The 126,147-nt window shown below is 35.9% G+C and overlaps 2 protein-coding genes across 2 annotated transcripts; one reads left to right on the top strand and one right to left on the bottom strand.

Annotated features, from left to right (window-relative positions):
- Window positions 1-23,565: 23,565 nt before the first annotated feature.
- Window positions 23,566-106,364, bottom strand: NAA16 (N(alpha)-acetyltransferase 16, NatA auxiliary subunit). Its single transcript, XM_027873458.1, is given in 23 exon segments — window positions 23,566-24,345; window positions 30,427-30,524; window positions 31,081-31,224; window positions 31,894-31,992; window positions 36,258-36,366; window positions 41,049-41,239; window positions 41,865-42,078; window positions 46,412-46,540; window positions 49,585-49,730; window positions 50,090-50,263; window positions 50,405-50,477; window positions 76,918-77,024; window positions 81,563-81,658; window positions 84,585-84,706; window positions 87,201-87,334; window positions 87,336-87,353; window positions 89,753-89,847; window positions 89,850-89,883; window positions 93,330-93,448; window positions 93,451-93,486; window positions 97,372-97,476; window positions 99,516-99,600; window positions 106,289-106,364. Coding segments are annotated over 23 exon segments (2,583 nt in total). The 5' UTR covers window positions 106,343-106,364; the 3' UTR covers window positions 23,566-24,144.
- A 5,625-nt stretch (window positions 106,365-111,989) lies between these two features.
- LOC114051462 (breast cancer metastasis-suppressor 1-like protein) lies at window positions 111,990-113,076 on the top strand. Its single transcript, XM_027873852.1, has one exon. It carries the CDS (start codon window positions 112,105-112,107, stop codon window positions 113,074-113,076), a length of 972 nt encoding a protein of 323 aa, XP_027729653.1. The 5' UTR covers window positions 111,990-112,104.
- Window positions 113,077-126,147: the final 13,071 nt, after the last annotated feature.

The following is a 126,147-nucleotide window of genomic DNA, read 5'->3' on the forward strand; positions in this document are numbered from 1 at the left end:
AGACTCCAAAGTTCTTTCTCTGGATGTGGATAGCATTTTCCATGATGAGTCTTTTGGAGTTGTCTTAGATCCTTGTATTGCTGATAAGAGCTAAGTCTATCAAAGTTAGTCATCACACACTGTGGCTTGTTACTGTGTACAATGTTCTCCTAGTTCTGCTCATTTCATTCAGCATCAGTTCATGTAAGTCTTTCCAGGTTTTTCTGAAGTCTGCCTGCTCATCATTTATTACAGCATAGTAGTATTCCATTACATTCATATACCACAATTTGTTCACCCATTCCCCAATTGATGGGCATTCCCTCAGTTTCCAATTCTTGGCCACCACAAAAAGAACTACTATGAATATTTTTGTACATTGGGTCCTTTTCCCATTTTTATGATCTCTTTGGAATACAGCCCTAGGACTGCAATTGCTGGGTCAAAGGGTATGCACATTTTATAGCTTTTGGGGCATAGTTCCAAATGCTCTCCAGAACAGTTGGATCAGTTCACAACTCCACCAACAAGGCATTCATGTTCCAATTTTCCCACATCTTCTCCATCATTTATCATTTTCCTGTTTTGTCATGTTAGCCAATCTGATAGGTATGATGTGGTACAAAGTTGTTTTGATTTGCATTTCTCTAATCAATAGTGATTTAGAGCCTTTTTTCATAAGATTATAGATAGCTTTAATTTCTTCATCTGAAAACTACCTATTCATATCCTTTGGCCATTTATCAATTGGAAAATGACTTATAAATTTGATTCAGTTCTCTATACATTTTAGGTATGAGGCCTTTATCAGAGACACTGGTTATAAAAATTCTTTCCCAATCCCTCCCAGTCTTGGTTACATTGGCTTTGTTTGTGTAATTTGATGTAATCAAAATAATCCATTTTGCATTTCATAACAACATTGATTATTTTCATCTTTTGACATCTTTGCCAATTTGATGAGTGTGAGTTATTTTGATTCTTCACTTCTATTATTAATGACTTAGAGCAATCTATCATATGGTTGTTGATTTTTTAAAAAGGAAGATTCTATTTGACTTTCTCTAAGCACTTCATCTCTTTAGGAAGGAACTAGGTGCATGAATAGTTAATAGATTCGAGTTCCTTAAAAATGAAAATGAATAGGATCATCTCCTCCTACAAAATGCATTTGGGTAACATAAATGTTTGTATAATATAAATGATAAGTGTCTAAATTACCTGATGCTAGGTCATACACAAAAGGACACATGTTAAATTTCTTTAATAATGATGATGATCCCATATCAATCTCACTAATAAATTTCGCTAGTAATTATTACACTTCTTAAATGTTACCAACACCTGAGAGTATCACATTATAAAATTTAAGTCTTGACTATAGCTATTAGGACAATATTCTTTTTATAGGCTTTGTGTTAACTTATTCAGAAAAGCCCAGAACACTGATTTTATGCTATAACCTTTCTTTAAAAAAAAAAAAGTGGCTTGAGTTATGTCACATTCACATATATATTGGCTCCAGCTGTGTCAATACTCTTGCAGCACACCAGTTTTCAGAGAAGTCTGTCTGTACTGAAATTGTTGCCAGCTCCTGGCACCTGTACTTATTACCGTGCAGACTGACAAGTAGATGAGTTTTTGTTTATAGGTGGAAATGCCTAGGATATGAACAGTAATGTAAACTGCTGCATATGATATGATTTCCCTCCCTTCTTTCTGCCATCAATCCAATATGTATTTTAGACAAGTCTCTCCTTGGCTTCTTCCATCAGAGTATCTTGCCTTATTTGTCCCACTAATAATCCAACCAATGTTTTGCTCTCATTTGTAGTAGTGATTTATTACAAACAATACTGTATATCAGTTCAACCAATTAAACTTGCTCTGCCATCACTTACATTGAAATAAGTGAAATTCAACCCACAACATTTCACAATTTTCAGTCACTTCCTCTAAATTTTCATTGCTATTATTTTATTGTGCAGTGAGTCACCAATTACTTTTCTTCTTGTAAAAGTGAATAAGGAATATAAGGGGATCGTGCATCCTCACAAGTCATGGCACAAACCATTGTACTCCACTGCACTGTGGGTTCCCTCTGCATTAAAGGGGCCCCAGTTCTGCACCTCTTGGGTATTTAGAGCTATCACATGTGGCAAGTGACAGCACAGATCTCTCTTAGATCTAATGGTGTGGTTATATGGGTATATACATATATGTATCTATACATATATGTAAGTACATGTACAAATATATGAATGTGTATATACATATACACTTACATTATACAAACATTTAGTTACCCAAATAAATTCTGTAGGAGGAGAATCTGATCCTATTTCATTTCCAATTTTAAGGAATCAAATCTTATTAACTGCTCATACACCCAGTTCTCTCCTAAAGAGATGAAATGCTTAGAAAAAGTCAAATAGAATCTTCCTTTTTAAAAAATCAACAACCACCTGAAAGATTGCTCCAAGTTATTAACAAGAGAAGTGGAAATCAAATATATGTGTGTATATATGTATAATATATGTATATACAAAAAATTTACATATAGACACATCTAAACCTACCATGTGATGTTCCAAAAATTTTAGTGCATTTTTAAGAGCTGTATATAAGACAGAGGTGTGTTAGAACCATCTCCTACCAACTTCCTAAAGCTAACTGTTAAATTTCCGGTGCAAATAACTTCCATTGTGAACATTTACACCTCAAAATTCAGGCTAGACTTTAGAAAGTGATGGGGGAAATATTAATAATGCATATTCAACGTAAAGATGAACCTTAAGCACAATCTTTTTCAGAGTGCCAATTGTTAAACATTTGCCAGCACATGTATGTGTATGTAATGCATGTGTGCTGTGTGTGTATGCACACACACACGTATATGTGTTGTGTGTATATGCACGTGCATGCATGTGTGTCTATAAGGCACTGTCCTCTTGTTATGTGGACATTTTGGTTGCTGAAAAGAACTCTAGAAGAGCATTCGTGAAAGGAACATTGATCAGATCAGCTGGAGAAGTAAAAGCCCCTCGGATAAGAATGAGGAGGGGGGCACAGACTATTCCCAGGACCTGAGAGAAAACCGCCCCCATAGAAAGGCACCAAGAGGACCTGTTTGCGAACAGAACGTCCTTCGCCAGTTTATTTAATGCATATGACTCTTTTCAGGGGTGTGAAGGTGACAACTGAAAATCACAAATCAAATCACCGCTTGGGGACTGCGGAGAGATTAGAGAGGGATGGGCAGTCCTCCCCAACAGCAAAGTGTTTAACCCAAGTTTGAGATGGGTGGCTGCTGGTGAAAAAGTCCAGATTTGAGCTCTCAGAAGCCAAAGAAAGCTGACCAGATGAAGGCAGAGGGCAGAAGAAAAGAAGGAAAAAAGACAATGAAGAAGACGGGGGGAAAGCTGACAGGCAGGCTTTGCAGCTAGACGAGGTGGGGTTTGACGGGAGGAGAGCGCCGCGGCTGCGGCAGCGGGGCTCATTGCCCTCTAGCACCATCTACAGCCTGAGAGAGGGGACGCCTCTCAGAAGCACTGAGATTGCATTTTACTGCCCTCCCTGACCTGTACATTAGTGTACAGGATTCCCCCCCGCTATTTTACTGGTAGCTATACTTAATTTACTCTTTGCTAAAAGAACATAATATCTTTAATTCTTTGGAGGCAGTGGTGCTTCCAGGTCTCGGTGTCATGAAGAACACCGATTGAATGTTTGTATTGAAAATATGGACCTTGGCTAATAATGGAAGCTCAGGACCAGTTTAAAAAAGTGTTTTGCACTTTTCTGAAAGCAATCCAGCTCTCTCCCCTTTTCAACTCCGGGCTCAACTTATTGTCCAGCACTTTATGTACTATTCTATAGGCGGTCCATTCAGATACGTGTTTGAAGCTGGGCAATAGACATTTTTCATCCATTTGGTATTTTCTCTGAATGGACCCCCCTACAAGTAAGTGACTACAGATCTCTCCCAGGAGGCTCTGCAATGTCTTGGGACTTGATGCAATTAACATAATGTCATCTACAAAAGGGGGTATCTAGAAGATCTCACTATTCACAGGGAAGCCTTCCTCAGGCCACACTCTGCTCTGGACGTCCTCCATTATAGTAGTAAATAAGTGAGCATTTTCTGTGGCTGTCCCCCACGCCTGAAATGCTCTCCCTCCTATGCTCTGCTTACTGATCTCCCTAGCTTCTAAGTCCCAACGAAAGCTCCATATTTTACTGAAAGCCTTCCCCAATCCTTCTTAATTCAAAAAGCCTTTCCTCTGCTAATTATTTCCTATTTATCATGTATGTGGCCTGCTTTGTATATAATTGTTTGCATGTTGTCCCCCCATTAGATTGTATGCTCTTTGAGGTCAGGGACTATCTTTTGCCTCTTTTTGTATCCGCAGTATTTAGCACAATGCCTGGCACGTGGTAGGTGTTTAATAAATGTTTATTGATTGATTGATTGTGCATTATCTGATGTTTATTATCAGAAGGTTATTAAACAGGTTGTATCTTTTGCCTGGGAGCAGCTAGGTGGCTCAGTGAATGGAGTGCTGAGCCTGGAGTCAGGAAGACTCATCTTCCCAAGTTCAAATGTGGCCTCAGACACTTACTAGCTGTGACTCCCTATTTGCCTCAGTTTTCTCATCTGTAAAATGAGCTGGAGAGGAAAATGGGACACTGTTGTGCTGTAAGAAATGGTGAGCAGGCAGAGTTCAGAAAAACCTTACATGAACTGTAGAAAGACTTACATGAACTGATGCTGAGAGAAGTGATCAGAACCAGGAGAACACTGTACACAGTAACAGTAATACTGTGCAATGATAAGCTATGATTGACTTAGTTCATCTCAGCAATACAATGATCCAAGGCAATTCCAAAAGACTTATGATGGAAAATGCTATCCACATCCAGAGAAAGAATTGATGGAATCTGAATGCAGATGGAAGCATATTATTGTCACTTTTTTTTCCTTGTGGTTTTTTTCCTTCTTTTCTGTTTCTTCTTTCATAACATGACTAATGTGGAAATATGTTTTACTTTATTGTACACGAATAACCTATATCAGATTGCTTGGGGAGCAGGGAAGGGAGGGAAGCAGGGAGAAAAATTTGAAACTCAAAATCTTTTTAAAAAATGAATGTTGCCTCAATTGGATATGGAAATCTATCTTACCCTACAGGAAAATAGTGGGGGAAAGGGACAAGAGAGTAGGGGAATGATAGAGAGGAGGGCAGATTGGGAAAGGGGGTAATCAGAAGCAAATACTTCTGAGGAGGGACAGGTTCAAAAGAAAGAATAGAATAAATGGGGGGTAGGATAGGATTAAGGGAAATAGAGTTAGTTTTTCACAGCATGTCTACTATGGAAGTGTTTTGCATAACTGCACATATATAACCTATATTGAGTTGCTTGCCTTTTCAATAAGGGTAGGTGGGGAGGGAGGAAGGGAGAAAATTTGGAACCCAAAGTTTTAAAAACACATGTTTAAAAAAAAAGTTTTCACATGCAACTGGGAAATAAGAAATATAGAAAATGGGGTACAAAAATCTATCCTGCCCTACAGGAAAATAGAAGAGGAAGGGGTTAAGAGAAGGAGGGGAGAGATAGAAGGGAAGGCAGACTAGGGAAGTGGTATTTAGAATGCATGCCATCTTGGGGTGGGGGGAGGGGCAAGATGGGGTGAAAATTTGGAACTCAAAATCTTATAGAAGTAAATGTTGAAAACTAAAAACAAATGAATTTATTAATTAGAAAAAAATAAAAAAATAAAAAATAAGAATAAGTAAACAAAAAAATAAATGTTGAAAATTATCCTTACATGCAATTGGAAAAATAAAATGTTACTAAAAATTGTAAAAAGAAAGTGAATCTAGAATAAAAAAAAACAATATTGCTGTTACTATATAAAAAAAGAAAAGAAAAAGGAAAAAGTCAGAAAACCATGCTGATTATTTCCATTACAATTTTTTTTTCTCAACTTGGCCTCACTATAGCAAGGCCATCTTTCTCCTCCTCCTTAATCAATCCTGTATCCCACTCTCTATAGCAATTGTTCCATACCTTATTTCTCTTCCAGCATTCCACAGCACCTCTTCTCCAGCTCTCTCAGCTAAGTATTTCATCTCACACTTCACCAAAAAATCAAGGTCATTGACCAAGTATGCCTTCTTCTTTCTTCCACTTTATCTCACATCACTAGGGCCTGTAGGGTAACCTCACAAGTTCAAGAAGTCTGCAAGTCCTGGGTCCATCAGTTGGAAGTGAATGGCAACCAGAGAGGTTCCTAAATCAGAGAAGATGGCCACCAACGAGAGACAGAAATTAAGCCTGGCTAGCCAGCAGACATGGACTTTGAGATGACAGTGTGGAGATGAGGTGAAATGTAACAGTGACTATAGTCGTGACAATAGTCCCAAAACTGCTTTATGTTCTTATGAGTCTTAAGTATCAACCTCCTGAGGGAATATAACAATACTAAGAAGTTAACAATGCTTTGTCTTTTTGTCAGTACATGCTTGTGTTCTATATTTAGCATTATTTTTGTGTGTAGGAAATAAATACCTCTCCAAAATTGTACACTGAGTTTTCTTCTCCTCTCCCTTGGGGAGACATACATAGGATTTAAAACCTAAATTTTAAGAAAATCATCCCCAGAATAATGGAGTGGGTATGTAATGAGTCAAAGAGTGTGATAAAAGATCTCATCACCTTTCTCATTAGGGGTTAGGCTCCTCCAGGACCAAACCTAGTTCAGGCAGCATGTGTATGGGTGCAGAGTTGAGAAGAGTCTGTCTTACGGAGGAGCTGGTAACACAGCCAATATATGTTAGAGTTTTATTGACTGCAAGAAGTCTCCAATTGCTAGTCATGGCACTAACCTTTGGGTTGGCATCTTTTTATTTCATGGTAACGTTTGTTGTTCAGTTTAGTCTAATTTCCCTAATAGAACAATGGTAGGGATCACACACAGCAACTCTGTTTCACCTATCCCTCACTAGTAAGGTGACCTCAGGCCTTCCCTTCCCCATCCTGTACCCCCATCCCCCAACATCCCCAGAGATTACTCCTAGAAAGTGAGAACTATAACTTACACATTTTGTATTCTGCATGATTCCTAACACGGCACCTTGTTCAGGAAAGGCCCTCAATAAATTGCCTAATGAAGGAATGAATGAAAGCACCTTATCTTCAATCTGAAGTTTCTCTCATGAGACCAGCTGCTTTGCTAATACTCAGTGCAGTCACACTAACTTTATTATTCATTTCTACCCTCAACCCTCACCCTTTTCTCCATTCATTTCATTCCCCAGCCAGAGCACCTTTCTACTGGCAAACATCTCATTTTTACCAACCCTTGAGGATATGAACCAATGACCTCAAGATGAAAGGTGCCATATCCTGTTACCAAATTCCCTAAGCCACCTAGTTTCCAACAGCAGGTTTCAATTATTTTCAAATATCAGTAGGTACTATTAGTATTGGGCACGTTTTTCTTTTTTCCTTTTGATATTGGTAGGAGTTACCTCCTATTCTAAATTGTAACTATCTGGCATGTCATTGTTCTCTTTTATTAATAATATCTTACATATGTATGTTGCATCTTAGTTTTTTTAATGCTCTTAATATCTCATTTCATCCTTGAGTCAAGCCTGTAAAGTAGGTTGTACAGCTATTATTATCTCCATTTTACAGATAAGAAAAATTATGTACAGAGAGGACAAGTGGCTCGAACAAAGCAGAGTAAGAATTAAATTTTAAAAAATTTTCTTGGGCTCATGTAATGTGCATGCTATGTGCTTCAGGGTATAACAATAAAATATAGTCACTGACCTCAAGAATCTTTTATTTATTCATTCATTCAAAACCATAGCAGGCAATGGCTAAACAGATCTAGAGAAAACTAGAACCAAGGATACTATCATTATTTTTTTCTATTTCTGTCCAAACAAGACCATTCCCTCATCTCACTGAAGTTTCAACTTCTTAGTTAACCTATAGTACCCAGCATTGTAAATAGGGCTTTCCATCTATTGTCTATCACCCTTCACACGTGACTTTCCCAATGGCTCTTTACTCAATAAATAGCCTCCACTGAATTTGCCACCCAGGATTTCCTGATGAGCTCTTTATTTTTTACAAAAATGGTACTACAGGAGGTCGATTCCATATATACTAATGTTACCTAGCACATCAGGTGACCATAACTTCCTGCTCTTTGTCCTTTCTCTTTTTTTGACATTTCTATTTAAAGTTTTGAGTTCCAAATTCTATCTTTCCCTTCCTCCCTTCCTTCTTTACTCCCTGAGACAATAAGCAATCATATATAGGTTATACATGTGTAATTATGTAAAATATTTCCATATTAGTAATTTTATACAAGAAGACTAGAAAAAAAAAGAAAGTGAAAAATAGCATTCTTTAATCGGTATTCAAACAATATCAGTTCTTTCTCTGGAAGCAGATAGTATGTTTCATCATGAGTCCTTTGGAATTGTCTTAGAGCACTGGACTGCTGAGAATACTTAAGTCATTCAGGTTCTTCCTTGAACAAATATTGCTGTTACTATGTATAGTGTTCTCCTGGTTCTGTTCGCTTCACTATGCATCAGTTCATATAAGTCTTTCCAGGTTTTTCTGAAATCATCATGCTTGCCATTTCTTACAGCATCACAATTATATACCACAACTTGTTTGGCCTTTTCCCAATTGATGGACATTCCTTAGATTTCCAACTCTTAGCCAGCACAAAAAGAGCTGCTATAAATATTTTTATACAAAGAGATCCTTTCGCCTTTTTAAAAATATCTTTGTAATATAGACTTAGCAATGTTATTGCTGAATCAAAGGGTATGGACAGTGTTATAGCCCTTTGGACATAGTTCCAAATTGTTCACCAGAATGGTTGGATCAGTTCACTACTCCACCAACAATGCATTAGTGTCCCAGTTTTCCCACATCCCCTCTAACATCCAACATCTTCCTTTTTTTGTTATGTTAACCAATTTGACAAGTGAGAGATGGTACCTCAGAGTTATTTTAATTTGTATTTCTCTAATCAATAGTGATTTAGAGCATTTTTTCATATGACTATAGTTTTGATTTCTTTGTCTGAAAACTGCCTGTTCATATTCTTTGACAATTTATTGTGAGGCTGCTATTGCTGCTGCTGCTCTTGGACCTCATTGCCCTCCCACCACAGTGAGACAGACCTTTCCTGCCATACTGGTAAGTTTTGACATTTCTATTTAAAGTTTTGAGTTCCAAATTCTATCTTTCCCATACTGCCATACTGCCATACTTGCTCCTTGATCAATTCTGAGGTGGTTCTCTAGTTTTTTGGAGGGGAATTTGGGAGAACTTCAGAGGGTTCCTTCCTTACTCCACCATCTTGTCACCAGGATAATTTGCCACTGAACCCAGATGGCTCTAGAGGAGAAAGTGAGGCTGGTGACTTTGCACAGCCCTCCCTCACTTAAATCCAATTCACTTGCATGTCATGGCATCACCTTCCTAATGTCATGGTCTTCTTCAAGAATGAAGGACAAACAATCTTGTCACTAGAAGTCCTGTCCTTTCTTTTAAAAAAAAATATTTTTAATCCACCCCTTCCTTCATCTCCTATTCACTGAGCCATTCTTTGTAACAAAGAATACAAAAGAAAGAGGGGGGAAAAGTTCAGCAAAACTAACTCAATATATCAATGAATTCCTACAGTTTATATGCAATATTCCACACCCATAGTCCTCCACCTCTACAAAGAAGGGAAGGAGGTGCATTTTCACATTTCAATAAATACTTTAATAGTTGGTGATTTAAATACAAAAGAGGGGAAAGATAAGGATGAGTAGAAATATTTAGAAACTCATGTTTCAGGAAAAGGGAATAAAGGAGACCAAAGACTTGTAGACTACAGTGTACAGAAATCTCACAACTTTCTATCAGAAATGCTTCCTTTGAGAAAAGAACTGGTATTAGATATTCAAAAAATTAAATTGATTATATTTTAACAGGAAGGAAAATACTTAGTATTTAAGTCAGAGTTGCCCTCGAATCAGTTATCTATGTATAATCAGACCATTTGTTTGTCAGAGCAAAGCTCAAAATTAATAAAAGGCAAGAAAAAATAAGAATGAGGAAAAAATGTACATCACTAAAAAATCAATCCTAAATATTTCAATAAGTAATCAGAAATGAAAAGTGGGAAATGGATATCAGAAATGAAATTGCTGCTTATTATAACAAGTTTATACAGAAGTTTAATTGATGTAAATATATTGCCACAAGATGACCAAAAGAGCTAATGAAGCACCTTGATCAGCAAATATTTGACTTACTTACCAAGTGAAAAGAAATGGATACCAAAAGGCAACACCAGTTTAGAACATAAACTCATTTGTAAAACGTACTAAGAAGAATTATGAACAGTATAAAAAATGGAAGGAATACAGCAAAGAGAAGAAAAATGGAAGAGATGACTATTTTAGTGGGCTATTTCTACTGTCTATGACAATGGAGCTACAGTATGTGAACCCTAGCATTTCTATCCCAGATGTTCTCATAAAGGAAGTCGAAATGGCATAAAAGAAAACAGAGATTAGGGGGAAATTACCTGATTGAACCAACCCTCCATGCTAGAGGAAACAAAACTGTGGGATCTGTTCTGCTTCTGAGGGAAACTGAGGAATCAAAAAAGGTATCTGAAGGAGAGAAGATACTAAAGGTGTGGGGAACAAATATTGTACCTTATTAACACAAAAAAGTGACAAATCAACTACCAACTTAGTCTCCACCTATATAAAATTCAATGCAAATCATCTATACTAGAATCAAGGACAGCCTTGATGACTATATTAGTATGAAACAAGCAGGCTTTCACAAAAGATATTTGACAATAAGTCACATCTTTGCCATTATACTTATTTTTTGTTGTTCATTATGAAGGTGGATTTAATTCAATAGAATAAAATGCTTTCTTAAAGGTTCTTTTCTAATGAGGTGTCTCTCATCCACAGACAAAAACCACTCAAGGTTTCTTGAAAGATAAAACAAGAAAACTGATCCTCTTCAATTATCCTCTGATCATAAATATCAGAAGAGGCAGAAAACAAGGATATGAATCTTTGCCAAAAGTGTTAGCGGTTGTGATGGAGGAGCTCCAACACAGAGTCTAAAGGGGATTCTTTCCTTTACATAAAAATTTTATTTTTAGAAATGTGGTCTAGGGACCCCTGGGGGATCCTAAGATCTTTTCAGGGAGTCCATGAGGTCAAAACTATTTTTTAATAATACTACAATATTTTACTTTCTAATATGGTAATATTAATAGATGTTACCATATAAACAAAAACTCTTTAAGGTCATCAATAATTTTAAGAGTGTATTTTAAGGTCTTGAATCCAAAAAGTTTAAGAATCACTACTATAGAGGTATCAGACAAGTAACAGGCTGGAGAGAGCGATGTCATGAAAACCTGGAGAGATGAGAGTATTCCAGAGGAAAGTATGATCAATGGTATCAATGACTGCAGAAAGATCAAAAAAGATATGGACTGAGAAAAAGTCATTTGATTTGGCAATTAAGAGATCATTAGTAATTTTGGAGAGAACCGTTTCAGTTGAATGATGAGGTTGGAAGCCAGATTGCAAACAGATTGGAATCTAGGAGCAGGAGGCAACCGATGGAGATAGTCTTCACCAGGACAGCCACAAAAGAGAGAAGATACAGAATCACAACCAGCAGGGATGTTTGAATCAAATGAGGGGTTTTTAAGGATGGGGTAGACATTGGTGTGTTTGTAGGCAGCAGAATAGCAAGCAGTAGATAGGGAGACACTGAAGATTCAGAGAGAGAGAGAGAGAGGGAGAGGATAATGTGTTGAAGAAGACAAGATGAGATGGGATCAAGGATGAATAGAGAGGTTTTTACCTTGGCAAAGATAAGGGCTGCATCTTCTGACAGAGACATGTGAAGGAAGAGAGGGTGAGGGAAGGTGGCAGAATCATATGAGATGACAAAGAGGGAAGAGGAAGATCTAACCAAATAACTTCAATTTTATCAGTGAAGTATGAAGCATGTGTATTTATCAGTGAAATATGAGTCACAATTGAAATTAAGGTAAACTGAGGCACAAAGTTCAAGCATTATCAGTTTATTAGTAGGGCATGAATCTACTAACAAAGTGGGTCAATTGTTCTCAGATGAGAGGGTAGGAGAGGGGGTGCCTTGTGAGGTTCAAGGAGGGATGAAAATATTTGGAATAGCCACTGTGATGGGTGGGAGACAGAATTCATTAGGGAGATATAAATGGATTGCCTTGCTTCTGTGAGGGCCCAGTTAAGATTATATAAAAACACATTTTTATTTTAGTGGACCTAATCGGCATGGTTTGTAACTTCCTCCAGTCCTGTGAATCAGATAGAAAACAGCAAAGGGTGGGATGTTGAAAAATTCCTTTAAATATCCCAAGCTTCTCATGGAAACAAAGGCTCAGCTTTTTTAATACCAATATTTGACTGGTATTGATGTTTGACAGGTAGCAAGACATGGAATACAAAAACCTCTGAATAATTAAAAATAGATATCACACCAAAAAAATTAAAATTATGCCACTACCAAAATTAATCTGTAGATGTAGTACTATACCATTCAGACTACCAAGGGGCTAAATAAAATAATACCAAAATTGATTTGGAGGATAAAAGATTTAGAATTTCAAGGGAAATAAAGAAAAATGTGGGAATTAAGGGAATGAAGGAGAATAGTACTTCCAGACCTATAATTATACTATAAAGCAGTAATTATCTAAAACAATTTTGGTGCTGTTTGGGTGTGAACTTTGTTAAGACTGATGCTATGTCAGATCTGAACTAAGTTTGAACTACTGTTCCCTAGAGACTAAGGTGGGATAGAGAAGAGTGTGGCCCTGAGGTGTTGGGGGGAAATGATAGTGCTTTTTTAATGCTCTGTCTTCAAAGTAAATATCCCTTTTTGTGAGGAGGAGAGAGGGGAAGGGAGACAGAAAGAGGGAAAGGAGAATTAAAGGATGGGTTGACATGGATGGGCATATGATCCACATCTTTGGACAGAACTCCTAAATCATTGAGATTTCAGATTCTTTTGATTATTAAATTATTTTCCAAATGCCAAGTACTTAGTAGTCACTTTTTAAAATAGTTGATTGATTGATATGGCATGATTTCCCTCCATCCAGGTCACTTTTTTTAGACACACTCCAGTTTTTCAATGTCCTTTTAAAAATATGATGCCAAAAAAGTAGTAAACTATGCTTCCAAGAACTGAACCCAGCATTCCAGATCTGGCCTGACCAGGGCACAGTATAGCAAGGACTATTGCTTCATTTCTATTAATACTTCACTTCTATTAATGCAACCTCAGCTTCAATCCTAGTGTTTCAAGTGGAGATTGGGGATCACCTTAAAATTCTAAATGTGGTTACCATAAAAATATTGTTGAAAAGTCTGCAGATTGAAATGGGAGAGTGAAACATATGGCAGAACAAATGTGTGTAAATAGGCAGCCCTCTCTGCAGATACATACAGGATAAACACTGTCCGCATTCAACAGAACAGACACAGAACTCCCACAGCCAGACTCACACATGCACAGTTGCCAAGACAAATAGCAGCTCAGCTGGACTAAATGGTGCTGCTATTTTAAAAGGTTCAAGTCACCCTTTTCTTGAACCCAGAACTCTTACCACTGAGATGCTTTGAGCCTTGGAAGAGAGGTGACTTGGATAAATGGTATAAACAAATACAGTGGCTTTTACCATGTATAGTATTCTGCTGGTGAAAAGGCAATCAGTAATACTTGCAGATGATGAGGTTTCCCAATAATGAGCTTCCTGGGACCTGGTGAAAAAGTCAGAGGATTCTTCTAGTAACGCAGTTCGGTTGAAAATGAGCTGAGCTCCCTCCTTAAATGGAGATTTTGGAGTTCACGGCTCCAGTGTTCAATTAGAGGGACAGAGAGGATGGTGAATGGTGATGAGGTAGAGTGCCAAGGCTGCAGAAAAAAATAAAAGGAAAAATAGAAGCAAAAAAGGAAAGGCATTAATAGAAGGATTGGGAGCCATGCCGTAAGATGCCCTAATTTCTAAAACTGGAAAGGGCCTTGGGCGTCATCTAATCCGACTCTCATTTAATAGATGAAGAACATGAGTCTCAAGGTGACGTGATGTGACGTGCCCCAGGTCACACTCGTGGTAAGAAGCAGAAACAAGATTCAAATCTGGATCATCTGACTCAAAATCAGTGCTTTTCCCACTATTCTGGCTCCTTTGTCTCTTCTCTCTTATCTTCATTTGCTTGTTCTCTCTTGGTACCACTTTGGGACCGCCCACTTCAATCACCTCTCACTCTCACTGCCCTGAAGAATAACTAACCTGGAGTTCCGAACAGGAAGGTATCAAAGTGAGTGTTTGCTGCTCAGCAAAATTCCTGATACCACCTCAAAACAATGAGAAATACGCCGAGGTAATTAAAAGAAAAAACACTCCTCTCCAAGGGGTGGAGAAAACTTGAAATAACAGCAAAGGGATGCATAAAGGACCTATGCCCCCTAATGAGGTCCAGGTTGGGCATGACTAACCTCAACAGTCTCGAGCTTCATATTTTGTGGTGACCTCTATCGTGTCACCTCTTGCCAATGACCCAGTATGAATCATACACAGCCCTTGCTTAACAGAGGGAGAGCTTTGAAATTAACCAGCTTGGGGCAGCTAGGTGGCGCAGTGGATAGAGAACCAGCCCTGAAGTCAGGAGGACCTGAGTTCAAACCCAGCCTTAGACCAAACACTTGACACTTACTAACTGGGGCAAGTCACTTAACCCCAATTGCCTCACCAAATAAGGGGAAGAAAAGAAGAAATGAACGATAAAAACAATGAGACGGGCAAATAAGAGCCTCTTTTTTCTTTTATTTTAAGGTTGGACATGACTTCATCGGTATAGGATACTCTTGGTAAGAAAATTCCCTCTCACAATACAAATTTGCAACTATTCTGCCAATTAGTCTTAGAGAGTTGCAGGAGACACTGAGAGGTTACGACTTGCCCAGGGTCACACAGGCAATGTGTCTTGAAGCCAATGTAAGCCTTGAACCTATGACTTCTTATGTCCCAGGCTTATGAAAGAAAATTTCCATAGAACAGGATAATCTGAAAAAAGAGAATGACAGATTTGGAACTTTAAAAACACCTCAGAAATGGAAGAAGAACTAAAGCTTTCCTGATTTCTATAGTTTCTGAGAGGTACATAAAGTTTTTTATTGAATTTTTTTTTTCCTCAGAAGGCCCCAAATCAATAAAAGCCAAGACTACTTCTTCCTTTCTTTCCAATGGGAGCATGATTGGGGAAAGAGGTCCCTCTTACCCATAGGTCTAAGAAAGCTGAACTTGAATCAACAGGTTTTTTCTGCTGCCTCTGAGCTTAGCTTGATTCTACTCTAAGGAGCTCACTAGATTTCTTTAGCTCTGGCACTTGGGTGATCTCTGTTGTTGTTATTGTATTGTTTTTCAGTCATGTCTGACTCTTCATGACCCCATTTGGGGTTTTCTTGGCGAGGATACTGGAGTGGTTTTCCATTTCCTTCTCCAGATCATTTTACAGATGAGAAACTGAGGCAAACAGGGTTATGTGACTTGGCCAGGGTCACATTGCTAGTAAGTATCTGAGGCTGGATTTGAACTCATAAAGAGGAGTCTTTCTGACTCCAGGCCTGGTGCTTTATCCACTGTGCCACCTAGCTGCCCCGGATCTCTTTTAGCCCCAGATATTCAAGGGTCTAGAAAAAAAATTGGAGCCAAATGGGAATGGAAATGTAGCTTGACGACCACAGTTGACAGGGGTTTCTCAATTTCGGGAAATGTGTAATGACCATACATCTATACAAGGATTGAAATTAAGATTTGGGGGTAGGGAGAGATGGTAAGTAAATACAGAAATTGATGTACAAAAGCAAATGGCATCAATTTAAAAAAAAAATTTCCTGTGATAAACAATGGTAGCTTTTGGCTTCACCATAACGCTAGATAGGAGGATATTCATTTCAATCTACTACGCCTCAATCCTCTCCTCTCTCTTCCACCTCCCTCTCACTCCTCATCTCCTTGCAATCTGGCTTCCAACCATATCACTCCAGCGAAAGAGATGTTTCCAAAGCAATCAGTGTTCTGAATGCAATGGCCTTTTTCTATGTCTACCTCTTTGATTTTTGTGGCATCGGAAACACTGTGAAGCCTCCCCTCTTTCTAGCTACTTTTTACTTCCTTGGCTTCTGACATCGCACTCTCATGCTTCTCCTATCACCTGTCTAGGACTCTTTCTGTGGGCTCCTGATCCCCCTTCCACCCTTTCAACAAGATAGCCCAAGGTTCCATCCATGGTCCTCTTCTCTTTTCTCTATCCCAGGGGTGGGGAACCTTCGGCCTTGAGGCCCTAAGGGGATTTGTTCTGTGAAGTTTGGATTCAGTCAAAGGGCCACACTTGAGGACCTAGAGGGCCACATGTGGCCTTGAGGCCACAGGGTCCCTACCCCTACTCTATACCCTCTCCCTTGATGATCACATCCATTTCCATTACTTCAATTACCACCTCTATGTATAACTCACAAACCTACATCTTTACTTTTATACTCTTTCCAAAAAATCCAGTTTCAAATGTTGAATTGTCTTTTGGTTAACTGTATATAGATGTCTCACACACCACACTCAACCAATCCAAAACTGAACTCTTTTTTCCCCACTAAATCTGCCTTTCCTTCTAATGTTGCTATTTCTGTTATTGGCACTACCAGCCTACTAGTCATCCATCTTATAACCTCAGACACACTCTTAATTCTCCAGATGCCACGTCCCCAGTGCTATAGTCACTGTGCCATAAGCTGCCTCTAGGCTACCTCCTCTCTATCTCTCTCTCCTTTGTTTGGACTTAGGGAATTACAGGTAATCAACTCCTTGTTACAAGGCAGTATGCAATGTTTGTGATGGCTATTTTAAAAAAAAAACCACCAATATGCAATCAAGAGTCTCAAAAACTAACTGTAAAATTCCGGGGATTTTTGTCTCTATAATACTTAGTAGCATGCTTATCACTTTCACCATTTCAGATTTCAAATCCTGAGTTGTGCCAGAAAACAAAAACAAAAAACATGACAGTATCGTTCCTTTCTTGGGTAATTATCATATCATCCCCTTCAACAAAATGCAAAACAGTTCATTTATAAGCATTTTCAGTGGACAATGATAGGGCTAGATTAATCAAACTCTAGTTTGCTGATGTACCGGAAGTGGGACAGGGAGGCCAGGATGGAGCTTCTAATACAGAGTACTTGAACCCAGGTGGGGCAATGAGATGAATTTCCATTGATCCTGAAGAATGCTCCTTCTACAACTTGTCAGCCATGTCGGAGTACATTGTGGTACCACAAAACATGGTATTGTCATATAGATCTTTACCAGTTGGTCACATTTCCTAACTGAGTTGGAGATAATTTTTTTGTTTACCCAAGGATTCTACACCTAAGAAAGATAATTGGAAGAGAGATGCAGGGCATCTGAGAAGAGCTATATCCAGTGGCCATCTCCTCCTCAAAAATCTATGGCAACATAACACAGATGCTCCTTGATGTCATGCACAATTTCCTTCTCAGCTTAGGTAGTGAAGCAGTCTCTCCTTGATCAAGATCCTCATGAGATCAGGTGGCGGCAACATGGGAAAGGGAACACTTTCATAAATGTTCATAGCACAGGTTATGGGATCCATCCCAATACCAGTAGTACAACCAGAGACAAACAGGGACAGCACAGCCTGAATGGCAATATATGTAGCTTAAACGCGATCCAGCATCTTTTCTTGATTTCCTTTGCACACTGAACCAGAAAATTACAAATGGATCAGGATACAGAAATTAAAAGGGATGAGGAATATGTTGCAAAACAACAAAAACAATTTTCCCCTAACAATTACAATTTATTTATAATTCACTAAATATCAGAGGACAATAATCAAAGGTTTGTCTTTTTTTTTTAAGAAAATTTATTCCTTGTGTGACCCTGGGCAAGTCACTTAACCCCAATTGCCTCACCAGAAAGCAAAAAAAGAAAACAAAACAAAACAAAACAAAAAACAAAAAACAAAAAAAAAACTTATTCCTTGTCAAATAGTCACTGAAATACTTCTGAGTTGTAAAGTTTGCCCTCTAGTGGGGAAACAATGGATTGACAGTACTTAAAAGTAGCAGGACAGTAATTATCACTCCAAATAATTTGTAGGCACATTGCCTAAAATTCTTGGGAAATGTCTCAGTTCAGCAAATATTAGTTGTGTCTTGTCCTCAAAGAAGTTCCTTATTTGTGTACACTGAAAATTAGTTTATAGCACAATAATAATTGTGAGTTTTTTGTTTTTTACCTACCTGTGGTTGAGTTTTCTACTGAGGAAATTCTTTGTGATTTATGTTAGAAACTTGCCTGGAGCCCTTAAGACTAAGAGACTTGTCCAGGATTACAAAGTCTGTGTATGTCAGAGGCAACACTTGAACCAGGTTTTCCTCACCCTGGGCCCAACTCCTTATCCACTGTGCCAAATGATAAAAATTCAATGCTTTAAGGTTTTCAAAGCACATTATATACATTTTGTTTGATCCATAACTTTGTGAGGTGGTGGGGCAGGGTGGGGAGGTCTGTTATCATGCCCATTTTACAGATGAGCTCAGAAAAGTGAAGTGAGTTGCCCAGGGCCACATGGCTAGTAAGTATCTGAAGCAGTATCTGAATGAGTGTTCCTGATTCAGGGTGCCAGTGTCCTTTCCACCAAAAAACTATGACTTGTATATATTTACATAGGCACATGGTATTCTTTATAATTAAAATGTAAGCAACTGAAGGGTAGGGACTATATAACCTTTATCTTTATATTTCTAGCACTTATTAAGTCCTTTAGTCTTCCCTGACTCTTCATAACCCCATTTATCAGGTTTTCTTGGCAAAGATACTGGAGTGGCTTTGCCATTTCCTTCTCAAGGGTCCCTATTTTACAGTTGAGGAAACTGAGGTAGAGGTTAAGTGACTTGCCCAGGGTCACAGAGCTAGTGTCTGAGGCTGGATTTGAACTCAGATCCTCCTGACTCCAGGCCCCCCACTTTGCTGCTCCTGAAATTTAAGGGAAAAAAAAAACTTGTTCAGCCATGTCCAACTTCTCGTGACCCCATTTGGGGTTTCCTTGGCAATTTTTTGGTCATTTCCTTCTCCAGCTCATTTTACAAATAAGAAAACTGAGGCAAACAGGGTTAAGTGATTTGCCCAGGGTCATGTAGCTTGTCAGTGTCTGAGGCCAGATTCAAACTCAGGAAGATGAGTCCTCCTGACTCCAAACAAAAATATGCTCACTAGCTATCTGACTAGGCTAGACAAGAGTATCTATCTCTTCATTCCTGCACTCATTAAAGTGGTACAAGAAGTCATAAAATATTTCAGTTTGGCAAATAAAACCAAACTCTTCACTGCAAATAATTCTATGATTAGGAAAAGGGACTAGAGCGATAATTTCACTGGCATAATATGTTTCTGGATGAGAGAAATCCCTCCAGGAATAAAGACTGACACTTCCTCGGCAATTTATAGTCTTAGGTGCCCAGGTCATAGACCCTGTATTTATCAGAAACATGACTTCAAGCTGGGTCTTTCTAGATAGCTACACCACAAAAATATACATTCCAGTGGAAGAGTATATATTCAGAAATGACTGATATTAAAAACAAAAGGCAAAAATGTATTTTTTAAATGCATCGCAAGCCACCTCCCTTTTTCTCTTTCTTTTTGAAGTCCCTACCAATAAAGAGAATGGAATCGGGATCCTATCTGCAGCAGCATGAGCAAAATACCAATAGAATTCCTGGTCACGTCCGCGTTGGATTACATGGCTTCTGAGATGCCTCCCAAATCAGAGGTTTTATGATTGTGACCGAGCTTGTGGAGTGTGTTTTGGGAGGTTGTGGAGATCTTAAGGCCTCTATTTGACCTGAAATGTTCCCTAGATGCTCTCCTCCTTCAGAGTTATGAGAGAAATGCAAAACTCCAAGCGATCAATTGTTAGACCAATCAATTCAACAAACATCTAAGTTCCATGTGCAAAGCACTGATGAAAAGGGCAGTGTCTAGTTTCTAGATCCCTCTTTAAGTTCTCCAGAACCAAAAACTGCCTTCTTACGCAAAAAGCATTGCCTTTTCTGGTACCAAACATAAATGTTCCAAGTCCCTGCAGCCTTCCTCCTCCTAAATGTCCCATTCCCCAGGATTTGTGAGACCCAGTACAGCACTGTGCACAGAAGTAGTAAACTGATTTACCAAGCTCCATTTTATCTAAGCAATGAACAATGACTTGGTGGTAAATCAGACTTTACCTCTTTAACTGTTGTTTGCTTCATTTTGTTGCAATACCTTCCTCTACTGTGTTCAAGACTCCTTATATGTGATGGGTTGGAGTACACTAACATAGAAATACCATCCCAGATAACTTGAAGTGTTATCCTCACAAAAGACTTGTGAAATAGGCAACTGTTCTCACTTTACAAGTGGCTCCGAGGTCTAAGCTGACATATAGTGATTTAGCAGGGACTTGAACACAGTTCTGTCTTCCCTCTCACTGTACCATGTGAGCCACTCAATTTCAATTAAAATACATTTAATAAGGCTTTGAAAATTTCAACTTTCTTTATTAGAACACATCTGCCATTTTTTTATTTAGGAAATAAGGTTGCCATCCAAAGTAATTCCTTGTTCTATCTTCAGTGCATTACGTCTTCAAGTATATGAGAGGCAACGTGGTATCTCACAGTGCCAGGCTTGAAATCAAGAAGATCCGTGTTTGAATCCTGTCTCAGACACTTACTAGATGGATGACCCTCAGGGCCTCAGTTACCTACCTCATCTGTAAAAGATGAGGATTTGAATAAGATGGGGGACAGGTTCAGGGGTAAAGAGAAATGCAGGACCAGGGGCTGGTCTCACCACCCCTGGGCTGCATCTAGGTAATCATGAAGATCTCTCCCTAGGCATATGGCATCAATCAGGAAGCACTGGTGCTCAAGGCCAAGGCCATGAGCTCTTTGCTCAGTATCCAGTCACTTAGTCCTATAAACGTGGAAGCAGAATATTTATCAAACACTGCCAAGGATTCAGAAATTGTTCAATTTCACACAGATGCATTACCAAAGATTTTAGCCAGTAAACCCCTGATAGGGAGATGATAAGAATGAAAATGATTGGAAGAAGCTGCACCTTAAAACATAAAAAGCAGCACTTTATAATTAGCCTTAGTGCTGCTTACCACTTCCAAAACCAGTACCCATTCTACTAAACAAAGCTGATAAATTTTAGTCCCTTAACTTTTCTGGAAGTCCAAACAGATTCTATCATGTTTACATTAGAATTTTAGATCCAATACATCTATCCTCTCCAGCCTGGGGAGTAAAACAAAAGCCTCCAATGTACTTGGTCTACTTTATATTTAAAGCCATTACTGATCTATGTATTTATCTTAATATCATCTTTGTAGTATCAGGCATTGATCTTCTGTACTTTTATGAAGAGCTTACCTTTTTTATTAATCGATACAGAATTAAGCTACAGTGATAATAAATGCAAATTAATATCATGCACATATAAAATTGTTTTGTGTACCAAGCACATTTTCAGTTAAATATGTAGTTCATTGTTGTTGTTCAGTCATTTCAGCTGTGTCTGACTCTTCGTGACCCCACTTGGGGTATTCTTAGCAAAGATACTAGAGCAGTTTTGCCATTGCCCTCTCCAGCTCATTTTACAGAAAAGGAAACTGAGGCAAACAGGGTTAATGACTTGACCAGGGTCACACAGCTAGTGTCTGAGGCAGGATTTGAACTAAGGTTTTCCTGACTCAAGGCCTGGTGCTTTATCCACTGAGCCACCTACCTGCCCATTTATGGGTAACATAATACTAATTTCTATATAGCAAGAAATGTTGACTACTTAATGAGTCAGTCTTTTTAACTCTAAGGTTTTCTCATGCCATATTTTTCTTAAATGTACTTAATTTCTCCTAATAAAATGTTTCATTCATTTCATTCATAAAGAGAGATGAAATGATGAGTAGATTCAGTGATATCCAAAGTCACTTTTTGTTCTAAATCTATGAACAGACGAATAACCACTCAAATACAACCAACCAAGTTGTATCATCATTTATGAAGAACTCAAAATTCAATTAAATACTACTCCACAGAACCTTTCAAAAGGTTGAGATCAATCAACCATATCATGGTTAGGTATATAGCAAGAGGGGATGGGTTGGGTAATAAGTTGACACATTTTTGCAAATGGCCCTTTACCATACACTAGAATTGTTTTTCTTAAAGGTTAGATAGAAACTAATGGTGAACATAAATAAAATGATTCAACAGCTACATAAGAAGCAAAATACAAAGCATACTACTAAAAAGTCTAGAAACTTAAGTATGTTTGATCCCCAGGACAGAATGACTCTCCACCACTTAAAAAGATTTAAGACTAGATTTTTACCACCTCTGCATAAGATGAACATTATATAAAACAAATAATGCTCTATGATTATGCAACTTATGTTACAAAAAAGCCAGATCCAAAAGGACAACTGTGCACAAAATAATTTATTACAGCATTACACTGGTTGACATAATTTTACAGTGAGTTTTTTAACCAAAAATTTGGAACTTAAATACATGAGGCAAAAAATAAAAAATAAACCATTTCAATTAGAACAGTTTACTTGTCTTAATAAAATCTCCCCTTGTTTTTGCCTTAAAGGGACTAGTTAATATTACTGAAATATTTACATAGCAGTGAAATAAGAAACAGAGTGATTTCACTTTTTTTGTACAAGCGCAGTACACTTTAAGATCTGAGAACCATTCCTATTGAATGAAAAGCTACTGCCTTCCCCCCAAAAGCTATATTATTGAGTAGGATCATATCTTATTAGCTAAGCTAACCAAAGTTTAAACATTCATTGTGCTATAAGGTACGTCTGAATGCACTCATCAGTCAATGCACCCCACACACAAAGTAAGAAAGGGTTTCATTATAATTTAAAGTCAGCCTATTGACTTTCCTTGAAGAATAAGGACAAAAAAACACTCTTTTAATATAAATTCCTTAGTAGTACTGAAAGTCATTTAGTGAAGAAAGCATTATATTTCTTGGCTATGACTTGTATGAAATATGTAAACTGACCAGTGAATTTCTATGACTGAGGGGGGAACTAATCTCCACATCTTTAATCACTAAATCACAAAAATGGAGTGTCTTGGTTAAATTGTTAAATGAGCATTTCTGAAAACAAAAGGAGGGCCTTGGTATCTGAGCAATACCTCTCAGTGATAATGTGTGTTTAAAATGGTAAAACATGAAAAACGTAAGGAAATCATTCCAACTTATAATTTTTTTTTTAAGTGAGGCAATTGGGGTTAAGTGACTTGCCCAAGGTCACACAGCTAGTATGTGTCAAGTGTTTGGTCTGAGGCCGGATTTGAACTCAGGTTCTCCTGACTTCAGGGCCGGTGCTCTATCTACTGCCTAGCTGCCCCCTCCAACTTATAATTTTTAAAAGACACCTCTATACCTCCCATAATGTGGTCCATATTTTAAAAAATCATGCAAACAGCCAATACATTCACAATAATAAGCTTTTTAAAAAACCACCAGGACAGATTAAAATTAAAAACTTGAAATAAAATGTAGTGGGAACACTGGTATCATATCCAACATAATTAGCTAAAATTGTTCAATGTCTAAGTTTAATCAGTAAGAAATGATCATATTTTTGTAACACTAAGGTGAAAGCAAAGTCCTCATCTACTGTAATGCTCATAATTTGGGAGTTTGGTAGATAAGACAAACTGTACAAATATAAGCATGATAAATGGTGATTACAGATAAGGTTTTCATAAACAGTAGCAGCTGGGGGTCAGGAGAAGACAAAAGCTAATGGTATACTCCACTGTTAAGTTTTACTGCCCAAATATCTCACTTTATGCTTATCAGATATTAAAATGCACCCTGGAAAAGTAATCCTGATCTGAATTCAGCCATGAGATTGTAAATCAATTCTTTCATGATATTCAAATTTCATTCGCCATCACATCATGGTTAATAGTTGTACGGTTTACTGATGCAGGACTATTGTCATCCTCATTTGTAGGAGGCAGAAAGGCAGGTGAAAAGGGAAACAGTTTATGACATGCTGTCCGGTATTCTTCATACTGGGTATTACAGATCCCAAAGCTGCCATCAATCAGTGCCTCAAAAACTTTTGTTAAAGTCTAAAGAAAGAAGATAAAAAATATACAAATTAATTAAACATCCTCTGCCAATAAGCTGTTTAATCAAACCTATAATTAGTACACTGAGAAAACCTAGGTGAGTTCTATAGATTATATAATTAAGCACTATGTCCCTCTATTTAGGAAAATTTTTCCCTTAGAAAGACTATTAGGAATCAAATTGTAAGGCATGAGAAAAGCAACACAATTCCAAAAGTATCCTTAAGCAATGCAAAAATAAAATACAAATAACTAAAAATATAAGTGCTAAAAAAAAGCATACTTAAAACAGCTCTCTTAGAAGATTGTTTTGTATCTATAAATATGAACACAAGTTTGAAAGTTCATCTCAACAAACATTAATTCTGTACCTTTTAAGTGCAAGGTCCCCCATAAAAGTGATATTCTGCTGTCCCCTGAATATACAAAGACTGTGAGAGAGAAATACAACTTCTATCATGTTTTACCACACTAGGAAGGCTTTAAGTACTGACTAAGAGACAAATTATCCTTACTGCCTAAGGGTTAATCTAACTAGAGAAGGGCTCAGTAGCAGCAGGCTGGCCACTAAGTAAAGAATTCTCTGACCATGGTAATCCATGGAATTAAGAAAATATAAAATGGCCTCAGTCTTAGACGGTCATCTTCTTACTTCTTCAACAATAATGACAGAGTGGCAAAGAGCGAGGGGATGGAGAGGTAGGGTAGGGGGAAGAACATGAGGGGGAACACACAATTCACTAAGAGTCACAGTTTAGAAATAATCTTTAAACATTAATAAAACTATCCTCTGTGAAAACTTTATCTAATGAGAGGACACACTAAAACTGAAACACAGCAGTACTGTCATTCTCATAAATGAAACCAAAAGACACAATGGAATTCCAGCTAAATTTTTTATTACATAAAGAATGGCTCTCTGGGAGATGGCAGTAGGAAAGCAGAAGGGCTACAGAGGGATATTCTGATAACGTCAAAAGATACAAATAGGGGGCAGCTAGGTGGCACAGTGGATAAAGCACAGACCCTGAAGTCAGGAGGACCTGAGCTCAAATCCAGCCTCAGACCAAACACTTGACACTTACTAGCTGTGCGACCCTGGGCAAGTCACTTAACCCCAATTGCCTAAAAAGGGAAAAAAAGGTACAAATACAAAATTGTTTTAAAAATAAATATAACAGACAATGGGGGAGGGGGCAGAGAATTCATAGTTATATGCTCTTCTCAGCAGAGAATAAAGAAGTTAAATGAGCCAATGCACCGAAAGACAAGAAGAAACATCATTTCATGTGATACTTGGTCATCTGGCCATACAGGGCTCATGATAAGTACAAATAAAACACTGCCATGAAAGTGTGGATTATGTGTCAATATGCATGGTGGAGGGTAAAGTAAATGAATTTCACAAAGAAACTGAGAAAATTCTCCAACCTAACATATACTTTAATAGTTGGTGGCTTCAACACGAAAGTGGGCACCTGGGGAAGACAGCAAAAACTATACATGCAAAATCAAAATATGTTCCAAATAGGTATATGATGTAAACATAAAAGACAACATCATTAAAAAAAGTAGATAAGTAAGGAAGCTACATGGAGAGGGGATGTAGGGATATCTGGATAACAGGGAAACAGGTCATAGACAAACATGGGTAGAGAAGATCACAGAAGATAAAATGGGTCATTGTGATTACACAAAATTTAAAAAGTTTTGCACCAACAAAACAAATGCAGCTAAAATTATAAGGGGAACAGGAAATTGCAACAGGTTTCTCTCAAAAAGGTCATCTCCTTCTCAAGATACATATGGAACAATATCAAATTTATAAGAAAAAAGTCAATCCTCCAATTGATAAATGGTAAAGGGATACAAATAGACAGTTCTCAAAGGAAGAAATCCAAACTATCAATAGCCAAATGAAAAAATGCTTCAAATGACTAATTAGAGAAATGCAAAATAAAACAGCACTGAGGTGCCACCTCACACCCATCAAACTGGCAAAGATGACAAAAGAAGAAAATAACAAATGTTGAAGGGGCTGTGAGAAAACAAGCACATTAATTAATGCATTGTTAGTGATGCTGTAAATTGGTCCAGTTATTCTGAAAAGCAATTTGGAACTATTCACAAAAAAATCACTAAATGGTACCTTGCACCAGCAATACCACTACTAAAACTAAACCCTGAAGAGACCAAAGAAAGAGGAAAAGGACTCACGTGTCCAACAACACTATAAAAGCTCTTTTTGTGGCAGCAAAAACCTGCAACTTAAGGAGGCACTCATCAACTGGAAAACTGCTGAAGAAATTATGACATATGAATGCAACGGAATATATTGTACTTGTAAGAAATGATTAAAGAGGTGATTTCAGAGAAATCTGGGAAGACGTATGAAGTAATGCAGAGTGAAGTGAGCAGGAACAGGAAAACAATTCATGCAATAACACTGTAAAGACAAACAACTTTGAAAGACTTTGAAAGAACTCTGATAAATTCAGTGACCTACCATAATTCCAGTGAATCAATGGTGAAGCAATCAATGCAAATCCTGACAAAAAGGAGCAAAATGGTATCTTTTTGGACATGGCCAATGACAGAATTTATTTTGCTCAACTATGCAAAGGGGTTTATTGGGTTGGTTTTTCCTCTCTCAACTACATTTTCCTGTCCTGTTAAGTGACACTATTTATAACTTTCTGAATTCCCCATAATGTTGTGAAATGAGCTTGTACCTTAACCAGTCCTCATTAATCTTAGGGCTTCCCTCCAGGACTACTTCCAATTTATTCTGTATAAATAACATATTGTCATATGCAATATTTCATTTTTTATTAATTTATTTTGATTTATCAACAATCATTTCCATAAGCTTTTGAGTTTTAAATTTTTCTCTTGAGTTTTAAATTTTTCTCCCCCTCCTCCCCACTTCCCTCCTCAAGATGGCGCACAATCTGATATAGGCTATACATATACATGCCTATAAAACATATTTTCACATTAGTCATGTTGTAAGGAAGAATTAGAACCAATAGAAGGAACCATAAGAAAGAGGAAACAAAATAAAACAGAAGAAAAAAAATAGCAAATAGTATGCTCCAATCTGAATTCAAACTGCATAGTTCTTTCTTTGGATGTGGATAGCATTTTCCATCATGAGACTTTTGGAGATGTCTTAGTACTTAGCCCTTCTCTGCAATACAAGGATTTATCAAAGTTAGTCATCCCATAATGTGGCTGTTAACTGTGTACAACATTCTCCGGGTTCTGCTCATTTCATTCAGCATCAGTCCATACAAGTCTTTCCAGGTTTTTCTAAAATCCACCTGTTCATCATTTCTTATAGCACAATAGTATCTCATTACATTCATATCCCACAACTTGTTCAGCCATTCCCCAATTGATGGGCATCCCTTCAATTTCCAATTCTTTGCCACCACAAAAAGAGATGCTATAAATATTTTTGTACATGTGGGTCTTTTTCCCATTTGTATGATGTCTTTGGGATACAGCCCAAGAAGTGCTATTGCTGGGTCAAAAGATATTCATATTTTTATAGCCGTTTGGGCATAGTTCCAAATTGCTCTCCAAAATGGTTGGATCAGTTCACAACTCCACCAACAATGCATTAGTGTTCCAATTTTCCCACATCTTCTCCAACATTTATCATTTTCCCGTTTTGTCATGTTGGCCAATCTGATAAGTGTGATGGTACCTCAGAGTTGTTTTGATTTGCATTTCTCTAATCAATGGTGATTTAGAGTATCTTTTCATGACTATAGATGGCTTTAATTTCTTCATCTGAGAACTGCCTGTTCATATCCTTTGACCATTTATCAATTGAGGAATGACTTGTATTCTTATAAATTTGACTTAATTCTCTATATATTTTAGAAATGAGGCCCTTATCAGAGACACTGGTTGTAGAAATTCTTTCCCAGTTTTCTACTTCCCTCCTAATCTTGGTTGCATTGGCTTTGTTTGTGCAAAAACTTTCCAATTTAATGTAATCAAAATTATCCATTTTGTATTTCATAATGTTCTCCACCTCTTGTTCAGTCATGAATTCTTCTGTCCTCCATAAATCTGACAGGCGAACCATTCATCATATGCAATATTTCAAAGGCAAAAGAGATAGGCTTACAACAAAAAATAACTTGTCCTTTAAAACTGAGTATAATTCTACAGAGGGAAAAAACATACCTTTAATGGAATAAAGGGCTTGTAAGCATTTCTGATTAAAAGACTTGAGCTGAATAGGAACTTTGAAATAAAAAGACAAGAGTTCAAAAAATCTTAGAAAGATGAATATATTTGAGCAACTGGATGGAGCTATATGATGATGCATTACTAATATTCTAATGGAGAAAAAGAAACAAAGGTCCCTTCAGAACCTTAACATCTTCAAAGAGTACTGAGGGAATTAAGGAATAAAAACAGAGCTAGGGGTGAATTAATTTTGTTCTAAGGGTCTGAGGAGGGGAGGAAAAAGAAAAAGTTAAAAGAAAAAAAATGTGGTAAAGAGAAAGACCTTTCTATTTCTCATAGTTGGTACGTTTGGAAAGTTGAGTTTTGTGAGGAGAGAATACAGAGATGGAAGGAAAGCGTAGGAGACAGAAGGCATCATATGAAACTCACTCTTATCTAGCAGATTAAAAATTGAGAAAACACATGCACACACAATTAGTGTAAAAATACATTAAACTCAAGAGGGAAACAAGCAAAGATAGGGGAGGCAGGCTAAGAGGGAAGATAATACCAGAGAGGAACAGTCCCAACCAAATCAAACTTCCTGATCCTGAAGGAAGGCAAAGAACTAGTGTCTAATGAAGCACCTTGGATTGCCTCTTTAAAAATTGAGAAATAGGGGCAGTTAGGTGGCGCAGCGGATAGAGCACCAGTGCTGAAGTCAGGAGGACCTGAGTTCAAATCTGGCCTCAGACTAAGTACTTGACACTTACTAGCTGTGTGACCCTGGGCAAGTCACTTAACCCCAACTGCCTTAAAAAAAAAAACTGAAAAATGGCTAAATAATCTGTAGTTGTAAATGTAGTGGAATATTACTGAGCTGTAAGAAAAATTACACAAAAGAAGATTGCAGAGAATTCTGGAAAATATGAATTGACTCAGAGGGAAGTGAACAGAAGCAGAACAACTTATATAAGGACAGAAATATTGCAAAGTAAAACAACTTTCATTGACTTAATCAAAGCGATGACCAACCACATTTATAGCGGACTTAAGATAAAGTATGTTTTACTGACCTCTTGACAATCATGAAAGACTCATGGAGCATAAAGAGACAAACATTTTTTGATATGACCACTGTGTGGATTTTTTTTGCTTGACTATGTTTATTTGTTACTCAGGTTTTATTTTGGGGTGGTTTTGTTGTTGTTGTTGTTATTGTTTTGTAATCTCAGTTTTTAATTGAGAGGGGAAGGCTGGGGCAGGGAAAGAGAGGTCAGTAACAGTAATACCAAAAAAAAAGAGGGTCATTGAAAAAAAGTTTTAATGCACTGAAGAGAACAAAAGGAAGTTCAGAAGGAAATGCAGAAAAGCAGGACAATTTTGAAAGTAATGTGGAATTTATTATACACACACATATTGTTTAAAGCAAGTAGCATGAAATAGATTGCTTCATATGTTTAATCCTCTTTTAGTGTTCTTCTATATATAGGGAAATGCTCTTTTTTCGGGGGGGAGGGGAAGTCTTTAAATTCAGAACAGAAAATTTTGTTAATGGAAGAGAAAAAGGAGGGCCAATGTCTTGAGCACTGGATCTGGAATGGGATGACAAGTTTGTATAATGAGAATCTCAATGGAAGAAAGACTGCTGAACAATGGCAATAGAGAGAGAATCTGCAGAATCTGCAAATGGCAATGGGGAGCAAGTAAGTCATACGGTATACCAGAGGGTACAGCCAGTACCAGAAAGATGACAAGCGATGCAGGATCATCCAAAGGGAGGCAGGTCTCAGTGAGTGTGAGAAAACAGAAAGAGTAAAAGAGGAACAGGTCAAGAGATATATGGAAAAACACACAGACATTTAGTTTGCATCACTTATAAACATGAAAGTTTACCTTCACATTTTTATCTTTTACATTTTCATCCAACCTAGTGGCAATAGCAATTGCTTTCTCTTGTCTTGATTCATCTAGGAAATACATCATTTTAGCACCTAAAATCACAAAATGTAAACACATTTAAAGATAAGTATAAGACACATGATCTTTTGATTTCTTTTATAAATATATTATCCAAATCACCAGTAGTCTAGTACGGCTACCTTGGTGTTCAAGTCCCAAAGTTGTTTCCATTAAGCAAGCAGTACAAACCAAGATTTTTACCAATTTAATTAAACACAGATTTTACCCTACACTTTCCTTCTCCCATAGTCTCTAAATAATTATTTTAGTATTGGTTAAATGGAAATATTCATAAAGAACTCTGAAATAATTTTTTAAATCTCTATCTACATTATTTGGACACATATAGACCATGTCAGGTATGCTGTAGGGTGATTTTTTTTTCAGGTATGGATGGGTTGGACTAGATGTCCACTGAAGTTCCTTCCAAATCTAAAATTCAGTGATTCTGTGACCACCGGGCTACCAATTTAATAGCCTAAAAAAGTAATTTGCTAAGTAGTATCCCAATGACTTTAAAGTTACTGTATCTATAAGAGATATTTAGCTCACTAGATTCTGAAACTAAAAAAATTATAGCAAGCTTACCTGAAAGTAGATGCCGAAGAGAGGTAGCATTATGTTTGAGAAATTCTTCATTAAAACTTTCCAAATCTTTGTTAACAAAGATTTTCTGCATTTCTTGGGTTAGGACTTTGTTCACTATTTCTGGGAGATTACTATGATTAGACACTGAAAAAAAAGTTTATCATTAATTAAAATCTCCTTAGGTTTATCTCAACCTTCTCTCTCTCTCTCTCTCTCTCCCCCCCTCTCCCCCCCCACCCCCCGTATAATAAGATAACAAGAGTAGTGCTAGACTTAGAATCACCAGCTTCTGGATATATTGATATATACATACCCACATATATATATGTATGCATATTTATAAACAAACACGTTATAAATTTATTGCTATTCTTTAAGAAACACAAAGGGAAACATAAGTAATAAAACTATTTCTCACTTAATAAGTTTGTATTAAAGATACTTAATTTTGAGCCAATAGCAGTGTATGTGGTGTGTCCCAGTGGATAGAGAGCCAGCCTCTGAGTCAGAGAGATCTCAAACATATTGGCTGTGTGACCCTACAGACTGCTTAACCTCCTGGAGCCCATGCAGCTTTATCCAACCATAAATTGCAAAGCTGGTGCTGAATTGTACTAGGAGAGGGAGTTTTGTCACCGGAGTCACCCATATCAATGAAATCACAGGTCTATCTATGCCCCCTACCTGCCACTACCACTATTTTCTATATTCTAGTATTTGTCTTGTGGATGTATTTTTATTTAGCCACAAACTATTTCACTCAGAGAAAAATCTAGGAGTAAGAAAAGTGTGAATAGTATTCATTATACTTACCAGATCTAGAGAATTTAATTAAACACTCATGTAGCCATGGGTTATTACGGTTAATAGCAAAAGCTCTTTTGACCGACTGCAACATTAACAAAAATTTTCCTGTATCATAAAATTAAAGAAAATCATTCAGAATATTTTATTTTTTTGTTGCATTTTAATTAAGTAGTCTTTCCTCCCCACCTCCCAGAGTACTCAGTTTATTATTATTATTATTATTATTATTATGAACATATAACAAAACTAACTATGGAAGACAAATAGGCAATTCTGAATCAGAAAAAGAGTTTTCTTGATTCTTCACTCTGAACAGCAACTATTTTAAAATGGTATTCAACAATTCTGGGCAAGTATTAGAAAAACAACTAAAAATAATAAATTCATTATTTTCAACTTCTTAATCTAAAAAAATAAATCCATGAATATATTTTCTTTAGTTACATTGGTAACTAAAATGGGGACAAAACAACTATTTATATTTATCAATCCAAATACAATTTCAAAATAATCAACTTCTTTTAGCCCATCTTCCTAAGCTGTTCCCAATGATACTGCATTTGTTGCATGTCTAATACTCTCTAAAGTCAACTGAAACATTTTTAGTCAAATAATCTTCACTTGTCTTTAATATGAGAGATGAGTATTCAAGTAATTGGTATTGATATCTCTTAAAAACTATCTGAGGAGCAGCTAGGTGGCATAGTGGATAGAGCACCGCCCCTGGATTCAGGAGGACCTGAGTTCAAATCCGGCCTCAGACACATAATATTTACTAGCTGTGTGACGCCCAGTCCTGGAATACCTAAGAGCTTTACTCATTGAAAATCATACTTTGCTATCTTTCAATTAAACTATGATCTCATCATTGGGGATACTGCTTTCAATAATGCAGATCACAATCCGTCCATGTCTTCCCATCCTATGCAACTCTTGTACATATCACCTCAAATCTGGGGTGTACCCACCTAGGTTTCTTAACACTGAGTGGAAATCAACAGAGCACTTGCGTTAGCCACTGGATATTTCTCACTCTAGCTACATGATCAGTCTTTCTTTTTCCAATCATGTTTTTCTGATGGCATCCTTTGCCACTTCTCCTACTATAATATAATGTTTATAATGCTAAAATATATAACATACATGTTATGTGCTTTAAAATGTAATGCTCAAGCTGACTATTCTCTCTTTCACTGACTACTATGTAATTTTTAACTTCAGGCTTTGTTTCAGAATAAAGCTTAGGTTCAATTTTTAAAATCTGCACAATTTTCCAAAGGCAATCCCCTCCAATGCAATACTGGGTCTCATCATCCATACAGAATTTCTGTCTAAGGTGCATGTACTTATGTACAAGTTCAATGGGTTGCCCATCCAACTATATATCAATATGGAAATAGATATTCTTTACCTCCTTGGATTTTCCTGTGTAATTCAGAAAAACTTATGTGAGATTATGAGTCTCAATTAGGCAGATCTGTAACACTCCAACACCTGATGAGATTAACAGTATCATCCCCAAAATGGCACTTCTAGAGGATACTATTAGACAAAGGAAATCCCTCAACAAGTGCTTCATGCTGAAAATCCTCCATCACAGTGGCAAACACCCCTTAGAAAGCAATTAGCACTAATTCTGACATGTATCCTATTACGGGTGCTGATCTAAAGTACTGTAATATTTTAATTAAGCAGTTATATTATGATAAACTGCTTAATCAATTTACATGATGATAACCCTAAAACATAGTTTAAAATAATGCAGCACAGACATGACTTCCTATGAAACCACCCTGGCAGATAAACTAGCCTAATGTAAAATAATCAAGATAGCTTTTTTTTTTCCTTAAACAAAACATGCTGGGAAGAGAGTTTAAGAACCACAGTTACAAAACAAAAGATAGTCTTAATATCCCAGCACTGTTAATCACATACATATCTTTGAACACAGAACTATAAGACCTAATGGTAGTATACATACAGTCTAAAACTTTTAACAAATGACAGTTGCAAAAATATAATAAAATTTGTAAATCAGTCTTCCAATTTCCCCAAAGATTAGCAGTGAGGAACAACAATAATCTGATATTCAGATAGGTGAACCAGTGTTAGCTTGCAGACTCTTCAAATTTAAAGTCTGCCAAATCTAGGTGAAGTTAGCTCAAATGGCCTTGAAAAAAATATTTTCATATAACATTGGGGTACAAACCCCAAAGAAGGCTTAGTGGATTTCTGTGCTCCATATTCCCTAATATTTGAATTCCACATCTCAATAATTTCCCACAGACAGTAACAGAGTTGAACCCATACATGTCCTAAAATGATCTTAATCATAACAGGAAGCATTTCTGTTGCAAAGCAGAATTTGGAAGTAGTAGTAGTATAGACAGGGACCAAGCCCCTTTTTCTGGATGATTAAGTGATATCAAATGAGTTCTGATGGTTGTCTGAAGTATCTCTGGCACAGAGTGAGCAAAACGTCTTAACCTGAAGGGAATAGTGGGAGGTGCTTGAAAGTGGAGTGACTACAATTTCTGAGTTGGGTGGCAGCTGAATATTTCTGAGAATCAATAGAGGGGCAGTAACAAGACTTGGCTAATATCCATTAAAAGAGTAGGGATGAGAGAGGAATTCATGTTGGAAAGCAGGGGAATTTCTTCTAAGTTACTGGGAAAAAAAATCATTGAGAATAATTTCTTTCCTAGGCCTTGACAAATTGGGATGAGGGAAGTTATATAAACAGTAGAGATAGATGCTGGCCTGAATAATGGCGAAAAACCCAAGGACTAGATCCATAGGACCATAAAGATGACAATGGAATACTGGGCTGAAGTCTTAGTTCTGAACTCAATAATGATTATTCCCATTACTATGACATTCATTTTAATCAAAAGTTATGAATAAGTATACTATTTCAACATTCCAACAGAAAGGACATACTAATCAGGCTCTGCTAATTTGGATACAACAAATAATCCAAAGCAAACATCCTTATGCCAACTCCATAGTCCATGCGATAATCATTTTCTATGATGAAGCATCTGATTACATAGTTTGTAGATAATTTCCATTTGCTAATTCACTTGAAAAGCTAAACTATAGACATTTTTGCTTATTGCTCCCTAGTGTTTTTTGTCCCTCACTTCTTCCCACTTAAAAGAATTTTTGCCAAAAAAAAAGAAAAAAAAACCTAACTAAATTCCTAAGCAATATATTAAAGAGAACTGAAGAAGATAACTTAAGTACTACTCTGAGTTCTATAGTTTAGGACAGCCATTGGAACTCATCCAAAGGAGGGTGACTACTAAGTATCCTGATCAGGTCACATGAATGAGAATGGTTATAGAATTGGTAATGTTTAGCCCTGAGGAAAGAAGATTTGAGTTGACATAATACCTATCATCAAATATGGTTAAGACTGGCAAATGAAAGAGACTTATACTATATGGTACCAGGGGTGGAACTAGGACCAATGGGTAGGAAAGTAGATTTCTGCTCAACCTAAGTTAGAAATGTCCAAAAGAACAATGTGCTGCCTCACAAAACAGTGAGTGCTCCACTGAGGGTGTTCAAGTACAGGCTGGATAACCATTCTGGAGTACTGTTGTAAAAAGGAATCATATGACAGGTAATAAATACATTGGATAAAGTGATTGCCACTGGCTAAGATCTCTATGAATGTGAAAAATTCATTTGGATCTGGGACCTCATAGATCTGGATGTTTTCTCTAGCAACAAAAATAACAAGCAACCCATCCATGCACACCCATCCTATGGGACTCTTAACCATATTTTCTCATAAGTTTACCACAGGAGGTCTATCCAATGCGCTGAAGGTCTCCCTTTTTTTGTGTGTGGAAATTCTAGGGTACCAGTGGAATATGCTGGCTGTTTATACCATTATCTCTTCTTATCATACATTTCCCTGACCGCATTTTTTACTTGGGTTCTTCTTTGAAATTTTTCATTGGTAATATGTTGCAACTTGCTCACACCTACCATGAACTTCTCCATAGCTCTCTGCATGATAATCATTTTCAACTCTTCAGTCTTATTCCAATCCCTCATTGTAGTATGAAGATGACTCCGAGTTCTCAAAGATTACAATAGCAAAATGTAAGCTCTGGGAGGCCCCAGCAGGTTATAAACCATTGAGTATGGCTCTGATATATTAAGTCTGGTTTTTGAGGAATGATCTAACTATAAGTACAAAAAGCCTCATCACCAGGCTGGACACTCGGTAATTAATTCTTTGGCCATGGCAATCCACAAAACTAAAATGTGAAAATGGATAAAAATGGTAAATATGTGTGGTTCCTAAAATAACCAATGATTCAAACTAAAAGAAAAAAAGTTTTAAGTCACCTTACCTTTTCTAAAGTATATTTCAAATGCTAAAAGATGAGTGTTTATGTTATCAGCAAGAAGAGTCTTAAGTGGTATAAGGAACTTGATAGCTTCTTCTAATGGATTTTCTACCTGTTTTAAAAGGAAAGTCAATGTCATTTAAAACATAGCGCTAAGAACTGATCTTATGTCCTCTTTTATCCTTTTTAACATCAGTCATTTTTCTTCGTGCTCTCTTTTGCCACTCTGAACCCTTGTTTTCAACCAACTGATACAGCGGCATACTAACACCACATACAACTTTCTCCATTCAGAGATCCCCATCTTTTTTTGAAGAAAAGGGAGATGTCTCATCCTGTTCTCCTGAACCAAGATTTTCCAATTCAATTAATCTAATTAAAATTATTTTACAAGTTCTTATCTACACTACTGTAGTCTTATGTATATTGTTCACTTGGCTATGCTTTCTTTGTTCTGCATCACTGTTGACAAATCTCTAAATGTCTCATTCTTTGTTTCTTATGGCACAAAATTCTATTACATTCATATGCTACAATTCAGATTTTTCCCAACTGACAGGCACCGGTTTTGTTTCCAGATTTTTGAGATCACATAAAGTGCTTCTGTGAATATTTTGCTATACATGGGGCCTTTCTTTCAATGCTCTGGGTTAGCAGTAAGATTGCTAGGTCAAAGGGTTGTTGACTTCCTTCTTCCTCCTGAGGTCTCTATGGGTTTTCGAACCACCATTCTCTCCAAGTTTTCCTACCTGTCTGACAGCTCCTTCTCACTCTCCTTTGCTGGCTTGTCATCTGTAACATGTTCTGTAACTATGTGAATACCACAAGGCCCTGTCCCGGACGCTCTTCTCTTTTCTACACTTTCTCACTTGATGATTTCATCAATATCATTAACTGTCATCTCTATGTAGATGACCCCCAAGTATTTATTTACGGCTTGAACTTCTCTCCTGAGATCCAGAAGCACATGACCATCTATCTGTCTGCTGGATATTTCTACTGTATATCTCAAAGACATTTCAAATTCAACATGTCCAAACCAAAACTCATTTTCATTCCTTCCAGACTTCCCCTATGTAGAATTTCCCTATTTCTATCAAAGGCACCACCATTCTTCCAATCTCCAAGGTTTGTAACCTCAGCATTGATTCAATCCTACTCTCATCCTATCTATCCAATCAGCTGATAAACCTCTAGCATTTGACCTCTTTTCTCTATTCACAGAGCCTTCACTTGAATTTAGGACCTTATCACTTCTCATCTAGAATAGCCTCATAATTCGTTTCTGTGTTTCAAGACTCGGGTCCCTTTGCTAATCCACTCCACACAGCTGTCAAATAGATTTTCCTCAAGTACAAGTCTCCCCCCAACCCCCACCTCAATAAACTCCAATGGCCCCTTATTACCTCTAGGTTCATATAAAAACTTCTCTGCCAGGCTTTTAAAGCACTTTAAACTTGGTCTCAATCTAACTTTTCAGCCTCATTATACATTACCCCCTTTAGCACACTCTATGATGCAAACTGGCCTTTGTACTGTTCTCATATGTGACACTTTACTTTCCATCTCTGTGACTTTACCCTGGCCACTCCCCATACCTGAGAATATCTCCCATACCTCAACCATAGCCCCACAGAAGTCCTAACTTCCTTCTAGACTAAGCTCAAGCACTGCCTTCTACTACATGAAACCTTTCTGGATCTTCTTCACTCCTAAAATGCTAGTGCTTTCCCTTCCTAAACTACTTTCTATTTGTTTTATTTCTTTACTTACATACATGTGTCCATGTTGTCTTCCTTGAGAGCTAGGACTGTCATTTTTGTCTTTTGTTTCCTCAACATAATACCTGGCACACAGGTCATATTTAACAAATGCCTGTTGAGAATGGCTCCAAAAAAGAAATATGAAAAGATACCCCCACTCCACTCCTTTGTACAAATGGTTAAGTCCACAGCTATGGAACACTGCATATTCTCAATGTGTATGATCGATTTTGTTGATGTTCCCCCCCCTTTTTCCCCTTCTTTTTACTTTTCTTTAAAATTTTAGTATTTGTTATATGGGATGGCTTTCTGAGAGAGGGGAGGAAATTCTGGTGAGATACATACATACATATATATATATATGTATATAGAGTTTTTTTTTTATGCTTGTGATTGAATGATTGATCTGTAATGTCTGTTTAAAATATAAGTACTAATGAAACAGCTGTATGAGATTCCAACTTTATACTGGTCTGGAAAGTTTTACCTGTGTAGATAATTAAAACAACTGGATAATAGCACTTAGGAGGCTGTGTGTTGTTCCAGATCTTAATGCAATCAGCAGTATCATTAATAATAATAATAACTAACATTTACAGTACTTTAGGGTTTGCAAAACACTTTATAAATATTATCTCATTTGATCCTTACAACAATCCTAAGAGAGAGCTGCTAAGAGTATTATCTTCATTTTACAGATGAGGAGACTGAGGTAGATAGAAGTCAAATGACCTGCCCATGAGTAACACAGTTAGTGAGTGTCAGAGGCTGGATCTGAACTCAGGTTTTCCCAACTCCCTGGTCCAGTGTTCCAGCCATGAAGCCATCTAGCTGCCTCTACAAAAATGAGATCCCTCTTCCCTTTGGACTATGCACTGGGCATGCTTCACAATAGTGGCAAATACCTTCACTGAGATTATGTCAGTGTCTCCTTTGATATTAATAATTAGGGGACTGAATAAAGTTATTTCCATTTTTACAAATTTCATGGCATCCTGTATGATTTCAGCACATACACAAAAAATATCTTGTTACAGAGTGCCTCTAAAGGAATTTTTTCCTCTAATGAATCAAATTTTTTTATAAACATACACAAAGAGAAAAGTCTTACATTGTCTGAACCTTCCAGGCAACTGTGACTAAAAAGATGTGATGTGACTTCTGTAAAAATCTGTTCCTTTCTACTATCTTCAATCAAGGATACCCTTAATACATGTTTTCCCATGTATCTACTCTTAAATGCTTGTTGATTGATATGTAAATCATTCTCAACAATGTTGCAGATAGGATCAAATAAACCCATGAACTATAGATACTATTTTCACTAACCGCTTTTTTTAAAGTAAAAAAACAAAGTGCATGATTTTGCCAAGTGTTCAGTATTCCTCCCTTTCAGATGCCTTGAGAATCAATTCTCCAATACCCTCAAAATGGTGTCACCTCTGGCATGGACTCATTTTGTATATACTTGTTTTAGTCCAGCTACCCTTGTCCTCTTCTTCTCTTTCAGCACCATTTCTACTTGCCCGTGGAACACTAAGGGAACTGTGAGATGGAGCCTTCATATTTGAATCCTGCCATCCTTATTCTGAGAAATGTTTTACACCCGTTAAGCTTCCTTACCAACTGTTGGCTTATCTTTTTTCAATATCTGTTTTTTAAAATCAATTTCCAATTCTGAAATATTAACAGCTATGATAAATAAGCCAATCTGAAATTATGTCTGCTCCTTTTATTTTCTGCTTTCAATTTGGTATTGATTTTTGTCTTTGCTCTAACAAAATAGTGACTGGCCAAGATAGACAGCTAACTAAGAAATCATTCCAGAATTGAACAAATTATTACTTATCTGTTAGAAGTCAACAAATTAAGAAAACAAACATTTATTAAGCACCTACTCTATGCCAGATTCTATGCTAAGAGTTGGGAAAATGTAAAAACCATTCCCTTTTCTCAAGAAGCTCCTAGTCTCATTAATAGGAGGGAGAACATTCAAACAATAACTGCACAAACAAGATAGAAACAGTTATCAATTGGATGTAATCTTAGAGGGAATGCATTAGCATTAAGGGGGATCAGGAAAGTTTTCTTGCAGAAAGTAGGATTTTAGCTGAGATGTGAAGGAAGTCATGGAAGCCAATAAAAAAAGGAAGAAATCCAGGCATGTGAAAATATAGGGAGTCATGAGATGGAGGGTTATGTGTGAAGAACAACAAAGAGACTATGAAAATAGAGTCGGTTGCATTCTTTATGATATTACTTGGAATTCACCATGGCAAGAACCTTCCAATTCTCTTCTTGAAGAAAGTAGTCACAGAGTCAAAAAACTTCTATATAGTTTACAAGCTTTTGGTCTCCCTGATTTCTTACTTCTGGAACCATACTTTCTACCATCTCCTCCCCTGTGTCTACCTTTGCATTGAAATTACCAAAGATTAAACCATGTGACAATTTATTTTGGAGGTTCTTATTAAGTGCTTATTGTAATATCATTATGAAAATTTCTCTACCACCAACTACAACAGATATCAGAGCATAATCTGCAAGTATCTTTATGAAGGTCTTTTTGCAAATGCTTATCTTGAGTGTTGAAATAAAAGAGATCAAATGTTTCCCATGAAATGTTTCTTATTGCCTTTGGATGTATGACAAAACCAACTGCTTAATATTCTTCTTCAGGGAGAATTTGTGTGCCATCTTCTTTTTAGCTACAATTTCCTTTGGCTTCTAGTTTCAGAGAGTATTTACACCCTTAAAATAATTAAAATTTTGTGCAACTGTGAAAATAAAGTTATCTCTAAAGTGTAAGGCATAAGGAAACAGGCCAGAATATACTTGAAGTTTACAAAATACTTGTCATGTAATTAATTTTTGTTATCAACTGACACTCATTTTTACCAATATTATTACCGATGTGAGGACCAGGAAATGACTTCTAAATCAAAGACTAAATTATGTCACTATTAGAGCAATCTATTCTCCAGAAGTATCAGAACATGGAGATATCATTGCTTTAACATATCTGTCTCACCCTTTTAAGTTTTTCAGGTACTAATTCTTCCTTGGGACCACTGGTTTTTTCTTCCTCATCTCATTTTTTCTTCCGATTTTTTTGTTGCCGTTCTCTCTCAGCATGTTTCCTCTCTTCTTCCAATTTAGCTTTTTTCTGGGCTCTTCTCTGCTTGCTGAGCATTTTCTTTAATTCTTTGCCTAAAAGGTTTTCTACAAATACAAAAATAAGCCATAAATTCTTATTCAAAGTTTCATACAGTAAAACAATATTATTTTGCAATATTGTTAACTGAACTCATGCAAACCACAGGCCTAATTTTTTGATATCAAGTTTCTGTAAACTATAGATACTGATTTCTCAGATATGAATGCACAAAATATTTCACGTTTTTGATGCTGAGGAATTACATGGTAGGTATACATGAATCCAATAGGAATAAGACTATATAACATTTAATATTCCTCATATATCAAGAAGTTAATGCAAAATCATACTGCAATAAAACCTACATATATCTAAACCATGGTTTTCTTTTTCTTTTTCCTATTTTACAAATGACATTTTAACTCCAAAAAATCTTTTTATACTAGTCAGTTCCTTGAATTTCCTAAATCATGTTATTCTTCTCCAAAATCAAGTAAAATAATGACCTGAATATCTGTTAAATTATTCTCTACACAGTCTCACTACTGTTGCAAAGGACAGAAAATTCATGAGATTTATAGCACAACCTCAAGTCCATTTGGAATTAAATCTTCTCGTGTAACTTGCAATTTGCATAAATGCTAACTTGAAGCTTCTATCCCCTTGTCTTATGTAGTTCTTATCAGTTACCTGAATTCACTTCTTGTTCTTTGCTTTCATTGGTTAATGGATTATCATGCAATTTCAAGTATATTTCAACTGCAGATTGAGCAGCCTTGAAATAGAAAGCATGTTTCCTGAGTACATCCTCTAATCGCAAAAGGTCAACGTAGGCACGAAGAGTCATCTTTCTCATACAGTATGTATGGAAGTCAAACTGATTGTCTGTTATCTCAAAAAAATGCTTAAAAACAAAACCAAAAAATTATTACACATGGTCATGACTCCCATTCTGACATAAATTGGCCTAAGTGAACTTCTGAGGTCCTTGCCATTTTTGAGGTTTTACAATTTGATTACTAAAACCAGGAAAAGTATTTTTATTTCTATATAAAAAAATACCTGGAATTTGAAAGCAGAATTTAAAACATTCACAACTTCTCTTGGCAGCCCATTCCAGTACTGAATCACCCTTACATGATAAATTTTCCCTTTTGATTAACCTATATTTCTCTTGCTGAAATCTAAGCCTATTTCCTCTAGCTCTACCTTCTTTGAAGAGAGAGAACGTATCCTCTTCATAATATTTGATACGTTTTAAGGCAATTATCAAGTTATACATCAGTGGCCTAACATAAAGAATTTGCCATTTTTCAAGCTTTTATTTACATTTTTCTTCATTTTAAAAAAATTTTCCTCATATGTCAGGCCTCTCATCTATCTTTCCCATATATAAATCAATGCAGATAGAATGCTCCTCTAGAATCTGTATGCCTTAGCTTTCCTTACTCAATAGTTCTCCTAACTTTTATGCTACTTTGTTAAGAGTCAAATAAAAGGAGAAAATTGAAGGGTTCTTAGGCAGGAAGGAAATAACAGGAGAACCAGTTATATAATCTATTGACAATTTTAGTCAGTTGGAAAAGATAGGGACCCATTCAACTAAATAGAAACCGCACAATGACTAAAGATATAGAGTTGGAAGGAACCTTGGAGGTCATGTAATTCAGCACCCTCATTTTACAGATGGTTCAGGTAAGTTAAGTGATTTGCCCAAGGCCACATAAGGATTAAGTATCAGAGATAAGATGTGAACCCAAGGTCTCTGACCACCCAAAGCCAGTGCCAAGCCCATTATGGTCTATTAAACTTTAAAGTTCTGTTCTAACAAAGGAATTCAAAGTTGAGAACTACATACATACAACACAAGAAAATAAACATAGTACATAAAGGATAAAATTAATAAGCTCATATTAATTTGTAAATCTTTCAGAAATCATGGAGTAGGCATATGAACAAACATACATATGAACTCATGCTCATCAAGTCATGCTTCTGTTCACTAAGATAGGAGGGAACCATTTAGATCTAGAAATTTCAATGCCATCTCCTTATCAGTAACAGCCCACAGGCTGCCTCTCTCCACCTGTCTTCCATTTAGTTACATGGTTACACAGTTTAGGGTTGGCACAGTGACCAGTTTAGGATTAAAATCACTTTGAACCAGAAAAATAAAGTATACAGATGGTTTAAGCAACTCACACCATTTTGTTATTTCTGCTTTTTTGAGAGAAAAGGTATAGAGATGCCACACAGAAATAAAAACAAAGAATAACCTGGGAGGATTTTTACCCTCAAATTTTATAACACTAAGAAAAGCTAAGCAAGTTAAAAGCAAAGAAAATAAACCTAATAACTCTAAAATGAAGCCCCAAATAAGTCTAGTAGTATATTAGCTAGTCAACTGAAAAGCCTGAAAATTAATTAGCTATAGAAAACTGTAGGAAAAACCCACATTTACCATACATCACAAAGCAGTGAAGCAAAGATCTATAATTATATTTGTAAGTTATGAAAGACACCAGGAAGAACAGATTAAACAAGTCAAAATCAGGTTCGAGTTAAAACAAGATTTTTAACAAGATATTATAGACTCAAGAAAAGCCATTTGCTTCTCTTTCTCAACATTCCTTAAGCTTTCTCACCGTAATGGCTGAGATTTCCATCATGAGACTATGACGATACTGAATTATCTGCAGACAGGTGACAAAAGACCTCAAAATTAAAGAAGTAGTAATTCAATAGTCACTAGATAATTTAGTCATGTCAGGTAGCTACTCACTTTATTTCCTTAATAAAGTATTGATAAATAAGACTAAGCAGCAATGGAATATAAGTAAAGTGATGAATTTCTTATGGTTCTGGATCTAAGCAAAGAGTTTTTAAGAATATGTTGTACCAATTACAAATGGACAAGACAAATTAAAAACCAACTTTTTAAAATCTCATTTCCTTAGAGATATAAGATGAACAAAATCTATAATCCTGAAGCACAGATTTTCATTGTCTTCAATAAAAGTGGCTATTTTCTCCACAAAAGATACTGGAAAGAGAAAGACGCTAAATGTGAACTTCAGGATTATCTTAGAACTCTAGCATGTTTAGTACAAAAAAGACTGAAAGAACATTCAGAATAATGTTACCCTTCATGTGAGACTTCTATGAAGTTAGAATGAAGAAAATAGATATGGATTTGAATTGTTTTCTCTTTATCCTCTGAGTCTTACTTTAGAGATATAAGGAAAAATGAAAGACACTTGAGAGTCCCTCAAAAAAAATTTTTTTGATAAGGTTCATTGGTTACTATTGCAATGACGCCTTAAAGATAATAATTCAGTTTCTCTAATTTTCAGTTAAAATTAAGTCTGAGTTTCTTCTCAAGTTTATTACTTTTAACAAACTTTATCTTTTTAGACAGTGACTTTATTTAGAATTCAATATTTAGATATTGAATTAACATATTTTACTAAGAAAAGAAGAATTAGATTCTGTTTATTTTTGTACAAATTTTTAACTGCACAGGAAAAACTGGCTTATTAATGCCTTGATATTAACAGTGAAATCTTTTCTACATTATATTCTTCTTATTCACTTCATTTTTCCAAACACAACCAATCTCTACTTTGAATTTAAGACTTATGATAATAGTTTATTAAATTAGCAATTGGTAAATATGCCCAGAGGGGGTGATTTTCGTCCCTGGTTGTTCTATATGAGTATGAATCGATTTATTAAACAGAATTTAGGGATTTTATGCTCTGCTCTTTGGCATAGTCTAAATATAGTTTAAATAAATCACTGACTATATTCTGGTAAACATGAAAGTATATTCTGTACTATGGCTAAATCTATTGGGGGAATAGAACCTAAGGTAAAGAATATATAGCCTTTCTATAGAGTACCACAGTTATGATGATACCAGACATTCAGTATAATGCTTTTTATCCAATTGTTACAGTTTAGAGCTACAGGAAATTGCCATTAGCAGATAAATGGCAGTCTAGTAACTTATTTAAGGAGATGACCAATTTCCCACGAGTGTAGTACTGGTCATCAAAAACCTGCATTCTCTTCTTTAATTAAAAAGTTTTTTTCACTGTTTCCATTCCCACCTTTTCCCACAAAAAAGACTAATTTAAATTAAAATGCTCAGGTACTAAACATTTGTTTCAATCAGGGACTTTATAGGCTTTCAGATGAACAAGAAAAGGATGAAGAAAAAAATGACCCCACAGACACTGGACACTTACATAGACCTATTAAGACATTTACCAGCCCAAGGGCACAGAATCTGGATTGTCCCTAGAAGTGCCTGGATAGAATTAATTCTAGCTGGTCATTCACTTCAATGTCCCCCATTAAGATGTCTTCACTTTGGGTAACAGCTCAGTGTCTTCATATGGAGAAAAGGCCAAAGTTACTGCCATGGTGCAGACATCAGGCTCACCTGACTACAATGCCTGTGGGTTTATACTGCGCCAGCATGGGAAGAGTAGTGTAGAACGACCCCACAACTGAGGGCTGCTGACGACTGCCACAAGTGGTGCATTTGCAGCTTTTTTCCTCCTGTTGTCCATTTGGATGGTGAGTGCTTCAGAGATGACAAAGAACAGGAAAACAAAATTCACACAAAGGAAAAGAAGAGTCTCCTCACTAAACCTTTTAATAGTATGGAACAGTAAGACATCACACATATACACAAATGTGCATGCACGCACATCCCTAAAAATTTTTTTCTTAAAAAGCCTTCAAACTGGACACAGGTTGTTGTAAGAGGCACTGCACATGAGTACGAATGTTCTGGGAAGACAGGAAGACAAGTTGGAGCGAGACTGGCTGGGGTCTAGACCCTGATGTAATAAGGAAAAAATAAATTCAATGGGCCCATAGATTGCCATATACTTAAGTGGTCCCTCCAGATTCGTGGAAAATTAAATAACTGCCAAATTATAGGACAGAAACTATTAAGTTATGATCATTATTAAATAATTCCAGCTAGCTGGGTTTTTTCCCTTCCTTGAGGTAAAAATACAACAAACCTAAGAAAATCATGAAAACTAAAAGAACAAACAACTAGTCACAACTTCTGCAAGTTTAGATAGTTGATATCAAAATCTCTCTTCACCACGTAGTTCCCAATGGAATTAGAATGGACAGGCACATAGAAATAAACCTGCTATCTATTACTAACCACTTTTGGAGAAAGAAGATGCCAAAATGTTCAACCACTTACTTACCCTTTCTATTTCATGGCATTTTTTCAAGGCTTCACCATATTTCCCCAGTCTTTGATAAGCTGAAGCACATTCTGTCTGATACCACATACACTGCATTTCATTTAGATTTTTCATGACAGATGTTCCTTCCTAAAGTGAGAGTATGTAAAACTTTCGTGAACATACATATATAAAGTCCTAAAATCTTACTCTCTCTTATACAGAAAGTTTTGATTACCATCTTATTAACAGAATTAAATCCTATTTCATTTAAATTTGTTTTCTTCTACCTCTCAATATAAAAATCATAGCTGTAACTCATTCTACTCTGAATTAACTGTTTAAGATTTCAATTAAGTAGAAATAATATAATCTACTATAAATAATGATCTTCATATCTTTTCAAAAGGTAGCAACTAACAGTTCAAAATTTCTTACACAATTTAGACTCTCACTTCACTCTCCTAACATTATCCAGCACCTGGGGGGAATTAAGTGTTTCACCAACATATGTTTTTCAAGTAAGTACAGTTTGTACTTCGAAGTACCAAAGCTTCCATTTTAACATTTCTAAGGGAAACCTAGGAAGATAGCTAATGAAGTACACAACTTCCTGGCACAAGACCTTTTTATGAGCATCCATTACTGTATAGTCATACAGTTCTGGTATCTGCCTTTTTTTCCCTGTTTTCTCCCTGGATGTCATGTCAGCTTTTATTTTTCTGGCATCATAATTAGCTAATTCTCTTCTACTTTGCTGCTTCTAATCAACTATGGGTTAAAAAACAAGTAATTAAAGATTGTATAAAGCAGAGGATTTCAGCATAGGATTTCATTAGACCTTTTTTGTTTACCTTGTGGTTTGGGAATATGTACAAAGGGATTCTAGGTGTCTGAAGTCTGGCATTTTTCCATGCTATAAAGGCAAAGTGGCAAAAGCACATTTTGAAAAGAATCTTTCCTCCCTTTCCTTTTGAACTTTCACTTCATTGTTCACAATTCTTACTCATTAAAAGTTCACAATAAAGTATGTATTAAAAATTGGTTGGTAGTAATGTGCTTTGCTGAAAGAATGCTGAAAAAATGTATAGTTTCTAATGAGGAAATTATTTTGGTTTAGGAATATTGGGAAGAATTAGTTTCTTGAAGGTAAGGACTGTATCTTACTTATTTTCCTCAGAATCTAGCACATTACATTGTACATAGTATGCACTTAATAAATGTTTGAATAAAGTTATTAGGGTGTTGTAAGTTGAGAGAAACCAAATCAAAAAGCTGCTCTCGGGCCAGGAGAAATTATGTGATTTTCCCAAGGTTGTACAACAAGACAACAGGTAATAAAAAGGATCACAGGACCTTACACTAATGCTAGAAGAAACTCTAAAGAACCTCTAGGGTAGGTGTCAAACTGACAGTCCATACTCACAACACTCCCTCCCTAGTATGGCCTGAAATGGATTAAAATGTATTTGGGAAATATTTTAAAAAATAAATAAAAAGACAATAAAACACAGATAATGTTAATATGCAGTTTTCTAAGTAAATATAGGGCCCACAGGGATCCTTACGTATAGTTCAGCGGCCTCATGTGTATTTGGGTTTTGATACCACTGATCTAGGCCAATTCCTTCATTTTACAGATGAAAAACAAGCCCAAAGAGGTTGTGACTTGCCCAAGTTCTGGAACTTAGGCTCTAAACTCCTAGCCTAGGACCCTCTAGGGCCTGTACCACACTAAAATCCTACAATCTTCTTTCAAGTTCTGTAAGTTTTCAAATATTCAGAGCATTTTTTAAATACTCTTTTCTCTTACAATCTTTACAAATGCTCAACTTTCCTTTGATTACATTTTTCTTTCAAAATTCATCACCCTAATATGTTTATTTATTCAAACACTTATTAAAAGCCTATTATGGATAATGGAATGTACAAAGTTCTGAGGGAGAGAAATAAGCTGTAGTCCCTGCTCCTAAGAAGCTCAAACCTCTTAACTTCCCCAACAGTAACACTACTTGGCAAGCTCAAGTCAGTACCTCAAAGACTCCACATTAGTATCTCAGAGCCATTACTCCTAACTGGCCCCAATTCTACATAAAAATAAAGATGCAAATTTTTATTAAAAGCTTTCAAAAATAATGACAAGTTAGCAGTTGTCTAAGTATCAGACTATAATATCTAAATAGCAGAGATTCATAAAAGGGTTTTTTTAATTGAAAATAACCATCATCTCTAGACACTACTCTTGTTCTAAAAAATACATATATTATTAGAATACAAAATAAACCTTCAATACTAAGAACAAATTTAATTTTCCCATGGAAAATTTTATGCCTACAATATAAATTTGTAAATCTAATAAAACCTCATGAATTAGCAATCTATTCATTAAAGAGCACCTCATTCACAGTACTGGTTTTAATAATCATGATAAATACGCTTTTAGTCTTATTGTTGCTACTTTATTCAGAGTACCTACCACTGGTCATAAACTAAAGCCCTGGTCGTTTCATTATTCCAAAACTGCTGCTGCTGTCCTTTGCTCAGAAACTTGCCTTAGTTTCACAGAATTTTAGAGGTGGAGAGGATCTGGAAGTTATCTAGCCCAACCTCCAAACTTGTAAAAACAAAAACCTTGTTAAACTTTGCAGAAACTCATCTAACTGATATTCTCCCCGCTCCTCCTCTTCAACCTCTCCACAACGGCAGCTTTTTCAATAACAGCTTCTTCCCTACATCTAACTTTCTAGGTCTAATCTTTTACATTGTCTGAATAAAGTTTCCTTTTCATATTTCTTCCTCCCTATAACTCAACACACTGAAATATTCTTCAGCTTCACTGTTTAATATGTGCCTGAAAACAGTAAAATTGTACAGATAAAGCAAGTTAATTTGTATCAAGAACCTAGCCTAATACTCATTCTTAAAGGTCAACTGCATTCTATCATACTTTCACATATGTAAGGGTATACAAGTATAGGAGTTCTACATGAACTTATAGGATACTATTCAATTTATGGCATATCTGAACATATATAATAATAACAAGTTATGTTTTAATGGAATTCAACTGTATTCCATAATTCAGAATTTTTGCTCAGAATAATCATTCTTTTGATTAGTCCTAATTAGTGAGGTTTTACTCTACTTCACATGCCCAAAACACAAATGTTCCAATGGACATTAATATTTCCTACCCTTGTGAACTTGAAACACATATCCTCTGCCTCTTTCACCATATTTGCTTGAAGCATGTATTTTGCACATTTTGAATTTATAAATCTATCAGCTGTGTCCAAAGACTGCGCTTCATCCATCTACTGAGCAGCTTCCTTTAAATGTGCTAAAAGAGACCAAGGGATCATCACTTAAAAGACAAATATTATATCATAAAACACAGGATATGAGAAATTTAATTTTAAATCTTCCATTTGCACTTTCCAAATAAAAGTTTATTTATATAGAATAATGTTTTTGGCATTACCTAAATGTTTCAATCAAAATCCACATTTATTGGCTCTAAAATATAACATTATTTTGCACTGAAAAAACACATTTCTAACATCCCTATCTATAATGCACCTTTTTCTCTCTCTGTATATATGTATATATGTGTGTGTGTGTATATATATACATATAATATACATGCAACCACTTTAGATTGAATATACAATTTTATCATTTGAAAAAATTACAGTAAACTTACCTTATAAATTTTTGCATTTATATAGAACAGTTCTATTAAATTTGGAGCGCTTGCAATTGCAGCATTAATATAATCTAAAGCCAATGAGCACTGGCCAAGTTTGTCAAAGTGCTGTGCCAGGAAATATCGAACCCAAACTAGTGTTGCTGGGGGTTCCTTCTCTCCATTTTCTGCAACAAAAAAAAGATACAAAAAAGTCAAAAGCCAACATGGTTGAAAACAACTAACACTACAGCATTCAAAAAAGGACTAATTAAACTGAATTGACTACAAACTACTTAGAAATTAAATCCAAGCTAATTTAGACTTACCATATGGACTAAATAAGTCACAAGTTTTTAGAGAAGTTTCATAACTAGTAACAAGTTCCTGTATCATAGAAACCTGTTAAAGAAGTAGTAAAAAAAAAATTCAACCCTTGAAAATAAGTCCTTAATAATATTTCTAATATGTATATGCAGAATGGATATGCTTTTCAAAGATCAATATATAAAAACCTTAAATTTGAAAAACATTGCATATGTCCTTTCAGAATTATGCAGAAATTAAAAAAATATTAGGCTTTTCCTTGATCCCTGAAACACGAAGAAAAATCTTCTCATTGGGAAGATTGAGGAAAGAAAAGATCTGTGGATATTTAAAAACAAAACCTTAACTAGTTTTTATTTCTCAAATTTCAACATAAAAGAAGTGCATCTTTTTTTATAGAGTTTATAAAAGAAACTATCACTAATTACTACTGAAGTATGCATTATTCTGCATTATTTCAATACACATATTATAGAGATTTGCCATTTTCTTTCTAGGTTATAAAATCCATTATATGTAAATGAATTCATGAAGCAGACAGATATGACTACCCATATTCAGATTAAAAAATCAATACCAGACAAACAGATGAACTGAAATAATGCAAGTTATAAATCATACTAGCAGGATAAAATGAGGTAATAACTAGTTAATTAGAATATGGTACTTTTAGGGGACCACCTGTATCATCATAGCTACATAACATCAGATCCAAGGATAAATCTAAACACTACAAGTGACTTTTGCAGGTCAAGGAAAAAAGAAAAGTGCCTGTCTTTAAATTATAACAAAATGTCTTTGAAAGTACAAGGTGAGAGGTAATAAAAATGACAAGTTATGACAAGGAGATTCTCTGCTGCGCACTTTTATAGATCTAATTTTATGGGTATACAAGTTCATCAATAAAAGCCACTTTAAACCAGGGAGTTAACAATGAACTAGATGGCCTACTTAATGTCTTATTCCTTTTTAAGAAACACACAAAACAAGTACTTAACTAATCAATCAAAAAGCATTTATTAAGCAACTAGTATTTACCAGGTGCTATGCTAGGTACTGGAGATACAAAGACAAAACTTAAAACAAAGCCTACTCTCAATGAACTTACATTCCAAGAACTGCAATACTAGAGCATAATTAAAACAGAAAACCAAACCAAAAGCAATCATTTCAAAGTGCTAATGTTGAGAAGAAACAAAGGGTGTTGTCATTGTTGACACATACAACAAAGTAGTTAGATCAATTATGTGTGCAGATTTTGGCTGCAAAAGTTACAAAACAGTAGAGACTCTGAATATACAATTCAAATCATATGACATTTTAAGTCCTAGTAATCTAAGTTCTTAAAAATCACCTTATTAGGGCAGCGAGGTGGCGCAGTGGATAGTGCACTGGCCCTGAAGTAAGGAGGACTTAAGTTCAAATCCGGCCTCAGACCAAACACCTGACACTTACTAGCTGTTCAAATCCGGCCTCAGACCAAACACCTGACACTTACTAGCTGTGTGACCCTGGGCAAGTCACTTAACCCCAGTTGCCTAACAACTAAAAGAAAAACAAACAAAACAAAACAAAAAAAACACCTTATTGACAATTCTTATTGCAAAGCTAATCTACACTTTAATAAAGTAAAATACCCATATCCTTTGATGGCGAAATCCTATTTTATACATATTAAACATGTCAAAGGCAAAAAAAAAGTAAGATTCTATAGCTATCAAAATATTCACTACAGCACTTTTTGTGGAGGCAAAGAACTGAAAAATTAGACAGGTACCTACTGCTTATGGAATGGCAAAGCTATGGAACAAGAATATAATGGAAAAATAATAGCAAATACTTCGAGATTTGCAAAACCCTTTACATACAGTCATTAGATCCTACAACAATCCTGGGAGGTTCATGCTATTATTATTAACATCCCCTTTTTACAGATGAAGAAACTGAAGTTCAGAGCTGAGTGACTTGCTCAGAGTCACACAACTATTAATTATTTGAGAACAGAATTTAAATGCAGGCCTTCCTGACTCCAAGACCAGCACTCTTATGTCCATGCCTTCTAGCTATATCTTAACATTACTTTGCCATAAAAAAACAGTAACAATTCAGGAAAACATGGGAAGACTTATGTGAAATGATGCAGAACAAAGTTAGCAGAAAACAGGAAAACAATATACACAATGACTACAGCAATGTAAATGGAAAGAATTTTTTTAAAAAACCTGAACATTCTATAATTATAATAACCCAGCTTTGCCATTAAGCAGAGCTGAGGAATACTACACCTTTCCTTCATTGTAGAGGTGGAGCATTATAATAAAGGTATATTGCATATACTGTCAGATGTCAACATATTGACTGACTTGCTGAACTTTTTTTTTAAGGGAAGGTTAACTAGGTATAAGGGAGATATATTAAGATTAGAATGTAACAAAATCAAAGGTATCACTAAGTTTTTTTTTTAAATAAAAATTTCAAAAATAGAGGAATTTCTATTTCTAATAGTCAAATTGCATGATTTAGACATTTATACAAAGTCTACCTAAGGCAATCTCACTTTGCTCACTGTTCAGTCCCATAATACTGGTACTCTAAAATGAGGTAAAGTTCCCCAGCTCTCTTGTATTTCTCACACAACTTCAAGAGAAGCAGCACGACATGGTAAAAAGATGACTGGACATGGAGTCAAGACAGCTTCAGTTTCAGATTCTACCACTGAAAACCTAATACCTATAAAGCTAAAGGCAATTCACAACTTTTCTAAGCCCCCAACTTCATCATCTATAAAAATGAGGATAATTAAGATCATATGATCTAATGTATATCAAATGCTATGTCACACTTCAACTAGTACCCTTGCTCCACACTTTGTTTACTGGTTCTGCATAAGTGACCTAATGTACTTATCATATATTATCATTAGACAATTACAGCTGAACAGTTTAGCCCTTTCCTACACATGCAAAGTCCTCCTTATTTAAATTTGTCTAAGGGTGACCTCATTGATTAGTCGATAAACAAATCCACTTCATAGCTACATTCTCCAGCCTTCTTGCTATGGTACTCTTCGGAGAGACACCACAAAACAACCAACCAACCAACAACAATAAATAGGTGGCATGCATATGGCATTCAAGGTTTACAAGAAATTTATACACATTAACTAATTTGGACTTCACAACAACCTTGTAAAGCAAGTACTCAAGTATTATCATCTCCATTTTACAGATAAGAAACTGAGATCCAAAGAGGTTAACTGATTTGCCCCTAGTCAAAAAATGAATACTATCAGAGGCAGAAGCTGAACCTCTGTTTCTGCTGACTAAAAGTCTAGCATTCTAACAGTCTAACACTGAAGGGCTGTGTTATGCCCTATAGTGGACACACTATACAACATGCCCCAGAATGTACTCAGAGAAATTCTAAAAGAAGGGAAAATTTTAAGAGAAGTACAGGAGAAGGATAAAAGTCAGACAACAAAGAAAAGGGAAATGATAATAAAAATTCCCATTATTCCATAAGGTAAACTTCTCCATGCATTAGAGGGGGCAGTCTAGGCAAAGGGAATGAGACCAGTACACCACACTTCGACCACTGTTTCAGGGGATGCATCAAATAAAAACATAATGGAACGGCATGCAAAGGAGAAAACAGATGCACTGAAAGAGCCAGAGTACCTAAATAGACACTGAAAGTGAAAAAATGATGAAAGTATTTTCAGTGATTTTTAATACGTCCTTCATCTACACCAACATTTTTCTAAACATGTTTTTCAAAAAGGAGCTCCTGTTAGTCTACAAAAATCTCCAGAGGTGTTCAAGATTATGGAAGCATTTTCAAGGACACAAACAGGACTTCCTCACAAAGCCCTAAAAATGTCATTAGGTATTAGAACTTCCAATTTTTTATCATATGCTGTAAACAGAGCAGTATCATTAAGTTAATCATTGTCACTGCTAATATTCTAGGGGGCAGTTAGGTGGTGCAGTAGATAGAGCACCAGCCCTGAAGTCAGGAGGACCTGAGTTCAAATCTGGCCTCAGACCAAACATTTGACACTTATTAGCTGTGTGACCCTGGGCAAGTCACTTAACCCCAATTGCCTAATAAATAAATAAATAAATTTTTTTGAAAATGATATTCTAAACATTTATGACCATGGTATAACAATAAACCAAAGAAAATACACTGAGTTCAAATATTCCACTAGCTGGTAATTTAGTTTGAAGATCATTATACTAATACTTCCAAAGAATAGAGGAGAAAAAGAAATAAAATTCTGTTTGCTACTTTTTGCAGTGCTAATTTTTTAAAAAGCTGGCACCGTCAATTACAATGATGATTATCTTCAGATTTCATAATTTCTGCTATCCTTGTTTCCTACTGTCACATGTTATCCACAGTCCATTTGATCCTCAGTTTGCTAGAGAAACAAATCTTGAAAAAGAGATGGATGTGAAATCCTTTATATTTAGATTCAAAAAACCAACTGTGCAAGTACAGGCTGAAGGAAGAAATGTCTCATTAACAAATGCATCAGTCAATCAAACAACAAGTAATCTTCAAGAACTTAACACTGCCAGGCACTGTGCTACATATTAGGGATGTAAGTACAAAAAAATAAAACAAGGCCTTACCTTACAATAAACTTACGTTCTAATGAGGGAGAAAAGAAGCATGTAAAATACATATGCCATCATGAATATAAAGTTAATAAATACTAATATGAAGTAGCTAAATACAAGGTAGGTTGGAAGAGATAATACTAGCAACCAAGGGTAAGGAAAGTCTTCAAGCAAAAGATTGAGCCAGGGCTGAATAATAAAAGAAAAAAGGGATTCTATGAAATGGAGATAAGAAATCTATTCCAGGCATGTGGGACAGCCAAAATAAAGGCAAGGAGATGGGAAATGAAGTGTCATGTGTGTGGAACCATGAGAAGGTCAGTTTGGCTGGATCACAGAGCGTTAAGGGAGAAGTAATGTCCAATGAAATAGTTTAGGGCCGGATTATATTGGGTTTAAAAGCTAAATAGAGGAGTTTCGGATTGCTTGAGTAGGGGAGTTGCAGAGTCTTATCTGCATCTAAGAAAATTATTCAGCCAGCGGTGTGGAGAATGGATTAGAAAGTCTTGAGGCAAGAAGACTAATGAGGATGCTGCTGAGAGGCAATGAAGGAGTAGTAGCTGTGTGAATAGAGAGAATGGGTCACACACAAAAGATGTTGTAAAGGTAAAAGCAAGATTTGGCAACTGACTAGTTAAGTGGGGCAAAAGATAATTCCTAGGATAATTCCAAGGTTACAAACCTGGAAGACTGGAAGAATGGTGGTATCATTGACAGAAATGCAAATGTCTGAAGAGAGAGTTTAAAGGGAAAGATAATGAGTTCAAGTTTGGACATGTTAAGTTGAAGCAAACAACTAGTGGTATAAGACTAAAGCTTACAGGACAGCCTGGGGCTAGATATGTAAATCTAAAAATTATCTGCATAGAGATCATAGTTAAGCCCATGGAAGCTAATGAGTCACCAAGATAGTATAAAGAGAGAAGAGAAGAAGGCCCAGGACACATCCTTGGGGAACACCCACAGTTGAAGGGGTGAGGACAAGGGGTACTGGTGTTACAAAAACCCAGGTATGAGAGACTATCCAAGAGAAAAGGGTTATCCATATTGTCCAATGCAGCAAACAGTTCTAGAAGGCCTAAGACTGAGAAAAGATTACATAAGATTTGGCTGTTAGGAGACTGTTGGTTAACTGAAGGCAACAATTTCAGCTGAGTAATGATGTCAAAAACCAGACTGCAAGTTGTTGAGGAGTGAGATAAAGTGAATACAGACAACTTTGTCAAAGAGTTGGGGTGAGAAAGGCAGGAAAGTTCTAGGACAAAAACTTGAAAGGATGGTGAGGTTTAGACAAAGGTTTTTAAAGGATGAGGAAGGCTTAGACTTGTTTGAAGGAAGCAGGGGAGACACCAGTTTATAGGGAGGGACTGAAGATTCAAGAGAGACAGGATGTTCAAGGATTAATCTGTTGGAAAAGACAGGAGGGAATAAGGGAGGTCTTGATGACGGCAACAACCAAGTTTAAGAGGGGTGAAGCACAGAAAGGGGTGGAATGATGGGCTATGATCAGATAGGGGAATGTCAGTTTCTAATTAGGGAAATATAATATTCATGTGAATATACCTATGTGCCTGGAGTAGAGTAAAGGAGTAGGTCACTGGATTTTAGGAGGCAGAGGAAAAGGAAAGTTAGAGAATTTAAGGGAACATCCAAGTAGATATTAAAGTCCTTTACCACAAGGGATGTATGTAAGTTCAGGTAAACAATACCACAGGAGTTGGGGGGTGGGGCACGCAAGGCTCAAGATGATTCAACACTGTGAAATAGTCAAAAAAGCTAATGTAATATGCAGCTACATTAATAGATGCACAGTACTCAGAACAAAAAAGGTATAGTGCATTATAGTCTGCCAGTTTTATGTTCATTTTTGGGTGCCACATTTTAGGGAGGACATTGGAACTAAAGGGTCTCCAGAAAAGGGTAATCAGGATGATGAAGGTAACTTGGAATCATAACATGTAAGGACCATTTGAAGAAACTAGAGATGCTTAGCCAAGAAAAAAAAGCATGGGGAGTGGTAGAGAATCAGGAAAAACATAATGAAAACTCTTATCCATGTTTTAATTAATTTAAGTACTAATTCCCTATTCCTCCACTAAATGCAACTCCAATCAATGGCTCAATATGGCAAGAAGGTAACACTGGGTTCTAAAAATCTATATGAGCAAAGTATGAGCTTTGGCAGGTGTGTGTGTATTTAAACAAAAGAGGTTCATTATTAGTATTATATATTTCCCCTCATAGTTAAGTCTGAAAGACTATCTCTATATAGTTATAGAAAAGTTGCAATTTAAATTAATGAGGGTAAACCTATAATAAGGAAACCATAAATCCTTTAGGCATTGATATAATTCCCTATCATCTCACTTTTATGTAGCTTTTTAAGGTTTAAGAAGTATTAATTCATCTTTCCTATAACAATTGTAGTAATTCCAACCCACCTTTATGCAGCTTCTTAAAGGTTTCTGATTTGTGTTTATTTGTTCCCCTCACAACAACCCTGAAGTAAATGCATATTAGTTCATGTTTAAATGGCTTTTTATACTATTTTTGGAAGGAGCTCTCCAAAGTACCTAAAACATGACAGATCATTTACATATTCTTACTATACAGACAAGGAAACTTAGGCTAAAGTAGGTTCAGTGATTTCTCCTCAACTATATGTCAGATGGAAACAAGGCTCAATGTTCTTTCTACTCAACTACGCAGCTTTTCAGGAAAAAATAAAGCTCCTCTATCTGTCCCACATGAAGACTTTTCTCATGTTCTAACACAAATAAATCCATTATTGTTCTAGTACTAAATAGAGATCTTTCATCACAAAAAAAAAAAGATGATTTCTGCACCCCTCAACTGAAGTGCAGTTTAAAATTCCCCAGGCTGTCTTGGGAACCTCCACCAACATACACTTCATTTCATTCCAAGCAGTTCTGAATACTGATTTAATGAGTTTGGACTTAACTAGAGGGTTGCAATTTTACACCCAGAGTTGATCGAATCATTTCAAAGGATGGCAATAGTATGAAGTACTTTCTTAGAGCTCTAACCCTCTTCCTTCCTCCTAAAAAACGCACAAGATTTGCTTCTAAAGAGAAGCTGGGAACCTTCAGACTGACACCAAAACAGAAGAGCAATAAAACTCTCCAACCACCACCCATCTTACAACCTCACAGATATTTTTGTTACCCTGACTTCCTGGCATAGCTAACAAGTCTAGATTTTACTCTGCAATTAATACTTAAAATATTTTTGCCATTTGATGTGGTATAAACAGGCAAAAACAAGGTATAAAAGGACCCTGCTCTCAAGGCTTTGGCTTCAATTTCAACTCAAAGATCTGCAGAAAAAGGGAAAACTACAACTTTTATGAAAACATAACCTCTAAAGGCAAAATGTGAAAATGAACAGGGGTATAGTTCTAACCAACTAACTGCATAAGATGGTTAGCTTAAGATAAATGGACTTTTCTTGGTTTTTCAAAAGGAAATCTGAGGAGTAAGGATAAAAGAAAAGTCTAAAGCTTTTTAAAAAAATTTCCTTCCCTATGATTCCTAATCATTATTTTAAACTCATAAAATCTTTATTTATCAGTATCAAAATTTGAGGGTGTTGTATTTCATTTTACTTTAGTTTCCAAATCTATAAAACAAGAGAGTGGGGCTGATGTCTCTACTAACATTAAATTATTTTCATTCTGTCTTCCTTCATGAAACAATATTGCCATCTACTGGGCAATTCCAAAAGCTTGATGACAGAGTTGTTTTAAGTTAGGGAAAGGTCTGTACCTCTCGGGTGTGATTTTAATGTTTTCCTCACACAAAAACATAGAATAGCAGTACATATAAAAATGTTACAGATCCATCTGGATTTGCAGTTTCATGCGTAATCATCTTTTCTGTTGTACTATATTACAGAAATGCTTGTTTTATTCCATAAATTGTTTTCAAAATTAATTTTTAAAAAATTTCATGTTCACTGAGGTCAGCATTATATGTTAACTACAAATTAAATTTCTGAAATCCCTTTTTTAAATTTTACTTGTTTTATTTAATAAAAATTTATTAAATTGAAATTTAAAAGGTCAACTTAATAAAAAAATCCCTAATTTCATGACAAAATTAAAGATTTGATAAAGAATTATTTAATAAAATATTTAAAATAAAAACAAAAGATATTAATGAAAATTTATTTGAAATGAAATAATTAAATATGCTAAATCTGCTAACCAATTAAGTGTAAAAAATACAAGTCTAAAACAAAGCAAACCTCTAGTCTTAGTGGCAGCACTATTGGGGGGAATGGGGCAGATTTGAGGAATTATTTTAATTGCTTACTGGATCTTTCCTAACTCAAATGTGAATAAATTATACTTCCTTCTACATCTAAGAAAGATATTCCAATATTTATATCAACTTAAGCATGGATACTCAATGGCTTGCTTAGTATTTCTAACAACATATGAACTACTATATATGTTTTTCTAAACCCAGCACAAATGTTATTAATTTTTTAAAGTCCCATCAAGTAGGTTAGTGTATGCCATTCACTGCATTCAGCAACCATTTACTGAACATTTACAGTAAAGCAAGAAAAATGACCCACTTAACTTAAGTTATTTAACATCACAGAGACAAAAAGCAGAGTCTGGATTAAAGCCTCTGAACTAATGGCTCATTCTTTAAATCACAAAACTACATTTTCTTAGCATTTCAAAATACTTCAAAGTCCCACTAGACTTTCCTCAATTAAAACTGTAGTTCTAACATAGTTGTATTTTGGTTTTTTAATTTTGCAGTTGAAGAAAGTTTGTTTTTGCTAATCAAAACAAGCACTTACACACTGTCAAAATATCTGGTCTCATCAAAAGGCTTTTTCTTTCTACAAAGGTTCTGGGCAATAGAAACAATCCTTAATAATTCTTCAGGAAAAGATTAACAATTCTACCAAAAACTAACAATTATTTCTTCATGTGACTATATGAAACAATGGTATTATTTTATAAACCTAACAAGCAAAATGGGGGAAAAAATACTGCTAGAAATAGCATGAGCAATATCAAAGTTCAATCAAATATTATTCTCCTTTCTTCCAATTTTAGGTAAAAAGCTCTTTTGTAAAGAAGAGGATCATAAATATAGAAGCTTCAGGAAAATATACAACAGCCTTAAAAACTCTCTCATAAGTCTTAGAGCAGTACTGTATAAGGGCACCTGGTTCATTCAATAAGCTACCTAAAGGCAGAGGTTGTTTTCATTTAGATCTGCCAGAGTCTTTGTGCATTGCAATGAGTCATTGTATTTAAAATTTTTAAATATTTTTCTGATACATACAAGACTCCTGAGCCATTCTTATACTGACTAGAGACCCAATACCCTCAGACCACTCTCTTCTTATATATAATTTATATATATATATATATATATACACATATATATATATAATATATAATAATAACTAATCTGAATAATAAGATTACCTTTCTTTCCATCTCAGGTTATCTAGGATAAAATGTTTCTTTCATTGTAATGAATTAAATAAAATTCTGGTTTTTCTAGAGAAATATTTCTCCTCTATTACCTTCTAGAACTTCCCTGGTTTTTTTAAGAATATGAAATTTAAGTATTTTTAATGAGAACTATAAACTTCCATTCTATTATTCCATTCTATTTAAGCATGTAGCTAGTGTAATGATACTATATTTATTTAACCTTTGTAATTCTTCCAAGTTTCAGTCTCATAATTTTCCTCATGAAGTTCACTGGATAACAGATTTAGAGCTGAGAGGACCTAGTCCAGCCCTCTCATTTTACAGATGAGGTAAAAAGATTAAGTGATCTACCCAAGAATATCCAACAAATAAGTATCAGTGACAGGATATGAGCCCAGGTCTTCCTGACTCTAGATCTAACACTCTATCTACTAGGAAGGCAGACAAATAAATACCCCAAATTATTGGAACTGTTTCCAAGTTACACAAAATACAACACAATGGAGATACAAGATTAGAAAACTGCTCTCTTCCTTCTCATGCTTTAGCCTATAATTACTTCCTCTGTTACAATGGTCAAGCAGTTCAATTCTTCCCATTAAAATATTCTGACACGATTCACACTGCTTGCATATTTCTGCAGCGAAAAGAAAAAATGGAAGAGTAGAAAGATGTTAAACTTCTGTAACTTTTTCAATGCTTTCTATGATTAGTTCATAGTGTCTGAAGGGCATTCAGATATAAATGTTAAAAAATAACTAATAATCTTGAAATATTTCAATCAAGGATAGAATGAAATTCATCCTTCCTAAAATATGATAAACAAAGGTCTTCAGGGGCAGCTAGGTGGCGCAGTGGATAGAGAACCAGCCCTGAAGTCAGGAGGACCTGAGTTCAAATCCGGCCTCAGACCAAACACTTGACATGTACTAGCTGTGTGACCTTGGACAAGTCACTTAACCTTAATTACCTCACTTAAAAAAAAAAAAGGTCTTCAGAAGAAACAGCCTACCTTCCTGTGCAGACAGCCTTACACATCTCTTTTGAGATATCTGATGCTTCATCCAGCCAAACAATGTATTCTCAGAGCTTTCACGTTGTTTTAAGTTACACACAGAGCACATGTGCGCTGATGTCGAGCTTCAATGGAATCAACGCACCTGCAGCACAACCAACGCAAACCTTGATGTTGACTTCTCTCAAGAGTCTCACACTCGTAAGTGAGAGAAAGTACAGGAAAACTAATGAATACTTTCAATGGCAAGTGAAAACTGAAGTTTAAAACTAACTGCATATTTTCTTGGAATTATAAAATATTCAACTTATTGTATTAACTCTAAAGAAAAAAATAATAATTTCTAGCTTTAAGAATCAAAAGCAATGAATAAGTTCACTAGATATCATGCATTATAAATACTAACATTCTGGCCTTACAAAAGAACCCAAAGCCATTATCCATGCCAATCATCCACTAATCTCTTTCTCAATCAAGTCAGCAGACATTAAACATGGAGATAAAAAGAATTTAGGAATGTGCAAGAAAGCCAAGGGAGAAATGTGCAGAGCAGGCGCTATGTATGGAGTCTAACTGATTTTACTCTTGCAGAAAATTGATACCCCAAAAGAAGTACAATAGTATTAGGGAGGCACTGTAAAGACAATCAAGATTAAAGCCTACCCTTAACATCTTATTTTCAATTAGACTTTAATAAATACATGGAAGCATTAAGAATTACCTTTAATTTGGAGTTTTTATTTTAAAAAAGATTTTAAAATATTAAATTAAAATACATTATGCAGAAATTCTAGTTAGCATAAATTATAAACTATGGAAATTATTTTTATATTTGATATTCCTATTCAGAAGAGGTAAGAAACTCACAAAGGATAAAATCAAACCCATTAAGCAAAGCTTAACCAAGAAAGTTAAATTTAAAATTACAGTAAATTACAAGTAAATTTATTTAAAAAGAAATAGATAAAAGTTAAATATTAAAAGTGAATCCTTCCCAGCCAATATAGACCTAAAGATTAAATTTTAAAAATCCATCATGTATTATGCCATAAATGGACAATCTATGTTAAGAATGTTTTAAGTTTTAGTATTTGTATTAATACAAAGTATTTAAGTTTTATCAGAAAATCACTCTTACTTTAATGCATGATTCAAAACTATTTCCAGTATTTTAAGCATGACTTTATGCTAAATCTTTGAGTTATATATCCAACTATACAATAAAAATCAACAAGAAGATTTATCATCTAGGGAAATACACACTGAAGTCAATTTTTAAGAAATAAATTAATTCTATAATCTATGGAATATTTGTACTTGCCATGTGAAAATATAGCTTTTAAAAACATTTGCATTTACAAACACAAATAAAGTAACACTGAGGTTTCATCTCATACCCTTTATATTGGCAAAGATGACAAAAAAGGAAAAAGATAAATGTTGAAAAGGTTGCAAGAAAACAAGTACATTAACGAACTGTTGGTGGTATGAATTGGTCTTGTCATTTAGAAAAGCAATTTGGATCCATGTACAAAAAAACAATACAATGTGCATACTCTTTAACCCAGCAAGTACCATTCCTATATCTATACCCCAAAGAGATCAAAGAAAGAAGAAAAGGTCCCATATGCACAAAAATATTTACATAGCAGCTCATTTTTTAGTAGTGAAGAACTAGAAACTAAGGGGATGCTCATCCACACAGGAATGGCTAACAAATTATGGCACATTAATGTAATGGAAAATAATATATTATATCACAAGAAATGAGGAAAAGGACAGTGTCAGGAAAACCTGGAAAGGCTTGCATGAAAGGACGCAAAGTGAGCAGAACCAGAACAAATTCATACAGTAACAACATCATAAAGACAAATAACTTAGAAAGACTTAGGAACACTGATCAATGCAGATGAAGCATGATATCTGTCTCCTGACAGAGAAGTAATGGGTAAAGATGCAGAATAAAAGAAAATTTTTTTTAGAACAGCCAATGCAAAATTGGTTTTGCTTGACTATACTCATTTATTAAAAGTGTTTTGTTTTTCTTTCTTTTTTTTCAAATTAAGAAGACATAGGTTGGAGGAAGAGAAGGGGGCACTATCACACACAAAAGAATCATAATCAAGTAAGAGTTTTGAAAGTTACACAATGAATCTATTAAATACCTAAAAAGAAAAGCAAGCTTTCAATGAGATCCACAATTTCATGTACAATTCTCTCCTGTTCCACAATGTACAAGGAAATAATCATTTTATTGTGTTTAAGTTCAGAATTTAAAAATGGAAAAAACATCTGTGCTTGCAACTAGTAATAATTTGTGGCTGGCCCTGTGGTTTCATCAGTGTTCAAAGAACTCCCAATGAGGGAACTACTACTAATGCAGATCCACAAACAATTCCATAACTTAAGGTCTCAGAGAGTTGCTTGGGGCACTAAAAGATTAAGTGTTTTGTTCAGGATCATTCACATAGTTAATATGTATCAGTGGTATACCTAAATCATCCTGACTCCAAAGCAAGCCCTTCTCTCTCCACTATATCTTGCTGCCTCTCTTATAATAATGGCCATTATTGATTTTCAATGCAAATTTTCCTTGCCTATTACCAAATTTATTTTTAGACTTAAAGTTGCAGCCCTTTAAACTAATCCTTGGCAGTTACACAAAATTAGACACCCAAGTTAGCAAAAAGTTTATATTCTAAATATGAAACATCACAACTGATTCTAAATAATTTTAATATTTGGAGCTACTTCTTGCTTAAAGTAACTGCTGTGATGGATAAAAATCATTTCAATAAATTAATGTTTAATGGGTGATTCGGGATTCACAAGGTAAAACAATAGGCCTAATCTTCTAAAATGAAGTGAGAGAAGGATAAATACCAAGTGGTACAAACAACTGGGAGAGTACAGGACTTGGGGAAGGGGCTAGATGAGGGATGGAAGTGGACTACAAGTCAACAACATGGAAATGCAAAACCAAATGTGGTCTGAGGCTTCAGTAACAGAAGTAAAATAACCAATATGGTTGGTGTACTCCATAAGACCAGATCTGTGGTGGAACCATAGTGATAACCAAAAAAAAAAAAAAAAGAATCAAAGAAAAAAGCATCAATTAAACATTTAAAAACACTAAGAAGAAAACAGAAATTCAGAATGAGGCACAGGTACGGAGGGCAGTGATAACAGTTATCAGTGATAACAGAATTACACTGATGGATCTACTTTCTCATTCAACACCCAGGTTACTAAAGAAAGACTTTCAAGATGGCTTTGGAGGTGGGCAGCTAGGTGGTGCAGTGGATCAGGCATAGATCTCAAAGCCTTCAAATTCTGAGGATTACTCATCACATAATTCTCCAAGTTACAAACAGTATAATACTCACGAGGAAAGAATCAGTGAGCAAAACTGGTTATATATATTTTAATACTTAAAAATTCTACCATTTATAACATGCAGAAGTGTGTATCAAGGTATCTGAAAATTTTTACCAATATTTATAAACTGTGATGATAAATTTCCACATATTATTATGAGAAAATTGGGAAGAGATATGTTATTAATACGGTAGGTGAAAATATTGTTTATATATTTAGAGATAAACATAAAAGAGTTAGCCTTTAAGTCATTAGCCTGATGAAACTGATACCAGCAGAGCTAGCCAATATAAGGTGGTCTACACCTCAAGAAATTATTGGAATTACTGAACTGAGCATTTTGATCCAGCAATACCACTACTATATCTATATCTATATTTTGGTCTATATCCCAAAGAGATCATAAAAAAAGGGAAAAGGACCTACATATGTAAAAATATTTATAGTAGTTCTTTATGTGGCGGCAAAAAATTGGAAATTGAAGGGATGCTCATCAAATGCAGAATGGCTGAACAAGCTGTGGTATATGAATGTAATTGTGCAATACTATTGTGCATTAAGAAATGATGAGCAGGCAGATTTCAGAAAAACCTGGAAAGACTTGTATGAACTGATGCAAAGTGAAATGAGCAGAACCAGGAAAACATTGTACACAATAACTACAACACTGTATGATGATCAACCATGAATGATTTACCCCCTTCTCAACAATACAATGAACCAAGAAAGAGTTATGATGGAAAATGTTATCCACATACAGAGAAAGAATTGATGGACTCTGAAAGCTGATTGAAGCATACGGTTTTCACTTACTTAATATTTTTCGTGGTTTTTTTTTCCTTTTGATTTGTTTCTTCTTTCACAACTGTGACTAATATAGAAATGTTTTACATGATTGTACATATATAATCTATATCAAATTGCTTACCATTTTAAGAAGAGGGGAGGGGAGAGAGGAAAGGAAAAAAATTCAGAACTCAAAATCTTGTAAATATGAATGCTAAAAATTCTCTTTACAAATTGGGGAAAAATGCTATGAAAAAAATTTAAGGAAAAAAAGAAATTATTGGAAATACTGTGGACAGAAAGTTTCTTTTTCTTCTATGGAGGGACTTTGTCAGATGACTAAAGATAAATAAACTCAGTATATAAGAAGGTCATCAATATGTTAGTTATATCTTTAGATCCAATTAAAACACTACTAAAAGTGCTGGAAGTGCTATGTTCAACTTTAATTATCTTTATCACCCACCCCTTCAGAAAAAAAAAACAACTCACAAGTATGGTTCAATAAAATATGAAAATTTTTAAAATATGACAAATCCAAAACACATTCAAATGTCTCTGTATCTCTAAATACAATAACTTTTTAGAATACTAAATGCCGGGGCAGCTAGATGGCACAGTGGATAGAGCACCAACCCCGAAGTCAGGAGGACTTGAGTTCAAATCCAGCCTCAGACTAAACACTTGATACTTATTAGCTGTGTGATCCTGGCAAGTCACTTAACCCTAACTGCCTAAAAAAAAAAAAAAAATACTAAAAGCCCTTTTTTCATCAACATGGAATCTTACAAAATGGGGAGGAGCCAATGTGGCAGATTAGTGGCAACCCAGCTGAACTCTCTCATTCCCCTCCAAAAAAACTTTATACCACAAATCAGATTTTAGAGTAACAGAATGAACAAAAGGCCAGAGTGATCCATTTTTCCAGGCTAAGAAAATTTAGGAGGTTAGCAAGAGAAGTTTGTGACACCAGGGTGGAAGCCTGTCCAGAGTCAAATGGCCAGTTTCAGGAGCTCTCAACCCAGAGAAAATAAGGGGGTCAAACCATTGGCCAGATAAAAATTAAAGGGAACCCCCTGCTGGCACTGGGTACAGCTGGCTCTGACTGGCAACTCTAAGATCACAGTTCAAAGGCTGAGAGGAGCTTTAGGGAGGGTAACAAGACAGCAAGGGCCCTGGTCACACTTCCAAGGCAAAGAGAGTGCTAGTACTTGTGCCTGCAGGAAACATGGGCCCTTCCTGGGTAAAAAACAGAGCCAGTGACCATACCTCTCCTAGGAACATACTACCTTGAAAGTACCAAAAACGTGCAGACTCCAAGAACTAGCTCTTAAAATAGCAGCACAAAAAAACCCTGAAACTTAGGATAGTGCCTCCCCACCTCCAGGTGAGCAGAGCTCAACTTTAACCTAAAGTTCAAAGTCAAGAAATAAAAAGAAAGAAAGAGAGAAGGAAAAGAAAGCAAGAAAGGGAGGAAGGAAGGGAGGGAGGGAAAGAAGGGAGGGAGGGAGGAAGGGAGCGAAGGAAGGGAGGAAGGAAGGAAGGGGGGGGAGGAAGGGAGGAAGGGAGGGAGAGAAGGAAGGAAAGAAAAAATTAATTTGACCATAAAAAGCTTCTATGGTAGCAGAGGAGCCAAGACATTAACTAAAAAGACAACAATGTGAAAAGAGCTACAAACAAAATCTCAAAAAATGCGAATTGGACCCAAGTCAAACAAGAATTCCTTGAAAGAGAAAAGAGTAGAAGAAGAAAAACTGGGAAAAGAAATGAGAGTGATATAAGAAAATTATGAAAAGAGGATTAACAGCTTGCTTAAGAGGCACCAAAAAAATACTGAGGAAAATAACCCTTTAAAAAGCAGAAATGACCTAACTGTAAAAGAGGCACAAAAATTCACAAGAAAAAAAAAAGGACTCCTTAAAAAGCAGAATAGGCCATATGGAAAAGGAAATACAAAAGCTCATGAAAGAAAATAATCCCTTTAAAATTAGAATTTGGCGAGTGGAAGCTAATGACTCCATGAGACATCGAGAAACAATAAAATAAAATCAATAAAATGAAAAATAGAAGAAAATGTGAAATACCTCACCAGAAAAACAACTGACCTGGAAAACAGACTGAGGACAGGCAATTTAAGAATTATTGGACTACTTGAAAGCCACGATTAAAAAAAAAAAAGCCTAGACATCATATTTCAAGAAATTATCAAGGAAACTGTCCTGATATCTCAGATCCAGAGGGTAAAAGAGAAAATGAAAGAATCCATTGATTACCTCCTGAAAGAGATACCCAAATGAAAACTCCTAGGAATATGCTAGCCAAATCCAGATCTCCCAGGTCAAAGAAAAAATACCTCAAGCAGTCAGAAAGAAACAATTCAAATATCATGGAGTCACAGTCAGAATCATACAAGACTAAGTGGCTTCCACATTAAAAGAGTAGAGGGCTTATAATATGATATTCTGGAAGGCAAAGGAGCTAGGATTACAAACAAGAATAATCTATCCACCAAAACTGAGTATAGTCCTTCTGGGGCAGGGGGGAGAGGAATGGATATTTAATGAAATAGAGGACTTTCAAGCATTCCTGATGAAAAGTTCAGAGCTGAATAGAAAATTCGACATTCAAACAGAAGACACAAGAAAAGCATAAAAAAGTAAACATGAAAGAATAATCATAAAGAACTCAATTCAGTTAAACTGTTTACATGCTATATGGGAAGATGATACATGTAACTCCATAGAACTTTATCATTATTACGGCAGTTAAAAGGGGTTTACATAGACAAAGGGCATGGATGTGAGTCAATTATCTTAGAATGATCTCAAAAAAAAAATGAAGGAAGGAAAGAGAGATGTACTGGGAGAAGGGAAGGGAGAGGTAGAATGGGGAAAAGTTTCTCACATAAAAGAGGTGGGTAAAAAGAGCTCTTATACTGGAGGGGAAAATAGGAGGAGGGCAATGCTTGAATCTCACTATCATCAGAACTGGTTCAAAGATAGAAGTATATACACACTCAGTTGTATATAGAAATGTAACTACCCAATAGGGAAAGAGGAGGGGAAGAGGATAAAAGAAAAGGGGTAAGGGATGACAAAAGGGAGAGCAGTTTAAGGGAGGCAATGGTAGAAGCAAAATAGACTTGAGGAGGGACAGGATAAAAAGAGAGAGAAAAGAAGAAACAAGAAAAGGGGATGCAGGGAAATAAACAGTTAGTGATCATAACTCCGAATGTGAATGAGATGAGTCCACCCATAAAATGGAAGCATGGAGCAGAATGGACTAGATATCAGAATTCAACAACATACTGTTTACAAAAGACACACTTGAAACAGAAAGACGCACAGAGTTCAAATAAGGGGCTGGTGCATAATTTAATATGCTTCAGCTGAACTTAAAAGAAAAAAGGAAGGAGTAGCAATCATGATCTCAAATAAAGCAAAAATAAAAATATACCTAATTTAAAAAAGTAATGAGGACAACTACATTTTGCTAAAAGGTACCATAGACAGGCCGAGCTAATATCATAAAAATGATAATTCTACCTAAGCTAATTTACCTATTCAGTGCCATACCAATCAAACTACCAAAAAATTATTTTATAGAGTTAGAAAAAAATAATAACAAGATTCATTTGGAATAACAAAAGGTCCAGAATATCAAGGAAACTAATGAAAATAAATACAGGGGAAGGTGGCATAGCTATTCCAGATCTTAAATTGTATTATAAAGCAGCAATAATCAAAACTACTTGGTACTGGCTAAGAAATAGAGTGGTGGATCAATGGAATGGGTTAAGTATGCAAGACACAGTAGTCAATGACTATAGTAATCTATTATTTGATAAACCCAAAGACCCCAGCTTCTAGGATAAGAACTCACTATTTGCCAAAAACTTCTGAGAAAACTGGAAAAGAGTATGGCAGAAAAGAGTAAGGCATAGATCAAAATCTCACACCATATACCAAAAAAAAGTCAAAATGAGTTCATGATTTAGATATAAAGGCTATACTATAAACAAACTGGGAGAGCAAGAAATAGTTTACCTATCAGATTTATGGAGAACAGAAGAATTCATGACCAAACAGGAGATAGAGAACATTAAGAAAAGCAAAATGTGGGGGCAGCTAGGTGGCACAGTGGATAGAGCACTGGCCCTGGATTCAGGAGGACCTGAGTTCAAATCCAGCCTCAGACACATAACACTTACTAGCTGTGTGACCCTGGGCAGGTCACTTAACCCCATTGCCTAACCAAAAAAAAAAAAAAGAAAGAAAAGCAAAATGGACAACTTTGACTACATTAAATTGAAAAGCTTTTGCACAAACAAAGTCAATGCAAACAAAATTAGAAGGAAGGTAGAAAATTGGGAAAGAATTTTTACAACCAGTCTCTCTGATGAGGATCTCATTTCTAAAATATCTAGAGAATTAAGTCAAATTTATAAGAATACAAGTCATTCCCCAATTGGTAAATGGTCAAAGGATATTAACAGGCAGTTCTCAGATGAAGAAATTAAAGTCATCTATAGTCATATGAAAAAATGCTCTAAATCACTATTGATTAGAGAAATGAAAATCAAAACAACTCTGAGGTACCACATCCCACCTATCAGATTGGCCAACATGACAAACAAATGTTGGAGAAGATGTGAGAAAATTGGAACACTAATGCATTAGTGGTGCAGTTGTTAAATGATTCAACCATTTTGGAGAGCAATTTGAAACTATGCCCAAAGGGGTATAAAAATGTGCATACTCTTTGACCCAGCAATAGCACTTCTAGGACTATATCCCAGAGAGATCATACAAATGGGAAAAGGACCTACATGTACAAAAATATTCATAGCAGCTCTTTCTGTGGTGGCAAAGAATTGGAAATTGAGAGGATGCCCATCAATCAGGGAATGACTGAACAAGTTGTGGTGTATCAATGTAATGGAATAGTATTGTGCTATAAGAAATGATGAACAGGCTGACTTCAGAAAAACCTGAAAAGACTTGTATGGTCTGATGCTGAGTGAAATGAGCAGAAGCAGGAGAATGCTGTACACAGTAACAGCCACGTTGTGCAATGACTAATATTGATAGACTTAACCCTTCTCAGCAATACAAGGATCTAAGATATCTCCAAAGGCTTCATGATGGAAAATGCTGTCCACATCCAAAGAAAGAATTATGGAGTTTGAATGCAGATTGAAGCATACTATTTGCTATTTTTTTTTCTGTTTTGTTTTGTTTCCTCTTTCTGGTGGTTCCTCCTACTGGTTCTAATTCTTACCTACAACATAACTAATGTGAAAATATGTTTAATAGGAATATATATGTATAATCTATATAAGATTGTGTGCCTTCTTGGCAAGGGAAGTTGAGAGGGAGGGAGAGAAAAAATTAAAAGTCAAAAGCTTATGGAAGTGATTGTTGGTAATTCAAAATAAATTAATTAAAATTAAAAAAAAAATTTTAGGGGGCAGCTAGGTGACGCAGTGGATAGAGCATCAGCCCTGGATTCAGGAGGACCTGACTTCAAATCTGGGCTCAGACACATAACACTTACTAGCTGTGTGACCCTGGGCAAGTCACTTAACCCCATTGCCTAACCCAAAAAAAAAAAATTTAAAAAGGTACCATAGACAACAAAGCAATATCAAAAGTTTTACATCAAGTTTCTCAGATAAGAAACCTCATATGTCAAATATAGACCAAGTATAGAACTGAGCCAAATTTATAAAAATAAGAGCCATTCCCCAACTGAAAAATGGTCAAAGGATATAAATACGCAGTTTTCAGAAGAAGAAATCAAAGCTATCTATAGTCATGTCAAAAAATACTTTAAATCATTATTGATTAGAGAAAAACAAATTTTTAAAATGCAGAGGTACCACCATACACCTATTAGAAATGACAAATGCTGGAGGGGATAAGGGAAAAATAGGTACACTAATAAACTGTTGGCAGACTAGTAAACTGGTGCAATCATTCTGAAGAACAATTTGGAACTAGGCCCAAAAGGCTATAAAACTGTATATACTACTAGGTCTGTATCAAGAGAATCAAAGAAAAAGAAAAAGGAGCTGTAATTACAAAAATATTTATAGCAGCTCTTTTTGGGGTGGCAAAGAATTGGAAATCAAGGAGATTCTCATCAATTGGGTAATGGCTAAACAAGTTGTGGTATAAGAACTGATGAGGTGGGGTGGTTTCAGAAAAACATGGCAAGACCTATATGAACAAAGAGAACCAGTGTATTAGAGGCAAGTCCAGCTCTCTATACACTACACTATACATTGGCGTCTAACTCAAACAGGAAAGGATCCCTGGAGCCCCATATTAGAAGCTTAGAAAACCATAAATAAACATTATCTACATAGTATTGTATTTTTATTTATTTTGTTAAACATTTCCCAAATACATTTTAATCTGGTTCAGGTCAGAGTTTGACCTGAACGCATCTGACACAGTTTGACACCTCTGCATTACACCATGCTTCCTCCCATGCTAGTGTTATACTTCAGTAAAAGTTAAGATAAACAATAACTGCTGAAACCATTAAAATTGAGACATCTATATTAAGTTGTTTTTACGATAAAAAATTAAAAATTAAGAGCTCATTAAAAAGGGCTAAAATGTTTAGGGCAAAAAAAAACAAAGGAGTGGGGGCAAAAACACTAAGACAGATTTAGGCCTAGAAAATTAAGAGTTCTAAATCTGAATGACATTTTTAAAAAATAGTATTTTATTTTTCCCCAACTAAAAGTAAAGATAATTTTTAACATACTTTTTTTTTAATTTTGAGTTCCTTATTTTCTTCTTCCTTCCCCCTCTTCCTAAGATGGTAAGCAATTTGATATAGGTTATACATGTGCAATCATGCACAACATATTTCCATAAAAGAAAGCACAGACCTAAAGAAAAAACACACACACAAAAAAAGTGAAAAACAGTATGCTTTAACTGCATTCACTCCATCAGTTCTTTCTCTGGAGGTAGATAGCGTTTTTCCCTTCCTTTCCTTAGACAGCATGAGTCCTTTGGAATTGTCTTGGATCATTGTATTGCTAAGAATATCTACGTCCTGAATACGATTATTGGTAACAAGTATACCTGCATTTTCCAAATGGACTATGTATTTTAATATATCAACAGGACTATCCATTTAAGTATATCTTAGTTGGCTAGATACAATTGTATCTAGTTACACATACATAATTCTCAATTATGCTATTTAATAAATATGCTACACTTTTTAAAATCAAGTAACAGCTACAAAAATATCACATATTTAATAAATTATGGTATTTTTATTTACCTTTATATAATTATTAAACTAAATATTACAGGATGGCAGTTTCTAAATTTATATGGCTAGAACACATGGGATCAAATTTTTTCCCTCTTTTATTCTTTGAGATCACATCTTAATAGTTTACTTTAGTATATACCATTAATATATTCAAAATTCTAAGAATCATACAAGAAGCTCAATAAATAAAAACAAATATTTTTCCAAAGAGGTTGGCAGGTACATTCATGGATAGCATTCTAACATACTCTCAGGCTGCTTTACCATAAAAAGCCAGATTGCATAGTCAGAGAATGCAAATATTTAACAAAATAACAAAATAGGGATAAAATTTTTACCAAAGACAAATTTTTGGTAGAACTATTACAATAACACAAACTTTCCTATTAATTGTTCCCTAAATTTGACATGCCATCTCCCATAATATGCCTCTGCGCAAGTTCTAGTACATTCCTACAAGGTATTCTTTCTTCATCTCTGCTTTTTAGAATCCTCCAACCTCCTTTAAGACTCAACTCAGTCTGATAAAGGTCTCATTTTTAAGATATAAGGAATGAGTCATATTTATAAGAATAAGAGTCATTCCCAATTGATAAATAGACAAAGAATATGAAGAAACAGTTTCAAAGGAAGAAATCTAGTTATCAGTAGCATATGAAAAATGATCTAACTCACTAATAGAGAAATACAAATTTAAACAACTCTGAGGTAACACCTCACATCCACCATACTATCAAAGTTAACAAAAAAGGGAATGGCAAATAATGATGGGGCTGTGGGAAAACAAGCCACATTAATGTGTTACTGATTGAATTTTTATAAACTAGTCCAGCCATTCTGGAAAGCAATTTGGAGCTATGCTCAAAAAGCTATTAAATTGTGAATACTCAGTAATACCTAAGTTATACCCCAAAGAGATGAAAGAAAGAGAAAAAGGACCTATATTTATAGCAGCACATTTCATGAAGGCAAAGAATTAGAAACTGAGGGGATACTCATCAATTGGGGAACAGATAAACAAGTTATGGCATATGAATGTGACGGAAGACTATACTGAGAAAAGATGAAGGGGATGAAAAATCTGGGAAGACTTGTATGAACAAACGCAAAGAGAAGTAAGCAGAATCCAGGGAAAAATACATACAACAACAACATTGTAAAGACAAGCACCTTTAAAAGATTAAGGAAATCTGGTCAATCAATGAAAAATCACAATCCCGAACACTCATGATCAAACACGCTATCCACTTCCAGATAAGAAAGGTGATAGACTCAAAATTGATGATTATGACACTTTTTTTGGACATGGATGATGCAAGAATTTGTTTTAATACAAATTTGTACAAATTTTAACAGGTTCTGTTTTTCTTGCTTTCTCGATGCGAGGAGGGCAAAGTAGGAGGAAGAAAATTCAAAACTGAAAAGAAAATATAATTGGATTTTTAAAAATGATTAATTCAGGTGCCACCTCCTAGGTGAAGCCTTTACTGATGTCCCCAGTTGACCGTACTCTCTTGATTCAAAAATTACTTTCCATTTACTTAGCTTTACATTTACCCCACCAGCTATGTAAGCTCCTTGAGGCCAAGGAATATTGTTTTTGTCTTTATAACATCTTGGCACATGGTGGGCATTTAATAATTATTTGTTGAACTGATTGTCTTTTAAATCAAAATGATGCTTTTTCTATTTTCTTCACTATTACTTAGTCCTATTACTACAGATCAATTACTACTTTATTCTGGAATCACATCAAAAGTTACCTAAATCTCAGGGCTTTATTTTTTCAAAGTTTAGATTTCCTAAGAACTCATTGACAAATATCTATTTGAAGATCCTTACATAATGACAGAAAAATTAATTTCTATCACATCACAATTGTATCTAGTTACACATACATAATTTTGCTATCATTTTACATTGAAATCTGACAAACTTATCTAAATCTTTCTCATTACTCAAAAACACTACTGGATTCATTCTGTATGAGAAGAATGGTATGAGCTTCAAAATCAACTGACTTCTCTATCCACACCTTTTGCACTAAAATGACTTAAATTCTGAACATTTTTCAAACATATCTATAACTCATTTCAAACCTAGTATCATTAATAATCTCATTTTATCACTACCTCAATTGACTTATTTCCATCTTTATACTATCAGACTTTATCCTTCCCATTTCTGTCTTCAAATTCTGGTTTTAGGATCAATCCCTCTTTTAAATATCCCATAATGAGCTAAAAGTAAATTACTCATTATAATATAAATATGTATGATCAATAGTAATATTCTTTTTAAAAGGCAAAAAAATTGTTAAATCTTTCATTTATTTTATTCCAAATTTGTTTCTCACTAATTTTTACCTCTTTTCACAACAATAAATTTCTGATCTGCTAATGCACTGAGTTTCTACAGGTTATACTTCATTTTTTGCAATTCACACTAACTTCTCATAAATGATACAAAGCCTTATTTTTTACTAAAAAAAAAAATTCTCTGGCAAACTGTGCACTTACATACTACTGATCTATGTATCTTTAGTCAAATGTAAGAATACATGTATATGTTTATGGAGAGGGAATTATTATTAACAACTCACATTTATATAATACCTTTATTGTTTGCAAAGCTCTTTTCTCACACCAATCCTGAAGCCAGTCAATCCAAGAATTATTGTTCCTATTTTCATTTTTAAAGACAAAATATCTTTCATTTACTTTGCCTGTATAACTCACTGTGGTAGGATAAATTCTATAAGGTTCAAAGGACAAACCAATAACCTATGCTTATCAATCACATCTAAAAGCAAGTCTCATTCCAAAATACTACTAAGTACTAACTTATAAATACTTATGATGGAAGGATGCTAAATTAAAAGATGAAAAAGTTAGTTAACTTTTCCTTGACAGTTCTATTATAACACTTGCCTCATCAACTAACAGATTTTTTAACATTCATATGCCATAACTTGTTCATCCATTCCCCAATTAATGAGTATCCCCTCAGTTTCTAATTCTTTGCCTTCACGAAATGTGCTGCTATAAATATAGGTCCTTTTGTTCTTTCTTTCATCTCTTTGGGGTATAACTTAGGTATTACTGTCATTTCAGAAAGAATTCAAGTTTGAGGAAGGTAATAAATAGAAGACAGAATAATGGAATGTGAACATAAATTTTCTACCAATACAAAATTTAGATGCAATTTGCCTTTGCACACACACACAAAAAGAAAAGCAAATTCTATGATATACCTTTGATATTAAGGTCAAACTAAAAATCTAACTTAATTTTTAATAAACCTAGACTATTTCTAGGATATTTTCAGCTAAACCTGTCATTTAATTGATGTAGGAAAAGTTCTGCCAATGTAAGTTAGCACTGATAAAGCCTATTCAGTATTCAAGTATAATATGTGGTTGGCAAAGTGGTCACACACAAACACACACTCTCTCTTTCTCTCTCACTAACCCCCTTTCTCACTCATCTACGTGTTCCTATTATAATTCCAGCAGCATGTACAACAAATATAAATGTAGTATAAGATGGAACTAAAAATACAATAAAATAATGGATAAATTAATGCTGATAGCTTTTAATCAAAATCATATTAATAATGTCTCAAACTATAAACTCACTAGAATTAGTATACACATACGAAAGGATTTAGCTTTTTAAATCTTACATACCTTCAGAAGTCCCTTTATTTCACATGAGATTGACAATTATTTTGCTTTTTAAATATACTATCCAAGTGTACATCTTCAGTCCATGTGTTAATAGGATAAAATCAGATGAACTAACACATTACAAGAGGAAATTGTTATACAAATTTGTATGTTACTGGGAAATCGTTTCCATAATAATTTTAATTAAGTTAGTACAAAAACTGTATCAAAAGTGAATAAGTACCAAATTTTACCTTTTCTGTATTGTAATATAAAGATTTCAAAGTGGTAAACAAGGGTGGGCAGCCTTTACTGAAGTTAACCCTCAGGAACTTATCCATTAGTTCTCTAAATTTTTCACCTAGAAACAAAATTGTATTTTGTTAAACTTTGATTGTTGTGAACAACTCTTAAAATGATCAGTGTTTAGGTTTTAATAATGCAAATAAAATTCTCAAAAACTGCAACAAAAAGAAGAAAAAGGAATAAAAAAGAATTTTAGGATCATATCTGTTACTATCAAAACGAATGGCAGTTTCTTTCACTTACCATTAGTATCAGTGATCCTTAATTTTTTTTCCTGCATCAAAACATCAACAACTTATCTTCAAGCAGTACTTCAAAAAACAAGCTCTACAAATTTTTTTTCACTTAAGAAAGGCTCGTAATTCACCTACAACCCTTTCTGACTATAAATACAATACTAAGTAACTATGTTCTACAATCTGTAATTCTGGAACCCTACAAACAAGGGGAAAATAGTATCATGTCATTGAAGAGAATCCAAAAAGCATATAACTCAATGTTAACTATAATCAAAATTATATTCCAGAAGTATAAGGAAAAGCTGTAATTATCAAAAAAATCTCCTTTTATACTAAACAGTATTTATTACTACTATCCAAAATTAAAATATATGACTCACTTTAAACAGTAACTATAAAAATCAATTAGCTATAGAGCCCTAATGACTATATAAAGAAATTCTAAGAAAAAAAATATGGTCTAGTGGAAATGACATTGGCTTTGGCATCAAAGGGCAAGGATGCAAATTCTGTCTCTGCTACTTTGTAGTTCCTGCACATTCTTATCAAAATCCCTTTGATTTTCTAGGGCTCATCATCCACATCTATGAAATGAGGTAATCCTTTGGTAACATTACCTATGAAAGAAACTTTAGGGGTAGCTAGGTGGTACAGTCGATAGAGCACCGGCCCTGGATTCAGGAGGACCTGAGTTCAAATCTAGCCTCGGACACTTGACACTCACTAGCTGTATAACCCCAGGCAAATCACTTAACCCCAATTGCCTCACCAAAAAAGCAAAAAATAAATAAATAAAAAGGTATTTAAAAAAAAGAAAAGAAAGAAGAGGTTTAACCTCAAAATGAAAGATGTATTAAATTTCACAAATATTTGAAAGGAAAAGGTAGCTAGTTTGGAGAGTTGATGAAATAAATATATCTACATCTATATCAGAATATAAAATATTTTTAAAAATTCATTAAATGTTAATCTCCCATAAATTGTTTTTATATAATCAACAATGCTAATTTTAGTTAACACAAAGCCCTCCCCAATTTTCCCAGTAGTTAGTGCTCTTCTACCTCTCAAATTAACCCAAATTATATGTATTCATGTACTTGTGTCACTCTTCCTCACTGTCAGTAGAATGTAAGCTCCTAGAGGGCAGTGAGAGTTTTATTTTTGTTATTGCATCCTAAGGCCTAGCACAGTACCTTAAATATTGTAGGGAATGGAATAAATTTTCACAACCAAAATGTCTGTTAAACAGAATGCAAAAAGCACTTAGTTTAACTATCCAAAATTTCACTCTGAATTTCAATTTTCACCTTGCCTCCTTGAAAACTCAAATGCTACCATGCCCAAACACCTCCATATACTAAATGCCTCCTTAAACTAAATGATAATAAGATACAAAAGCAAAAGTCAACAATACTGTATAGTAGCCAAATCAAGAATCCATATTTCTCCACTCAAAATGGAAAAGACTAGATACTAAGTTTCTTAAAGGTTCTGCTTTCCATAAATGCTTTCCTCCTTCAATTAATACATCATTCACCCTTCTACTGGACCAGTCCTCCTTTGTTGTTTTTTCATCACTCTTCACTCAAATCATAAAGCCTGGTTGATGAGATATTACTTAGAATTCCTAAATCAACTCTCAATTATTCACAATAACAAAGAACAAAAATAAAAATGTTATTTTAACATCTTCTGCAACTAAATTTTATCATATTTACTAACCACTTAAAATCATACTTTTCTCCCTATATTTCTTTTTATTTACTTGACCACTTTTTGCCACTAAGAGATTAAATGCCCAAATGCAGTTAAGAGAGGAACTGTAATGGCAAAGATATTGGTCAACCAAACTCTATCAAAAGATGACTACATACTTTCCCCAACATTGGTTTGGACACTTTAAAGATTCTTTGTTCAATTGTCTAATCTTTATTTTTATATAAATGGCATATCTAATAAAAACAAGTATTCTGTCACTTTACATAAATACAACTAATTCTCAACGTTATAATGCTGAAGAGACTTGTAATGAGATCTGATAAATTAAAATGAAAGACACTATGAGTTTGCTGCCATAAATTTGTAGAGTCAGTGTCCACTAATGTTCAGTTTCTTTTTTTCCATAAAAACGATTCATATGACCTAGATGAAAACATAGGTCACTACATTATGAAATGGAGCATGAAGATATGAGCTATATAAAACTGGAGAAAGGAATCAAATAACCTCTCCTCTTTTAGATTATAAAATTATAGTCAAAGAAGATATACTCACCACCACCCAATCCATCACCTAAAAATATTCTTGTTTTGCCACTTAATCTAAACCTCATTATCAATCATACTGCCAATTGTTTCAAGGATGTCTGAACATTTCAGTACTTTAGAAGGTATCTATATTTGCTCAAGGCATAAACTTATTAAATATGCCTTTTCTATGAGAACGACAGAGAATAGACCTCACCTTGGGAGCCAAGCATTTCATTTGACAGTTACTAACAGGGTTTTACTTGTTACTTGAACTAATACTTATGAGCATGCCCCAAAGAATAACATTTTAGAAAGACAAACTATGTCCTTAAGTCTTTTTTTCATCTAACACTTGAGTTTTTTAATATTGTTTTGTTTAGGTAATAAAGTCCATTGAATTCATTATATGCTTCTTCGGAATCCTTGTATCACAAAACATAGTATTTTGTACCAATACTGCACACTCAAAGTGTTAGGACTTTGCTCAAGAGACTGGGAAATTTCACTGAGAAATTATTCTCTAAAATAATTACCAAAAGATGACAAATAATTTTTTTTTAAAAATCAGACTATTTTTATCCACATAAAATTCTGTCCCACAAAGTAATAGTCATTTAGGATTCCATTTTGAAATTCTTTTGCCTCAGGATTATTAATACTACATAATGTAAATGTAGAAGGAAAGGATTCCTAGGACTTTTGCTGTGTAAATTTCTCGAATATATCCTACCTTCAAACTCTTTATTCTTAGAGAAAGACCTCCTTCAAAACTTTCTTCACACCCTCCCCCATCATGTTCAATGAAACAAGATATTTCTACTATGATTTTCATTCATTTTCCCTTTTTGAGGCTTTAAGAAGAGGGTAGTATTTCTTTCTTCAGCTCCCAAAAACTGGTCCACTGTCATGCCACCACCTGTACATAATTTTTCATCTCCCACCTCTATGCCTTTATACTAGTGGTCCCCATCTCCAGAAAGCATTTCCTTCTGACCTCTGCTGTAATACCTCACAAAGCCGTAACATATTCTGATAATAAAATGGCTGACAAAGGAAGTTCCTGCCAATTAACATTCTTCATATCACAACCAACACCTCCTATTTCTTTCTTTCTTTTGCTTTTTGGTGAGGCAACTGAGGTTAAGTGACTTGCCCAGGGTCACACAGCTAGAAAGTGTCAAGTGTCTGAGGCCACATTTGAACTCAAGTCCTCTTGACTCCAAGGAGCTCTATCTTAGCTGCCCCTACACCTCCTACTTCTAGGCTGTATGGATACACAATTTTAAAAAGGAACACAGGTTCTTGGTAGCTCATAAAACCTGGAACATAATATGCAATTATGGAATCTTTATAACCTTCAGAGAAAATGAAATGATCCAAAAATCTCAAATCCAAGAACAAAGTAAGGTATATCTTGTTTACTTCTTAAATGGGAAGTTGTTTGTTTTTTTTTAGTTCAATTACAGAAAGAGAGAGACAGACAGACAGAGATGTAAATAAAGAAGTAAATAAAAGTTTTCAAAAAGAATCTCAACCTTGGAATCCCAATCTCAAAGAATCCCAATCAAATTTCTGCATAATTTCTTAAATTCTAAAGTGGAATGTATAATAATTTGCTACAAAAATATAATAATCTTATGAAATTTCCCAAGAGAATTTGTATTGACCCCATTAGAATGTCAGTCAGCTCCTTGAGGACAGGGAACATGTTTCTGTCTTTCTTTGTAACCCCAGAGCTTGCATAGTGCCTGGCACATAGTAAGTACTCAAATAAATGCTTGTTGACTGACGAAAAAATTACAGAGCTATCTCGAAGTCTGGAAAAAATCTTAACACAATACACAGTAGGCAACAACCTAGAGAATAACAAAAGACATTTTTTTTACATTCCTCTCTCCATGGTATGAAAATTCATCGTTACATCTCTAAATTAAAATAAACTATTTTAAGATAGGGGCAGGGAAAATACAATTTCCATGCTTTGCATAGGGTATAAAAATACTTCCATCCTGGCTCTGTCCAGCTGGAAAAAAAAACTTAAGTCCTTTAAATTATGCCAATTTGGAAAAATGACAATAGTGATCTAAAACATATCCAGATAGTACCTGGGACAAAGTTTAAAGGTAATCTTCTGGGTAAAAGTGCTCTAGGGTGCCGCTTACTTATTTCTTCATAAATATGAAGCTTCTCTTCTAAGGTGCCTATTATTAATAAACACATACAAGATATAGTAAAAAAAAAATATGTAAAACATAAACAGCAGTTTTACATTTCTGAATTACAAAAAACTACAAATTACAAAAAACTTTTAAAATTATGGCAAGGCTGACTTTTTAAATTTTGTAGTGCCAAGATATTTAAAATACTACCAAAATAACTTAATAAACAATACTTTAAAAACCTATAGCATTATTCCCAGGAAGAACAGCCCCTTCCCAAAGCAGGGCCAATTTTACCTGGAACACAGATAATATATTCTGTTTTTACCTCACTCTTTAATATGCCCTTCATTATCAGCAAAGTAATGATTCATTATAACATATAAACAATCATTAAGTAGCAGAGATAACACATACTTCCAGAAAATTATACGGAAATAAATGAAAGCTAATGGGATGGCTTTATAGCTCCAAAATTCCTAGATGTCATGAATGTATTTACATTTCATTTCAAAGGTAAACCGTTGGAACTTCTGTACATGTAATATAAATACTAAGAGGCACAAGTAACAGTCTAGATAGAGGGTTGCACTGGGTGTCACAAAGACCTGGGTTTATTCTACCTCTGACATCCTAACTATGGAAGGACATCTTTCTTCCCCCAAGAATATGTTTTGGAGCTCCAGTGTGGTTAGATTTTAAAACTGAGTTATTCAAATGAGAATAATTACTTTCAGATTATTAAAGATCTGGAGATATTTTGAAACATTAAGTAATCTAATTCAAAAAAATTACATGAAGGTTATTGCACAAAATGTGCTTTATATGGCTATGCTTTGTGTTATAAAATAGCAAAAATCTCCCTGATGTCACCAAGCTATGATTATATTCTTAAAAAGTTTACTCACTGGTTCCAGAGTAAAAGTCTTGTCACATACTTAAAATTAGAATGTTGTCAGGAACAAACCATTTCAGTGCCCTATTTGATGTCACAAGTTGGAGCTCCAGAACTTACCAAGGGAGAGGAAAAGTCCTAAGGACACCTAAAAAATAAAGTACTATGGTTATTTTTTGTAAATTGATGGAATTTAAAGTAACATAGGATCTTGATATATAGAAGTTAATTCATTTCATCTTCTAATTAAACACAAAAAATACTCTCTTTACTATTAATTACTGTATTAGTAACTAAGACTTTACATCAACATTTCAGCAGTTTAAAAAATATTTGATGAAATAAAGGTTAAAAATAACTGACCTAAAATAGCTATAGACACATATCTTATCTCACTTTGATTTTTTCCCACTCTATATCTACAATCTTGAAGAACACTGAGGTAAAACAGGGATAAAAGCAAGTAGTTTTGTTACCGTTTGTTACATTTGACTTTTTTTTTAAACTACATAAGAAATTCAGTTTCACATACATCCCTCTTTTTTTGTTCTCAGTATATTCAAATGTTCATATCTGTAGAAGTTTTTTAAAAAAGATAAGATCAAATCAATGCTCTAAATTCATCAACAATTTGATTAACGAAGAGTTAAAGGATATATTACAGACAGATGGCTCTGCTCACAGTAAATACTTTGTTCAAGAGAAGTGCATAACTTAGGAAGTGGAATAGAAATGGTTAAACCACTAATCTGTAGTCAAAAGAACACACCCAACTTTGCTAACTGAAAGAAAAATATTAAATTTAGAGCACACTAAGGCAAGTAACTTTTCAGTAAGATCTTTCATATTAAAAAAAAATTTTAACTTATTTCCCAGGCTGTATTTCCAAAATATGAAAACTATATAGGCAGGACCAATTTTTGTCACAATATCCACACATTTACCCGTGATAAATTTTGTTTTAGAAATTTACATTTTTACTCCAGCAAACATTTAATTTCAGAAGTATTAACTGAAGAAATTAAAGAAGGATAATCATGAAACTGTATGAGTCTTTTTAAATGATAACAAATTACACTAAATGTTTTTCTTCTGCATTCTACAAATAGAGGAAAAAATGCAATTTGACAGAGTTGAAAGAGATAAGTGTTAGGGTATTTTCATCATTATTATTATTATTATTATAAAAAAATACAATATATACCAAATTTGCTAGGTCCTTAACTCTGTTTTAGTGGTAAGTTTAATGCAAGTAAAATTAAGTACAAGTAAATTAACTACAAAACTAAAGACAATAAAACTCATTAGTTTTTATCTACTAATTTAGAAATTCTGATAGCAAAAGGTAAATTTTATCTCTATCAAAGTTGGGAAAACTACCTTTGATGAGAAAGTTAATAGAGAAACAAAATGGGAAGGGATAAGATAAAACTACTTCAAGAACCAAACTTAAGTCATATTCATTGACATTTGAACAGTATGTTTAATGTATATATTCATTAAAGCAATGAACTTAGCCTAATAACCTCTGACCATTTCTATGGCAGCTAATTATTAGCAGAATATAACCTTGAGCAAATCCTAACTTCTCTGGCTTTAATTTTCTTCATCTATAAAACAAGGATAATATTTACCCTGTAAATATCCAGGGTTATTATATGAACAGATCTTTGTAAAACTGAAAGTGCTGTAAATAACGACAGCTCTTGCTATTATTCTATGAATCTGAAACACACGTGATTACAATACTTTATAACTATTCTGTACTGATTTTTCATGAAAAAGTTGTATCTTTACCATCAATTAGTAACATTTTGATGTATATAATGCTGTTAGCTAAAAGGTAATTTTTAATTCTCTCTAAAGCATTTAACATTTAAAATATTTCCTTAAAATTCATGAATATTTAAATATTTATTAATATGAATTTACAAAATAGAAAAAAAAGAAAGCCTCAATATTAAAAAAATACCACTGAAATGTGTTGTTCTGTAGATCTAATAATGGAGTTTTACAGATTATTCTTCAAAACAGTAACATTTTAAAAGCAGTTAAAATAAATTTATTACATACAAGGTTGCAGAGCTTTTTCTAAGCCTTCATAGTAATTCCAGTTTTCAGCATTCCGATCAATCAAGTCTTTGAATATTTCACCAGCTTCTTTCAATCTTCCCAATTTCAACAGTACTTCTCCTAAAATTAAGTTTGATATTTTTATGTGAGCTAGTCAATTTGTACTAAATTATCAACTACAATAAATGGGGGAGGGGAACAGGATATCCACATATGTTTTCTTTCTGGGAAATTTGCAGAAGACAAATAAAGGACATAACAATTTACAGTCTGGTTTCCAAAAATCAAACTCCATTTTCACAGTTCATCGAATGACTGCTTAGGTTCCAGAATTTCTATAACCTCTGTTGTATAATTTCACAGAAAACTTGAGTTGGAAGAAACCTCAAAGGCCAACCTGTACCTGAACAATAATTCTCTCTACCACATACTTACGGTACATAATAAATGGTTATAAAGTTTTCTTAAAGACATCTAGTGGAGTTGTGGGGGAGAACCCAATACCTCCTGAGGGAGCCCCCTCACTTTAAAAGAACCTACAGTAAATTTATTTTAAAACTAAAATGAAAATAAAATTTCTTAATTTAATGGCACTCCTTAAATCATTTCAAAGAACCCTGGGGAGATAGAAAAACTAAGGTTGGGAATCTGGTCAAATATATTTTCTATGATTTGAGATAGTTTTGGGGGTCAAACTACATCTTAAACTCAATTTTCTTGTGACATACCAGAAAAGGCAGTCATAAAGAATTAGGAAAAAAACTTTAGGTATAACATAAGGCAGATTTTTGGCCCAAAGTAAAAATAAAATGCCTCAATTTGGGCTGACAGGAGCCATATTTTTTATTTAGTTAGTATTTTATTTTTTTCCAATTACATGTAAAGATAATTTTCATCATTCATTTTTTGAAAGATTTTGAGTTCCAAATTTTTCACCCTCCCCTTCCCCTTCCCAAGACAGCAAGCAATCTGATACAGATTATACATGTGCAATCATTAAAAACATATTTCCACATTAGTCATACTATGAAAGAAGAAACAGAACAAAAGGAAAAAAAAACACACACACACAAAAAAAATAAAAATAGTATGCTTTGATCTGCATTCAGACTCCATCAGTTCTTTCCCTGGATATAGGAGCCATCTCCCTAAGAGCCATATTCCATGTCCCACAACAAGCAAACTAGTATCTCACTGCAAAAACTTATCAAGTACAGTAGTACAATAACATAATGCCAAAGTATCCAATTTTATGTTGCATTCTTTACTCAACTACATTTACGATCAACCACTGAACCTTGTTACTGTAATCTCTAGTCATGAAGAGCTTAGACAGCATGGTATGTGTGGGGTTTTGAAGATCTGTGATCAAATTAACTTATTTCGTTGAAGATTTTGGTTCATTATACTAAAGGAAAGATATATGCTACTCCCTTACAAAAAGACTGAAGATATTTTGAGGAGTTAAAATAGCATATACAATTATAGAGACATACTAATTCAGCAAGAGGATAACTTCAATTCAGCTAACAGATTTTTAGAAGTTCATGATGTTAAACTTTTTGAAAATTACTTAACTAGTAGATGAGATAAATGCTATGAATACAGCTTACAAAGATTTTAGCAAAGCTTCTGATAAATTATCTCATACTATTCTTGAAGAAGATGAAAAGATGAGATCAGAGATACTCACAATAGGCTCATAATTGGGAAATATTTAACAAAATAAATAAAAATGCAATAGAATACCGATAATGGCAATATATAGTTTTCTGAGTCAATATACTGTCTACGTGGATCCTTGTGTACCAGAGGCCCTGGCTTCTATTTGAGTATGACATCAGTAAATTAGATAATCATTCTACAAAATGGATTTGGAACATGTTGAATGGCTAGACTCAAAGAGTAGTCATTAACATCAACATGGCAGGTCACCAGTAGAGCTGACCTGAAAAAAGATCTCGAGGTTATGGTGCACTGTAGGCTCAGTATCAGGTAGTAATATGATATGAAAGCCAAAAAAGCTAATACCATACTGGGCTGCCTAACTTCCAGGAACTAAGAACTCTACTCTTTCAACAGAACTCATATGGAGTGTTGTGTTCAATTCTTCATGCCATAGTTTAAGAAGAATTTTGATCAGCTTAAGTGTGTCAAGAGGACAGCAACCAGGAGAATGAGGGATCTTCAGTCCATGATGTATGACGATTAATTAAAGGAATGAGATATGTTTAGCCTAGAGAAAAGAAGATTCTGGAGACATGATAGCCATTTTACTTCAAGGGATGTCATATGGAGGAATGATTAGTACTATGCCAGAGACAATTCTTTCTTATTTTCAAAGTAAATTAGTAAATTGTCAGCTTTTTTTTTTTACTTAAACCATATCACTGTCCTTCCTTAAGCAGTATGCAGGAAAAAATGTTTTCATAACTAACAAAGATATTAATTATTTGGACAAAAAGACAATTGGTTAGTTGGTGTCTTTACTCTCTTAATTGTATACTACTTCAAATAATCAGGCAACAACTAGTAAGGCACAGGATAAATTCTAGAGGCGTAACCATTCTTTTGAAGGGTGATTTTCAAAGAAAGAAAAAGCAGAGCAACTTATCCTTAATTTCTTCTACTACAAGTTTATCACAGATTTGATTTTCATATGTTTCTATATGTTCTAAAGATTCTTGAAATAGATCTGCTTCTCTCATCACTTGGTTCTGGTAGAGTATCAATTCACTATACTCATAATCTTATTATATTTGGTGGAATCTAGAAAAAAGGGAAAGAGGGACAAAATAATCAAATACACAAAATAAAGGTTAACCTACCAATAGCTAAAATTATGACTTCTTTATTTAATTGGAGCAGTCTTGTGATGGAACTGTGATTCTTATCAGTGTGAGTACTCCTACCACCAACACACATCAAGACCCTCCCAAGTAAAGAAGCCAAGGTAGCAGAGCTTGAAAATTTAAGAAAGGGCACAGAGCAAATATATTTTATGCTTGTCATTTGTTAATTTGTTTAGTTTCACTTTTTAAATACTAAGCACTTATCTAATGTTCTGTAACTTATTTTGTATACTTTTATTAATTTATATGTTATAAATTTATATTGTAGATTAACTTTTTTGGCAAAGTTATTAAATTTATAATAAAAAATTCCCCCCAAATGATCAGATTTCTTCTTTTTTATGTTGCTTAGTTATTACCACATTTCTAACACCTAAAGACTCTTTTTATCTTTTTCAAGAGAATATTCATGAATTAAAAAGCATAGGGCTTCTTCACAAACTACTCAGCAGTCCTTGCTTGATCCAAAACCTTATTTTCCATAAATTTTCACAGGGCTCTCTTCCACAACAAAACCTCTAAGAATCTAAGTATACATTGACTTAATTTGGAGCATCTTCTTAAGTTCTCCCTGCAACTTCTTTGCTCCATTATTCTTTGCAAAGAATTTTATTTATAAGCTGATCTTTGTAGCCCATCAAACTACATTTCCTTTGCTGCCTTTAGGCACACAATAAAACAACACAACCCCCCTTTGTTTACCTCCCTGTGAAACTAAAAACTATCCCTTAATTTGTTTGAGATTTCTTTAGTTGATTTCATTTACAGCAAGAATATTAATTTGCTTGGGTTCCTCCAATAATAGTCAGCTTGTTTGTGATTAACCCAAAGTCACACATTCTCAATAACATAGTTAAATTAATGTTTGTAGACAGTATATAAATTGAGTTTTACCACCTTCTGCCTCCTTTTCTGCTATGGTAACTGAAAAAGCATAAGAGTAGTGTATAGTACTAAGGGGAATTTAGGATTTTTTTCATCTATTTAATTGATTTCCAAAGTTAAAAAAAAATGACCTGGTAACCAACCTCCTGATGTCTACCTTTTTCAAGGTAGAGGACTAAACTAGTCCTCAACCAGACCAAATCTGTTCTCTACTGGCCCATACTCATAGCCCTCTCAGTTGGGTCAGACCTACCAAAAACTGCACTCTACTGGCACAGTCCTCAGAAAACTATAGGTCATCTTCACATATGATGAGGTATTAGAATAGCTCTTTAATAAAGGAAGTTTTAGTAACATTACACTTTTTTTTTCCAAATGTCTAACATACTTGCCAATGGTTAGGTAAATAGAAAATCAGCTCTGTGAGGGTAGGCTAAGACTGTTTTAATTGTCTTTGCAACCTCTATGTTAATAAGCATACTGATTTACAGTAGGCATTTCACAAACATTTGAAATTAATTAGGTTCACTATCACGTACAAATACAAATATAATTAAAAATAGGGATAAGAATTCATTCTTCAAAAACAGGCCTCTTCCTCCAAAAAACTTCTAAAAGCTAAACTTAAATGCCAAATAGCAGCAATTCAATGAGTTAGCAAGCATTTATTAAGCATTTATTATGTGCCAGTCCATTGACTACTGTGTTAATATGGTTAAATTTGATTTGATTTACTTTCACCAATAAGACAATTAAAAAACTAAGAAAAATCCTCCCTTTCCTTGAGGCAAAAAGAAAGCCTACATGTGGGTAAGGACCTCTGAAGGGCCACAAAGCTTTTATAGAACTATCACTAAGCATAACCAAACTTTTGTCATTCATTTAACTCCAAAAATAGCTGCACTGTATTCAGTATAAGGGAACATACCCTTTGCAGACTGTACATGTCTCCCACATATAATATTTTTCAAATGAATGTACATGTTATCATGACGAATAAAATACAAATTCATAGTAGCTTTTAGTCCTCATATTTTCCTCAATTGACAGACACCAATAGTACAGAATTACTTTCATGTGCCCATGTGTATGAAAATTTTTTTCAAGTTAAAAAATAAAGCATACACTTGGAAATAGCTGGAAATCATAGAACTAGACCTTTTGCACATAAAAAGCAAAATTATATTTAAGCTATCCCTATGTCTTCTATATAGGAATATTTCAATCAAAAAAGTCAATCATTTGGTTAATAGAATTAACCATTATTAAGAAAGGCTATCTTTAAGCAAACATATTAAAGTATAAACAAACTCACAAACTATCAGACTTATGATAATACATGCCCTATTATTTAGTAAAGCTATCTAATTTTCCTCCCTCCTCCCAACTGTTTTCAAACTATTGTTGGGGAAGTCTTGAAATAAGTCTTACTTGCTGAGTCTTTCTAAACTCTTCCAATAGTTTTTGTGCCATATCATAATCTTTCAGCAAATGATATGCTATAGCATATCCAATCCATGAAGCATTGTTGGGCACAGCTGAAGAAGCTGATACCTTGTCTCCTTTAATACAGAGTGGGGGGAGGGGGGTGTGGAGAAATGACAGAATTTTAGAATGAAAGGAACCTTAACCATCACAGACATGAGAGGCTTCAATTTACAGAAAAGGAATCTGAGAACAAATAGGGTCACATGATTTGTCCTATCTTTTTTTAACTCAATATAAAACAGCTGACCTCATGATTATAATAATTCCCTAAATTACTAAATTTTACATTTAGCTTATATTTCTACTAAACTTAGGAGTCCATGTCTTTTTAAGTAAAATTATTTTCTAATAAGGATCATTTTAATACTTCAACTAAAACATTGGTATTTGTCCTATATGTTAAAATAAAGTTCTTAGGCCCACAAAACTTTCAGTAAACTTTCAGATTTTTCCCCTCACTTTTCACTGTTAGCGTTGATACTGATTTCTTATACTGAACTCTCTTCACACACTATGATACTGAGATTCTGGTTGCTAGTTAGTCTAGTATTCCACAGCTTAATGATAGTTTTCAACCATATTAACATGATCACATAAATTTATGTAAACTATAAATATAATTTCTAGGCTTGAAAGAAATTGAGGTATGGTTAAAAATGAGAGGAAAAAAAAACTGAAAATACACTAGTAAGATACACCACTACTGACACTGGAAACTACAGGCAAAAATCTCAAAATCTGACAAATTTCTATGGGCCTAAAGATTTTCATTTTTTGAAGCTAACATTAGCAAAGATGCATTGGAAAGCTACCCCTGGAGCCATGAGGAACTCAGTTCAGATCTCACATCTGACATATACTGACTATGCGACCTTAGCTAAGTAGCTTAATCAAGTAAGACAAATCTCTTAAGTTTCCATTCTGCTGAACAAATGCCCATCTGTTGTGGGAGTTTCTTTACAAAACATTCCCTTCTCTTATGAAATCACAGATACAGTCGTGACTCTCCTGCCTTCCCCCCTGAAACACTATAAGCTAGTGTATGGAGATGAGAGTTTTGGGGATCTGGACCTGTGATTACATGAATTTTACGTGTGTGCATAAATAGCTTATTTCTTGTTTATAGTCTCAGAGAACTGACTGGTCCATGGTCACCAGTTACCCTGTGACAAAGGTAAGACTTTACCCCAGATCTTCCTGACTCCAAGGGCAGCCCACCAAAAGGTGCTTGTCAGTATTATGAATACATAAATCCATAGAAAGTAAGCTCAAAGAACCTCAGAGTTGGAATAGACCTCAGAAGTCATCTAATCCAAGTGATACCTGAACAAAAATACCTTCTCCAACAAGTAAGAAGTCACCCAGACTTTGCTTAAAGGTCTTCAGTGAAGGACTCTTTCTCACACAAGGCAACCCATTAAATTGCTGGACAACCTCAACTGTTAGAAGTTCTCTCCTTTACACCACATGAAAATCTGTCTCTTTACCTCTTCCACCCAACGTTCCCGGTTTTGGCCTGTGGGTGCAAACAGAACCAGCCTAACTCTTCTTCCACATGAGAGTCCACCAAATAATTAAGACTAGAGTCTTCTCTTCTCTAAACATTCCTAGTCCCTTCAATTATCTAAAAGGTCAAGTATGACCTGTCATACTTGCCTGTCATTTTGCCTGAGACTTGCCTGTCATTTTGCTCAAGAAGCTTCAAGGGCTACTCATTGCTGTTAGGATAAAATACAATCAATGGCATTATCTTAGTCATCAACATACCAACAAAAAAATTTATCAAATTATTTTTCTTCTTTTTATACTTTAATTGTAAATGTTAAGAGACAGCATAGCAGAGTGGAGAGAAAGCCAATTTCAGAATAAGGATGACCTGAGTTCAAGACTTGCCTCTGACACATATATACTGGGTATGTGCTCCCTGGCAAGTGAAAAGGAAAGTATTGATTACTTTGATTTATTTTTAGTTTGATTATAGGATTAAACTCTTTTCTTTAGGAAAAGTTAGCCCTAACAGCTAAGCCAGACTAACAAAGATAGTGCCCTCTTAAGTCTAGGTTACCTATGGATTTAGTGAATAGATTGAGAAGACTTAATCATTAAGTAGCAGATAATTTAGAATAAGAATAATAAAATAATCATGGGATTACTCTTTTTAAAGGTTAAATTCCCCTTTCTAGTTTCTAGCAGAAAGGAAGGTTGAACAAAGGTGAGGTTCCCCTTTCTGGAAGCTGGAGAAAGGTTAGGTAAAAGTTAAATTCCTTTTTTCTAGTCCTAGTGAATAACCCTCTTTTTTTTTCCTTGAGCTAGAGTCTAAGTTGAGTAATGAAATCTTCTAAGGAAAATGGAGGTGGTGGGGAGGGAGACTGACTGCTAACTATGACCAGAAGTTCCTCTTTCCCAGTATACCTTCTAGTTACAAAAGACACCATCTGTAAGGAATGGACTTCTGGGTAGGATTAAGAAAGCCTGGGAGAAGTTAACTAGTCAGATGACCCGCCTTGTCCAATTGAATTATGTTCAAGACAAGTTTCTATCATTTTTTTAACTCCTCTTTTCTGTTATAAAAATCACTTCTGTAAATCATTCCTAGTCTCTGATTTCTGAGGAGTCAGGTAACCTAATCTGATATACAAATGGTAGCTTTGTAAATTAAATCATAGATGGCTTAGTAACTTTGTCCTCACTTTCCTTTTTATTTCAAATAATTAATTTTAACACAGGTCACTTAGAGTCAACATCTGAGGCAGCTCTCTAAATACAAAAGTTGCAGAACAGGTGTCAATTTGTATTATTAGTGAAGAGTACCAATGAAATCACAGCCCACTCCCCCCAAAATTTAATTCACATAAACTTGTAAAATACAAAACTGAGCCTGGGTCAAAGGACATTATGTCATTAACTCAAAGTACAAACAAATAACAGATGGATGTTTTTTTAATTCCCCCAGTTTCAGTTTCAAAAACTAATGATTAAATTTCAAAGATGACTAATGATAAGGTTTAAAAAAAGCTAGAGATGTATTGTCTATTAATTTATTTCTTGTTTAATCCTTCTCGAAATTATTTTATTCACCTCTGAGGTACATTACACATCACATAATAGACACTGAATAAGTATTTGGGGAATGAATGAATACTCTAGCCTCACTCATAATTTGGAAATAAGGACTAGAGCCATGATTTAATTGCCACTAGGGAACTCTCAAGTAAGAAAACTCTTTCAACCAATGCAAGTTAGCATTTCTCTGTAACTTACATTCAAATAAAACTACCTAGAGCACTTATTCATCTTTTAAATTATATCTGTTTCGGGGCAGCTAGGTGGCGCAGTGGATAGAGCACCGGCCCTGAAGTCAGGAGGACCTCAGTTCAAATCCAGCCTCCGACCAAACACTTGACACATACTAGCTGTGTGACCTTGGACAAGTCACTTAACCCCGACTGCCTCACTAAAAAAAAAATAAAATAAATTATATCTGTTTTAAAATGCATAAATTTAATATTAGAATACTTACACGATAGCCTTCAAGGTCTCTGATTTGGATTTGTAACAAACAGAGATCTCTCAGGATTTGTAGATTGTCTTTATCTAATTTGAGGGCATTTTGATAACACTTTATAGCTTCATCATATTCTTATCATAACGCTGCAAAAGTCCATATATGTGCCAACCTAACAAGTTAAAGAAATCAACATTCACAGATACTAGAACACAATACTGTACTTTTCCTTCTAACATACCTCAGAAAGTTTTTTGTTTAAAACGAGGGCTTTCTAAATCAAAGTATACTAGGCATTTATTCTTCATCATAAGTATAAAACTAAGTCTCACGCTAAAAGTGACAATAATATTAAGATTTTTTAAATTTTTTAATATTTTGTTTTTCCCCAATTACATGTAAAAACAATTTTTAACATTTTTAAGTTTTGAGTTTCAAACTCTATCCCTCCTCTCTCCCCAGGATGTAACCTGATATAGGTCATACATGTGCAATCACATAAAACATTTCTTTATTAGTCATTTTATGGAAGAAGACTTGAGAAAGAAAAGAAAGAATGAGAAAGACAAAGAAATAAAGAGGAAGGGAAGGAAAGAAAGAAGGAAGGAAAAAAGGAAGAAAAGAGTATGCTTCAGTCTGTATTCAGACATCATGATGTTCTTTCTCTGGAGATGGATAGCATTTTTCATCATGAGTCCTTGCAGAGTGTCTTGGATCACTGTATTGCTGAGAATAGCTAGGTCATTCACAGTTGTTCATCGTATAATACTTCTATTGCTGTGCACAATGTTCTCCTGGTTCTGCTCACTTCATTCAGTATCAGTTCTTGTAAGTCATTCCAGGATTTTCTGAAATCATTCTGCTCATCATTTCTTACAACACAATAGTATTCCATCACAATCATATACCACAACTTGTCCAGCCATTCCCAATTGATGTATGTCCCCTCAATTTCCAATTCTTTGCCACCACAAAAAGAACTGCTATAAATATTCTTGTGCAAATAGGTTCTTTTCCTTTTTTTTTTTTAATTTCTTTGGACACAGACCTAGTACTGGTATTGCTGGATCAAAAGGTACACCCTTGGGGCATAGTTCCAAATTGCTCTCTAGAATGGCTGGACCAGTTCACAATTCTACCAACAATTCATTACTGTTCCAGTTTTCTCACATCACCTTCAACATTTATCATTTTCCTTTTCTGTTACATTAGTCAATCGGATGGGTATGAAGTGGCACCTCAGAGTTGTTTTAATTTGCATTTCTCTAATCAATAGTGATTTAGAGATTTTTTTATAATATTAAGTAATTTTAAAAATAATTTTATATTAATTCATCTGACCAAGAAAACTCTTTGTATACTGCATTCACTAAATTACTCTGACTAGTAACATGTACACAATATTAGGGTAAGCCCTCCAAGTCTCTTTTATTTATGACCAATTAAGGTTTTAGCATATCTTCAAGCAAAAAATTCATAATACTTACATGCCCTCTTCATTCTGCAGAGAGCACTTAACTAAAGAAGTATTTAAACATATGGTTACCAGAGAGCTCCATTTGATAATATTTGATAATATGACTACTGGGAAGACATATTAACTGATACAGACTAAAGTTACCAGAACTAAGAAAACATTACATGTGATGATGACAATATAAATGCAAAGAACAATTCCTTCCCTACCCCAATCAAAACAAAGCTGTAATTACAATGATCAAGTTGGTCCCTACAGAAGAGATATAAGAATGCATTTTCCTATCTTGTTTGAGGAGATAGTGATTCTATGAATGTGAAATGTTACATACACTGTCAGACTTCATTCATGTTTAGTATTTCTGAACTTTTTTCTCTTTTATTCTTTGTTATAAAGGGAGGACTCTCAGGGTGAGATGAAGAAGATACGTTGGGAAATAAAGGTGATATGAAAACAAAAGAAGTAGATTTTTTTAAAAAAAATACTGCTAAACCTAATAATATTAAATTAGGGTCAGACAAGCTTTTTCATAAGAATACAAAGCCCATGTAAAAAGTTAAGACAAGGGAAATTTTTAAAAAGATTTTATGAATGTTCATGTATTAGAATGCTGACATTAAGTCAAAACAAATTTATATTATCCAGTCTGAAAAGTATTTTATAGGATTTAGAGCTAGACCTTGAAGTTAAACAGGTATAACTCCTCCAGAACTTTATAGATGAGAAAAGTTGAGGCCCAGAATAAATGAATGAATAAAAAAAAAAGTATTTATTAAGTGATTACTATGTGCCAAATAGCACGCTAAGTACTGGGGATACAAAGAGAAAAATCAAGACGTCCCTGCTATCAACCACGAGAGACAACACATCAAAGAAAGTCTAGTAACAGGCAAATAGAGAGGCCCATTATTCTTAAATATTCCACAACAGGGCAAATAGCAAGACCCTGACATCAGATGACAATCCTAGGAAGCTGAAAGAGGGAAGAGTAGGACAGACAGTAAGATCTACTGTTCCTCCACCTCACCAGATGAAAAACAGTTGGAGACTCTCATCTCATCTAAGCTATATAAATGGTCAAGTAGCCCAGATGTGTTCTAGGCAGCCCAGCATCAGGGGAGAGCATAAAGGGAAGACATGAGGGACGGAAGCCCTCAGAGAGATGACTTGTTCAAGTTATACAAATTAATTTTAATAAACATTATTTACAAGAGAAAAATATAATTGTAAGGAAGGCCCCAATCAGGTTATTAAAAGCACATCCCCATCCAAAAGAAATTAAGTTGAAATAGCTATATCAATAATTTGCAATTTTCAAAATAAATTAATCAAAAAAAATAATGTGCAATTAACTAAAATCTGATTTAATTAAGCTTTCCTCTAAACTTTTTAGCCTTATAATGTGCAGGAGATTCTATTTAACTATACACTTAAGTAATCAAAGCTCAACATGCACACTTAATACATTTCATTTTGTATTATAGTTACATATTAAGTGTATTTTACCTTTCCACTCTACACTACAAGATCCTTTCAGCCAAGGACACCTAAGTTGAGCCTTAAAGGCAAAGGATTTTAGCACAGTAAAAATAGTTAAAAACTGGAGAATAAGGACTTTATCAATTGGAAATAGATGAATAAATAGGTGTATTTGAATAGAATGGGATATAATGAACTGTACCAAATTAGCAACTCAAGAAAAACATGGAAAGACTCGCATAAAATGATGCAAAGAGAAACAAGCTAAACCAGGAAAACAATATAGCACTGACTATTAGAATGTAATCAAAAAGCAACCAAAAAAGCAAGAGAACTAAGATTAAAGGCAATGATCAATACTGGTTTCAAATGAAAGTTGAAGAAACACATCTCCCTTGTCTTCATAGGAAAACAGGAGGCTATAGTTTCCAAATATTTATGTTAGGAGATACAGGTAGTGTATGGACTGGTTTTAACTGTTTTTCTTTGGGGAAAGGAAGGGTTCCAAACAGAAGTAAAAAATAGATATAAACAAATATCTCATATAAGAAACAACAGGTGTCAATAAAACAGAAGATAGAGAGGGAGAAGGGGAAATACATTGCAACCACTAACTATTCCCATCTGTGAATTATTCCAAAGCTGTCCGATGGCTTTAGAGTATGAGATGCAAGCCATAGATGAGCCCAAATGTTAGAGTGGAAATAGTTCTGGATTTATAGCCAGAAACCTCAACCTCCAATTCCACCTCTGTCACATAGAACCTGTGTGATCTTGGACAATTCATTTAATCTCTATGAAATCCAGTGTCTTCATTTGTAAAATAAAGGATAGTACCATATGACCTCTAAGGTCCCTTCTAACTCAAAATCTATGACCTTGTCTTGTTCATAGTGATAATTCTATTAATACCTACCACGATACTTTTTGCCCATAAATGTTTAATAAGTGTTTGAATTATAATGTTCACCCCAGTGTGGGAAGGGTACCAATTTCATTAATTTCATATTCTAACAATTCTTGATTTCATTATTCTGATAGAGATGATAAAATGCAACATAACAAATAAAAATTAAACTACTAAACTCTTCAAAAGGATACAGACATGGCTCTTGACATCATTCCAAAGTCCTTTATGAACAAATTCATATGCTTCTTCTTTCTTTCCTAAACAGTTCAATGTCAACCCTTTCATAGCCAAGGTCCCTGCAAAAAACACGGTAAACCTATATACTTATACGTAAGAGTTTCAAAAATCCCTGCCTAAGTTGAAATTCAACCCTGGGATCTTTTAAGATTACAAATCGATCTTCATGGAATCACTTCCAGGTGAAACTGCACCTTGGAGCAATGCCTAAAAATCGGTTCTTACAACTGACAAGTATCTTTTCCTTTTTTAGCTAAACAAAACACTTATAATACAATAGTGGGCAAAGTGTATGTAACACTTAAGAACTAACAGATATAACCAAAGGAGATATTCCAAAGCCTTCTTTTACTGACCTTGATTTGCCCAGTGTTCAAAAAGAACTTCTTTTCCAAAAGTCAGTAGCCTAATTCTACTCCCACTGTTAATGCAGGGGGTTTCCTAAACCTCAAGACAGTCTAGATTCTTTTCTGTAATTGTCTTCCCCACCAATATGTCCTCTTCCCTTTAAGAGCCTCCATACCCTTGTGTTTTGGGTCAAGTTCAAAATAGAAATTAAATACTTACTGTGAATTGAATCTAATTGAGGAGCTTCCAAATTTTTTCACCCAAAACCTTAAGCTGTAATGAACTAAAATCTTATCATTTCCTAAACTTATGTCCCACATGAGGTAAATAAGAGTTTAGCAGGAATATTTTGATTCTAATGATATTTTTCTCTTCTTAGTTAATATGAAATTAAAAATAATTACATAAAACAATTTCAAAGTTAAAGGAGTTAATTTTTTCTAATTTGTTTCAAACTTTCTGGATCTACCATTCCCTTATCCTGCAAGTAACTCCATGCTAACAGAAGAGCATATTTCAAACACAAAAGTGATCTTGAGGCAAATTAGCTCAAGAAACACTGACCTCTGAAAGTAGGTTTCAATTTAAAAAATAAGATAAAATTGTCAACTCAATTACCCAGAGGTATGAAAAGATATCGTTATTTCAAAATTACTTATTTGGAACTAGAATGGACCACTTTTTCTTCAGTAAATCCAACCTAACAGGCATTTTCTATTTAGGATAATTAACAAAAAGTTGATAATTCCAAGTCAAACACTGGAATAGAAGAGAAGTAACCTGGTAGCATGCTGAGAAATTAAGGGGAAGACAGTATAGGATTCAAATCTTTCATCTACTAAATCCAAAAAGCAAATAAACTGATTATAAACCTCTTCGTGATGGAGTAGAAAGACAACACTAGGAAACAAGAGATCTAAGTTCTTCTGCTAGTCTTGCTGAAGTCATTTAGACTCTTTTCTATGAAATGGTGGGATTCAAGTTAAGTCTTCAGTCCCTTCTATCTTTTACGGTTCTATAAACTTCAGTTTCTTTAATTACAAAATGCCCTACTTTCTTCACAGAAAGAGGTGTTATGAAAATCAAATGAGAAAATGCTCCTGAAAATAGCTCTGTAAAACATTACATATGTCGTATGGATGAGGTATTATATATGATTAAGATCCCTTTTTATCTCTAAAACTCCTTGAAATGGCATCTCTACTTTTGTAGATAGTCCACTGTATCCTTAGAGCTAGACAGTTCTGATCCTCATGCAGGTCCATGAACATTTGTTATGGTCTACATCTCCAACCACTGTTTTTAACCCAACCCTCAACGCCACCATTTCAAAAATACGTGTCACTGGTTATAATGGGTTGTAGATGAATTAGCAAAAAACATCACATTACTTAAAAAAGTAACTCGGAAAACAACTTGGTCAAAACTACCATCATAAGAGTATGAAAGACAACATATAGACACATATCATGGCTCCTAGCCTACTGTCCTTTCCAATAAGCCAAACCACTACTATAAGTGAATCAAGATCAGTGTAACATAACCCGAGTTTAACATAAGAAAAATTATCTAAAATAAGCTTAAATAATTTTCACATCAAAGAGCCTCAGTCTTGCTTTTAAAATGAAACCAAGGCATTGAATATTAGGAAGCATTCTTCCTTGAAATTCAGCAATATGTCCCAGCTTCAGTGCTTCTCAAATTAGCTTTATTTTTCCATAGCAATTTAATCTTTTAAATGATACAATACCTCCATGTTCAGCAAACTTTGGGTTTGACAGACTCACCTTGCAGAATTTGAGACCATTTTTGTACTGCTTCTGTTCATAACATTTCTGGCAAGAAAAAATTAACAGATGAAAGATTATTTTATAAAATAAATGATTATTAGCAAGGTCAAGCTTTTTTCAAATAATTAACAATTTGCATTTCCTGTTTTTCAATACTATCCATATCTTTTGACCATTTATTCATTATGAACTAGGAGTTATCACAGAAATGCAATGGAAAAAGTCTTCTTTTCTTTCTCTTTTGCTTTCTTTCGTTATTACATATAATGCTACTATGAGATCTTTTTTTCATTTTAGGTTACATTTTAGGGCCCCTAACAATGTAATCTAAAATGAAAAAAGATCTCATAATAGCATTATATGTAATAACAAAAGAAAGAGAAAGAAAAGAAGAAAAAGTACATAATCTAACCAACAATATAGGAATGGTTAGTTTGGGTACATTAATACAAAGAAATTCATGAAGACTTCTATTAAATAATGTAAAGTGGAAGAAAACGAGCAGAACCAGAACAACAGTGCAAAAACTACAATCATATGAGGAAAAAGTAAATAAGGAGAAAAAATCCTAACAGGAACTGGAACTGAAAGAGTATTATGATACATATCACAGAAAAAATTTTCAGGCTATTCACCCCACCTTATCTGCATCTCAAAACTCCTTAACATCATTCTTCCCATTTTCTCCTCCTTTCTCTGGTCTCTAATGAAGCTAATTAGCCTACATCCTTAACCAAGGAGAATGATTGCAAAGGCAAATGTACATATGTATCTAGATCCTTTATGATCCAATGTTCTCCAACAGATTACCCCTAATTCTCCCACTTCTTAAATGCCAACCACGATAGCTTCTTATCAGTCTTCATACTTCCTAATCTCCCTACAGTATTTGACATTGTCGACCACCCTACCTGCCCCTCCTATCAACTGTCTCTTCAATCACCTTTGTTACATCATCTTTAATATAACGCCCCCTAATGGTGAGTGTACAGGGAGAGAGAGAAATGGAGAATTAGGATAGGGTAAATCACCTCACATAAAAGAGGCATGAAAAAGCTTTTACAGTGGAGGGGAAGAGAGAGGAGGTATGGGGGAGTGAGTGAAACTTGTTTCCATCAGAATTAGCTCAAAGAGGGAATAACACACATTCAATTGGGTATAGAAATCTATCTTATCCTACAAGAAAGTAGGAGAGGAAGGGTTTGCTAAAAGAAGGGATGGGGTGATAGAAGGGAGGGCAGATTGGGGGAGTAGTCAAAAAGAAAACACTTGAGGAGGACAAGGTAAAAGGAGAGAGAGAATAGAATAAACAGGAGGGAATAGGATGGAGGGGAATACATTTAGCAACAATACTTATGAAAAAAAATTTTGAAGCAGGTTTCTCTGGTAAGGGCCTCATTCTCAAATATGTAGAGAACTGAGTCAAATTTATAAAAATAAAAGCCATTCCACAATTAATAAATGATCAAAAGATATAAGTTTTCAGATGAAGTAATCAAAGCTATCTATAACCATATGAAAAAATTCTTTAATTCACTACTGATTGGAGAAATGCAAATTAAAACAATTCTAAGGAACTACCTCATACCTATTAGATTCGCTAAATAGGACAAAAAAGGAGAACAACAAATGTTAGAGGGAACACGGGAAAAATGACACATTGATGCACCGTTGGTGGAGTTGTGAGCTGATTCAACCATTCTGTAGAGTAATTTGGAAATATGCCCAAAGGGCTATAAAACCAAGCATACCCTTTAATCTAGCAAATTCTGCCGCAGTGTCTATATCCTAAAAGAGATTTTAAAAAAAAAAGGAAAAGGACCTATATGTACAAAAAGATTTATAGCAGCTCTCTTCTGGTGGCAAAAAATTGGAAATTCAGAGGGTGCCCATCAATTGGGGAATGGCTGAACAAATTATGTTATGTGATTATGATGGAATACTATTGGGCTATAAGAAATGATGAGCAGGATGCTCTGAGAAAAAACCTGGAAAGACTGACATGAGCTGATGCAAAGTGAAATGTACTGTGTACAAAGTAACAGCAATATTGTGTGATAGTCGGCTATTGACTATTCTCAGCAATACAATGATCCAAGACAACTCTGAAGGAATTATGACCAAAAAAAAATGCTATCCATCCCCAGAGAGAAAACTGACGCTGTCTAAATACAAATTGAAAGATACTTTTTTTATTTTATTTTTCTTGAGGGTTTTTTTTTTTGGTCTATGTTTTCTTTCATAACATGACTATTATGGAAACGGTTTGCATGACTATACAACCTATGTCAAACTGTATGGGGGGGGAGGGAGGAAGGGAGAGAATTTGGAACTCAAAATTTTGAAAACAAATGTTAAAAACTGTTTTTACATGTAACTGGGGGAAAAATAATTTTTTAAAAGAATGGATAAAAATACCCAACAATTTAGTACAAACAAGAAACACATTTGAAACATAAGTACATACATAGTCAAAGTAAAGAATCCAAACATAACTCATTATGCTTTACATAACTCCAAAAAGGCAGGAACTACAATCATGAGTTCTGATGAGACATTGTAAACTGGTAACATTAAGAGAGATAAACAGGAAAATTATATTATGTTTCAAGGAATTATTTACAATGAAATAGAAGTATTAATATGTACAAACTAGTGTAACTTCTGAAAAGGAATATCTAATTGAACTTCAAAGACATGACAGTAAGAATAAATATGAAAGACTTAAATATTTCACTAAAAGAGCTAACAAAGATTAATGAAAAGGAAAATGAGAACATGAACAGAATCATGAAAATAATAAAATGTGAAAGACTTCTAGCAATTTCTGAATACCAATTATGTTTGCTATCTTTACAAAAATCAAGGCATAAAAAAATCTTAAACATAAAAATTGTAAACACATTTTAGATCACAATACAGTAAAAATATAAATAAAATTTTTAAAAGTTAGAGCTGAACATAAACTAAGTAGTGACATCCTAAACAACGAGTGGATTAAAGAACAAATCATAAAAACTAGAACTATTCAAAAGAGGATAACAACAACAAATTAAAATTTATATGATGCAATTAGAGCTATCTTCAGAGGAAAATTATCATCTCTGAAAATATATTAGTAAAATACAAAGGGAGTGAAATGAGCTGAGGATGCAATTTAAGAACCAAGATCAACAAATGAATAAGCACAAAAGAAAATTTAAAAGAAAAATGATATTAAAAATAAAAGGACCATGATAAAATAAATAGAAGAGAGGCTTCCCTTTGGGGGGGGGGGTAGAGAAATAAAACAAAAAACAAAATCCGCAATCATGCCAACGTGCTTTTAAAAGGAGAAAAATTGCAAAGAGGAGACAAACTATTATTTATTGATGACATGTCGACACAGAAAATCCCAAAGAATCAGTAAAGACACTAATTCAAATTAGTAGTATCATCAAAGCAGCAGGTTACAAAATAAAAGATCAATAGAATTTCTATAGAATGATAATAAAACCCAGGAGGAAATCACAGAAAAAGGGGCTACATTTAAAATAACTATATACATATATATCTAGTTGTTAATCTATCAAGGCACACCTAAAACCTATAAATATAGAACTACAAAACACTTAACTATAGCTAGGTCCTAATTAGTGTGAATAATCAATCTGATGGGGTTGGAATCTGGGCCCCAGAAAGGAAAAACCCTGTACTTTCCCACATGGCCAAATATCTGGCATTCCCCTGAGGCTATAATCCCATCAACTGGCTTTTCATTGTGGCTACACCCAATATCCCCTCCATTGTCTTACCTCCCTAAGGCCCCCATATTTACCACCCTGAATCCTAGCTAGGGTCCATTCTCCCTTGGCCAGGAGGTCCAGGTCCCAGGAGTTCTGTTCACCCCAGCTTACAAGCCACTCCCATCCAAATATCCTTAGGCCCTTCCTCCCGTCACCCCAAACTACTTGGTCACTCCTAAATCCCTCCCACAGTCTTTCTGTCTATAAGGTCCATCTTGTCTCCATTAAAATGCTCAGATTCCTTAAGAGTCTAGCCAATATGGTGAATCTTCAAATAAACCTTGTTTTTGGCTGCAAGGCTTGGGTTGGGGCAGCTAGGTGGTACAGTGGATAGAGCACCAGCCCTTTAGTCAGGAGGACCTGAGTTCAAATATGACCTCAGACCAAACACTTGTCACTTACTAGCTGTGTGATCCCGGGCAAGTCACTTAACCCCAACTGCCTTAAAAAAGAAAAAAAAAGGCTCAACAAAATGAAAAAAAAAAAAAAAAAAAAAGAAGGCGCCTTGGGTCAAATTCTTTCGGGAGGAAATGGCCGGGGGCATTTTAAGTCCTACACATCCTGGCCCCACCCAATCTTTCCAACCTTATCACAATTGTTACTCTTTATGCTCCCCACTATTTCTGCTATTCTGCTTTCTATCCACTATCTCCATGCTTTACATTGGTTGTCTCCAATGCCTGCTCACCTTCTCTTGGAATCCCTAGTTTCCTTGAAGAACTAGCTTAGTCATCACCCTCTCACCAACCCTAGATTTTCATCCCCTCAGCTGCTCCTTCCCTCCCCTCTTCAAATCATTTTGTATCTATTTTGTGTGCACCTACTTATGTACATGTTGTTACATTAGAAATGTAAATTCCTTCAGGTCACAGACTGTTTCACTTTTGTCTTTGTATCCCCTTAGCATGGAGACATATATAGAAAGTAATGTATTCTGCATTCTCAATGACAGGTACTCTGAGAAGGGAACAACCAACATTTCCCAAAATCAATTTGGAGATAAAGGAAACACCATTAAATTTAATAACCTCTAATTTCAAAACTTCAAAGAGCAGTGACTTCAGTATAGGTACTTCTTCCACAAACATTGGTGCAAAGTCAAATAGACAGGTATTTTATTAAGCATCTACTATGTGTCAAGCACTGTGCTAAGTGCTGAAAATACAAAGAAAGGCAAAAACAGTCCTAACCCTCAAGGAGTTCACATGGACGTTAAGAACTATGTACAAAATATATATATATATACAGAATAAAAAAGGAGCTAATCTCAGAGGGAAAGTACTTTACACCTCAGTGTAGTCTCCCTAAGTTTTCTATGGTCACAGAATCATAGATTTAGAACTGTAACTGACCACAGAAGCCACCTAAAAGTGAGCCAGTTGGTAAGCCAAACCCCCTAGGAACTTGGCTAAGATTGTCTTCTACCAAAAACAAACAAACAAACAAAAAACCTTCTCACTAAAGCCTTTTTAGATTGGTAGGACCTGTAGGGGTCCAAATTCTCTAGTATAGGTTTTTTGAGAATCCAGAGACACCTCCTCAACAAAACAAAAAGTATCACTTTCTTTATGCATGTAATGTCTGTCTTTATGCTGATCATACCAAATTTTTTCTGTCCAGAAAAAGGCAATATAATGAGAAGAAAAGCTTTTAGTCATTTTTAAGGCATATTGCCAAATGCTCTTAAATTAAACAACCTTAATAGTATTTCACAAAACAGCTTTAATGTTTTCTGGCCAAAAGTGAAAAATCTGAAAAAGAATAAAAATGCAGTTTGCCCAACTCCATCCCCTGAAATGAGATGATGCTACAATGAACATATTGTCTCATTTCACCAATGAAACTATTGTTCCTGAAAGTGAACCACAATGCTTGTACTGAAGATTATAAAATGTCTTTTACCTTACAGAGTAAATACCTGTCCTTATTTGTTAATTCTGAAAAATGCGGCATAATGGGTGACACTTTAAAAGTCATGTTATGTGTATATTTTAGTATTCAAGAAACAAAGTGTAAAGGCTAGCTTAGTTTAAAACCCGGAGCAACAACTCTGAGTTTTTCTCTGCCTATGATTCATTCTTTTAACGGTTCTAAAATTAGTACTTTATTTACAGCAAAGAGGTGGTGGAACCTAGACAGCCCGTGAATAGCTTGAAAACAAGAAAGGCTAGTTTTAGCCAGAATTTTTATTTTTAAAGGAGCTAGACCTATCAACTCGCTCTCAACACTCGATAAAATTTGAGGGCTAGTAGTCCTAAATGTGAGACTTAAGGAGAGTCTTAGTGAGAAAACTAGATTTAAGACTGTTACACCTGCCTTCCACATCAGTAATAAAACTTGAAAACTGAGGAAGGCAAGCATCCATGCGAGGTTCGCTCCCTTCCTGTCACGACACTAGGTGTTATCGATCCCTATCAGGAGGGTTCCCCCACCTCTGCCCCAAACCAGCACCCCCGCAGCACGAGCGCATCTGCCCGGCTCCCCGTGTCCAGAAGAGTGAGGACCTAGAACTGAGCTCCCCGTAAATCCCTTTTCCGAACAAGTTGGTAAAAGGTGAGTTGTCTTCCAAAGGGGGCAGCAGCAAGCCTCAACTATGACTGCTTTTTCTTTAAGCCCTCCTCGGTACGTGTTTTCTAGGGGGCAGGGGGGCACTTGGCCAGCCACTTCTGCTGGTGGGCTCCACCATCAGTCCCAAGGCGTGCGTACGCGGAGCCGGACCCGAGACCCCGAAGCGCGAGGATCCGGGCGAGATCGGACGAGGAAGTGCGACGGGCAGGGTGGAGGATGCTCCCGGGGCGCCCACGGGCCCCCGGGGCCGGGCCGATCCCGGGGAGGAGGGGAGGCAGCGCCCCGCGCCCCCGCAGCGCCCTGGGGGCAGGGAAGCGCAGGCGAGGCCGGGGTGGCCGCGGACCGTGCCCCGCTCTCCGGGGCGGCTCCCGGCCACTCACCAGGATCTGTCTGAAGAGGTTACTCTCATTGGGCAGCAGCTGCACGGACGGCATGGCGGGGCCTGAGGGAGGCCGCGGCGAGGCCCCGGGGCTCCAGCTTCGGGGGCTCGCGCCCTGGGCGGCCGCCGAGGCTAAGGGAGCTCTCCTCGGACGCCCACCCGCCGGGCCAGCTCATCAGCCCCGGCTGTGGACGCGGCTCCAAGGTCAAGGCCGTGGGGGCGGGAGAAGAGGGGAGGAAGGACGGTCGGGGGTCGCAGAACTCTCTCGGACCGGCTCCCCTTACCGCCGCCGCGGCGGGGCTGGGGGCAGGGGCGGGGCGGAGGCTCTGCGCGAGGCAATGATAGCAGCCGGCGCTGCCCGCCCCCTTCCTAAACTCGCCGGAGTGCGCCTGCGCGCAGAGGATTGGGGCTAGGGGGCGGGGTTTCAGGGTGATCTAGAGAAGACCGGAAGAGGGCGCCCTGGAGCAGAATCCCCATTTGCTCCCTCCAGGCTTGGGCTACTTAAATAAGAATAGGAATCCTTACTTTCCCCGGGGGATTTCATTGGTTCTCAAAAGTGCAGACCAGGGTCCAAACTAGTTTCATAATATCATCAACCCAATATTGTTGATATATAGATAATATGGTCCAACAATACATAGATTGTAAAGTCCATTAACATCCTCCTCTCTTTTCCAGCTACATGTCTCTGTGAGGCTGGATTGTCTTTCTGTCCTTCAACCAAAGCAACTTGTCAGTCAGTCATTCAGTCAGTCAACAAGCATATAATAAGTGCTTACTATGTGACAGGCACACAGATACAAGTATACAAATATTGTGACAGATTGAATGCAGAAGCAGAGAGGCAGATCTAGCTGCCATCTGTTAAATCAGATATTAAAGAGTTGCAAAAATATGTAAAATGATGCAACTCTTCTCATTAATTTTTGTTTTTGGAAAATAGAGTGATTTTTTCATTTTTTACAAATAAGTTAATTTATTTTAATGAATTGATTTTTTTTAATTTATCAGTTATAAAAGTATATTAAAAGTATGTAAAGTATATAAAAATTATCAGTTATAATAATACTGATGATATATAATATTGATAACCCAAATAAACAAAAGCTCTTTGAGGAAAGGGAGGGAGTTTCAATAACTTTTAAGAATGTAAAGGGGTCCTGAGACCAAAGTGTGAAACCCACCAGACGAGGGGACTCCGTACTGAGAAAAGTCCTTTTATGAAGGAAAGTCTTTCTACCAAGGTGAGTCAGCACTTTCTCTGAAATTAGAGAGATGACTAGAGCAGAGGTATCAAATATTCAACATCTTGCTGATTGCTGCCCTGCTGGAACCAAATGTAAGTGGGAAATATTTAAAAAATAAAAATAGAGTAAAACACAGATGACACTATAGCTTAAAACATAAGTCAGTATGCTGCCCAGATCCTTCTGTATGGATTAGTAGCCTACATTTCTATTTGAGTTTGATACCACTGGCCTACAGTACTGATAAGTTAAGTGACTTGCCTTGGAACATACATATAATGTCAGAGGTGGGAGGTGAAGCCCTATTTTCCCTGAAGTCTAACTATTACACCATGCGATGTCTGAGAATAACTGAAATTTATATATAGCACTTTAGAGTATGCAAGTACATTAGCTCATTTCACTCTCACAACTCTGTGAAGTATGTTTATTATCCCCATTTCACTGATGGGGAAATTGTGACTTACTAAGGATGGTTGACTTATTCATAGTCACACCTCATAAAGGTCACAAGGGGATTTGAACAGAGGTCTTCTTGACTCAATGTCCAGCATTCTATCTACTAGCTATTAAAATTCCTTGATTCTTAGAATCTAAGGTTCAGTCTAAGTAGCCAAGTAGCCTGTGACTAGATAGAGAGCTCAGGGCCTGGAGTCAGAAGACTTGAGTTCACATTTGTCTTTAGATACTAACTAGCTGTGTGACTCTGGGCAAGTAACTTAACCTCAGTCTTACTCAATTTCCTTATCTGTAAAAATGGGGATAATAATAGCACTGAGTTCCCAGCGTTGTTATAAGGATCAAATGAGATAATATTTGTAAAGTACTTTGCAAACCTTAAACCACTCTGTAAATGTGGTTTTTGTCCTATGGGACAATTATTTTTATTGTCCCATGTGGCAAAAGAATATGTTAGCCTTCCCCAGGAGAAGAAAGAGTGTTGCTGCTTTGGGGTTTCTATAGTACTTGTAATAAAAAACAAATTATCATTTAATTTTATGCTAACTTTGTAATCTAGCATCATTGGCCTTCTTTCAGACTTTGAACTCCAGCTCCCTGCTCTCTGGCTTTTCACTAGTTGTCCTCCTCACCTCCTCTTACTGGCTTCTTCTGTCTTCCTTCAAGACTCAGTTCAAATCCTATTCAGGGGAGGCTAGCCACCCCCTTCACTCTATCATCCCTTTGCTCAAATATTACCTTCTATGTACTCTGTATATATCTGTCACGCCAACAGTGTCTTTCAGACTGTATGTGAATCATACAGTAGATGGACAAGGACGACGTCTGTATGAAAGTTTTTATTACAGCACTGACCTAACTTAAATATGTATAATCTCTTCCCTGACCTGGGTGTATGCAAAGCTTTCCTACCTACCTCTTGGTACCAAATTCTAGCAGGAGTATTCCTCTACTTTCTTTCTGGTTGCTAACAGCAGAGAGAGCTCCATTCCCCCAAACGAAGTACACATAAACACACATTTATGGCAGTCGTCAGTGTCATTTGTGAGGAACTACATGGAGGCAAGAAATTGGGGCCTTATATTGCCATTTCTACAGCCAAACAAAGCCTACAATTAAAGAGTAAATAGAGGTCATACCTTAATGGCTATGGGTGGGTATAGTGGTGTCAGCTCTGGTGACAAATGACCAAAAAGTCACAGGGGTTTTGTAACCACTGTTAACTCCAATAATACCAAAGAGCTCACACAGGTTAAAACAAAAAGCTTTCTTTATTCCATTGTGGGAGGGACCCTAAACACGTATTGGGGCCTCCTCTATCTAGTAGAAGAGCAGGGCTAAATCTTGAATTACATGTTTGTGGCTAGACAAAGACTCAACAGTAGTGAGGCAAGGTTGTCCAGTGACAAAAAGTCCATCCATAGCCGGGCTTCATGTCTGGGCCTGTTGGTGCTTGCCTGAGCTCAGGGACCATCAGTTCTGTGATTTAGTTACAGAAGACTTCATCTGGAAGGTGAACGCAGAGGATTGTTGTTACGCCAAGCTCAGGGCACAGCTTGCTTGCTGGGCCTTAGCTCTAGAAAACAAGGTGTCTCCTAATAGTAAAAAGGGAGGAGTGGGGGGGGGGAGGAGCTAGGTGGCACAAGTGAACAGAGCAACGGCCCTGGAGTCAGGAGAACCTGAGCTCAATTCCAACCTCAGACACATAACACTTACTAGCTGTATGACTTTGGGCAAGTCACTTAACCCCAATTGCCTCGAAAAAAAAAAGAGGGAGAGAGAGAGGAGTAAAAAGAGAGGGGTGGTGTTGAAGTCTGACAGTAGATAGAACCCTGGATTTGTATATCCAACCATTTGTGGTTAAATCCTAGGCACTTTACTACTTTAGTAGCTATGTTGCTTCACAATTTTGATCATTCTGTTTTGAGGTTTTGAAGAGTAACCTTTGGCCAGGACAGCATGAAGACAGTAGAGGGATCATCCTTGGCCCCTCCAAGGAGAGGTGTTGCCACCACTCTCCTGGCCTTTGCTCTGGTCTGTCAGCAACCACAAGCAAGAACGAAAGGCTTTTAGACCCCAGAACTAGCTCTGAAAAAAAAAAAACACCTGATAGGAATGTAGGTCTCTCTTGGACAAAGGTCAGGGAAGATGAGGCTAGAGATGTCTGTTCTGTCTCCTTTGCATTTCCGCACAACTATAGCCCCTCACCATATGTGGTCCTTCTCTCCACTTGGGGCACCATAAATATTTTGGGGCTTTAGGGCTAGATTTTTTTTTTAAAGGTAGGACAATTTACTTTTTTTGTCCTGTGCAGTTTTCATTTAGATTTCTTGAAATGTAGCTCTGAAAAAACAATCTTTTTAAAAAAAGATGGTTTTAAAGGAATCACTGATTCTCTGTACCGGCCAATTGTGTTTCAAATGGAACTTCTTTAAACCCAGATCATTCTAGCTGTTATTGATTGGCCAATAATAGGTCCCAGCCCAAGCCTTACTTGCTCCTTGTTTGGCTTTGATGGGGTCAGAGTGAGTATAAATAGCAACCATTTCTGTTCTGGCCAGAAACTGAGGTTCTTCCCCTCCCACGTTGATTTTTTTTTTTTTGAATAGGCAAACTAGGCCATCTTTCGCTTAATTTCTTACCTATCATTAAATCACTGAATGGGTGTTGCCCAAGACAAACTGAGATCTGTGAAAGACCTTAGTTTAAAAAGGCCAAGGTCTCCCCCTGCATCCGGGGTCTGGGGTCATCTCCAGTCATCCTGACTTGGCACTAGACTCAGATAACTCTGGAGGAGAGAATGAGGCTGATCACTTTGCACAGCCCTGCCTCACTTAAATCCAATTAACTTGCGAGTCAAGACGTCACCCTCTGGATGTCATGGGTCCTCTTTGAGAGCCAAGGATGAGGAACAACAGCAATCTCATTTGAGACTCATGACAGCTTTGTAAGATGGGTGCTATTATTATCCTCATTTCACTATGGGGGGAATGACTGGCCCAGAGTCACATAATTAATAAGTATCTGAGACTAAATTTGAACCCAGGTTTTCCTGACTCTAGTCCAGGCCCAGCACTCTATCCGCCTGCACCACCAGCTGCTCCTGAGTGCACTATAAGCCCTCGTGTCCCCTACTGATCTCCAGTGATCCCAAATACAAACTTAAACATTTCCTGAAGTTGTTTTTCTCTGTCCTAAGAACAGCATTTTTTCCATTAAAAAGAATCTTAAATGCACTTAATACATGTCTGGGGCTATGCTAACACTGTAATAGAGATGGAGGGTTAAAATTTTGTCCAGTGCACTAAGGGAAAGGGAGAAAATTGGAACATAATTTGGAAAATCCTGGCGTCTGGGTCACTAGTTCTTTGTTGTAAAAACTGTGCAATTGAGTTTTTGAATTACACTGACTTCCCAAACAAGGCCCTATTTTATTTTATTTTATTTTTTCTTAAGATATAGTACAACAGTGTGGGACATAGCCAAAAAAGCACTGGAAGGAGCCGGCAACCCCGGGGTCCAGCCCTGGGGCGGAGGATGATCCCTCCACTGTCTTCATGCTGTCCTGGCCAAAGATCACTCTTCAAAACCTCAAAACAGAAGGATCAAAATTGTGAAGTAAAAAGTCCAGTGGTCCAGTCTGTACTGGAGTTCTCATTTGCAGTTCTTTCTGCATCAGTATTCTTGTGATATACAATCAGAATCCCCAAAGTGGTCTATACCGCCTAAGCCTTCCAGGGAATTAGTGTGCCTCAAAGGACCCATGGGGGATGCAGATACTGCCTCTAGAGTTCCTTTCTGGTGAAAGCACTCTCTGGCCTCTCCAGGGGGGAGAGGCGGGGAGAAACAACCCAACACTGCGAAGAGACTACAACTCCCGATAGGCAACGGGTCTTGCATCCGTCGACGGGCAACCAAGCCCCGCCTCCCAGGCTTCATGGAAGGGGCTGTCCAATGGCAGGGCTTCGTCCGCGGAGCCGGCGGGTTAGGCTGAGAGTTCCAGGCAGGGAGAAGACAGTTCTGGGAGAAGTCTGCTCGCTTCGAGCTGTAGCCGCGCGGAGGGAGCCGTGGCCTTTGGGGAAGAGGAATAAGCACCGGGGGCTATTGGAGAATGCCCGTCCATTCCCGCGGGGACAAGAAAGAGACGAGCCATCCCGATGAAATGGAGGTGGACTACGCCGAGAACGAGGGAAGCAGCTCGGAGGACGAGGACACCGAGAGCTCGTCGGTGTCCGAGGATGGGGACAGCTCAGACATGGATGATGAAGACTGTGAGAGAAGAAGAATGGAATGCTTAGATGAAATGTCGGACCTTGAGAAACAGTTCACAGACCTCAGAGATCAGCTTTATAAAGAACGGTTAAGTCAAGTGGATGCAAAGCTACGAGAAGTAATAGCTGGGAAGGCGCCAGAATATTTGGAACCCCTGGCAACTTTGCAAGAAAATACGCGAATCCGAACGAAGGTAGCAGGAATCTATAGGGAACTCTGCTTAGAATCAGCGACGAACAAATATGAATGTGAAATCCAAGCTTCTCGCCAGCACCGGGAGAGTGAAAAACTCTTGCTGTGTGATACTATACAGAGTGAACTAGAAGAGAAAATTAGAAGGCTGGAGGAAGATAGGCACAGCATTGACGTCACCTCAGAGCTGTGGCATGATGAGCTTCAGTCAAGGAAAAAAAGAAAGAATCCCTTCAGCCCAGACAGAAAGAAGCCAGTGGTTGTATCAGGCCCCTATATAGTTTACATGTTACAAGACCTAGACATTCTTGAAGATTGGACAACAATTAGAAAGGCAATGGCTACACTCGGTGCACATAGAATAAAGGCAGAACCACCTGTGAAGCTGGAAAAACACTTGCACAGTGCTAAGTCTGAAGAGGGAAGATTGTATTATGATGGTGAATGGTATATACGTGGACAAACGATATGTATTGATAAGAAAGATGAATGCCCCACAAGTGCCATAATTACAACAATTAACCATGATGAAGTTTGGTTTAAGAGGTCTGATGGAAGCAAATCTAAACTTTATATTTCCCAGCTTCAGAAAGGAAAATATTCAATAAAACATTCATAATCACTATCAGTTGTTAACTAAACCTACCTGTATTAGTGTTACCATGTGTGGTGTGCCATGGGAGTAAAAATATATTCAATAATTTTTACATTCTCATAACATTATGAGAGTATTCATATTTGTAGGTAGTATTATATACACTTAATATATATATATACATATACTTTTTTAATGCTGAGAAAAATGTAGTCATGATGACCAAGATATTTTACCTCTAAGTTGAGTCTAACACCTAGTATATGAAGAATGGCCTTCCAAAATATGGCAGATGTTTTATGACTAAACCTTTTTGTCTGGTTAAAAATTATGCAAATTTGGCTTTTCTTCAGTGTATTGTGTGGGGTTATAAAACCGCTACATTTTTTTCCTACAATTTATTTAGTTTTTCATGTCCATGTAACTCGTGTATTTGTAAATAAGCCTGATAAAACATGTAAATGGTTTGTAATAGGGTATATATTGTTAAATCAGAATCAGAACTATAATCACAAGCATGTGCACACACTTGTTGGGGGAGGTGGGAGTACTAATAGCTAATCTTGCATCAATGGCCTTACTTTAGTGTTTCTTTTCCTTAAATTAAGCTATTGGGTTAAAATTCCTAAAAGGAGCACTTGCCTAGACTACCAGCACTCCTTCCCCTTAATAGTGTAGCAGTGACATTTTTTCCCAGATTACATTTGATGTTAATTAGAAAAATTAGTGTCAAGGAAGAAAAACATTGCTTCTACCTGTACTATTTATGGCCTATGAAGGTCATGAATGCCTGGTATTTATGCTGCAGTATATAAGTGATAATCAATAACTGTCAGTATTGAGGCATATGCTGTATTTGTCTGGTCTGTTGCCTTTTTTGAAAGAGATTCTCAGTAAACTTTTTCAGTGATAAAAATATGCCTTTATGCTAATTCTATATTTAGTACCAAAGACAGTGAAATTTTTTTAGGTCCATGTCTTAAAAAGAATATTTTTTCCTTTAGCTTTAATTCCATTTTATGTGATTTAGAAAGTGTTGATTTTCTTCCCTTCAGTCATATTTAGATTTAACTTTCAAAGCCCCAGGAACAGTGAACAAAGTCAGAACCCTAAATATGACAGCACACTTTTTGTGGCTGTAGTATAAATGATGTGACTAAAATTAGTATTCTTGTGGTTTCTCTGCACTTTACTTTTTCTTATAGTGAGACTTGAGAGAATGGGGGAAAACCTAGTTACTGAAACTCGTGGCAAGAATAGAACCTGCATAGTTCAATTTATCATATTCTATGCCTCTCAGAATGTCTTTCTGTGCAGATTATTACTTAACAGTTGCCAAATTTAAAATATTTGACCTCTGAAGTTCATTATTAACAAAATTGTCACTCTATGTGTCTCATAAATGTTAGCCAAATGTACATAATATTATAAACTAATGGTCAGTCTTTGACAGTACTTACATACACAGTTGTTTGATAAACATTGTAATAAGATATTTGTATTTTTTAATTTAGTATATAATAAAAATTATCTGTGCTAGAAAAATAAAAAAGCACTGGAGTCAGGAAACCTAAATTTTAGTCCTGCCTCTATCACTATCTAGTTCTTTGACCTTTGACTAAATTATTCAGAAGGAGGGGAGTAGACTCAGTGATGGTTAAAACCCCTTTAAGTTCTAACATTTCATTTTTTATTCTACATGTTACTAATTGCCCTCGTCTGGAAATCAGTGTTTTCATTCTGATCTTATTTTTTGTGTATATAAATTGTTCTGCAGAAACTCTTTCAGGGTAGGGTACTGATTAAATTAGTGTGAGAATTTACACCTTGGAAATCAGGAAGCTCTATATATCAGGGCTTGGTATATTGTTTTGTTGGTTAATAATAATAATAGCTAACATTTATATAGAACCACATGTCAGACACTATGGCAAGCACTTTACAAATATTACCTCATCTGATCCTTACAACAATTTTGGGAGGTAGATGCTATTATCCCTATTTACAGATTAGGAAACTGAGGCAAACAGAGTTTAAGAGCCTTGCCCACAGTAACAAAGTTAGTAAGCGTCTGAAACTGGAATTGAACTCAGGTCTTCCTGACTCCAGGCTCAGTGCTCTAACCACTGAGCTAGTTTTCTGCCCCAAGTGATGGAGAAAATGTTAATTATGGAGATTAAAATTTAAAAGTGTGTCCTGTATGCATTTTTTCTGTAGTTGGCTGTTAAACATTTGCCACTGCACCACTGGGTACATATTATTTTTCAATTCTTCCCACCTTAGAAGTCCACTTCAATCCAATAAACATTTATTAAGCACTTCTTATGTGCCACACACTGTGCCAAGTGCTGGGAATACAATTTATAAAAATAAGTTAGTTTGACTTACTAGAATATAAATCAGAAGTCAGTCTAGGGCTGCATTTGGACTACACCAAACTGGGGAAAAGAAGAGGGAAAAAAATGAAAATTATTGAAAGTTCAAAAAGTAGCGAAGAAATAAAATGTGATATAGTGAAATTTATAATGTTAAGCCTAGAATAAGAAACATGACATTAATAACTCATAGGAGAATCTCTAGAATGACTTGTAACAGGGATAAAAGTTACTAACTGGCAAAAAAACATAGCAGTAGCTATCCCCATGAACAAAATTAGAAATATCAGTCAATATTAGTTCAAAAAAATCAAGGAGGGTTCTTCTTGGATTCTTTAGTTTATCCCTCCTGATCTTCATATCAGGGAAATAGTTGAACCATATGAAGAAGGACAGATTATTTTTCAAGGAGTCTGTTAACCTGGCAACATTTTATTGCGTGACTGCCCTAGTTTTAATAAAAGTCGGTAGGGAGAATGGAAATAGTTTTCTTTCTGTGAAAATTTTATTTCAGTTTGAGCCAACTACGATACGGAACTGACCAGACTTTTTCTTCTTTTCTTTAGACTTTTGTTTTGGCTTCATAGTAATTATAGTAGATTTAGAACAGAAACAGACTTTGGAGGTCATTAAATACCACACTCTCATTTTGACGTTTAGTTATGGGAGTTACTGGCTAAATGCTGAGCTAGTAAGCAGACAGGCTGGGCTATCAGTCACCAGGGCTTTGCCCCCTTCCTTTTTGCAGGTCAAGCTATTCCTCTCCCTGGGGTGTGGCTTACTATCTAGCCACTTCCTTGGCACAATTGGTTTCTTTTCAAACCAGGAAATGGTAATGGCAGATGCTCAGCTGCTCTTTTCATTGTTCCTGACTCATTTACCCCCAACAAAAGTATTCTCTTTGCACTTATGTAGCTAAGTGGCACAGTGGATAGCTGTGAGACCTTGGGCCAGTCCCTTAACCACTGTCTACCTCATTTTCCTTCCTCAGTTGTAAAATGAGGATCATAATATCACCTATCTCACAAAGTTGTTGTGAGGATCAAATGAGATAATATTTGTAGCACAGTGCCTGGCACATAACAGGTGCTTAATAAATATTTATTCTCTTCCCCAGGTGGTGTGGAGAAAATGGACAAAACCTATGTTCTGTGTGTTGGGGAGTGGGGGGTGGGGTGGAAGGGTGAAACATCTTCCCAGAAATAGTAGCCTTAGAAGTCAAAGAAATGTAGTCTGCAGGATTATGTAAATAAAGACATTCTATCTAGGACCTCACTCAGGTCCAACCTAAACTTTCTGAAGATCTGATGAAATTAACTTCAGAGAAACACCCCTACCCGACCTGGAAACAGAGCTGATTTTGGAAGACACCAAGATTACTTCAAAATTGACATCCTGCTCCTTCCTCAAATCACCTGACAACTTGTCTCTATTCCTTAACCTCCCTAATAAGGAAAATGAATGAGCAGCCCTACCCGATAGGTGCCTTTTGCCCTAAAGCTGTGTAAAACCATGCATCTGTGTGTATGTATGTGTGTGTATCTCCCTTTGTTTTGGGGAGTTGCAACAGGTCATTAGCTGATACTAATTAAACTTTTTATCTTTTAAGCCTAGCCTCTTGATTTATTGACCGGTTAAAGGTACCTAGGTGGAGGGAATTGTTCTGGAGGCTCTTAGAATCTCTAGGCTGAGAAATGCCCCAACTGTGGCAGAATGGATACAATTCAAGACCTGAATTTGACACTTAGGACTTCTCTGACCCTGAGTCAGACACTTAGGACTTCTTTGACCCTGGGTCAGTCAGTTTCTTCACCTTTAATGCAGGAAAATAATGGCACCTACATCAAAGAGTAGTTGGGAGGAACAAATGAGTTAATATATACCCAGAGAGTTTTGTACATAGCTTCTTGTGTATTGTCTCCCCCATTAGACCATGAACTCCTGGAGGGCAGGGACTGTCTTTTGTCTTTTTTGTGTCCCTGGTGAGGATGGGATCTGGATTCCAAAAAGGAAAAACCCTGGAGTTTCCCACAAGGCCAGATCTCTGGAGTTTGCCTGAGGCTATAATCCTATCAACTGGCCTTTTGTTATGGATAAACCCAATCTCTTAATTCTGTTACCCTTAACCTAGCCTTGCCCTCCATTGTTTTACCTCCCTTTGGCCCCTGGCCACTTCCCACCCTTAATCCTAGCTAGAGTCCATTCTTTCTTGACCATGTGGTCCAGGTTCCAGGCTTTCTAGTCACCCTAAACTACTTGACCATTCCTAGATCCCGCCCACAGTCTTTCTGTATATAAGGTCCATCTTGTTTCCATTAAGGTGCTCAGATTCTTAAATTATAGCCAATAGTTTGCTAATCTTCAGACTCTTATTTAAGAGTCTGACCAGTATGACAGATGTTGTAATAAATCTTGTCTTTGGCTGAAAGAAGGGTTGGGTAGAATTCTTTTGAATAGGACCCACTTGTGATTTTGGGATTCCCACACTCCTAAACTTCAACATTTGGTGGCCCAGATGGGGAAAACTGTCTAATGCCAAGTTTTTCTCCAGCCAAGCCTGAAAGGTATGTAAGCCTCCCCCCTTTCTTTCTTGCCCCTGCGGTTGTAGTAGCTCTCCAAGCACCAAGGCTTGGAGGTGCTTTTCAGGCAGACAGTTATGAGGCTGTCTCACACTGAGCCTGACACTCTCAGGCTCTTGGTCTACTAGTTCTGGTTCAGTGCCATGGACATGGGTACACCTTCTGCAGCATAGAGGACAAGGATGGATGCCCTATCCAGAAGTGTATGCCCAATTCTGTCAATTCTCTCAGTGCTAGGGAATTGGGAAAACTGCAGTTGCTTTTTGGTTCCCTGAGGCTTACTTACTCCCTTCCCTCCACACCCATGAATCCTCCTTCATGGAGGTTACAGGGAAAAGTTAGAACAGCTAAAAACATCTTAGCAGATTCTAGAGGTTTTGTGATCGATCATAAAGGAGTGTTTCACAACTCTGCAACCTGGTTACTCCCTTCCCTTGAGTTAAGCTATCTGTTAACCCCCCTCGTAGGAGAAGAGAGTTTCATCCTTTCACCCTCACCTTTGATTTCCCCCTCCCCCACCTGGGGAAAGGAAAAGAGGGAAGAGGGGCACCAAGGACAGCATGGGCCTCACCGGCAATGGCCTTGGGCTCTGGGGCAACCTTTGCCTGGAAGCATCACCCAAGTTCAGCACATCCTGCTCAAGGTAAAGATGCTGGCCTCTGAACTTGGGTAAGCACACTCTTTTAAAGTTGTTGTTTTAACTGTTAATGATGAGATATTGGTTCTCTGTGTAAAAGTAATTTGGAAATGCATTTAACAAAACTGAAGTCACCTGATTGGTAATGGGTTTGTTTCAAGTTTCAAATTGGTGAACTTTTTGTATCTGTTATGTCAAGCAACTTTTCGTAATTTGGTTACCACTAAAGTAATTTGGCTATTGTTAGTTATTGTCTTAATGTGTAAACTTGCAAAAAAGTTTCTTTGGGTTTTGTCTTGCTGAGAATTTGCAAGTATATAGAAATAATCTCTAATGATTGGCTTTTTACACCAGGACAAATTTAAGTTTGAGATGTAAATCCTGGAAAAGTTTTTGGTAAAAGCTCATAGGATTTTATTTTGAGTTCTCTGATGGATCATAATAATCCACTGATAATCAACAATCCACCATCTGAGAGAAATGCCACAAGCTACTCAGGGAAAATGTGATACTGGTGGGAAGTCAGCATCAGGGAAAAGCTGAGAGGACAATTTTAGCCCTGTTATGTTCCTTTGAAAAGGAATGTTACCCACCTAGCTATTCCTGAGTCTGACTATGAGGCAGATTTGATACTGCATGGCTGGAAAACTGAATTATCTGAATGTGAACAGAACTAAGGATGTTTTAGACTATTGATGAGGTCTAGAGGTTGAGGGATTCTGGGACCCCGAGATCATGACATGCAGCGGGTCCTGCCCAAAAGAATTCGACCCAAATCTTCTTTCAGCCAGAGACAGAGTTTATTAGGGATAAATCATACAGGCCAGACTCTTAAGGAATCTGAACATTACTTATGCCAGTAAGGATGAATGGGCATGAAGAAGTCTCAGCATTTAAATGGGGCCAGGGTGGATCTTATATACACTCAAATAATTTTGGGTGTTTGGAGGAGAGGCTGGGAGAAAGATTGTGAAGCTGGGGTGAGTTTAGAGAGATTTCCAATTGGAATGTCTGGGAGGTTGAATAGGCAATGAGAATACATAATGAAGGGAACTAGAAGGAAGAGATTTGAATGGATTCTGGATGAGATCAAAGGTGGGAAATATACTAGGGCGTCATTAGGTTTTCTTTTTATTAATTTAATTTATCAACAATCACTTCCATAAGCATTTGAGTTTTAAATTTTTCTCCCCCTACCTGTCTGCCTCCTTCCCCAAGACATCACACAATCTGATGTGGGCTATACATATACATTCCTATTAAACATATTTTCACATTAGTGATGTTGTAAGGAAGAATTAGAATCAATAGGAGGAACCACAAGAAAGAGAAAACAAAAGAAAAGAAAAAATAGCAAATAGTATGTTTCAATCAGTATTCAAACTCCATAGTTCTTTGTATGTGGATAGCATTTTCCATCATGAGACCTTTGGAAACGTCTTAGATCCTTGCATTGCTGAGAAGGGCTAAGTCTATCAAGGTTAGTCATTGCACAACGTGGTTGTTACTGTGTATAACGTTCTCCTGGTTCTGCCCACTTCACTCAGCATCAGACCATACAAGTCTTTCCAGGTTCTTCTGAAGTCTGCCTGCTTATCATTTCTTATAGCACAATAGTATTCCATTACATTCATATACCACAACTTGATCAGCCATTCCCCAATTGATGGGCATCCTCTCAATTTCCAATTCTTTGCCAACACAAAAAGAGCTGCCGTAAATATTTTTGTACATGTGGGTCCTTTTCCCATTTGTATGATCTCTCTGGGATATAGCCCTAGAAGTGCTATTGCTGGATCAAAGGGTATGCATATTTTTATAGCCCTTTGGGCATAGTTCCAAATTGCTCTCCAAAATGGTTGGATCATTTTGCAACTACACCACCAATGCATTAGTGTTCCATTTTTCCCACATCTTCTCCAACATTTATCATATTTCTGTTTTGTCATGTTGGCCAATCTGATAAGTGTGATGTGGTACTTCAGAGTTGTTTTGATTTGCATTTCTCTAATCAATAGTGCTTTAGAGCATTTTTTTATATGACTATAGATGGCTTTAATTTCTTCATCTGAGAACTGTCTATTCATATCCTTTGACCATTTATCAATTGGGGAATGGCTTATATTCTTACAAATTTGACTTAATTCTCTATATATTTTAGAAATGAGGCCCTTATCAGAGAAACTGGTTGTAAAAATTTTTCCCAATTTTCTACCTTCCTTCTAATCTTGGTTGCATTGGCTTTGTGCAAAAACTTTTCAATTTAATGTAATCAAAATTGTCCATTTTGCTTTTCGTAATGTTCTCTATTTCCTGTTTGGTTATGAATTCTTCTGTTCTCCATAAATTTGATAGGTGAACTATTCCTTGCTCTCCGAGTTTGCTTATAGTATCAGCCTTTATATCTAAATCATGAACCCATTTTGACTTTATTTTGGTATATGGTATGAGATTTTGGTCTATGCCTAGTTTCTGCCATACTCTTTTCCAGTTTTCCCAGCAGTTTTGGTCAAATAGTGAGTTCTTATCCCAGAAGCTGGGGTCTTTGGGTTTATCTAATAGTAGATTACTATAGTCATTGAGTACTGTTTCTTGCATACCTAACCTGTTTCACTGATCCACCACTCTATTTCTTAGCCACTACCAAGTAGTTTTGATGATTACTGCTTTATAATACAATTTAAGATCTGGAACAGTTAGACCACCTTCCTCTGCATTTCTTTTCATTAGTTCCCTTGATATTCTGCATCTTTTGTTATTCCAAATGAATCTTACTATTTTTTCTAGCTCTATAAAATAATTTTTTGGTAGTTTCATTGGTGTGGCACTGAATAAATAAATTAGTTTAGGTAGAATTTAGGTTCTGCTTCCAGGAGCCAAGATAGCAGAGTAAGAAGTAACTTATTAGCCTCTGAAAGTCCAGAAAATATCGCCCCAGGAAAAACCCTGGAACAGCTGAACCAGCAGAAAGATGGGGTGCAGCAGTCGGGTAGCCCAGGTAGTTTGAGGGATTAACAGGAAAGCCCCTTCTTGTCCTGAGGGAAGGGGAATAGTATAAAACTTGAGGCTTTCCAGCAAGCTAGCAAGAAGCCCTACCTCAGCAAACCTGAACCCCGAGTGGTGGAGCAGGCAAACACCAACACTAGGACCTCTTAAGTTCTTCAGTAAGGGCAGAGGAACCAGTGGAAACAAGCTCAAAAAAACATGCTCAGCATTCTAATACAACCAAGTCTCCCAGTGCCTCAGTAAAACTCTGGGAAGTGCTCCAAGGGATCCCCCAAGGCAGAAAAACATCCCACAGCAGCTAAATATCCATATGAAAGGAGCTGAAGAAAACAAAAGGAAGGAAAGGCCCAGGTGAGTGGGCAACCTCCAGGGGCCAGAATACCCAATCCTACCCCAGTGTTGCTGATCCAGCCCAACACCAGGTAAGCTGCCAGAACCCTACAGCCTCCAACTGCCAGCATGGGAGGCCTCAGCACAAGAAGCTTGGGTCAGTGCCCCCGGCTCCCCAGCAGGAGAGCTCAATCTCTTTAAAGACCAGGAAATAAGCAAACACCATGAGCAAAAAGAAATATACTATAGATTCTTATTATGGGAATAGTGAAGATCAAGGCAGAAATTCTGAAGAGGACAACATTGTCAACAAACACACATCTGGAACCTCAAAAGGGAATATGAACTGGTCTGAAGCCCAAAAAGTCTTCTTGGAAAAGCTCAAGAAGGATTTTAAAAGTCAAATAACAGAGGTAGAAGAAAAATTTGGAATAGAAATGAGAGGTATGCAAGAGAGAGTCAATAGCTTGGAAAAGAAAGGACAAAAATTAACTGTAGAAAACAAGTCCTTAAAAAATACAATTGGCCAACTGGAAAAAAGTATACTGAAGAAAACAAATCCTTAAAAAGCATAATTGGCCAAATGGAGAAGGAGGTACAAAATCTAATAGAAGAAAACAATGTTAAAAATTAGAATTGGGCAAGTGGAAGTTAATGACTCTGTGAGAGAGCAAGAATCAGTCAAACAGAAACAAAGGAATGAAAAAATTGATGAAAACATAAAATACCTCATTGATAAAACAACTGACTTGGAAAATAGATCCAGGAGAGACAATTTAAAAATTATTGGTCTACCTGAAAATCACAATGAAAAAAAGAGCCTGGACAGCATCTTTTAGGAAATCATCAAGGAAAACTACCCTCAGGTCCTAGAACCAGAGGGTAAAATAGAAATAATTCACCAATAATCACCAAATAGAAAGAATTCACCAATCACCTCCTGAAAGATCTCAAATTGAAAACACCGAGGATAATTGCAAATTTCAGATTTACCAGGTCAAAGAGAAAATACTGCAAGCAGCCAGAAAGAAACAATTTCAATATCATGGAACCACAATCAAGATTACACAAGACCTTGCAGCTTCTACATTAAAAGATCATAGGGCGTGGAACACGGTATTCCATAAGGTGAAGGAACTTGGATTACAACCAAGGATCAGCTACCCAGTGAAAATGAGCTTAATCTCTCAGGGGAGGAGATGGACATTCAAGGAAATAAGGGACTTCCAAACCTTCCTGATAAAAAGACCAGAGCTGAACAGAAAATTTGATCTTCAAATACAAGACTCAAGAGAGACAGAAAAAAAATGTTATTAATAAGGGCAAACTGTTCACATCCCTACAAGAGAAGATGACACTTTTTGTAACTCTTGAGAATTGTATTGTTATTACACCAAGTTAAAGGGGTATACATAGAGGGGGTGGGTATAAATTGACTTTGATGTAATGATAAAATCTAATCAAGTAGGTTAAATGGATCTAAGTAAGTGGATTAATCTGATTTAAGGGAATGTACTGGGAGAAAAAGAAAGGAGGCAGACAAGGGTAAATTATGTTACAGGAAAAGGAACAAAAACCCATTACAGTAGAGGAAAGAAGGGAGGGAGATGAGCATTGTTTGAACCTTACTCTCTCTTCAGATTTGACTCAAGGAGGGAATAACATAATCAGTTAGGTATAGAAGTCTATACCTAACTGCAACTGGCCTACCCCATCATACCTAGATCACCTAATTAGTTTGCTTTCCCATTACTTTCCCTTGGACCTGGCCCACCCGAAACTACTTAGCACTCGTTAATCCCATCGAGATCCTTTCACTGTTCTTTTTGTATATAAGTTATCAGTCTTACCCCCATTAAGTTGCAGTTTCACTAGAAACTTCACCCACTACAATTGGCCTTACAACAAACTTTGTCATTTGACTGGAAGGTTTGATTCCAGGCAGCCCCTGCCCTGTACCCTGACATTTTGGGGTTCCCAGCAACCCTAAACTGCATCATGGCCATATCAGCATTCCATAAAGGTTGTCAAAAACAAATGTGTATTTAAAGAGACTGATTCAACAAAAGAACTGTAGACATTCAACTATCCAACTCTCATATCTGAGAGTAGATGTTTCAGTTGTAGCAGTTCTTGCTGCTAATTTAATCAAAGTGCCACTTCTATAATAAATGGACTTGCTTCAACAACTGTGTATGGAGATTTTTATCTGTGCATTTGTCAAATCAATAATGTCAATATTTTTTCGGGGTTTTTAAAGCAACAAATATTTATTAAACAAGGTACTGTGATAGACGCTGGGAATACAGAGACAATATCAGTACAGCCCCTCTTCCTAAGCAGCTTACACGCTCCTGTGAATAGTGGTACCTGCCCAATGGGGATCCAATTGGCCACTTCCAGCTGGGCAATGCAGCTCCTCCTCCTTCCTTCCCTCCCTCCCTCTCTTCTCTCCCTCTGTCCAGATAGGGAATCAAACCCTTACCTGCAGGTACTCTGCCCAAAGGAATATAAATTTTGATCGTTATAACCTCACAAGATGTCTTGGGGTTTACAGGCTAGATTTATTTCATAGGGACCATGCCTCAAACCCAAATCATTCTGGCTCTCATTGATTGGCCAACAATAGGTCCTAGCCCACTTGGTCATCGTTTGGCTCTGATGTCTCTGAGTGAGTGTAAATAGCAATTGTTTCTGTTTTGACCAGAAACCCACAGGGTCTTCTCCTCCCAGATTGAATTTTTTTTATTTTTTGACTAGGTAAAAGAGGCTGTTCTTTACCTGTTTCTTACCTAGCCTTAATCAATGAATAGGCATTGCCTCAGTCAAACCAAGACCTGGGAAAGACCTTAGCTTAAAAAGGCCAAGGTCTCCTGATGCATCAGGGCCATCTCCCAGCATCCTGATCTATATCTTGCCACTGGACCCAGATGGCTCCAGAGGAGAATGAGGCTGGTGACTTTGCACAGCCCTCCCTCACTTAAATCCAATTCATTTGCAAGTTGTGACATCACCTCCCTGATGTCATGGTCCCTTTCAAGAAAGAAGGACAAACAACAATATGCTCCTGGAGAGTGTGAGAATAAAATACAGACACAGAGGAGTAAGTACACTTCCAAAAAGGAGAGAGATCCAACATTTGAGGACTCAGGCATGACCTTGGGTAGGAAGGGGCACCTAAGCTGATCTTTGAAGAAAGCTGAGGATTTTAAGAGATAGAGATGAGGCTTTCATACATTCTGAGAGTTTAAGGTATGTTAATTCTGGAAATCAAAATTATTTCATTTTTCTTGGTAATCTGTTTCCTTCCTTTGTTCTCTGGTTTCCTGTTTTGGAAAGCATTCTCTTCACATCTCCACCTGTCTTCTCCAAAGCTTTAGCTTCCTTCAGGGCTCTCAAGAAGTATTTCCAGATTGTTAGTGCTTTGTCTGCTCAAATTACCATCTATTTGCTCATTCTGTAATAGAATGTAAGGTCCTTAAAGGTGGAGACCTTTTTTTTGGTCTTTGTATCCCTCGTACCTGACTGTCTGGCTTACTGAGAGTAAGTCAGAGTGGGAATGTGACATTGAATCTCACGGAGAATATAAACTACCTTGGGTAAATTTAAACAGCAAAAGAAGCTACAACTTGCCCATAACCCTGGGCTATCTTGGCACTATGCCTTCTTTGTTCTGTTTCCATGTAATACCTAACCTGGCCTGGAATTGGTGCAGGGATCCATGATGTTATTTTGTCCTGTTGCTGCCCAGAATGACTGGCCTCTTCAGAGTAAACTAACTCCCTTAAACAACCCAATTAACCTAGTTAACCCTAATAAAACCTTTAATAACTGAGGTGGTATGAGCCCCTCTTTGTTTGGAATCAGTATTCTCTCAGAGTGTATGCCTTCCTATAGTTGGCATAATTAGGACAAGAAAGTACAAGGTTTTACACTTAGTAGGTATTTAATAAATGGGTATTGAGTTGACAGTCAAAGGCACTATAGAATGCTGTCTCTCTTACTCCCATCCACCCTATCCTCAAAATTCCTACATGTGAATTTTTCTCACTTTCTAGCACTTGGGTCAAAGGTCCACATAAACAAAATGAAATGAAGAACAGAGGAAATTTGCTAGATAATTCAAGTCAAGAAAAGATGATCTGATTACTTGGATATTTCAGGAAAA

Source organism: Vombatus ursinus, unplaced genomic scaffold (genome assembly GCF_900497805.2).
Source record: "Vombatus ursinus unplaced genomic scaffold, bare-nosed wombat genome assembly UNPS02014802.1, whole genome shotgun sequence".
In the NCBI taxonomy this organism is placed as follows: Eukaryota; Metazoa; Chordata; class Mammalia; order Diprotodontia; family Vombatidae; genus Vombatus; species Vombatus ursinus.

Bases quoted from the DNA above. Each gene is read 5' to 3' on its own strand.
- LOC114051462 (XM_027873852.1), top strand. From the start codon at position 112,105: ATGCCCGTCCATTCCCGCGGGGACAAGAAAGAGACGAGCCATCCCGAT.